This window comes from Melanotaenia boesemani, chromosome 10, assembly GCF_017639745.1.
Source record: "Melanotaenia boesemani isolate fMelBoe1 chromosome 10, fMelBoe1.pri, whole genome shotgun sequence".
Taxonomy (NCBI): domain Eukaryota; kingdom Metazoa; phylum Chordata; class Actinopteri; order Atheriniformes; family Melanotaeniidae; genus Melanotaenia; species Melanotaenia boesemani.
Window position 1 is genome coordinate 16,295,610 of NC_055691.1, and position 131,474 is coordinate 16,427,083.

A 131,474-nucleotide genomic window follows, 5' to 3' on the forward strand; every position below is an offset into this window, starting at 1 on the left:
GTGTCATCTGTCGACCTCAAAATATTCTGAGAGCTGTTTGAACTTTTCAAACTGTTAATTGCGACTTGTTCTGACACACTCAGGACTGATTTCTCGGGCAGGAAATCCATATTCATATTTCATAGAGAAGAAGGTCATAAAGCACAACACCAAGAGACCACTCGTGGATTCCTTTGAGCAGGACTTTTCTTTGCCTCTTCAATTTTTAATTGATTTATTCATCTATTCTCGAATTAGCTCAGCTTTTCTCCCAAGCACACATGAATAACTAAAGTACACACTGGACCCTGATGATTGCATTTCCTTGTTAAATCTGTTGTCAGTTGTCACTCGCCATCATGGCTGCTAATGGTTCTGGATCATTTGCAGATCAAATAATCTGTAAGTGATGTTTTAGCTTTAATAAAGGTGACTATATTAGAATTCAGTTGATAAAATACAGTAAATAAATTGACAGCTGCCTTATACTCCCGAAATAGGTCAAATACCCACAATAAATCTCACTACCTTTTGCAGACATGCATGATCATTGTGATGAGCAGCAGTGGCTGAATAATAGCCTACATTTTCTCTCTTTTTTTCAACAAAACCCATATAACTAAAATAAATGTTTAATGGAAAGGTTACCCTTGAAATACGTATAAAGACTCCTGATTTTCTCCAAAAACATGCTGCTAAGCACACTTTTATTGAAGATGCTTGACAGCCGTGTTTATGGTGAGGTTGTGTGTGTGTTACAGCCCTTCAGAACTTCAAATAAAAAATAAAAATATAGAAAACTCTGCATGCAAGTACGCTTTGACCTTTTCCAAACCCCATCTATCCAATCTCTTTCAAACTTGTCAGGTATATTTCACTCCTTAATCTGATATGGTGACTTTGTTTATACTTTTAGTTTTTATTTTTTCTCTTCCATGGCAACTAACACGCTGTGTGATTGTCACATTTTACTGTTAAGTTATCACAACTAACATCTGAGGCAGTTTAGAAACATAAAGGAAAATGTGGCCTTGTCACGCACCACAACAAGTATGCTCTGAACACCTGGGAAACAGTCCAGGGAAATTTGTACAGTATAAAAAGTAAACACTTCATTTTGTGTTTATTAACAGAAACAAAGATTAATGGTTCATCAGGGTTTTTTGTACAATGAGACTGTCTAGACCGAGCTCATCTACCAAGTATGAAAAATTATGAAAATAAACTAGATCATAGACTTTTTGTAATTATGCTGGAATCTGGTCTGGCAGCCCACTGTTGCTGGTTTAACTAGGATGGGTTAAAGTACAGAGAAGAAATTTCCCAGCTGGGATTAATAAGGTATAATAAAAATAAATATAATAGAAAAGGTCAAAGTAGTGGAGAAATTTGAGTATTGAGTCTGTTAGGATCTCTACCAACCAATTACATGCAGTTAATTTTAGCAACAAGACCAGCAAGACTGATGACCTGTTCATGGTGTGTCCTCCCTCTGACCTGGTAGCTACGAAGATAATTATTACAAAGTGGAATAATGTGAATTATGCTATTCTGATTGGATTATGGTGAATTGAATTGTAATTGGACTGCATCTTAAATGGTACCTTGAGGTTGCTTTGGTGGGAATTGGTGCTGTATGAACAACGCTGATTTGATTTAAATACTTAAAATCATCACAGCACTGCTGTAATATTTTTACTCACAATGTATATTAACTATGAGCATACCTACCAGACAGAAGAGGATTTCAGCACATTTTACAAGAGCATCAAAATCAACTAGCAATGACAAATATTAGCTTTAGATCAATAATCCATCCCAGTGAACATTTAATCAGCTTATTGTCATTGTTCCCATAGTACCGGTGAGGCAGACAACGCTTCATGTTGCTGCTTTCAGTTCCTCTTTGTTTTCTAATTCATCTTTGAGGATTCATTTCACAGCAAGTCTGGACTGTGTTGCTGCTGCTGACTTGGAACAAGTCAAGAGATGCACCCACAAATAAGAGGAAAAATAAATTTAAACCATTTAAATCTGCAGCACACAGGGTTGCAAAATGGTTTTTTAAAAAGGATGCAGTCATTTGCAAATCATTTAGACCTGTAATGTGTTGGAGCATGTTCCTCCAGCACTCGCATTATTTATTTGAATTGTGCCTACCAGATAGAAAAGGGATAACAACCTAACCATTGACCATGAAATTATGCCTGTTACGCCTTCTGACTGGTGCATGCATCTTCCCAAAGGCAACGTGATAATCTGATGTCTTGACTGGAATGAACAGAAAAATTCACTCATTTAACTTTGAATTTTCAATTAAAAAAAGGCCAGACGTTCCAGCCTTTCTCTTTAAATAAAATTATGCTGCATCTCGCTAAAATGCAGCTGCTCATGTAGGACACTGTGTTGATGTGCTGTGATTGATACAAGTTATGATCTGAATGATTTAGGATGTTTAGATCTGGAAAAAATGCTGCAGCAGATTTTCTGATATCCAGACATGTCAACACTGAGAGCACTCCACGCCTTCAGCAGGAGCACATCTATGATTGTTTTATTAATGTGTTTTTCATGCTGAAATAGAACAAATATCACGGAAGGAAATGACAGCATGCAGAATATATGTAATCTACATTTAAAGGGCTTGAAGGCAAATTATAATTGCAAACTGGCAACTTGACTAGTGGCCTTATTTCAGGGCAGATCCAGTTTGAACTGACTGTCAAAGGCTGCATCTGCTCAAATTTTACAATAATAATTCACAGTGGTGGCTGTTTATACACTTTAAAAATCCATCATTTGCAGTACAATGTTACATCTTCATATGCCAGACTTAAAATAAATGTCCTGAAATATCAATACAGTTTAAAAAGCAACAGTAAGGTTGAAAATATGATGGACAATGAATAATTTAGACTACGTTGATGGTAAATGCAGCCTGATAAATAAAACAGAACACAGATCATCACAAGACTGATTCCTAATTCTGGTTTTGAGGGCCTGGTGCATGTGTGTGCTGTTTGATACAGCTGACTGAACTGATTGATGGATTTTAAATCTATTTCATAATGGAAAGTGAGAGTGAACCCAAGTTTTTATCACAAGAACATGTTTCAATTCACCCTGCCCACTATCTCCTCACCAGATCCAAAGAAGCTAGCTTATACAAAATGTTGTCCAAAATAGCAGCTGGGTCCAAAACAAATCCCACTAGTTTTTAATTAAAAAAAAGAAATGATTCCACATGTTATAGAATAGCCTACAGACAGTGCAGTTAGCTTTGTGGGAGCTGATGTTACAGCTGCAGAGGTTTGATTGTTGTGGTGAGGTCACAGCCCACAGAGCATTTCTGTTAAAGTAACACTATATAACTTTTTCACCTTAAAACTTTGTGCTTTAGACCCATTTCAGTGGCACTGACATTCATTTTCTACATTCCTAAAGTCATTAGCTACATTTCCATGGGCAAATATTTAATCTATCAGACATTCCAGCTGACATGTTTACATGGATGCTAGATGAAGTGATCTGACCTGTTGTATTTACATGATGGACAGATTAAATATGATCGTAGCACTTGTGACATGCGCAGTGCCTACTAGTTAAGAAGAAGTGTTTTTATTATTATTTTGAACCTTTTGACTGTCAAAATGCTCAATAATCCTTAATTCTTTCAGTTTCTAACAAAATAGTTGCATCAGCCATATTCCTGTTTTGTTTTTCTGCAATCTTTCCAAAAAGTCATTACATCATGTAATCCACCCACAATGTTCTAGCATGCAGAGACAACATAGACCACAAAGTATTCAGAATGTGTATTATTTTTTTCCTGCTGATCCGATTGATAAAGGTTTAAACCACGCCTCTAGATTGGAATGAAAATTCTTTCCAATCAAGGTCGATCGGGTCTGACCGACAGTTTCGTCCGTCTCCTGCGACGGTTATGTGCATAAGAAGATGGAGTAATACCACCAGAAATCACAGGTCAGTGCTGAGCAGAGTAGCTGACATGCGACCAGGGAAATAGAAGAAATCATATCCAAATAGGAGAAGAAGTGGATCAGGAAAAGGGACAAAAGCAAAAGAAAAATGAAGACGAGCACAACTGTTGACATTTCTTTAGCTTTTAAAGAAAGACTATATGCAAATATTTAGGGCCTGTTGGGTGGTTGGAAAATCTTTATAGCGATGCATTATCACTGCCTAACAATGTCTGAAACTGATGTTAGCTCGCAGAACTCTGGACTTACCACTGCCCACTAGTGGAGGAATTGACTTAACAACCAAGGCATCGCAATTTGGCATAAATAAGGCACCGTCCTCATGGAAGTATGACGATGGTGATGTAAAACAACATTTGAAACGGTGGTCCCTATTTGCGCACGTAAGGGAGCTTAAATGGGCCTTAAAAGTGCTCGGTGTTAACTTAGCTGTTGTTGCCCTGCAGTATCTAGAAGCTAAAAGCGAAATTATACTCGCACGGCGTCTGTGTGCAGTCGGCTACGGCATAGCTGACTCTGGTGAGTTTGCTCTCGCACTCGAGCGTAGGGGGTATGCATCGTTTTAGCATCATGTTGCAATGTCTCCTCCTAATCTGAAGGTAACAGCAAGGGTGGTATCGGCCAGTAAACTCACCAGGTCAGAGTTCTTTTGATGGTTCATTTCAGTTCCGGTAGTTTTAAAACAACAATGGCGTCCAGTGTGGTTTAGTGTCTTTATTAGCTTGTGGAAGAAAACAAAGAAAAATTTGATCAGCCTCTCATCAACTTGACCCACTGGTTATTGTTTTTAAAAATGGTGCTTACCACACAAATTCAGCAAGAAGATCCAGATATTCAGCAGCACGTGATCCTTAACTGACCAATCACAAGGGAGTACTTCTGCGTAATTGTCTGCAAAGCAGGGGTACACGTCAGGTCTGGAAGAGGTGCGCGTCGAGCCTCTGCGGACCTACATGGCACCTACAGCAGTGACGCAGAAGCCGCGCAAGTATAAATCCTCCTTAAGAAACTACACTTCATATATTTTTTTCCATCCTGGGGCATAATGTTTTGCTTGATGGCACCATGTCAGAAACCAGCAACTGGACAGCAACACTCACTATTTTGACTGGACTGACTTTCACTGTTTGAAGAGAAAGATAACATGACACAAAACAGATGCTGAATTAACCATCGTCAGGAGATGCCACAGTGTGAAAATCTGACAAAGTTCAGTGATGATTTAATAAATCACTGGATCACACTTCAACATGCCCTGAGAGAGAGAACACTAAAATGATTGTAATGATTTTTCAAAAGGCTTTTTTTTTACCCTCCCATTGGGCACTTGATGCCCAATGTGCAGTGAGTCAGGACCCTGTACCTTTCATACCTTTTTAGGCTGCCTCGTTCAGAAATGCTTGTTATCCCTGCATCCTGTTTAGATTCCCTCCCGTATAATTTTCTCCCTGCCTAATTGTCTTCACCTGTGTCCTGTTGTCTTTCTTTCATCCCAGCTATTTCAGCTGTTTTCCTTCCATTCAGTGCCAGAATGTCTTCTCTGTTTATCAGTGTTCCAGTGGTTTTAGCTCCTCTATCCTGTTTTTTTGAAAAGCTGACACCAGAATTTTTTTATGAATAAAAACACAAGTTTTTTTTTATATTTGATTTGATTCAGGAGTTATTGATCAATTTGAGATGATATGACATGCTGATTTAGCAGCATCACTTCCATTCATATTAAAATCACTAAAAGCAACTAAAATATATCAAAATATAAATTTCTTCTTGAGGTCAATCTGACATTTAAATGAAAAGCAATCTGTTCTTTTTACAAAAATAAACTGCGCCACATTCTGTATATTGAGCTTAAAAGAGAACAGAAAGAATAATTTTGTATTTGAAGACATTAAAGCAGCATGTCGAGTCTGCTGTAGAGATCCATTGATTACAGATGGGTCCATGTATAAAAGAATCAATATGTTTGGCCTGTCACAGGCAGAAATTTAAAAGCTTTATTTTCCTTCCACTTGAAACGAGGAGAATATGAAAAATACACAATTTTGCATCCACTGGTATAACATGCTCACTTTGAAATTAATTTCAAGCCTCTTTCCAAAAAGTCTGGTGTATCTTAAATTCCCACATACAATGAAACAAAGTTCTCTTCTCTTAATACAAACCCCAGGAACGTCGGGATTAAAGCAGTGTAGTTTTACATGACTAACATAAGTTCTAAATAGCCATTTGTGCTGTAATAGTTTTAAATTCTGTGTTAATGGTTTGGGTTTAAGCTACAAGACAGTCTTGTTTTTGGAGGTCGTTTTTCCATGCAGTCAAATAAAAAATGGAGTTCCCTTTAAGCTGCCAGCAACACACCATAAAATTTTCTTTATTAAAAAGATGGTTCATTGTAATATTTTCAGTAGTGGATAGTCAAGGTTCTCATGTGGACTTCATTTGTGCATTTACAAAATTTCTTATTTGCAGATATTTGAAGAAAATGTTTTTTAAATTGTAAAATTATTTGTTCAAAAGACATCAATGTGACTTCACGGTACAAGTCTTTAATTTTACTTAACCCCTTGTTCCTTCAACCTTTAAATCCCATGTCAGCTTTTCCTGGTTTGAAATCACATTTCCCCCAAATGAGTGAAAAACATGATTACATGATTACATTTAAAAAGGAGTGGGCTTGGTTCCAAACAGATACAAAATTTTTAAGAAAGGGATTTAGATTTTTTTCAATAAGTATTTTGGTTTGTACCAAATAGAAATATACCTGTAGTGGTAATGATAAAAAGTAATTCTCTAAATTTACCCAGGATGGGACCTCTGAAGCATGGAAATACTGCATGGCTGCACTAAGTTATGCAGACCAATAGTAGAGTTTCATATTAGGCCATTTAAGCCCACCATGGTCATAAGGAAGGTATACCATTTATTACCATATGATATATTAAAAATATTATAATGCGGTTCTCTGGTTCTGGATATCTTTTAGGGAACAGAAGACAAGTATCAGATTATGTCATCAAAGGATACGGTAATCTAAAGCCAGAGATCACCAGCCTCTCTGTGGGGGGAGAAAAAAAAAACTTCAGCAGAAATAATGACAGATTCATGAGTCACTGTCAGGTGTTGTCTTTGATGCATATTTATGTTAATTTTGTCAGATGACTCATGAATGATAAAGTAGTCCTCTGTGCATAATCACATTGTGTTCACAACAGAACAGAAAGAGGAAAATATGCTTGTTTAACAAACTCATGAATTCAACTGCATCCAGTATATATATATATAAATAATCTCTTCCCATAAACAAACACATATTAGCATTTTCTAATCTGATACAAGATCCAATAATTGGTTTGAAGCCTCCCATAACTATTCTAAAAATAAGCTGTTCTCTAATTAGACATCTCGGTTCCTGTAGTTTTATTAGGGCACATATTGATTCTGCTAAAAAAAAATCCTTAGTTAAGGTTGGAAAACAATAACTTTATGGCTTCTTGTAAGAAATGAGAAGCAGCTAGGAGTCTCTACCTCCTACTTCACTTTTGATTAGACTAGGTGGAGTTCCATAAAAGGAAAAAATGAAGAAGTCTGAAAATTTAGTTTATGCTTTGCTTACCCACACATTTATCTAGCTAGTGTGGACATGCTGCGTGTGGATGGCAGTGATGCTGTGATATAATTTCCTCTTTAAGGCAGTCCAAAGACAGACAGCTACTGTAGAGAGTGATGGCGGGGGGAAGAGGGAGGAAGAGAAAGCCAATAGGAGAGAGCGGGTGCAGACACTCTGTTTGTGGCACCTTGTAGTGATGAGAGTGAGGAGGTGGGAGTAAGAGAGGGAGGCAGAAGAAGGGGAGGGGGCGCCAGTGGATGGGGTGGGGGGATGAAAGCAGAGGATGAGAAAGGAGGATGAGAGATAGGAGCACTGCAGCGAGAGCGAGCGTCTGCCTTTGCTACGACTGTTGACTCCACTTTTCCTGAGAGCTGGTTATCTCCCCTCCTGCGTGAGTCATGGAAGTGATTTAGCGGCGGTGAGCGGAGCAGCAGAAAGCCACAGTCCTGGTCTGTGCGTCTGCATCGTGGGCAGGTAAGCTCGCTCTACATTGTAATCCTTTTTACCTGCTTTCCATTTTTCCATCTCACATAAGGAAGTGCAAACAACTTCTGTAGAGTTTTGGTCTTCTTCACTTTGCCTCTCCTCCCCTTCTATTCTCCAGCTCACTTCTCTGATTTTTCTTAGTCACAGAATAGTTTGTGATGAGCCAGGCTGTGCTGTACAGTAGGACTGTGTGAACTGTGCTGTCGTAGCTCTCTGACAGTCTGTGCAACATTTATTGCCTCTGTATTGACAGACTGGGGTTGAGGGTTTGGAGAAAGATGAGAGGGAGATGAGTCAAATCTCAGCTTAAGGGACCCGGAGGGTAATAGCATCAGCAATAATGATGTAAAACTGTGCGAGAGCTAAAAAAAAAAAAAAAAAAAAAAAAAAAAAAGATAATCCAACACAAATGAGCTCAGGATGCTCAGCTTATTTCACTCAAGTATTTTCATCTCGATTCTGTTTCTAAGAAAAACCATAATGGCTTTAGAGGTGGATTTGTCTCAGGGTGCCCCTTCACGTGCACAGTGGCTGAGTTGGAAGGCAGGTGATCAGAGATTTGTGGCTCAGCCCTTCTGAGTGACAGCTGAGCTCTATCACAGCTGTCATCATGACTCAAGCTGGTAAACTGCAGCTCAGCATGTGACACAAATTCACCGTCCCCTTAGTGATGAGGGAGTAGCCTGCCTTCATCTCGCAGCTGGATTAGAGTGATTTACTGTTGCTCCTCATCAGCCCTTGGTGTGTTTGTGTGGGGTTTGACCTATAACGGCACCTAATGGCATCATATGTTATTTCCAAGAGGACTCTGTCAAATGGGACAGTGTTGCCAGCCACATCCAGCTGTAATATGGCAGCTGTTATTAATGTTAGCTCTCTGAATGACCCTCATCACAACTACTGATGGCAGAAGTGCTGGACAAGAATTAATGGAGCCCTTAAAATTAGAAATTGCATTTATTGTTGGCTGGATTTACCCTCAGCCAGGACTTCAATCACTCTCTCTGTCTGTAAAGGACAGCTCCTGGGGATATTTTTATCTTAGTTGGCTGGCCCAGTAAGTAGTCTTCAACACAGACCTTAATTGAATGTACAAAAATATTAGGGTCATCACCTTCACATTGATCTTCAGGCCTGTTCTCCATCCTTGCAGTCTAGCAGCTTAAAAATCCTTTTCATTGATTTGTCTCTTTCTGTGTACCTGCATCCCCCGTGTTGTGACTGGTATAGATTTAATCGGGAGAATCAATAAAGGGAAATGGCTTTAACCTGGGCTGACCTCATTTGTGCTCTTAGTTTAAAAAAAAAAGAGAAGCCTTTATTTGTATTCAATTTAGTTGTGTTTGCTGCTCGATGCCAGCTCCCTTAGACTTTTAAAAAACCTTAATCACCTTATTTCAAATTCAAGATGTTGCAGTGAAGTTTCCGTATCTCAGCTGGTATAACAACTCGTGCATGGAGATTAGTGAAAAGGCAAATAACAATGTCAGGGGGAAAATACAGCAAGTAAACAAAATTAACAAGATGTGCCAGGGTTAGTTGAAATTAAGCAGGTGCAAATCTGAAGGTTTTTGGTGACAGTTTCTTCAGAAAAAAGTCAGATGCACAGCATGAAGTCCTGATTTCATGTGTAGTATTTTAAAACCTGGTATAATCATTTCCTCCAGGGAGGATAAAGATTTGCGATTCCAAGCACAGGATATTGTATTTCAAGCTCAAATCCATTGGATGCAAAATCTGTAAAGTGAAATGAAAAATTGTTTTGCACTTCGGTATCTGTCTGGGTGCTTTGACAATGATGTAACCCTGACTGTAAGAAACGTTTAAAAATATAAACTTAAAGAGAAGCACCAACCCAGTTTACAGGATTCTGACTTTACTAATTATAAAACAAAGATTTAAATATCATTTCAGAAAACTTATTATACAGGAACGTGCTGAGTGAAAAATAATATTACATATTCATTGAATGGTGACACCGTATTTATATTTATATTTGTATTTAATATCTTTTATCTGTGAATAGTGGTTTCCAGTAAAGAATCCATAAAACAAGCCCTTTCATTTCCTTATCTTCCTTTAGTAACACGATCAAACACCAGAGCTTCTTATGAAGATGTTTTTCCTGTTGGCAGTATCTTGTTGACAGCAACCATGGCTCAGCTGGTAGAGTGGTTGTCTCACAACTGAAAGGTTGGCAGTTTGATCTTGGGTGCATCCATGTGTTATTGGATAAGGCAGTGAACCCCACATTACCCCTTAAATGCTTACTGGTGTGTGAACAAAGACTGGAAAAAAATAAATAAAACTTGCATACTGTATTTCTGAAACATTTTGTATGAGGAAAAAAGAAGAATCCAGCATTCCTACTGTAACCATACAATCAAATAGATTGTCTTTTGATAAATAATACCTCATGCATTTCTAATTAGGTAGTTATGATTGTGCATAATAAACTCGGAAAGATTATTACTCTTGGGGTATCTATTCTAGTTCCTAAGTGTTACTTTCCTTTTACTGTGTGAAAGTATCACATTTGTTTCACCTTTGATCACATTCAGCACCACTATCTCAGGTAAGAAGTGCTCTGTAATCACACCCAGTACATCCTGAGGAAAATCAGACAGCAGGTCCTGATAATGTTCAAAAAGAGAAAACTGGCTCTATTTATTTTTTAAGCATTTAAGGAAACAACAATATTCCCACAAGTCTTTTTTTGACCACTTAAAGCACTTAAAAACTGCATGCCACATTCATACAGCACTTCTTAGCTAACACTAAGTGCTTTTATCCACATATGCATTCATACCCCGATGGGCACATGAGAGGCAACGTGGGGTTCAGTGTCTGAGGAAGCCAGTAACCGATCCTCCCGCCCTCCAGTTGGTTTTCATCCTCCTGAGCTACAGCTGCCCAAAATGAATACTTTTTAAAATGACAAAATTTTCCAAAGAGCTGAGCAGAAAATCTAGGAAAGGTGATGAAAAGGTAAATCTGGGAGCAATTTTGTGTTCATCAGATCACAAAAAAAAGAAAGGGGCAAAGTGCAAGGTGTTGCATCAAGAGCTGCTCAAATATGATGAAGTCTTTATTTACAGAGCTTGGTGCTCAATAATTTTCCATCTCTCTCTCTCTCACACACACACACACACACACACACACACGAACACACACATACATATATATATATATTTCCCCTCTCTTCTAGCAGAGTTTGATCACTGCTGGGTAAAGCGACTGGAGCTAACCCTGAAGATAGCTGCAGCTTCACCCAGGAGTAATCACTTTGCATCTCAGGCTCCTGAACTCGGTTTGGAGGTGGAAGGAAGAAAGTTTAGCGGCTGTTTCTTTTGGTGTTTTTACCGATAGCGAAGGCAACACTAAGGTTACTAAACCCTCACAGAAATGTTGCTTTGAAGGAGCAAAAAGACCAGAGGAAAAGATGAGGAAAATAAAATAAAATAACTGGTTTTGTTGTTCCTCAACGTTCCTGTGGGTGTGGTGTTTAGCTCATCTGGCATAGCAGCTGCCCCATACACACAGCCAGACCAACTTCAATCCCAGCGTCTCCACGAACCACTCTCTCATCTGCCGTCTGTGCAATAAAGGACACTAGAGCCCACACATTGTTAAAAATATAACAAAGTAAAACACACTTGTGTATGGAACACACACATTATACAAAAAGTATCTCGCACATGTTTTACAATTTCCCTTTGGAAATAAAGTATTGTTTCATTTAATTATTTATAAATATATTTAAATAAATGGAACTGGTGGTAGAGTGGATTATCCAGTGATTGGATTCCCGCTCCTCCATTCGATCTGTCGTGTCCTTGGGAAAGACACTTCACCCCTCTTTGTCTCCAGTGTCGGCATCACTGGTGTATGAATGAGTATGAATGTGCGGTGATGGTCGGAGAGGCCGAAGGCACGGATTGGCTGCCACTTTTCCATCAGCCTGCATAGAGTAGCTGTGACTGCTCATGTAGCGTAACATCACCAGGCACAAATGAGGAGTGAATGAACAAAGGAAACAAAGTAAAGCGCTTTGGGTGCCTTGAAAGTAATCTAATCCATTATTATTATTATTATTATTATTAATAACAATAATAATAATAATAATAATAATAATAAAATAACAATAATAATAATAATAATAACTTCACGACTATTTGACTAATCAATTTTGAAAGGATTCAGTTTAAAAAACGATATGTACTCATAGAGAAAATTTTATAAATAAAAAAGTTAAATGAATAAAAATAAATCGCAATTTTGGAAGATGCTGGAAAAGTATTATTATTGTTTTTTATTATTGTAATTCATTCATTCTTTTTTCTTGCAGTTGTCAGTTTCCTTTTCAGCATCCTCTTCAATAAAATAGAAATAGAGTGAGAAAAATGTGGAAGGTGGGTGGACTGCCTACTTTTAGGCAAGCAAGGAAGGTCCACGTGGCCATCTGCTCGCAGCAGAATTTCCTTTTAATCAAGGCTGCCGTCTCTAAGGAACCCGACTTTACACTCCTGCAATTGAACAACTTGTATTATTAGGTGGGAACAGAACTCACAGCAGCATGTTAGTCACATTGAGTCCACGCTGAACTCAAGCATGACTTCTTGTCAGTGTCTTGACACACTCCAAGTGATTGTTCTTGCTTTTTATTTTTGTTGCATCTGAAGCACAATCCTATTGATGCTTTCTTCAAAATATCTAATTTTATCTAGATTAACTTAATTAAATCAAGATAGTCAGATTGTATCATTTAACAATTTGCATTATTTGAGCATTTGACAAATATAATTTGCCAAATGCTCAAAATATGATACACTCATGCTTGTATGTAGCCTAATAAAAGCAACCCAAACTTTAACATTTCACACAGCTGAGAGCGCAAATCCATTTATATGCATGTTTTAGTGGTAGAAAGTGGCCTAAATGTGGAATTAATGAGACTCTGTTGCAGCGATTGTTGATAATGAGCCCATTCTGCCTGAACACAGACGCACTGTTTGGAAAAGAGCATTTTTACTGGAGACCACTCAGTTGAAGTTAAAGACAGACTGAACATGCCGTCCTGTGTCTCTAACGGATAGACAGTTCATTAGAAGATGTGGGTGAAAATATGTCACTGTTTTTGAAAGATGAAACAAAGAGCGGCGCTTTATTGTTTTTCTATTCTAATTTTTTGTCCTTGTTTTTGTGATTGTTTTTTCTTCTTTAGACTGTCACATGCCAGCCCAGAGAGCGAACACAAGAAATCCTCCTACAAACAACACAAAACCCAACCGCATCTGCAGACAGGTAGGAGTTTTACATTGTTAAGGTTGTCTTTAAAAGTGCTTCTCACACTGATGTCATGTTTGCTGCAGGGTTAAATTTCTGCCAAAACTTTAGCTTCTGGTAGAACAAGAACACTTTTATCATGTTAGCTTATCCAAACATGACAATTCACATTCTGTGGATGCATAAATTCTTAAATAAATTCAATTTAAATAGAACAATAATAAAATAATAAATATCAGGGGAATCGAAGCTGCAGATTTTCATGGATTCTGCATAGACTTTGATCTGTAACACAAAATTGAATAGAAAAATATTTGTCTTTAGAAATTCTACTTGTAAATGGCAGCAGCTTTAACAATTGAGCCTTGATGAATGTTCTCACCCAAAGATTGCTTTTAACTCCTAATCCTAACAATTTGCAAGTGAGATCAAAGTAGAAAAGTGAAAGGACAGTTGAAGAAGTTGTGTGGGATGTGTGTCAAGCTCAGAATAGCTGAAGTATGCGAGTTGGTGGTCTGAAATTCCCAGTCACCGCCTCCTTCTTCAAATGTTTGTAGCCAAACCAACAGTGCTGAACTTCTATGTTGTAGCATATCATAAAGACCTAGAAGAAGGCTCTCTCTGTCACAACAATATTTATGTCTCAGGGCATTTCAGCGGTGACAGAGTCCAAAGTAAAAGGAAGAAGAAAACTGGATTTTCATTTAAAAGATGTGAATAAGGAGAGGCTAATGAGAAACCAGACATGGTAACCACCGATGATCTTTCTTTTATTTATGTCTTACGTCTCAAGTGTTGGACTGTGTGGATGATTTTTTTATTTTTACTTGTGCATCTTTACCTTTACTTGCAGATTTTTATTTGTGCTTTTGATTAATTTTGCCATCAATAAATCCTTTTATGTTGTCACTTTATCAAACATTGCTTTTCTGAGAGGGATATCATTCACTAATTAGGATCTGAGTGGAATTTAATCTTGAAGTAAAGAATAAGGGTAAAAGAAAAGTAAAACATCTTTAGTTATATGTCTGCAGTCTGGCAGATTAGCTTCTTCATTTCGTTTGTGTTTCAAAGGCGTTTGATCTGCCTCCCACTAACTTTTGACAAGTTAGAAGAGGGAAGCCTACAGCAGTCCCAGAAGGCTTAATTATCCTTCTGACTGATAACAACCTGGAAAGGGGGGAGGTCGGCCAGAATGGGAACAGGAATCAAGAGAAAGGGGGTGGTGGTAGGGATTAATGTAGATTGTCTGATATTACCTGGCCTCTGATCAAAAGACAGTGTTGGCAGGCGGAGCACATAATCCTATCAATTTCACTTGTTAGTGCCAAAAACTTCTGGAGCGAGACGTTTCTAACGTACTTCCAACCGATGCTCTCATGAAGCTGTAAACACACATCTGAAGGCATGAAGCACGCAGAAGGCTTCATTAAACTATACAAGTCATGACACTGAGATTGCAGCTCCAGAGCAGAGTGAGTTTGTTCTTCAGTGTGAGTTTTGCACAAATTTTCACAGCGCTTTTTGTTGGATTATAATAAGTCCTTTAACTCTTATTCTGAACCCAGTCTTAGTTTTGTAGGGACAGAAATTCTGAGAAAATGTCCTTTACTTATCATTTTTTTCTTTTTCATTGAATGTCCCTCATAACTATTATTAATATTTGTGCCAAGGACATTTCAGCTGTTCATTTTAAACTATTTTGATGGCATCTACAAGCATATTTAAAAAAAATCTCTTTATACACATTCACTTTTAAAACATTTATTTTGCTTTTTTTGTTGTTTTATTAATTAAATAAATGCAGTGATTTGTGGATCAGACATGTTTTCTCAGGTTATAAAACTAAAACGTTTCAAAGCTGGATGCTAAAATTTAAAATCATGCTGCTCCAGCATCTGATGATGAAGACAGCAGGGTGGGGCCAATCATGAGGCCTTCAAAACCCACAATGGTGGCCATTATCAACAACAGGAGGCTCGGTATGCAATCAGCTATGACTTAATTCCCTCTAAAGCACATTAACTTCACTTGAATTATCTGCTGATGGGACATACAACACATAGCCAAGAACAAAAAAACAAGAAAACAGACCAAAACAAAAAAGGGTGGTTTGTGTAAAGGTCTTTAATGGTATAAAATATAGTTGTATCTTTTTAGTATCGTGACATCAACAGTTCATTTAACTTAATCAGAATCTGACTTGAAAAGCAGAAAATGTATCCTCAGAGATGTCAAACAGCTAAACCCCTTAAAATTCAGAAAAAACAGCTTTATGTTCGTACATAGCAGCATTAATCCAGCCTCGAAAAGGAAATCTACCTTTAATTTTGTGATTTTTCATCAAACAATAAGCATATTCGATTATTCTATTATCATGCAGTGTTTGTCTCTGCCTGTCTGAAACCACATCATTAGAAGCGCTTCCTACAGTGTGCATCTGAGACTCAGGGAAGGTTAAATTTCAGGGACAATATCAAGTGATGATATATGATGATGTCAGATATGAGACGAGGTGAGCTGAGTCTGCATCTAATGATTCATATATCCACTTTAACCTCTGTGGTAAAAGTAATTATCACAGAATCACAAGAGGGTGAGTGAAAAAGTGCAACATCCACCACTTTGGTACAGACAATTTATATATATATATATATATATATATATATGTGTGTGTGTGTGTGTGTGTGTGTGTGTGTGTGTGCTATCATACATGCTATTTTTATTTTATTTAACCAGTTTTTAGTGATTAACTTTTTACCAAACAGATTGAGCCATCCAGCAGAAAGCTGCATGCCTGCATGAGTGAAAGTGTAAAGGATTATAACTCTGTTACGCTGTTAGACTGGATGCTGCATCAAAAGTGGCACAAGCCCAAAAATCTGCCATTACCAAAGAAACAAGAACAAATACACATCAACTGTAGGATTACATATACAACTAATGAGTCAAAACTACTACTACTTAAAAAAAAGAAAAATCATCAAGAATCAAGAGGCTCTCCCAGATTCTGATCAACCCTGCCGACCCTAAACAAACATCAACACAAAACCAACCCATCATCACACTAAGCACCATCATAAAAACTATTATCTGCTCCTCATTTAGGCTGTGGGTAAATCATGAAGTTGTCCCATAATTTATTCAATTAATATCTGGAGGTTGGAAAGGTTGGACACAAATGAAGACTAAGTTGACCGTCATCCTCAAGTAAATGTAAATTCATATTTTTGCATTAAGTCACAATTTGTTTATGCTTTTGCCACGTTTGGTTGGGGTTGGCTTTTATTAACAGGAAGATCAAGAAAAATATAGCTACTTGCTTTTAAACTGATATTGTAAAACGAAATCACATTAAAAATATAATTTCCTAAATTAGTAGGGGCCATAATGCCCTCTTGGATAGACACATAAACATGACTTACAACCAAACTACGCTATTGAAAACATATTTTGAAAGTAATGGTGGAATGAACGTAATAGAAAATCTTGTCTTCTTCAGCTCAGATACAGTTTTCTGTTAGCTGACTATTTCATGTTTTTCCATGAAACTGAGCTGTTCCTCTACACTGCTATGGATGATGCAACAGCAGCACAATAAAACTGTAGATTAATGAGATAATTAATGTTTGTTTGTTTTGCCCATTTTTATACATACATAGTGCTCAAAGTAGACTGGGCAAAACATTCAATACAAACATACTGCACACATTTAAAAGCCTTTTGTGTGTTTACACTAAACAATTCTTAGAGTTGACTTGTGTCCAAGCCTTAGGGGTATAACCCTCCTTTTTGACATCCAGATTTAGTTGCAAAGTCATGCTTAGTACTACTTTTCTTCAGTAGTTGTGTGGTCAAAAACAAGTCAATTAATTTATTATGATTTTCCTTTGACTTTTAGACGCCATTATATAAAGACAAACATGAAGTTTCTGTGTGAAACATGCACTTAAAATATAAAAGAATTTAATCCCTTTCATCTTTAGCCCTTTTTATGTCAAACACTTTCCAGGCACAACCTCCAGGTTTCAAGTATTCACATCACATCATCGCTAAGCTACAAACACAGCATCCTAATGCATTCATTGGGATCTCTGGAGACTTCAACAACATCTCCCTCTGACACATTACCAATATTCCAACAGTTTGTCAGCTGCTCCACCAGAGAAAATAAGATGTTGGACTTATTTTGTGCAAATGTTGTATACAGCTCCTCTGCCCTGCCTCCTTTAGGATCTAGTTCAATCTAGAGGATTGAATCTAGTTCTTCTCACTTCCACCTACAAGCGCAGCAGCAACCAGTCATAACACAGACTATTAAAACCTGGTCTAATGAAGATGAAGATGCTTTGAGAGGGTGCTTTGAGGCCACAGACTGGAATGTCCTCTGTGAACCACATGGAGATGATATCAATGCCATGAGTGTGTAAAAGCTTCTGCATTGACAGCATCATCCCAACAAGAACAATAAGATGCATCCCCGATAACAAGCCCTGGATCACCAATGACCTGAAAAAGCTGCTAAACATTAAAAAGGAAACCTTCTTACTGAGAGGGAGACGGGGAGTTATTGAAGAAAACACAAAAACAACTCAAAACAAAGATTAAGAAGTGCAAGGGAGGACTACAGGAAAAAAGTTAGAACGTCAGCTCCAGCAGAACAACGTGAGGGATGTATGGTCAGGAATGAAAGAGATCACCAGCTCCATCAGACTGATGGAGGTCTGGACAGAGCTAATGAGCTGAACAAGTTCTTCAATAGGTTCAATTCACCCCCTGCCTTCAGCCCAACAGACTACACTCCCTCTACAAGCCCGCAGCTTTCCCGTCACACCTCCACTCTCAACTAGCAGCTCAGTCAAGGACCTTAACACAGCCTCCACCCTCCACATCATAACATACTGAGACCTCTCTGCCTCCACCTCTAGTCTATCTGTCTCCTGCGGCCAGGTAAAGAAAAAACTGGCCTGAAACAAGGTTGCAGGTACAGATGGTGTCAGCCCCAAGGTTCTGAAAACCTCCTCAGAACAGCTATGTTGGATTTTTCAGCACATTTTCAACATCAGCCTGAGTCAGAAAAGAGTTCCTGTGCTGTGGGAAACATTCTGCCTTGCTCCAGTACCTCTAACCGTCTGAACAAAATGACTACAAACCAGAACATCGCACATCATATGAGTCTTTGAGGGGCTGTTCCTGGCTCACTTCAATAAGCAGGCACCTTTCAGGACACATTACAGTTTGCCTGTCATAATGGCCTTGGAGTCGAAGCATCTGCTTGCTTCAGGGAGCCAACTCTCATCTGGACCGATCAGACAGCACTTTGAGGATCATGTTCTTTGATTTCTCAAGTACTTTTAATACAATTCAGCTGCTCCATGAATTCCAGGTGAATGCCTCTACCACTAACTGGATTTATGGCTATGTAATAAACAGACCACAGTTTATGAGACTGTAAGGTTGTGTGTCTGAGATAGTGGTCAGCAACACTGGAGCACCACAAGGGACTGTACTCTTACCATTTCTCTTCACATTGTATACCACGGACTTCCAGTTACAACTCTGAGTTCAGCTAGACAACAGACCAGACAGGAAATTCAACACAGAAGCATCTACAAGAAAGGACAAACCAGACTCTACTTCTTAAGAAGAGATCAGTCAATGTCAGCACCAAAATGTTGCATATCTTCTAGAAGTCTGTTGTGGAAGGTGCAATCAGCTTTGCAGGCATCTGCTGGGGCAGCAGCATCAGAGGCAGAGACCTAAAGAGATCGAACTGATCCAGAAAGCTGGTTCTGTGCTGGGGATAACTCTGGAGCTGATGAAAATAGTGGAAGATTCTTTTACACCCTCTACTCAACACTGTAAAGAAACAACAAAGCGTGTTCAGTGAGAGACTTCTTCAACTCCAGTGCAAGACAGAAATGTACATTCATGAGATCTTTCATGCCAGCAACATCTCCCTCCAGAACAAGTTACTATCTCCTTTGTCTTCTAATAAATTATTATTGTTTTTTTTTTGTTGTTTTTTTTTTCTTTTAAAAGAAAGAAAAAAAATGACTAAATCGCTGAAATGTCCCGCTGGGATAAGTAAATATTTTTAATTTAATTTGATTAACATTTAATTTCACCTTCACCTTCATATTTGTTGCGAATTAGTCCAAACCTGGCTGCCTCCATGTCAGGTTTTGGGTGAGATTATAGCAACTGTCATGAAGATTCTTCATAAAAACATTGATGAGAAATAAATTCATAAAGCTCCAGTTGTCTTTTATGTCATTTATTATGCTGCCAGCAGGGAAACAAGTTCAACATAGTACAAGAGTCTGCAGTAACTGTTTACAATTTAATCTTTCTCCAAGAGCATTTTTACCCTACTCAAGGTCTCTGCCCCTCTAAGCTAGTCTCTGCTAATGCTGAGCACATGGACAGTGCATGCATAAAAATAGTTTAAAGTTGTCAAAACTAACTCTCACTTCAACAAGACTGCAGCTGGAATCAAAGTATAGCCTGAACTAACCTTCACCTGGAATCATAAACATACCAAGCTATCTGTCTCACTTGAAACTTGAGTGTGTATCATTGCATTAATATGAAGATAGACGTATAAAAAAATGATTTGAATATAAATTTCAATGACACATCTTTGAACAGCAGCTGTTGCTGCTTAGTGTGCAGTTGTGTTAAACTCTGCATTTATCGTTCTGCAGGGTGGAACATCCAAAACATGCTGACAAGCTGCATTGCACTGCTGCTAGTAATATTAAACTAACAAATTATTCTCTAATATTCTTCATTTTAAGAGGATAAACATGTGCATCTAAAAAAGGCATTGCCCCAAATCAGCCAGACTGTTTCAACAAATACAAAAATAAATGAAAAACATTGATAATGCTTTGTAAACTGAAGATTAATCGAACAAAATGGTTCAGTATTCACAGAACACGTCGGAGCCTGAAGAACAATCAGATGAGAGCTTATCAATCCTCCATTTTTCATTCATCTAAACTGGTGAACCGAGAAGAGCAAGAGTCAAATTTCCAAAACATGCTCTTTGCTGTGCTTGTGATGCCGACTCATATCAGAGATTATTTTGATCATTTGCAAGGATATGCTTTTCTTCTGCAAAATCAGTGATTGGATCAGATAAAGGCTTGACATTCACTAGATGCTCTCAACCTTCATTTTGCAAATCCAAAGATTTCATCGGAGGGTTGCCTTCCTGCAGCTGAGCTTTCAAATTATTTTTACTTCTTTTCTCATTAATATAGAGGAAAACATAGATTTTTTTTTTATTGAACACCATTAATAGCTTACTCAATTTAGTCTTCATCCATCTAAAAGTAAAAGGAAAGCTGACAATGACCTAAAGGTCCCATATTCTGGTCTTCCAGGTTTTCTGGCTTATCTGCTGTGTTATGATAATGCTTGATCAAATTTAATATCAGCAAAAACTCAAAAAAGGATGCATGAGTTGTTTATTTATTTATTTCTTTTTAAGACTTTAATTTATCCAATAGTCTCAATCTCTGGCTTGCAAGACACAACTTTATTTCTACCATATCATCATATTTTCCAGATTTCTTGGTGTGGCCAATTCCTTCAGTCTGTTTTCCCCAGCTAGAGTATGCATGTTACCCTCTACAGCCATTAAAAGTGAACATTTTTGCTCCGTAATGAAAGACTTTTGAATATTGCAGGGTGGGACTGAGGCTTTTTATTATGTATAGCTGGTGGATGGCAGCAGTCAGGGACTGCATCCCAATTCAAACAAGGTGCTAGCAGTTAGTCTCTAGGACTAGCTCATGCCATTTGAGGTGATACTAACACCCATCCACCTGCACAGGACTGAGCAAGCAAGCAGGTACCAGCAACCAGCAGGCTGACTTCCAGCCACGATGAGCAGCTCGCCTACTTCGCTCTGTCCAGGTAGACTGTGGACATTCCCCAGCCTTTTACTGATGCTAGCAGGCACCAACCACTAACCATAATTTATGTGGGCAGGACCAAGTAAGCAGGAAGTCAGCCTGAATGCCAAGTGAGTCATTAAGTTGTCCGGAAGTCAGCATTCAGGCTTCCAGAAAACCTCTTCCCCCAGCTTCTACTAGCCTCTCATTTCATGCTGAGTAGTGATTTGAACCGTATGAAGGCAGCTAATTGAGGTACAATGACTTTCTGTTAATACATTCTTCATTGGGAAACTGAAAGTATATCAGTTTCTTTCCCACTAGATCCACTCAGAAACACGGGGTTACTCTCACAATCAGCCATAGTTTGCATTTATCAACCCCCCAGGCAATTCACATGTAGTGTAAAACTACTTTGCAAAAGAGTCATTCAATGAATTAGCAGTTCATAACTTTCTGACTTTAAAACTCTGTTTTGTTTTCCTGCCACACTGACAATTTGGAGCTGCCATATCCCAGCAGTGTCTTCACAACCTTTCTTTTGTTTTCTTGTTCCCTAAAGCAGGGTTTGGATATCACAAGGGGCTTTTAGGGGAGCCTTATTTTCTAGCATGCACACAAATGTATTTTTGGAGCTGGTTTTTGGAGGCGATCCCTCATGAGAACATCTGTTGTCTCATCAAGAGCATGCCCAGATGTTGTAAGGAGTGCATTCAGGCTCGTGGAGGTCACACACTCTACTGAATCTCAATTTTAATTGTCTTGAGGAATTTCCACAGAACTCGAGTCAGTGATCTTTCCACTTTTATTCTGAGTATGATTCTGAATCCAGATCATCATACGTTAATGATTTTTCTCCAAGTTCAAAGAGTGACATACACAAATAAACCGTTTTTAAGGAAAGGTTGCTGTTAAATCCTTACTCATGTCATGATAGCACACAGTGTTCAGGCAACTGCTTCGGGCATCCTCCTGGTGATAAATTTGTAAATGTTTGATTTTACAAGTCTATGAGATGCACCTGAATGCACTGTTTATTTTATGGCCTGCTGAGACTCTTTCATCTGACTTTCAGATTTCGCTACAAACAAAGCTTTCATGGGCTGTGCTCTACTTTGTTGACACACACAGTGATACTAAACCGCAGTGTTAAAGGCAGGCAGATTTTTTCTTGCACAGAGATGTGGGAGGGAAAGGTTCAAAGGTAACGTTTTTTTCAAAGCTTTTGTATTTAGTGCTCCTTTTCCCCTCAGTGATTTGGAATATACTTCAAGTTTTCAATGACTAAAGCTGACACTGAAAATGATACGGACATATAGTTTTATGTGTGGAGCTGGAACAATGTGCATTAATCTAGCCACAGATCTTTGTTTTACACATGTCCTTCTCTGGTAGCAGCAGCTTCTTTGAGGCCAAATAAGCTGTATAAGACTTTCCAAGGACCCGGTGTCAAACTCATAAGGTAAAACTTTTTGATTATTGTGGATGGAAGGAACATTAAAGAAAAGGCATTTCAGTCATTTTCTGTCAAGTGTTTGCCTCACCTCTGTCTGAACAGCTTGAATGTGGAAGAAAAACCTTGACAAACTCTGAGGATATTACACTGTAGTCTGCCCAGTTGCTATAATACAATTTGCACAATTAGCTTTTTTCTATAGAGCAAATAAATGATGGAATAGTTTCCCTGATAGTTTAACTAAACATTATTTGCTGCATATATATATTTCTAAACTGATACCTACTGGGTTTTATACATGGTTCAGTATGAATTCATTCTCTCTCTCTCTCTCTCTCTCTCTCTCTCTCTCTCTATATATATATATATATATATATATGTGTGTGTGTGTGTGTGTGTGTGTGTTTTGGGCTGAAATTCATCAGATATTGTTCCTTCTGTGTTTAGAAAGACGCAGCTTCACAGCTTTAAATTCATCCTGTCGACTTTTTACCGTTTAGTTAGTAAATCCTGAACATTTAATCCTTCTTCTAAATATTTCATATTATATATCTATCTATATATATATATATATATATATATATATATATATAGAAATATTTGAACTGTTGCTGTTTAAAGAGAAAACTGCTGCTAAATCTGTTTATTTGTTTAGTGCAGGGCTCTGCAACCTTTCCAATCCAAAGAGCCATTTTCCCCTCAGCCAGCTAAATAAAACTACTTTAAAAAAAGACTTTTTTTTTTTTTTTTTAAAGACAATTAGAGTTTTTGATAAATATAATAATAATATAGGAAATTTGCTGACATTTATGAAGAACAACTTATATATTTCTATTTTTAGGTTTAAAAATAAAGAAAAACACAAAACCTTTGCAAAAAAAGGATAGACAGACTGTCTGAGCTCTGGTTAATGATTCTCTGATTTTTTTTTCACTGCAGGTTGCAAGAATGCAACAGTGCACCATCTTATCCAACTAACTGTGGTACTTTTTTAAAAATGATTCTCTGGGATTTAATTAAGTCACGCAGGGTATGAAGCTTAAAGCCAGGATTCAAGCCATGTCTGGCTGTGTTAAACAGAGGTAGTATCCTCTGAATCTGTAAGCACCTACTCTACCGTGTGGTGGGCAGATTGATCCAAATATCAATAACCTCAATACCAACGTTTTTATCAATCATCATTAATAAGAAAGATAATGTGGTTTCCAGTGGATTTGGTAAAATATTACATACCTTAGATCAGCTTTTTCCACTGAGATAATGCCAAATTAGGATTTTTAAGGTTTTAGTAATAACTTAGATTGCATGAAAATGTTAATTTTGACAGTCATACTAAAAAAGTATTGATATTAAATATACAATTATTATTACATTTATTATTTCTACACCACATTTTATACACAAGGTAACCCAATGTGGGGTACATGATCAGAAAGAAGACTATACATACAGCGACAGGAAATACATAATCGTCATTATCAGTGTATGTATTAAAGAAAATTTTTTACAATTCCCTAACTTAATTCAAAGCTATAGCAAATTAAAAAAAAGTTTTAAGAGCAGATTTAAAAGAACTAAGGTTTGAGAGCCAGGCTGATGTCTTCCATATTTTTGGTTTTTGTGAGGACCCGAGCAGCAGCATTATGGATCATTTGCAGTTGTCTTATTGATTTTTGAGACACATGTAAAAACGCCATTATAGTAGTCAAGCCTACTAAAAACAAATGCATAAATGGTTTTTCTTTTAAATATAAATTTACAGCTGAATTTAGTTAAAGTAACTACGCTCCTCTTTGGGGAAGGTTTGCATGTGAAAGGTGTCTGCTCCAATGCTACAAAGAAAGGGAGGGACACTTTAAGCAAACTATGCACATCGTGCATGATCTCAGCCAGAACAAACCCAAAGGTCCACTAAATAATGTAGCTGAATTGAATGAGGGATATGAGAGGAGTATTGACTTCAGGAACAAAATTAGAATTGATTGAGTAAGCGGAGCGAAGATGGTTTACACTTCCTGCAGTGAATTGTTATGCTGGTGGAAGTCAACCTGTGGCACAGCTTGCCCCTCATTATTTTTCCTGGCAGACATGCAGCCCTCGGATTGGAAATGAGAGTGACTTCCAGTGGTTCAAAATTATAATTGATGAAGCTCGGGGATGTGTGGTGGTCCTTTTCTGCCACAATCTTTTCTCATCAACAAATCCCTGTGAAGATAAACAATCGGAGAGTGAAGCTGCTGCAGTTCAAAGCCAAAAGAGAAATTCAGCAAAAAACAAAAAGGTTTCCCTTCAGCAAAATCCCCCTCTATGCAGGTTACTGCTGTGTTACTTCAGTCTTACATTTAATCACACTTTATAATAGTATGGGAACTGAGGAAACTGACAGTCATGATTTTACAGGAGGAATCTGTTTCTGTTCTTGCTGAATACAAGATCTCAGCTGTTCAGCAGTCTGCAGTTGTCTCATCCTCCTCATAATTTGTGATGCATTTTCAAACAGTCAGATCTGGAGTAGCAGGCTATTCAAACACACACACTGTGTGTATGAAGCCACATTGTTTAAGCTGTGCAGAATGAGGTCTGACATTGTCACTGAAATAACCACAGACTTTTAGGGGAAAGATGTTTCCTAGTGCCACATGTTTCTCAACAACGTATCCTGTTTGCAATAACACTGTTTCAGGTGAAATTTCTGGATGCAGCAGACTGTGTAGAGTATCAGTGGTTTTTTCCCATGAGGTTTTATTGATCACCATACCATGACATTTGTTATGCAGTGCCTCCTGAGAGTTTTGAAGGTCATGCTCATCCCATTCGACAGTGGTTCCTGGCACTGGCCTTTACGCACTGAAATTCCTCAAGACTCCCTGACTCTTTTCACAAAGTTATACCCCATAGTTACTGAAAAACAAAAAGATTTATAATTTCAAATTGACGATGACCTTCCTTTTATTATAATTATTATTCACTTATTTGTTTGTGAGTTGTTATTTAACTTCTTTTACATTATGGTCCTAAGTGGTAATCCATCCTTGCTTGGAAAAGCTAGACCTTTGGTGGATTCTGCTTTTATACCCAATCCTGACACCCTTGCCTGCCAATAATTAAGCTGCCGGCTTTAACATATTTCAGGGATGGTGTTTATTAATAAATTATTTTTACAGAAATTTTATTCACTAAGTAAAAAAAGTCAGTCAAAGCACTGAATATCACTAGATTCAAGTTTGCACAGAATTTAACAAAACCCTTCAATAATCTTTTCATCCATTCATTCATTCATAATTGATTGCTACTGATTCTAAATAAATTGACCCAGCAAACCGCTTTATTGTTTCTTCACAGTCAAAGACCAGTCATTGAGGATTCTGTGCCTCAAATGTAAACTTGAAAGTTAAGGTACAAATTTATAGAAAAGAGGTTATTAAAAAAATCTAAATCTAAATCTGCATCTAAATCCTCTAAACTATTTCCAAGTAAAACTTTTTCTGTTACATCATATTTCATGGAAAATAATCCATCACTGATTAAAGTGTAGCACCAAAGGAAACGCTGACAGTCTGAATGGTAACATGTTGTAAGGTAGAAATGCTGCCAATTTGGGTAACAGCGAGATGCTGAAAAATTGTAGCTTCAGTTATCAAATGATGAGTATTTACATCAAACTGGGTTATTAGAGAAAAACATGACTGTGGGTTGTACGCTAGAGGAATCACAGCTTACACACGACACTTTTTGAGGAAGTCAGTCTCTCACTCATCTGATTGATGAGCATTCTGGGAAACATCATTCTGAACTCCTGCTGCTCTCCAGAGGATTTATTAGCATTGCATTATGTTCATCTTATAGTATCAGCCCCCCTTGTACACTCCTGGCAGGCAGCTGAGTAATGACAGCATGCTGATGCTCTGCAACATTCCCTGTGTGGGTTTTTGGGCTTGGCTCCAAATTGTTGCTCCTGTCTGGTTTTCTTAATTCATTTTTTTTTTTTGTCGCTCATCATGTGTCTGCTTGGATGTAAGAAAGATGTGATACTAGTGTCAGGTGACAACATTATCAGGGAGTGTACAGAGTGTACAGAAAGCTTTCACACTTTCACGGCTGCCAAGTTTACATCCAAATTATGACTGCATGTCAAGTAACATAATCTTTCAGTGTTCTGTGTGTAATAAGTGCTTTGATGCATGCATATGTGAACTTATGCCTGCATGTTTTTACTTACTTTTTGTGAGGTTGTCTTGCTTTGTGGTTTGGTGGCTTTGTCTTAATGGTGTGTAAATTTTGATGATATTATAAACTGTGTTTGATTTACCATCTTCTGATTAGTTTTAGCATATTGACTAACATTTTTAGACTTTTTTTTATGCAGTTGTTTTCTATGTGATTTAGTGTCTTGTTTCTATGGTGTTTAGTTTCTAACACTGGTATTATCTCTGTTACTTTACTGAACTACTTTTAAATTATGAGGTCCTCTGGTAACTGCCTTTTAGTTGTTCCTAAAGTTAGGCCTAAAACCTACAGCCTCTTTCCACCACTACGGCTTGCCAGGGAACCTTATGGCTGCAGAGAGTGTTGATGTTTTTAAAAAAAGAGTCTCAAGTCCTACATTTTTAATCTGGCTTTTAATTTAGCTTTTAACTGAATTGTTATTTTACCTTGTTTAGGCTACTTTATTTTATTATTTGTCATTATTTCAATTTTACTTTATGTATTCATGTACTTATTTATTTAAAGGCTGCCTGTTTTTAATTTTCTCTATTCTGTATTTTATGACTTTGTTTTACTAAGGCACACATCAACTCCTTTAGTTACTAACTTGTCATTCTATTTGTCGTTCTTATTTGTTTTTATTGTTTATTTAATTTTCTACTTTTGACATTTTTAACTCCAGTGTATTCCTCATGGGGACCCTCCTCGCTGGGACCATTGCCTGCTTGGTCTGCAGCATTGTTGTCATGGCGATGGCTGTGGTCTGGGTGGCTAGGGCAGGTGTGAATCTTTAATTTCTGTTTTATATTCTTCTTATTTGCAAACAATGTTTTTGTGTGCATTTTGTTGTGTAAAGCACTTTGTGCAGCTTATGTATAAAAGTGCTTTATAAATAAAATTTGATTTGATTTGATACTGTCTTTTCTTTTTTTCACCTTTTAGATGAATAGATAATTATTTTTGTTTGTTTGTTTGTTTGTTTTCTTTCTGTTTTTCCTTATTTCAACAGATCAAAATGAGCCCTTTGGCTAACACTGGCATATTTAGAAGTGTTCTTTTGTTTTTTGTTTTTTTAATATGCTCTGTCCCTGTCAAATAAAATTTTAAATAAAAAAAAAAAAATAAATCACAGTTTATCAGAAAACAGGTTTGTAGAACTAGCTTCAAAGTAAATGAACAATATAAAAAAATTCCTTGCATAAAGAAAATTATGTTTGCCGTACTAGAAAAAACAGATCTGTTGAAATAAAATAAGAGATGTCAAATGGAAGTTTAATACAAAGCATTTATGAAACACCTGCATGTTTACCATTATAATTTATTTGCCAGCTGCTATATTAATAGCTGCTGTAGATTTATTTACAGCCTTTCACAGTGTTTATGATAATTGTGAGAGAATTTGCATCCATCACATGCAAACTAACAGTTAATGCATTTAGTTAACAAATACTAGCAAATAACTGTAATTAATTAGCATAAAACTGCTTTTTCAGACAAACAGATCCCACCCACTATCACTCAATGACACCATCTCAGACAGCAAACAATGGCTGGAAAGTTTAAGTGCTTCCAGAAGCTTCATATGACCATTATTACAGTCTGTATTTCTCCAGGGTTTAAAATGCTTTAGAAAGCAGCCTGCTGACTAAAAGACAATTTAAACGATTTGGTAATATTTGGCCAGAGTTTTAGATGTGGAAATTTCAATTTGATTTTGGCACAAATGCTGCCAAACACCAGCAATCTTATAAAGCATTTGGGTTGCCGTTATATTCAAACGCACAAGGAGTTTGTTCCTTTACAGGAAAAACACAATGAACCACAACAAACAACAAAAACTGGCAAATGTTCTAAAAAATGAGAGAAATTCACAAAAGAAAGCCAGAAAGCCACCGCAATAACAGACAACGTTTTAGAATTTATTGTCCTGAATGAACAGCCCCTGTCCGTTGTGGAAAATGTTCTCTTTATGTCCAATTTCAAGATTTTTTTAAATAGAAATTCTTTGATTTAAGTTCATCAACTAAATAATTGAAAACGTTCTGTGGCAATCATGGTTTTCATGTGTTAATTTATGTTTACAAGTTTAACTTATGTTGGGCCTGATGAATATTTTACATCAGAGTCTATAACGGATATAATTTATTGAAATAGTCAATTTAATAGACCTCTTAATGAAATAACACAGGTATTGAATCAGTACTAGTTATCAGCAGGTATCAACACAAAAGGCTGATTCTGAACATTTCTAATGGTAATGATGATGCTGCTTTGGAAATGTATTAATTACTGTTCAACATAGTAGTGTTAAGGTGACCCGTTTAAATGGGATATTAACAACATTATTGGCAACAATAATTATATAGGCTCTGGTGTTTAAACAATGCTCAGTTAATAGAAGGAGGCCTGAAGTGTGCCAAAAAATATGTTCCTGTTGATACGGGGCAGGCTTGATTTATGCTTTCATGTTGTCTGCGCCAAATCCTGAACCTCCCATCTGAATGTTGCAGCTAAAATGGAGACTCATCGGACCTGGTAACATTTTTCCATCCTATATTGTCCAGTTTTGGTGAACCTGTGTGAACTTTAGCCTCAGTTTCCTGTTCCTGTCTGAAAGAAGTGACACTCGGTGTGGTCTTCTGCTGCAGAAACCCATCTGCTTCAAGGTTGGAAATGTGTGTTCAAAGATGGTATTCTGCATACCTTGGCTGGAACCAGCGATTATTAGTTGTTCTATCCTCAATAGTCTCAGATTCTGCTCTGACCTCTGAAATCAACAAGTAAAGCAGATAAGTTGAATTTCTGTAACTGTAAATTCACATAAAAACAATTTACTTCCTGTATGAATCCTTTTAGCACCATCACTTTGGCATCACTTCTCAGTACTACTGTTTAGGATGCATTGAGGCCATCATGTCTTGACACACGGTATAAAAAAGGTGTTGCATTAATGTCACAGCTCTCTCTGGTGCTGACCAATGTGGTCGGCATCATTTACAGCCTAAAGTCACAAATCCAGCCTTTAACTCCAAAATCTGCTGTGTGTGTGTGTGTGATCAGCTGACTTATCCAGGTATGCTGCTTGTTTTGTACTGAAATGAATGACAGCTTTGGATAGCGTCAGACAGACGGTCCAATCCAATCTCATGATAAAATACAACAGACACATAAAATAAGCTATTCTATAAATGGAAATAAAATTGATGTTTTTTTATTATTATTTTTTGGCATTTAGCTTCACCGCTTAAAAAATTAGGTTGTGAACATGCAGCAAACCTTAAGAGGTTGTCTTTCTTAAGTTGTTAAGTTTTCTTTGTTGACTGTTAAAAGTGTCTCTGCAGGGACAGTGACCGAGGTAGGACAGCGTCCTTGCTGGGACAGTTTCACTGACTGTTGTCTGAATGTGTTGGACTGAACTGCAAAACTGAACAAAGAACTTTCTATACTGAAGAACCTTTAGACACTGAACTGTTCACTAACCATTCCTTTCAATAAATGACATTTAAATTGCGAAGTGGAAAACAAAGCTTACTGTAACAAGAATATAATCTTTTTTTCTTTTTTTTTTTAATGAACCATTTTTCTTCCTCTGCTGTTTGGTGATAATCCTCCATTCACTCATCTTTACATTCAGGAACAGGTTGCATGTTGTCAACCTGATTCTCTTTGCCATCATGCTGTTCACACACTGTTTTCCAATCATCACTTTTTTTTTTTTTTTTTTTAATTAACACTCCTAATAATATTCTGACACTAAATCTGAATTGGGACAGCGTCTGATATAGCATGAATTAGGCTTAGAGTTTTGGTGATCATCACATCTCTGAATCATTGACTCTTTAGAAAATAACTGGGAATATTTTAGCCTTGACGCGTCTGCCTCCTCTTTCACTGTAGAGGTGTGGGATTTTGCAACCAGCATCATTTCAGAGTCACAAAGATTCAGGGTGTCTCAGTGCCACTATACTACTGAGCTTGCACTGATGTTTCTATTACACTCGTTGCCATGGAGACCAACATCTTATCCCCATATTCCTTTGCATCTCTAAGTCTCTCTGTTTCTGATGTATGTACCTTCAAAACTAGTAGGAATGAGGCTGCGCCCTTTATTCTGCCGTCTGCTTAGCACAGATTTCCCCTGTTTCTGCAGAGCTGAGAGGAGGTGATGGGCTTTGAGAATACTTAATGACTTCATATTACCCTCTCAGGCAGTTTAATTTCAGATGTGAAATCTCAGTAACCCCTGCAGGAGGATGGTGCATATTTTTGCACAGTGATGCAACGCATATTGTCATGCATCCAGAGTGACAAATGACATGCTTCCCACCTTGGGGCATTGTTGACTTCTCACAAGAGGGCTGTTTGTCATTAAAAAATGTGGTTCAGACTAGCTTGACACTTTCCAGTCCCCGCTGGTGTTTCTTTGCTGATAGAAATTTATTATTGGCAAGTCCTGGGTGATATCTTATCCTTTCACCCTATTGCCCCACAGCAAGTGAAACTCAATAACAGGGGAATTGATTATATGAGGACCACAGAGCAGCATTCAGAAAATGTGTTTACTGTAGTCTCCTTCCCATCTAAATGCCAAGAATCAGCTCTCAGCAGACTCTCCTCTATACCGATGAATGATTAATGAGTCAGAGTGCCTCCATAACTGACCACACAAACAAATTTCCACTCTGGTAGGTCAGCAGCTTGTCAGAGTTGTATCTGACTGCTCCTGGCTTAAATCTTTGGTAGGAAATTGCGAGTGCTTCTTTAGGAAATCTGTTTTTTTTTTTTTTTTTTTTGTCGTTTTTTTCCTGTTTACCAGCTGTGAAGACTTCTGAGTCATAATTTTCTAGATGATCCTGAGATAAACACTGATGGTGAACAAGCTAAAGGTGTGAAGAAGAGTGATTTATATGATTATTCTCCAGCATGTCAGCACTCTTAAAGATATGGATATGGTGGCTGTAGCTCAGTAGGTAGACGAGAGTCCTTAACTACTTTCATTTTCAGTAGCTGTTTTGTTGCTTTTATCCATTAAAACGTACACTCACCAGTTTATTAGGTACAACTGCACATTGCTTATTACACAAATAGCTAATCAGCCAATCACATGGCAGCAAATCAATGCATTTAGTCATGTAGACATGATCAAAATGACTTTGTGAAGTTCCAACTGAGCATCTGAATGAGGAAGAAAGGGATTTAAGTGACTTTGAATGTAGCAGCATGATTGTTGGTACCAGATGGGCTGATCTAAGTACTTCAGAAACTGCTGATCAACTGGGATTGTCACACACAACCATCTCTAGGGTTTATAAAGAATGGTCTGATAAAGAGAAAATATGCAGTGAGCAGCAGTTGTCTGGACTAAAATGCCTTGTTGATGTCAGAGGTTGGAGGAGAAGGGTCAGACTGGTTAGAGATGACAGAAAGGCAACAGGAAGTCAAATAAACACTGCTTCCAAACAAGGAATGTAGAATACCATCTCCAAACACACAACACGTCCAAACTTGAAGCGGATGGACTACAGCAGCAGAAAACCACACCGAGTGCCACTCCTGTCAGACAGGAGCAGGAAACTGAGACTACAATTTACACAGACTCACCAAAACTGGAAAATAGCAGATGGAAAAATGTTGCCTGGTCTGATGAGTCTCCATTTCAGCTGCTACATTCAGATGGCAGGCTCAATATTAGGTGCAGACAACATGAAAGCATGGATCCATCCTACTATGTAGTAATAGTTCAGGCTGCGGGTGGTGTAATGGTTTGGAAGCTTTTTTTTTTTTTGGTACACTTTGGTACACTTTGCAGTGGTACTCTTTACCACTTTTGTTATGCTCTAGAGCCGCTACTCTTCGACATCTGGTTAGGATTTCTCCTTGACATCTCCCTGGTGAGGTGTTCCAGGTATGTCCCTCTGGGAGGAGACCCCAGGGAAGACCCAAGACACACTGGAGGGACTACATCTCTTGGCTGGCCTGGAAACACTTGGAAAATGTGGTAAGGGAGGGGGAAGCATGGGTTTCCCTGCTTAAAGCTCATTTATGTTACCTATAGGGACGTCTGTTTCAAACATTATACGTCACCATCCATGGATGGATGGATGGATGGATGAAGGGATGGGTGGATGAATGGATGGGTGGATAGATGGAGGGATGGATGGATGGATGGAGGGATGGATGGATGGATGGATGGAATTTGAGCTCCAAACTATTAGGTATGGTTTAAACACCACAGCCTACTTGCGTGTTGTTGCTGATTATGTCTATCCCTTTATGACCACAGTGTACCATCTTCTGAATATTTTAGTGGATAACAAGTTAGCCAATATGAAATCCTGCCACATTATAATTTTTTTTCTATTTGATTGGTTTTAGGACTCAGCGACCAATATCAGATTATATCACATGTTGATATAACACATGGAATTTCAGTCTCATCAAATCAGAAAAAGTAACGAAAATATCAAAATCTAATTTTCTTCCTGAGCCCAATCAAAATGAAAAACAATCTGTTCTTTAAAAAAAAAATAGACTGTGAAATATTACTATGTTGATTTAGCTTTAAAATGTTCACATTATTAGAAAAGAAGCTTAAAGCAGGATACAGTGTAAATCTATTAAGTTATTAAGCACTTTAAATAGAATAAAATATAGCACAAAGGGCTTTAAAGATTTTGAAAAGCTCCCAACATGCACCTGCCACCCCATCTCCAACACCACATCTTAATCACCACACCTACATATACACACATATACTCAGATTAATATGTGGCTGAGCACATAGGAGCCAGGTAAGGAAATACTATGACAGGAGCCATCTGTACAAGGAGTCACCCAGACCACTCACTCTGGTGGAGTGAGGTCCTAATCCTGATGGAGCTGTACCTTTTGCCTGAGGGGATGGACTGAAAAAGTCTGGGTCCAGGATGAGAGGGATCAGCTGCAAGACGATGCCACGCTGCAGCTTGGCCTTGTCTCTGGCCGTGGCTATAGCAAACCAGACTGTATTTAAGGATGAGAGGATGGATACAATGATGGCCATGTAGAAGCTCACCTTCACTGGGAGGCTTCCTCTGTTGAGTCAGAGGGAGCAGGAGTTATGCATCCATTTGAGCTCCTGTGTGATGGTGGTGTCCAGGAAGCAGAAGGACCTAACAGAGGTCACCGGAGTGTTGCAGATGATGACTGGGGAGACCAGGCTAAATCTCCACAACTGCTCCTGATGTTGGGCTGCTCAGTTATGGAAAAATTCATAATCAGAATTATGTTTGGTCAGTATTGAAATTGTTAGTTTAGATTTAAAGCTCAGAAAGATGGTTATCCAGATAAGACTAAGGTCATTTTTACTTACTGTCAGTGTGAAGTAAGTTACAGACAGTACGTTCAGTGTCAAATACCACATGCTGCATCACACAGCTGATTCAGACAGCCTTCCTCTAAAGATGCTGGGTAGTTTCCAAAAATGATGTTCGGATCATTTTTACAAGCAATAACCTTTCAACAGCTGATCTGGATAAATTAAAGAAGCTGGAAATGGTGCTAAAGCACCACAGGCACTAACTCCTATTTATCGTCGGTTTGTTTCTAGATGAAGATGAGGATGTCAGAAATGGTATGAAAGAGCGAATGTGTGTGTGCATATGAACCTCTCCTGCTCTTTAGCTGTGATGGACTCTGGCAAGAGGAAAGGTGTTGTGCTAAGACAAGCTCCCATGCCATAACTGTCACTACACTACCGTCCTCCTGTGAGTGCTTTGGGACGGGGGAGTGGCCTAAAGCAGCACTGCTGCCCCTTGAAAAGAATAAGACCGATACATGTTTTCACATCAGTCTCCATAAATCTCCAATAACACCAGAACAAGTCACTAGTTTGTTGCTAGTTGTTTTTTTGAAAAAGTCACTAGAGGAGTCTGAAAAGTGTTAAATATAGCGACGGAGTCTCTAAGTTGGCAAAAGTGAGTAGCATTTGCAATACTGTAAGTAATTTGGAACATGTGACAAAATAGTAAAGAGTAATGTGGTAAAATTATTTAAATATTCATTGTTTTTTGTTGATATTGCGGTTCTTTTAATCATTTGGAACCAATATGAAAATCAAAAATTGACTTTGATATTGACGTATCAATGTGATGTATCAGTGTGTGTGTGTGATAGAAAATGTGTGTGTGATAGAAAAAGCATTATGTACAGTGTGAAGATGCCTTATGAGTCCTGAAAAAGACTATGAAAATGCTATAGCAAAGCAATTTATTTAAATGTTGTTATTCTATCACTTATGTGTCATATTCTTCTACTTTTTTTTTCTTTTTTAAACAAGTTAGTTCTTTTGTAAGCTTTGAAATTTTTTGATCTACATTTAAGTACAGCACTTAGGCTGTCACGCTTTTTAGCTTCCATATGTATGAAGCTGGTAGTTGTCATCAAAGTCATCATAAGCAATGAACGTTTCCAAGGCAACCATGGTTCTCAAAATTACCCCCTCACCGACACAATACCACCCACCTTGTGTCCACTGCTTCCCACTGGGATCAGTCATTTTTTTTATGATATTCAGTCCAGCACTGACGTCATGAACATACAAAAACAACAAAAAACAGAGAGAGTAATTATGCCCCACTAGTGATTCTGAATGCTTCTCCCCAGTCAGTCAAGTGGTTTCAGTCCTGCCTTGTCTAGAGAGGTGGTCTTGCACTGAAGCACTTTCATCCTCATTTATTAAAGGTTAACACTTAAATTATAGAGAAATAGTAATAATTTTAAGACACCTTTTTTACAGTAAACAACATATTTCGGCTATAGCATTTAAGGTTTCCTTTCCATTCCCTGCTGAAAGCATTGATTACATCACCTACAGTCCACATACTGCCAGCAGCTTAAAGAATACATATAAGAATATGAAAACTTTATTAGTCTCTCAGTGGGGAAATTGCTTTAAGCTTTAAGCATGTTGAAATGTTAGTGAAATATACAGCAATATTGCAATCAGGTTATATTAGCAGGGGAATACTATTTGTCTCTGTCTTGCCATCGTTTGTCAGTATTTTTTCTTCACAAAATCAAATGCAAAACATTATGTGCGTTTCCGGACTGTAAGGAATAACCAATACAAGTCAAGATTGTAAAGATTTCTTTGAAAAAAATGTATAGCCATGTAAAAACTGTGTGTGATACATAATGTAGTCCTTGACTATGCAAAGAAATATTGGCAACTTTTTCTGTCCCTTTCCTATTACTGGTGTAAATACATATAGGTAAACTATGAATATTTTGTTTTTATGGTTACAGCAAGGTGCAATGTCACATATACTGACAGGGAGCTGAATGAAATCTCCAACCAAGCTACTGCTGATGGAGTCCTTGTGGATCATATGCTTTACTTCTAAAAGCATTTTACACTGTGTAATAACTGGGATGTCCCACATGACTGTTGACAGATGTGAGAGAAATGTGGACAGTAGCAGTAAAAAACAGCATGTCTATATATTACAGTGAGACAAGTCCGCTTATAATGACATTTAGAGCTCTGGAGACAAATGAAAGAGCTCTGAAAACTGTCTCTGCTTATATCTTATTTATCCATTTATTTTCTTTAAAATACAGTGCTGCCATACATGATGCTGGGACATCTTCTCTTTGCAATTTACTCCACTTCCTTGTGTCTAGTCATCCACTCACATGATACACAGATAATTCTCAATCGTACTGATAGCTTACCAGATGAATTAACTGTTTTCAGCACAGATTTCCCCTTGTTGCTGACATTTCTTGACATGTCAAGAGTGTATACCGATATCAGAGGTCGTGCAGACTGAGAGGAAACTGCTGCACCAAAATGCCTCCTTACACAACAGAACTAACTTTATCATGGATCAGATCTATGTCCTGCTAGACCTCCACCTCTGCACCACCTATTTTAAATACAATGATTGTTGCTACAGACAGAAGCATGGCTGTGTGATGCAATCCCCCGTGTCCCTCATTCTGGCCAAAATCTACATGGAGGAAGTGGAAAGAAGAGCACTGAACTCATACAAGGGGGCACCAAGCCACTGGTTCAGGTGTAGCTGACGCCTGGGTCAAAATTAATATTCAAGAATAAAAGCATTCACAAAAGACAAAGTCAGTGGACAGTCAAATCAGTTTCACTAGCGAGGATGCCATGCTGTGCACACTGAGGAAGTAAACACTGAGGTTTACCAGAAACACACACAAAGTTTTTTTGAAAGAGTTTTAGATGTGCATAATTCATGATAAATTCACAAAAACAAACTAGCAAACAAACAAAAACAGCCACTGTAGTTCTTGTGGAGAACTTTAGTTTTTGGAAGAGCATTAACAGTGTTGATTTTACCCCCTCCCTTCCCTGTGAAACTATCTTTGTGTGCTGTCAGCCACACATGTATCATGGTGCAGGAATACTTGCTGCAGGTCTTGCAGCTGCACATGTTCCCATGCATTTTTAATTATGTCTGCTCTTCCTGTCCAATCGCAGGAAGAGGTTAACTCCTGGAGTCTGAAAAACTCACTACCTCCTCAAACCCCACCCCACCCCACCCTACATTGATGAATAAGTAAACACATTGAACCAGGCAGAGATGTAGTCGGTTAAATTCCCAGCTGGAGGCAAGAAGATTTGCTTTCTTCTGGAAGAAATGCTGTTTACTCGCTGATGATTTCACAGCTCGCTTTCTGTGAACTCTATTAACATTTTCCTTTGAGTCTGGATTCATGCGTCAACTTTAATTCTGGTCAGGAGATTGCATTTCAGTGCCTCAATCACACTTGTAGCAACTCGCATTACAGTATAAGTAAAACATCTTATCTTGGCTGTGACACAGGGCTGTTATGTGTAGTGGTTTGAAGGCCGTTTTCTTCGATTACCCTGAATAATTTTTGTTTTTAAAGCTGGAGACTTGTAATGTTCTCAAAAAGCTCATCTGGCTGTCTGCTAAAGACAGAGGAGACGTGTTTCTTTTGTCTGAGAGATTTCTGTATCTTGGTTGAGGTAGACGAGGCTGTTTTGGTGAAAGATGGAATATGTTCACACAATTTCATACACTGAAAAAATTTGAATCAGATTACTGGTGTAGCTGTGTTGCTTTTGTTGCCATGGAAATGGGTGTGAGAATAACCTAGTGGGAAGTTTCTTGTAGATTTATAAAGGTATTTTCTTATAATGCTAAACATGTCTCAAAATAAATGATTGTGTTACTAACTGTTGGGTGTGTATATGAGTCTGTAATGTGCAACATGATACTTTGTGCTTACTATACAGCTTATTGTCCTGCAGTGTGCTGTAATTATGATTTAAATGATTGACTTTTAAACTATGAAAACAACTTTAGTATTGTGCAATAATACATATCTTACGCCCTTTACCATGTATGTGATATCACTCCTCTCTGTCTTTGTTGGCTGTGTTTATTGTAATTACTTTATACCTTTAAACTGACCATCTTATGGTTGCTCTAAACATTTCATTGTACTTGTACAGTTATCACAAAGGCAACCATGTATTTTAACAATATTAAATAAAATTTTTGTTTCCTTTAACTTAAACCAAATCCTACGTGCATTATTCTTTTTCCAGTTGAGAATTTAGCCACCAACAGCACAGCTCTTTCAATGGTTAAAAGACATAATTTACACCCATAGCTCTAAATTAGTGATTGTGAGTCCTGACTGAATCGTCAAAAACTTGAGAATCATGATTCCTTATTAACTGACTCGTCCCTGCTTTAGCTAGCTAAATGTCAGAAAGAGACCAGACAACATGTTGTTATTATACGACTGTTAAGTCTAACTGAATTTGTATAAATGAATCAATTTAATCTATATTAAATCTCATTTGCTGAAGATGGATATGGAGGCTTCTGTCCATCTCCTGTGTACTTCACATGGGTAATTTGGTCTGTTTCCTTGGTTCCTTGGTTCTTGCGGATGCATCCTCTGATGCAGCAAATGGAGCAGAACCAGCAGAAACCGCTGGGGCAGTGTTGAGCAGTACAGCTGACATGTGACAAGTAAAAGAAACAAAGAAAACGACAAAGTCATGAAGCATTTACTGGTCGCATAGATCAAATTATTTGTTGTGCTACCTCTTTTTATGTCTCTTTCTAAAAATGTACATTATCATGATCTCCTCCATTGTCACCATGTTTGCTGTTTTCTCTCTGCTCTGCCTTCTGCTGGACTCACTGAATAACAACCATACCAACATAACAGATGAACGATGTTTGTCTTGTTTGTAACAGCGGTACCTTTTTTTTCTTAACAAGTACATATAGCACCAATTATTTAAAGGGCCTCTCTTATTCTCATTTCAAGCTAATTTATTTTAATATGTGAGTCCACAAGAGCAGGAATCAATCCAGCATTGTTACAGATACCCCATTTTTTATTTTTATCGATCCTCTCCGTAGGTCCTCAGATCAGCCTCTGAAAAAAAGCAAATTGAGACTCTTCCGCTCTGTTGATTTTGTCAGTAATGAATAAAAGATAACTAAATTAAAAATAATTAAAAAAATATATATATACTAGAACTGTTTTGATCAGCTTATTGTTAACCTTATTATTTTGTTCAATTATTTATTAAAGGGGCTCTATTATGCTCACTTCAGGTTAATTTATTTTAATATGTGCGTCTACAAGGGCATGAATCAGTCAAGCATATTTCAAAACCCCCTTTATTTATTTATATTGATCCTCTCCGTAGGGCCTCAGATCAGCCTCTGCCAGAAACAAGCAGCCCTGAGCTCCACCTCCCCCTGCAGCCTGCCTCTGATTGGTCAACTGCTGGGATTAGTTGTTGGGAGCATGCACTGTTTTTGTCATAGAAACACCGGCAGAACTCATAAACAAACCAAAGTACTATAACTACTCGGTAAACAACGTCAACACAAAACATACAGCCATCTTTGAGCCTGAATCAGACCCTGAAAACAAGAGTGGGCACCTCAGCAACCTGCAGCAAAGAATGCAGCAGGACGTATCTGTTTGGTAAATACTCTGCTTACCAACTATAGTCCGATATAATGTCGTTTGCCGTCCTTAAGTCACCTTTTATATTTGAGGTACAACGCTATGCAGGCTTATTTGTACAGCACATTTCATGCACAAGACAATTAAAACTGCTTTATATAAAACATCAAAAGCATTACAGCATGATGCAAAATATACACTAAAACAAACAAGAACAAATTAAAAATATACAATAGAAACAGAACAAGCTAAAACAGAGAGAAACAGACAACAGAATACATACTTTGAGGTACATATGATATCAACAGATGTCAACACAGTAGCAGCAATAACTTTAAATTTGTATTTTCTTTCACAATGTGTCTTCTTTACAATGTTGAATCAGTTCATTGAGGTTCATGGACATTTGTTTATGCACAACTTCCTTAAGGTCCCACCACTATTTCAGTTTAGTTCAAGTCTATGGTTTGTCTAGGGAGCTTAATAACTACAGGGTGTCCATGTCCTGTGGCTGTAAAACAAAACTAATCATCAACCCTTCCGCACTGTTACTGACTATTGGTATGTTTGGGCCAATATGCTATATTGTTTATTGGTGAGGACAAACATTTCCATTTCTATCTCCCCTGTTTAAGAGGCATTCTTCAAGAAGTCTAGTAGTTTTTTCAGATGCAACTTTGCAAGCCTAAGCTGTGCTGCCATGTTCTTTTTACGAAAAAAGCTTCCACCTCGCTACTCTTACAAACAGCCCATTATCATCCAATCCTCATGTAATTGCACTGTCATGAACTTTTAACATGCCAGCTGATGCCTGTACTCTTGGGTTTCTTACAGTTTCTGTAAGCATTGCACAATCTAACCTTAGGGTGAACTTTCTGGGACATCCAATGCAGAGAAGAACTTTTTGTAAGTTTTTTTTAGTTGTGAATAATCTTCCTCTTCTGGACTTCTTGGCATTGTGTCAACACACGCCTGGATGCTTTAGACAACCAAACTCCCAAAATGTCCGCTTTTATAGAGGTTCTACTGTGTGGTGATCATCAAATCAGCACCTGTCTGACTTTAATTCCTATAAAAGCAGTAAAAATGCACTTAGCTTTTAACAGACTGTGTCAACATTTTGGCTTATCTTCTGTGAAATAAAACATGATGCAGCTAATATATGTGTTTACTGCATTTTAAGACCTGGTATGGGCCAGAAGATATTCTATTATCATCCACAACAAAAACATACTTGCAAGAGTTTGGAAAACAACATAATTTGTTGACCCTACACATTCAAAAAGTTACGCTTTAGAGGCACCAACAATGAGATGCTGTGGAACTTAAACAACTGGACTCCTGCAACATAAATATTCTCCTCTGAAAGAGACAAAGCTAGCGATGCATCACTCGTTGCTATGAATATTCATCACCTTCTTGCCAGCAAAGTTCAATAAATGATAAAACCTCATTCCAGTAGAACTGCTGAAAATGTTTTGATTGCAAAGCAGCAACATATTCTCCACTGTAACATTTCATCAAAAGCTGTCCTGCTGTTTGCATGCCTTCCAGCCGCACCCACACACTCTAACACACATACACACACACACACGCACACACACACAGCAGCTCAGCAGTGTCCATGTAGGTTCATGTGCTGCCTGGATGTCAACAGGCAAATGAACAACGATGTTTACCAAATGGCTTTGTTGTTCAGCACACAAGCTTATTAAAATGGCATCTCATTACAGGCGCTGAGGAACCATTTTATTGGAGATTAATTGCATTTTTTGAAAGCTTTTTCTCTTCATTATCATTCTGCGTTGCATATGGATTAGCTGTGACCCGAACGGCTCCACATATTCATATTAGAGAAAGCTTAGAAAGGGCTAGGAAGTGAGCCAAAGGGGGCGGCTGTGTTGGTGTGCACAAGGATGTTGAATTTCAAACAGAAGCTTTTCAAACAGAAATTGATAAAATAATAATATTAATAATAATAATAAAAAAAACTAAGTCCAGCTGTTTCCTGCTGAATTAATAAAATGTCCAGTAGTTTTCTTCTGCCATGCATTTGTAGTGTTGAGCCTCTCATGACCGTCTGTTTCTAAAGTTGTCATTACCGTGTCATTACCGTGTGTACAGATCGAAGTCAATGCTTTGAAATTAGATATAAATAATAATACAATATAATGTAATTATATACATTTTATTATTAAAAGTACTTGCTCACCTGCCTTTACTTTGATATGAACTTAATAGACATTCCATTCTAAGTCAAATGAGTTCAAGTAGAGTCAGACATGTACCGTTCTCCTGGCAACCACCATACCCAGACTCTTCCATCAGAGAACGCGTCTCCACTGATCCAGAGTCCAGTGGTTGAGTTCTCTACACCAGTGGTTCCCAACCTATTTTCCTTGGGGACTCCCTTCATACAAATACTAAAAAGCCATGGACCCCTGCTCCAACCCATGCAGAAATCATGTTTGGTTTTATGCTTTCAAAAGTGAGAGTTTTACTATAAATAATTTATTCTGGCTGTGTCTGTCCTTCCATAAAGCCCAAGTTAAAATAACATAGAACCTTACTTTTTTTCGTAAAATAGGGACAATGTGTGGACATTAATCCCAATGGCTCCTAATGTTCAAAGCTTCTGGGACTCCCTGTGCCCATTTGAGGACCCCAGGTTGGGAACCACTTCTCTACACCAATGCATCTGAAGCTTTGCATTGCTTTTGGTGATGTATGGCTTGGATGCAGCTGCTTGTGGAAACCCAATCCATGAAGGTTTCTTTGCGCTGTTCTTGAGCTGAACTGGGGTCATATGAAATCTGTAGCAATCGACTCTGCAGAAAGTTGCCAACCTTTGCGCACTATGCCCTCAGCATCCGGCGACCCCGCTCAGTCATTTTACGAGGCCCACCACTTTGTGGCTGAGTTGTTGTCATTCCCAACTGCTTCCACTTTGTTATGATACCACCGACAGTTGACTGTCAAGTATTTAGGAGAGGAAATTTCACAACTGGACTTGTTGCACAGGTGGCATCCAATCACAGTACCATGCTGGAAATCACTGAGCTCCTGAGAGTGACCCAATCCCTAACAAATGTTTGTAGAAACAATCTGCATGCCTTGGTGCTTGATTCTTAGACACCTGTGGCCATGGGAATTATTGAAACACCTGATTTCAATTATTTGGATGGTAAGTGAATATATGGGTATATAGTGTATAATTAAATATGAAAAATAATAACATAAATACAGTTTAAAGATTTGCTTGATATTTTATCAGTACTGACATTTTTCATTTGTCCCTTGGAGCTATAATTAGTGAAGGACATGATGGATGCATAAGTAATGAAAATAAAGATTTGTTACTTGGTTTAGTTTTATTGGTGAAGCTTGCTGTGAAATGGAAAACTGTCACGGTTTCTGGGTTTTGGTGGGTGTTTTGATTATGATTTTGGTTTTTGTCATGTTTAGTTTGGTGTTCTTGGATTATAGTTATGTTCATGCTTTCAGTTTTGTCATGTTTGGTTTTTTCCCTCTTGTTTTCCTGTAATTTCTGTTCTGCCTCATTAGATCACCTAGCCTGATTAGTCATCCACTTCACCTGTGTCTTGTTACTCCCTCTGTCTATAAGTACTCCCGGTTTTCAGTCATTCATTGTCAGATCCTTACATGTGGTTCATTCCCCTGTCGTGTGTGGTTCCCTGTCCTGTGTTCTCTGACATAAACCTTGTCACCAGCACAGTTCTGCCTCCTGCCTTGACTGCCTGCATTTGGGTCCTCACCTCCTCCGCCGCCCGCCACTCATGACCAGTGTTGGGACTAACGCGTTATTTAGTAACGCGTTACAGTAACTACGTTAATTTTACAGTAACTTGCGCTGTAACTAATTAGTTTGTAAAAAGCAGGAACGCGTTACTCGTTATTGTGATTTAAAAAGACTCGTTATTCGCTACTTAAGGATGAGAGAGAGAGAGAGAGAGAGAGAGAGAGAGAGAGAGAGAGAGAGAGAGAGAGAGAGAAAGAGAGAGAGAGAGAGAGAGAGAGAGAGAAAGAGAGCATGTGACCGCCAGTCGACATCCAGGTGAATGAAAACAAGAAAACAACCATGGCAGCAGGTGAACACAGCCCAGGCGTGGGCTTTCTATCATGGAAATATGCGCATTATTTTTCTTTTGTGTCAGCAAAAGACAACATGAATATTATGGTGACCTGTAATCTTTGTGGAGGTTCAAAAACTCTATCCACGTCGAAGACTAGCAATTCCAACCTTCAGAAACATCTTCAGAAACAGCATTCATCTACTAAGCTAATTGAAAAACACCCTGGTGATGCTGCTGTTGGCGTTAGCTCCACTGACGCTGAAGGACGGTCGACTCCAGCTAAACAACGAAAGCTCGACAATTTCACAAAGCCTGTTTCACAGTCCATCACCCAGACACAACTAAACAGATTGTATGTATGTATGTATGTATGACTTAAGTTAGTAAACCACTTTATCCACTGTTATTAATTTCATCCGTTGTTTTATTTCTCATCCTCAGACTGGAGGAAATATATATATTTTTTAACATTAACTGTTTGTTAGGCAGATTTTTTTTAATTATTGATTTTGTTTCTATTTGGTGGAGTCAAGTTTTTGAGCTTTTTTGAGTCAAGTCACTGTGTTAATGCTGAAAAATCGACGGAATCAGTTTTGTATTATTATTGATTCTTACATTTGCTAAATGGTGTCAGGTGCAGTTTAATGCTAGCACTGCTTTAAGTTTGTTTTATACTTGTCTGAATGGCTAAAATAAATATATCAATCAAATGTTTCAACATACTGTATATTGTGTTGTGTTGATCCACTGCTTCATTGTAATACTATTGGGTACAATCAAGTTTTTTTTAAATCAAGCAATGTGCCACATCAACTCCAAAATAATGTGTGTGCATTTGTACAAGGTGGGGAACAATAGAAAAGTATCAAAATAGAAGGATAAAATAAATGAGAGGAAAAGAGACATTATCATGTTTGATTTATTATTACACTGCTCTACTGCAGTTGTACATGTATATCACTAGATGGCGCACTGCACTTGTAGTAGGATGGAAAAAAGTTACTTTCTCTAGTAACTAGTTACTTTGAAAGTAATGAGTAACCAAAGTAACTAAGTTACTGTTGGAAGGAGTAACTAGTAACTGTAACTAAGTTACTAATTTAAAGTAACTTGCCCAACACTGCTCATGACAGAAAACATTTTCCAGTGGCAGAACTTGTAAGAGTGACATAAGGCATGTAATATCTAAATGCATCAAATGACTATTTGTTCACTTCTAGGACCAGAAATTTAAGGTTCATTCTTGCTTTTATTTTATTATTATTATTTTTATTTTTTTTTTTAAGAAACAGTCGAAAAAAATCAGAGAATCAGTCAGTTCAAATTCTGGTTACATTTATTTGTATTGAAGGTGCTGGCAAGAAAGGCGCCTGGTGAGATGTAATTAACAAAGAGACACATATAACTTACTTCTGCCATTTTTTGCTGAAGAAAATTAACTTAATAAATTTAAAGGAGTTTATATTACATCCATATATTCCAAACTTTTGGTTGTTGATTTTGTCATTAATAAATAAAAGACAATTAAATTAATTTTAAAAAGTACAAACAAACAAAAAAACCTTTATACTAGAACTTTTTTGGTCACCTTGTTATTGTTAACCTTCTTAGTTTGTTTAAGGATGTATTAAAGTGGCTCTATTATGCTCATTTCGTGCTAATTTATTTTAATATGCATGTCTACAAGGGCATAAATCAAGCATTTTTTAAAAACCCCTTTTTTTATTTATATCCTCTCCGTAGGGCCTCAGATCAGCCTCTGCCAGAAACAAGCAGAATGAGCCCTGAGCCCCTCCTCCCCCTGATACAGCCTGCATCTGGTCAACTGCTGGGAGTGATTGTTAGGAAGGCGTACTGTTTTTGTCATAGAAACATTGGCAGAACAGTAATAATGCTATTTGCTAACACTTCCATACATTGTTACACTATTGTTAGCTGTATTTCTAGCCACTCCATATACATTTATTGTTTTACGTGGTTAATCAGCTGGGTGTTTTTACCCTGGTTATTACGTTTGCAGCATTTCCGTCTACGGTGTTGATTGCTAACTTTCTGGTCCTCATGGCATGTTACTTGCTGATAGCAATTAGGAAAAAGTAAGTGTAGGTTAATTACTTCAGTTTGATCATTGCTCATACCCTAACTATCAAAACAAAACAGACAACTTAAGCTGGATTTATACTCGCGCGGCATCTGCATAAGGTTACGCCATCACCGCCGTAAGCACCGCGTAGGTCCGCGGAGGCTCAACGCACACCTCTTTTAGATCTGACATGCACCTCTGCTGTGCAGATGCGGATTTACTCCCTTGTGATTGGTCAGTTTGGGATTAGGTGTTTCTGGATTTTTGGATCGGTGTGTTGAAGTTGTGTGGCAACAGCCTTTAAAATATATATATATATATATATATATATATATATACTGTCACAAGGACATGGGCGTGAGGACCCAAAAGCAGGCAGATGAGGTGGGAGGCTGACAGGTTCAAGTAAAAGTTTTAATAACCAAAACTAAACTCACAAAAACAAAAAGACTCTGGTGGGAAAACTCTGCCATGAAACTGACATGGCAAACGGAAAGCAATGAACTGGCAAGAAGGAACTGCAGTCAAATACACGGAAGGACAAACTAGACACAGGTGAAGTGAATGAGATAATCAGACCAGGTGCACTAATGAGCGGAAACCAAAAAACACAGAACATGACACTAAACATCAAAAACGTAAACCAAAAACACAACAAAATCCCACAACGCGACATAACATAAAAGTAAATCAAGGAAGAAAGCGATGAACCATTTCAAAAATCCTAAGGATCAAGTTGATGAGAGGCTGATCAAATTATTTCTGCGCCTCCATAAGTTCATGAAGACACTGCATCATGTTGGACGCTTTTGTTGTTTTAAAACACGAAAAAAACCTACCAGAACTGAAGTGAACCATCAAAAGAACCCCATCCTGTTTAGTTTACCTGCCGATACCACCTCTACTGCCACCTTAACATCAGGAAGAGACACTGCAACATGACACCAAAACAATGCATACTCCTATGCTCAAGTGCGAGAGCACACTCACACAGTTACGCACTTCCGCAGACGCTGTGCGAGTATAAATCCAGCTTTATTCGTTTTTACTTACAGGTTGTGGCTCAGGATTGGATCCTTGATTGTAGGAACAGACCCTGCTTTTAGCTTACGCCTAGTCGCAAATCCCTCGTTGTACCGGCCTTTATTCATCCAGCAGTCTTCGGTGAAGTGCCACTCATAAATACAAATATTGGTGCAACTCTGTGGCTTGCTCCCAAATACAAACTCAATCTATTGCTGTCTAATCACTGTTTCCTTTGGTAATTTGAACAAATTTTGCTTTCCCTCACAGCCAAAGAAGCATTTCTTGTGTGACATGTTTACACTGAAAATGTTGCGGTGTCCACCACAGTGTCTTCCTGCATTACACTGAGCAGAGAAGGTGGGCTTTCCTATCTTCTTGTGGAGAAGATGACCAATAACTGAGTCAACCCCTCCCCTAGTTTCATTGCTCTGTAAGTGAGATGACCCAATACTAACAAGTGTACAAAGCACCCAGTGAGTGTATTTTGCAGCTGATTTTTGGTGGAAAAATATAAATTGACTTTATTTACACATCAGAGATTGGTTACAGGTCTCACACAGAAGGAGAAAGTGAAAAAAACATTGTGCTGACTGTTGAATAGTTAGAGAGGAGTGAGCTTAGGCTGCAGCTAATCTCTGCCTCAGGCTACGAGGAAGCACAACACGTGAAACAGAAAAAAAAACATCTCTTTTTCTGCTTTATTGATTATTATAATTTTCTATAGAGTGTTTTCTGCAAGTTTGACAGGAGAGTAATACATAATCAGTGCAAAATGCTTCTGCATCTCCAACATTGATTTGGCTTATCTGTGCTGGCTTTTTTTCTAACCAGCTCTTTACTCAAAGTCTTAACCAAGCTCAAACGCTACAGCCTCTTGGAGCCATTTTTGCTTCAATCCAAATCAGCTGTAAGATATATTACATTAGTCCCAGAAAGCTATTCAGATGGCCATTGATCAAAATAATCAGATCTCTGTAATCGGTTATCACAGTTCCTGCAACGAACTGCACAGTATTGGAGATTAAAGCAGGGCTTTAATCCCCAAGCAGATATAATTCTCCACTTCTGAAGCTTGGCACTTGTGCGCAACGGGACTGCTGTACATGTAAATTGCATCTGGAGTGTGTTTACCTTTCAGGTCAAAGACGAACATGAAAGGCTTCTGTGGTCCCACTAGTGGTGACTGTAATGAGGAAGGGCTCTCCTCAGCAGTCAGTGCTTTGACCCACATTAGCTCTCTGCTCGAGGCCCATCAATGCAGTGCATAGAGAATAATAGCTGGATATAGCGTATGAGACACACATTGTGCGATGGATTATAGTCAGAGTTTCACAAGAATGCGTAGAGTTCATAAACTAGAGGGGATTCTTTTTAAAGCCATTAGCAGCCGTTGGCACAGATTCCCGAGTGCATCTCAGTGCTGTGATGATGTGCTCTGAAACAGAGGTAGAATAATTGAACTGCAGAGGCAGCGCCATCGTTATTGTTCAGGCTGCAGTGGACTTTGAACTGTGAGGAAATTTGACGGAACATCACTAAGCCAGTCTGCTTCATTTTATTCAAGGCGACATGTAAAGATCTATTTTAGGCTGTATGCATAGGATTAAAAGATGAAACGGCAGCTACATGGATAAAGTGGGACTCACATAAAATTGTAAAAGAGAAGCTGGTAGGCTCTTCAGTGTGCCGTAAAGTTTAATCTATTTTCAAAGGAAAATATCAGAGTGCTGCACTGGACCTTGAGTTGTTGTTTACTTTAGTCAAAATTATTGGATTTTATGTTAAAGAGACCAACAGCTATATCATTGTTAACATCTGGACTAGGCTTTAAATGAACAAAACAACAACTAATTTCACAAACATAATGAGACAAACTAATGTGTCAATAAAAAGGCTGTTTTATTGACATGTTATCATCACTTCATTATAACTTTGTAAATATTTAGCAAATGCACGCTAACTGCTAACTGGTTCATATGGATCAGACTTACTGGGTTTAATGGGTCTCTTTACTCAGAAATTAACCTCAGTGTTGTTAAAGCAGTGCAACTTCCCACAGTTTCTACCATCATCATCATTATCGCTACAGCAGCTGATGAAGGTCTTGCTACAGTTGAATTGTCAGTTATTAGTAGAAATTTGACAGCGTTGGTTTTTCCATCTTCTGTTGTCCAGTTTTGGTGACTCGTTGTGCATTGTGTCCTCATTTTCCTGTCCTTAGAGGACAGATGTGACAAATGGAGTGGTGTTCTGCTAAGCTAGCCCACCTGCTTCAAGGTTGGACGTGTTGAGTGTTTAGAGGTGGTATTCTGTATACCTTGGTTAGAACCAGTGATTATTTGTATTCCCATTGCTTTCTATCATGTCCAACCAGCCTGTCAATTCTGACCTGACCTCTGACAGCAGCAGGGCATTTAGGTCCAACTGCTGCTCATTGGATATTTTTTCTTTTTCAGACCATTCTCTGTAAAACCTAGAGAGGGTTGTGTGTGGAAATCACAGTAGATCAGTAGTTTCAAAGCCACTTCAGTCTTTGAACATAGCATAGTTGGTTACTCCGCAGCCCACAGATGATGAGTGTGACCGACTGCTGACGAGCACAGCCGACTGCTGACAGCAGAGCCTGCTGATTGCTAACGGCCGATTCACATGTGTGCCATCTACCCCAAGGTTCCTTGCATCTGTATTCTTGTGATTTTTCTCCATTATGTTGCATTTTCCATTTCTTGACTACATATTAATTTAATATACTTAAAATAATGGGATTATTATTATATTTGTTTGTTTGTTTTCCTCTTGAATGCCTACTCGTTTAGTTTATGTAACCAATTAATGTGTGGTCCATACTTTCTTATCACCTTTTTATTTGTAGAAACTGGACCCTCTATTATAAGTAGCTTCCTTGGGTGATCCATTCACACTCATACCACTGTAAAAATACATTCTCTAATTGTTGTATTTCTGTGTGTGTGTCTATACATATATATATGTATATATATATATATATATATATATATATATATATATATATATATATATATTTATGACTACCAGTAGTATAAATTTGTCCTCTGTGGAGGACATTTGTAAACCTGAATATCTCCATCCCCCTGCAAGCTATTAAACCCACTCATTTTGTTCTCTAAAAAGGACATCCAGGGCTTTTGAATGGTACCACATTTATAGGGGTGGGGCTTTGGGAACATCCTGTTTTTCTTCAAGGAAAATGGCGTTCATTACCACGATCACATTTCATAAGAAGAGGAAAAGTAAGTGCATAACTTCTTTTTGTGCAAATGTAGTCCTGAAGTATTATTGTAATATTTCTTTATGATATCTCTTGAGAACACATTAAACCATTTTCTAAATGAATGTAACAACATTTTACCACAACATTTAAGAGTTTGAGAATTGTCTTCTGTAGTGGACATTTGTAGCTATTTCCTGAATTTTGTTCTGTATTTTTCAATTAAGAAGAACAAGTTTCATTGTCAGAGTTTTCTCATTACCCTTCAAACAGTCGGGGGAATAAAAAAAAAATATTGATTAAACAATTTTTTTTTCTGGTAGTCAGGAAGATATATATATATATATATATATATATATATATATATATATACATATATATATATATGGATGTGTTGCTGCTTCCAAGGTAATGACACGGCTTATTTTACTGTATAAAATATTTGGTGCGTCCTGCTGGACCAAACCTCCACAGGTAGGTTGCAGTATGATAAAGTCTGGGAACCCCTCCTCAAGTTGGAAATCACAATCAGTCCTAAATCGCATCAGGTGAAGTTGCTGTTTACCACTTATTCTTTTAACTTTAGTAGTATATTGGTCTTGGTGTATTATAAGTACTACAATGAACTGCCATCTAAATTGCTGACAAATTAATTATTTATCTCAAGATAATACCATAATTAATTAAAGGAGTCCTGTTTTGACTGTTGTATTGAACCATTTGATGAGAGTAGAGAAGAGAAAAAGACTGGACTAGTGGTGTGTAGTTTTATGTGAATGTTGGTCTAGAACAGGGCTACTCAATTGGGTCCTACGAGGGCCGCAATCCAGCAGGTTTTCCATGTATCCCTGCACCAACACACCTGAGTCAAATTAGGTGGCTCTAACAGCCAATCAGGTTCTACACAATGACTCATTAATTTGACTCAGGTGTGTTGGTGCAGGGATGCATGGAAAACCTGCTGGATTGCGGCCCTCGTAGGACCCAATTGAGTAGCCCTGGTCTAGAATAATGAGCTCTGGCGATGACTAAGTCTATATGTGTGTGTACATACACTTGCACTAGTGTGAGCATATGCATGCAGTATATGAGTTGGGGTAACCTGAGTGAGTTTATGACTCCCAACCTCACTTTGTGTACCAGTGCAGTGTACACTGCAGTGTGCAGTATCTCTCTACTTTCTACATTACAGTTCAAATGAGACCTTTTTTTTAAGCTGTCAGTCTTCACTTTAGGGTGGATTGCTAAAATGTCCACAGTACACCCCTTTACAGTCACGTTACCTCGATGCCTACGTTTCTTTGCAGAGGCGTACATTAAGTTTTAGTTGCACTTCATAAAAGACAGCATGAACCAAAAGTGGGAAAGAAGCTATGGAAGTGCATTTGTATCTGCTCATGAAACTGCAGTAATTATAGAGAAGTGGGTTTATAACCGCTTCCCAGAGATGTGCATCCTGAATTTAAGGGTAGTATTCAAAGCTGCCTTAAAAAAAACATTTCTTGCAGAGCCTTTACATGTCATTACCTACTTCAAATCATCTGTATTCGCTGATTCATTAATATAAGTCAGCTGTCATATAAACAGTATAAATCCCTGTGGAGTCATTCAGAACTCTGTCTCTGCTACAACAAGCATCCCATCCATCATTTCTTTCTAAATTTATTCAGGGAAGGGTTCTGCTGAGCAGGAAGGTTGTGTTTCAGTGCATCATACAGTTACTTGCATTCCCACACGGGTGCCTCCTACTACAATCAGTCTCCTGCTGGTGGAGACATTGCTGATACTAATGCAAATGGGGATTAAGTGTCTTGCTAAGGGGACACCTTGATGGACACTGTTGAATTTCAAGTATTATTCATTCATTTTTTACAAACACACTTTCATCACATTCCAGTTATTAAATCTTCATCCCTCCACCCAAAAGCTTGTCCCCTCTAAGTGTCCAATGCAGTGTACTGTATCTCTCTACTTTCCAAATTACAGCTGTCGGTCTTCTCTGTGGAACAGGTTACTAATATAAAGTGACAGGGAGCTAGAAAAGCTTATAAATGAGTCACAAGTCCTTGAAAAGTTGTTCAACTTCTACAGAAAAGCGATATAAGGGAAACTGGGATGCACCACCCTATCTGCCAGGTGATTAACGCTTTCCATCAGAAATATGAATTAAATGTGTCTTCTAAGCCCAAAATTATACTTACCACAACCACAGCTTGTCATAAAAACTTATTATTTATGAAACTGGATCCCATGTGCAATCAGAGCAAAGATTCAGGCAGGTATAGTGTACATGCATGAAATAACAACAGGCTGTCAAAGTGTCCTTGAACAACTGTGTTGAGGGGTTAGATGTCACAAAGTCAGAATAAATGATTCATCGAAAGGTGGTGGAGAATGACAAAGCTAAGATATAAGAGATTTTCAGATACAGAGTGATGAACTGGAGATAGCGAAACATCAACAACTTTTAGAGGGAAGCTGTTTGGAAGCATGAAGGAACTGGGACCCCAGTTTTACAAACAACATGGCTTCAATGATCCACGCAGTGCACTCTGGGTACTGTCATTTTTCCTTTAGTCCTACTGCTAAACTAACGTGATAAATCAACATACGAAATCTCCAAAACAAAAAACTGAGAGTGGCAGACAGAAACAGCCTAAATAGTCTTGCCAAAGTAGCTAGTATGACATCTGGAAGGATTCAAAAGCATAATCTGACCTATACAGCAGACAGGTACTCAGCAAAGCTTCTGCCATCTTGGAGGGTCACAACAATGCCCTCCAGTCAGAATTTGTATTGCTACCTTCTGGTGGTTGGATGAAGATGCCTGTTATCAGGACAAATACATTTTAGTTTTCTTTCCTTCCCTCCATTAAAATGTTGAATGGCAAGTAGTTTATTAAATTTGTCATTGTAGTTTTAATTTGATTGCTATCATGAGCTGTTAGCCCATTGATTAGCCCATAAATTATTTGGCATATTGGTGTTACACACCACTTTTAGTGGTTTTACACTAAAAGTGGAGCACAAGACTTTAAAAACCTCCTCTGTTCCAACAGCGTGGACTCACAAAAGAGGGTACAACCACAAACAGTTAAAGATGAACAAGTCCTTCTGTTTGCTAAGTAAATAGCATTTTACTATGTGATGTGATGTAAATTTCAAAGCAAAGCAAAGCAAAAGTTTTTCAGTCTAGACCTGCTAATCCCCCTACTTCACTTTAATCACTGAAGAAAAATTTACATTACTGATATGAGTATTTGTGCACATATTATATTATCTATCTAAGTCGTTTTAAAAAAAAAAATTTCATTTACTTTTTCAACTCGTTGGGAACAAACACTAAATTATAAATGATTTTTATAAATATTGATGAGAACTATAAGAAAATCTACATAGAGTGTGAGTTAATATGCAGCTGGGGCAGTAATATCTTCTAAGCACATAAATGCACTACAGTTACTCAGAAATGTGGCACACTGCCACCAAAATATGATAGTATAGAGGTATGTTCTCATGGTATGTTATTAGAAGCCACTTTTAGAACCACTTTTAAAAGGTAAGAAAATCTTGTGTTTTCAGATTGTATTCTATCTCGCCTAGTCATATTTTACTGTTATTTTATGTCTTGTTTTCTTATGTGTTGTGTTTGTATAATACTAGTCAACAGGCAGTGTATATATTCCTGTGGGGATCCAACTTTTTTGCTCTATAATTGCTCTAACCTTTGTTGTAGGGTTTAAAGTAACCACATAAGGCTAACAACTGCTAGCTTACTAGCTTCACAAAAACTGATTTTTTACCTTTTGAACACATTTTCTTGTTAACTTTATTTGGCACTGAAATGATGGGAAGTTGTAAAAAGCAAAGTGGTTTAGATACATTTTAAAATCTTTCAGGATAGGGTTGCAGTCAACGCAAACAAATATTGAATAACACTTCCTGGATTGGGTTTATGTAATAATATTACTTGATTAGAGTTAGAAATCAAAATTAATGGATAGGGTTTGAAAGGAATCAAAGGTAGGGCTAAAATACATTATTTTACATTATTTCCCACTTGGTTACATGTAAACATGTTATAATGTTTATGTTTAGGCAATGACATCACTTAACTGCTTGGTTAGGATTAGGGCCCATATGTCTGTGTCAAACGTTGTCAAACATCACTGCATTGCATCCACTAGAGGGCAGTTCAGAGTTCATGAGAACATGCACCAATGTCATCAACACACAGAATTGTGGGAGTAATAGCCATTTTGGTGTACCCACGGTCAGTTTACATCAATTCGGCAGTAGCCCTCGTCTTATTAATCTACATCTTATTCAGAATTTCTTACAAGTATTTCGTTTTATCATTTTTTTCCTTGTTGTGTAGTCTGCCGCAGCGCACAAAAATTTAATTAACCAGACGATTTTCAGCCTCCATGTCTGTCTTGGTGTAGTACAGTAAATATGTTGAAACACATCCCAGAGAACACTGGACTTCTCCAAAAACTTTTCTAGGTGATGTAGTTTTGACTGACTGGATATAAGGGACTGTTTGGCTTTTATGTGACCAGAGTTAAAGATGGCTGCATTTACAATGTGTCAGCTAGGAAAAGGATGAAGAAAGAGCAAGTGAGGTGGTCGCCTACACCTGAGAATTCATGTAGAAAGGGTTAGTGGCTACAATAAGAACATGATTTTAAGGGCAGCAGTACCAATCTGGATGACACTCCCAACTGCCGATGAGAACGTTACTGTCCTTCACTAGAGGACATTTAGGACTATTTACTGTTTTCAGATGTTTCAGAGTAGATCTGACATCAGATCCAGTTAAGTTGTTTGTACATTTTATTGTATATGTAATAAATAAATGTACTTCCTCATATTTCTGACTGCTTTAATATTTTTACTGCTTCTTTTGCTTAACCAAGATGTATTAGATTAATTAATCCTTTATATTTATACATAAGTCTTTATCATTTATAATGTCCCAGGATATATTTATTCATCAGAGATGAATCCACACAGATGAACAGATAATTTGATTTCAAATTCAAAATATCAGAATAATAAATGTTTAATCAGCATATAAATGATCAGTATGATGGTGTGGTTGCAGCTGACAGTTTGTAGACTCACAGGTTGTAATCCATCCATCTGGCTCCATGTGCATTTAATGATTGGTAGTTTTTAGATTTATGACAGCTGCAACCCAAATGGCAAGCAGTGGACCTCAGTTTGGGGCACCCAAAACTGATTTAGGCTTTTCTTAACCTTTTAAAACCTAATCAAATTTATTTGATACATGTAGACTGTATACGTATATATATATATAAATATATATATATATATATATATATATATATATATATATATATATATATATGTACAGTATGAAATATAGAATTTTAAAGCACATCAATTCATTCGTTCGTTCATTTATTTATTCATTCGGGTTGCATTGAAGCTGTAGCCTATCACAGCAATTAGCAGGTGAGAAGCAGGTGAAAAGCAGGTACTCGCTGTACAGGTTGCCACTCCATCTCAGGGCCAACACAGAGACAAACAATCAAGTTATTACTTAAGCCATGTTAAAAATTCCAATTTGGAAAAGCTGATTTTGAGAATGTAAGGGCTTTGCCACAGTTGTGAACATAATCCACCAAAGCCACTTTATCCTCCTTCTTTACGAAGATTCTGACAGATTTCCAACCTTACATTTAGAGGATGGCCACAGGTTTTCCCATTTGATATATCACATAATTAATCACTCCATTGTCGGGGGGTTGTGAATTTTAACGTATATTATGTTGGGGATTGTGACTCAAAAAGTTGGAGAACCACTGATTTAATGGATGTTTAGAGCTACAGCTTTGTCATTCCAAAGGGATATTTACATTGATCCTAAAAGTGCCATCCATCCATTTTCTACACTGCTTAGTCCACTTCAGGGTTGCAGGGTTCCAGGGAAGCTGGGGTCTATTCCAGCAATTACCAAGTGAGAGGCAGGGTAAACCCTGGACAGGTCCACCCTGAAAGTGTTTGCTTTTATTTTTAAGGGAGGGTCCTTAAGCATTTTTCATTTGTCTTCATCATTCATCTTCATTTATTCTTCACCAGTATTACATATACTGATATTCATACATCTTTACAAATCTTGCAAGTGTTCCCTTTACTAGAACTCCAAATGTAGTTGATTAGACTTTGCTGTTGCAGAAATGTACTCATTTTAATATGGGTATGCAATTTTCTAGCAGAGACCTAAACAAACTCACAGGAGTCAAAGGGTTTACAACATTTACGCCATGTCACTTATCTAACTTTGCAACTTACCTGGTGAGGATCCCAGTCTGCACAAAATGGACAAAATTCATGCAGGTATGAAAGAAACTTCCAGCTGAAATACCTTTTTTTTTTTTCTTTTTTTTTCCATTTCTGAATTTACAACCGAAACATTGACCTGTAAATCCAAACAGCCAGGCTTTTATAAATGCTAAGTACTGCTGCAATTTGCTGTTTTCAGTTAAGTTTATAAAATTAAACACAAGTAGGCAGGGAAACTCAGTTCCCCTGCCCCCCTGTCTCTCTCAGAGAGACTCTTGCTAATGTGCAGTACTGAAGAGAAGCCCTCCTAGGACATATTACAATTTTAAATTGGTATTCCCCTCTACCCCTTGTTATTTTAGCACCTCTAATCTAAAATGACTTGAGCTGTAGAAATAAGCTAGCAGGTCATACAGGCTGATATTTTGCTGACAGAAACGAAATAAATAATCAAAGAAATGTTGCAGCAGAGAAGCATTTTAAACTAAAGTAAACAAACCCAAAAAGTGTTGCTTATTTATTCACAAATGTACCTTCATTTCCATATAAATGTGTGTGACCTATAGGAGGTTTGATGTTGTTCAGATTCACTGAGAGAAAAGGAACAGAAATCTCATTTCTTAGCACATTTTTATTTTCTCATGGAAGGCCTGCAGCCATTCTCACACCTTGTTAGGTATCCCTTGCGTCTTACAATATCTGATTACGCAGGCTGCTACCTCAAATAATGGTGTGTGATGTGTGTGTGGGTGGGTGGTTTTTGCATAGACTTTCATAATATTGACTTATGACAGCTGTCATTGTGTTTCCACTTACTCTTGCTGCTGCATCTCTCAGGTGCCGCTGTGGTGCCTTTTCATGACAGAAACTCAAACTGGTTTACTGTTCTAGCAGATGGCAGATGGTTTTCTGTCTAAAATGGAACCCAAATGATGAGCAACACAATGAATAATAAGTTGTTTATTTAGTCAGTGGGCTCAGCAGCAGGTCTTTGCAGAAATTGTCCCCGTCACCAGGGAGCTTCCCACATCGAATGATGCGTTTTTGTGTTTCAAAAAAATTTGAATTAGGGAGGGTGTCATGGGATCAGTGTTTCTTTTTGGATGAGATGCCAAACAAGACAGATTGTAGGCAAGTTTTGTTGTGGTTTTATAAAATGTATTTACAATATGAGCAAATATCACACTGGACAATGCTAACAGCAACTGTTTTCTATATGTCAGTGGTCACTGGTGGTAATGACTTCTGAAGCATCATGTGTGACTGTTGCACACAAACAGGATAGATGACTGAAGGATAGAATAACAGCCAAAAATCATCCATCACCTGGAGAAATTTTGATTAATCCAATTATGTGTCAGTCTCTGTACTGTTGGCCACATCTGTTCTGTTGAGTCATTCATCAGAACCTAATTAAAGATTAAGATGTGTCCAGTATTGTGATTGAAATTTGAGGGTTGCCACTGATTTTTGTTTTGATTGAAGCTGCACTATTTTTGAATAACAGTCGCTCAAATCCAAATGCAATCTAAGGGGATTCCTAGAAGAATAACAATGGGTGAATTATCCTGTGATTGTAGAGTTTCCTCAATTCTTGTGTGCCTATCAAGAGCTGGTTTTCCATTGTTGTTTTTGTTTTTTATTTGGAGGATGTTAATAAGAAAAAGGTGAATGGAAGCAGAAGATTATGTACATGCTTCTTGACTTGTTTCTTGACTGTTTCAAAGAAGACTTGATGCACTATAAGGGAGGAGGGAAATTACACTGCAAATTGCATCTGAGCTGGCAAAGTTCAAATAGCTGGCAAACAATATGCTCAGTTTTCCCAGAAATAAATATTATCCCAGAAAGAGAATAAGCGAAATTCCTATAGAACAGCCTTTTTTCTAATTCTTCTGGATAGCCAGTGCTATGGGGCCAGATTCATATGTCTGAATTTCAGATGTCAATAGACCAATGGCCTCCAGCTCTGGTCCTTTAGGGCCACTGTCCTGCAGATTTTAGATGTTTCCCTGTTTCAATATACTTGGATAAAATGAATTGGTCATTGTGCAAAACTTGACAGCTAGCAGTTGGACCCATTTTATTTTAATTAGGCGTGTTGCAGCAGGGAAACAACTAAAACTCGTGAGATAGTGGCCCTCAAGGACTGAAGTTTGAGATCCCTGCAACAGACCCTTTTCCACCACAGGAAATTCTTTCAATTTCTTGAGATTTAAAAAAAAAAACTTTGAGCATTTCCATCATAAGAGAAGGACCTAAAGACTTTAAAGATTCTCAAGAATTCTTGAGTATCAGTACTTGCAGTATTACGCACGTCTGTTCACCAAATGCTTAAGCCAGTATGTTAGTAGTGTGCAATACTACAAGATTGGGTAATGACCTGATACTACGAAAATAAGGGGCCAGTATTGTTGATACTGATACTTTTTAATAGGGCTATCAAAATTAATACATTAATGCAAAACAGATTAATCTGTGAAATTAATGCACTGATTTTTATTTTATTTATGTCTTTTTTATGCATTATTGCATAAATAACAAAGGTATTGCTCATGCCATATTAAAAATTCGAACTTAGCATCATCTCGGCAAGAGAGAATTTTAGATCTGTAGGTGCCGTGTCACAGCAGTGAACCAAATCCACCACTTTATCCTCACTATTTATGAAGATTCTCAGTTTTCAAGCTTTACATTTAGTAGATGACCACAAGTGACCCATTATGTGTATAAATATATATATATACATATATATATATATATATATATTCTTACCAGTTGGTGATGTGTGTGCTGCTCGCTCATAGAGGAGGGAGGAGGAGCAAAGTGGGATTTTCCGCACTGTGACGGAGAGGCGCTTCAGAAGAAGACAGCCCAGTCAATTCTTTGATGAGAGGTGGAGGCATATACTGTATAGAGGAGAGGAACTGAAACTAAAATATTGATGTTATTATACTTGTATCGATGGATATTATCGACATTTGTATCAATCTGCCCGCCACTACAGTATGTGGCTGCATGTTTATTTTACTGCTACAAACTTAACTCTGTGGTAAGAACCTTTGAAAAATAGAGCTATGAGAAGTGGATAGATGACGAGGTCCAGGCTCTTTAAGCAAACTTGTTGAGGAAGACATTCAGTGTGTGACTTTGAGTCGGCAGGGTCTGAAAGAATTGCCCATAAGCTGGCAGAGCTGAATGTAGGACACACACAGAAACAAATGTTTCTGTTTAAAACAGAACAAATAGTTCCAATGTCCAAAATCTGTGCTTTGGCCTTGGAAAAGGTTGTTTTTGTTTTATTATTTTGCAAGAGTAAAGGAATATTAGAAATACTTAAAAAGTGATCACATCCTTTTACAAAAAAGTGGTTTAAGCCTCTCAGTTGGGTGGAGGGGAATGACCTTAATCTCTTTAAATGCTTTCAGCATTCACCAAGAAGCAAAATGTCTGTTATTTTTATATTTCAACAAGATCTAATGACAGATTATGAAATGCTTTTGTGGGTCCATGAGATAAAACAGCCATTCCACAGTAAAAATGAAAAATTTGTGCAATTTTTCTCAGTTCTCTACTGTAATACTGCTCCCATCATGTTGCTAATGATGTTTCTACTCCTGCTGCAGCACAGTTATGTCATTACTTGTCATTCTTATCTAGAACAAAATGTCCATAATAGGGGGAAGAAGGGAAGGAGAACCTTAGAGTGAGAGATTGCTGGTTTAAATCCAGTCCAACTGAATATTACATTGAATCCATTGTATGGTATCAGTTCAGTATAAGTTCCTCTACAAAGTTTGACAGTCCTTTCAAAGCACAAATTTAATTTTCATTCTACAGCAGATGATGCATCTATTAACCCAAGCCTGCGTCTTTATTTTCATAAAAAAAAAATCATAACCCCAGGTTTCAAAATGTTGAGATAAAAACACTAAGTCATGTGTGCAAGTTTATAATCTGGCTTTGCTTTGATGACCAAATTTCTGCTCTTCCGTGATTTCCAGCAGTGAGAGTCGAGATCATGAGGTTGTGGAAGTCTGTGGACAAGATGAGGTGCTTCAGAAAACGATCCATGCTCCCAGTCCTTGCCTTCCTGGTTACCTCGCTGCTCTTTTTCAACCTGTACATGGATGATGGATATGTGCTTGTAAGTTTCTTCACACCAAAACAATTGAATAGTTTTTGGCTTTTTTAATTCTGCCTCAGTTAAGTGCTGTTATGCTGAAAACGTTTTCTTTATTTTAGGAGGCTGAAAAACGACAGCTGGGAGAATCGCTGATACATCCTCCAAACTCTGAGAGATATGTTCACACATTTAGAGACCTGTTCAATTTCTCTGGAAGCATCAATGTGACATATCGCTACCTTGCTGGAATTCCTTTGCCACGCAAAAGTAGGTATTTCCTACTAAAAACTTAACATACAACAGGATTATTTCTAGAAGTAATCGAAGTGACTTCTCTTCACAGAGTATCTCACCATTGGCTTGGCATCTGTCAAAAGGAAAAGAGGGAATTACCTCCTGGAGACGATCAAATCCATCTTCGATCAGTCCAGTTATGATGAACTAAAGGAGATTGTGGTGGTGGTCCATCTGGCAGACTTTGATCTGGTCTGGTGTGAGAACCTGGTCCAGGAAATTACCCGGAAGTTCGCTCACCACATCATAGCTGGAAGACTCCTGGTCATCCAGGCTCCAGAGGAGTACTATCCATCTCTGGACGGGCTGAAAAGGAACTACAATGACCCGGAGGATCGGGTCCGATTCCGCTCCAAGCAGAACGTGGACTACGCATTTCTCCTTAACTTCTGTACGAACCTCTCACACTTCTACGTGATGTTGGAAGATGATGTGCGCTGCTCCAGGAACTTCCTGACAGCACTGAAGAAAGTAATCACCTCTAGAGAAGGTTCCTACTGGGTGACTCTGGAGTTCTCTAAACTGGGCTACATCGGGAAGCTGTACCACTCCAGAGACCTGCCACGTCTGGCTCACTTCCTTCTCATGTTCTACCAGGAAATGCCCTGCGACTGGCTCCTCATCCACTTCAGGGGTCTGCTGGCCCAGAAGGACGTGATCCGCTTCAAACCCTCACTGTTCCAACACATGGGCTACTACTCCTCTTATAAAGGAGCAGAGAACAAGCTCAAGGATGATGATTTTGAGGAAGACTCCATAGACATTCCTGACAACCCTCCTGCCAGTCTTTACACAAACATCAACGTCTTTGAAAACTATGATGCCACCAAAGCTTATAGCAGCATAGTTGATGAGTATTTCTGGGGGAAACCTCCGTGTACTGGAGACTTCTTTATCATAATCTTTAACAGGTCAACAAAAATAAGCAGAATCAAAATTGTGACAGGTACAGAGGACCGACAAAATGACATTCTTCACCATGGAGCTCTGGAAGTGGGTCAGAAGTCCGTGGAAACCAAACAGGGACGTCAGTGTTCATCCTACATCACATTAGGGGAGTTTAAAGTTGGGAACATTGAGGTTAACAACGTGGACCACAAGATCGGCTTTGACATAGAGTGTGTAAGGATCGTTGTTACTGCTAATCAAAAAGAATGGCTCATCATAAGAACTATTAGTCTATGGACCACACAGCCTGTTATTCAATTAAACAAGTAAGACACCAAGTTTTTGACATCTTGAGTTCATGAAATGAGTCCATCTTGGACTTTTGCTGTTTTGTGATTTCAAATCAATCCATATTTTCTTGGGTTGTTAAGAGATCTGCTGTAAGTTTTCATTGTGATTTATTAAAATAACTGACGTGTACAAGGAGCCTTTTTACGTATGTTCATTTTCTGAAAGTCAATTTATAAAAATATATGTATGCTGGGCTGGTGTCTTCTTTCTTATCTCATATAATCTAACAGGGTGTTTTGCAAAACCCCTACTTCAAAACATCCATCTTCAATGGAATAAATGGGCTGCTTTTTGAGCTCAGATGCTTCTGTCCTGGTTTCAGAAGTTCTGAATCAGTGCCAATTACTGAAAAAGAGCATTTTTTTAAAGATCATTTTAGGAAATAATAAACCTATAATGAATTACTGCTACCGTCTGTGCAGGGTTTTAAATTTTTTAAACTATTTTGGGATCACCCCAGTGCTGTAAGTAGCTGTTTCTTACATCTATCCTCAATGAAATATAAAAGGTTAAATTCTAATGGCTCTGGGGGCTGTCTGAGTGATGCAGGTATTTGCACTGCTGGTGAGGGCAGGCGATGAGTGAGCCTGAAAAGCAGCCGATGATATAAAAACTATAGTCAGATCTTTGTTCCAGTCAAGTTCTTCACCGCTTTTGATAACAATAAGACATAGTCAACATTTCTTGATGAAAGTTAGATAAATCTGGGAACTGTTAAAGGCGATTTTGACCCACACAAAAAGAGAAATAGCAATAATTAGACCTGCTTCTAAAAGAGCAGTCATTAGGACACATCAGCTGTATTTACAAAGTTGCATTCTGTGGACTTCAATTGGACGTGAAGTTTAAGTTGTTTGGTGTTCTTTGCTGCCATCTGCTGGTAATTTTACAAATTGCACAGTTTATTATCAATCATCCATCGTCTTCACTCGCTTATTTCAAGGATGCTGGAGGCTGTAGCCTATCCCAGCGGTGACTTGGCATGGACAGAGGACCCTCATAGGGCCAACATAACAAACAACCACTCAAGAGTATTTACAAAAACAAGAATGTGAATGTAAGTGTGAGAGGAGTACCTGAGAGAAGCCACGCATCCATGGACAGAAAATTACCCCAGCCAAGGTTTGACCTAGAAACCTTCTTGCTGTGACTGTAACCACCCCACCACCGTGCAATTCTCCACTTCACCATAGGGTTTGTAATACGCATATTACAATTACTAAAAGTGGAAAAAAACATAACCCTTTCTAATTATTGTTTACTGAAAAAATAAACTCTCTTTAAATAATGCATATCCTTAATTGAAGTACTTGTTCTGTAAATGATGACTTTAAGATGTGAAACCAGCCTATTATGTATCCCTAATGTCTTTGAAATCAACATCATACAACGTTGAAATATCAATTTCTTTAATGTTTATATTATTATATTAATGAACTAATATTAATAGCAATATGACAAATAAATAAATAAGAAAACGATTAGATTTTCAAAAATGATTTAAAAAACAAGTGTTGGAGAAACAGACTAATGGTATAAGTAGTGCAGCTAGTGAGAACATGAACAACAACTGACCATTAAAGGGAATATTATTGATGATCTCATTGTTTACGGTTGTTTTTGGAGGGAGGGCTGCATGTGCGATGGTGGGACTGTTGCCCTACAGCAGGAAAGCTGCTGGTTTGAATCTTGGCTGAGGCCTTTTTGTGTAGAGCTTGCTTGCTCTTCTTACATGTGAGGGTTCTCTGCATGTATTCTGGTCCCTGCTAAAGTCCAAAAGCATTTATGTTGGTTCTGTAATGGTAGTGACTGTGCACATGCATGGCTGTTTCTCTTGTGGTGACCTGACAACTCCTAGCATGAATATAATGAATATAATAAAGAAAATGAATGAATAATTCTTAGTTCCTGTTACTACCTAAGCCTCACAGCAGCATTCGAATCCATCTCTCACAGTATACCAACCTCCCTTACCACCTGTCTACAAGAAATTCATTCTTGGTTTTTATCCAACTTCCTCAAACTCAACAGTTCTAAAACAGAAGTCCTCCTGGTAGGCACGCCCCACACTCTCTCCAAATCTAACAGTTTTCCCATCTCCATAAACAACTCAACTGTCCTTCTCTCCCCTCACGTAAAGAGTCTGGGTGTCGTCCTCGACAGCACACTTTCTTTACACTCCCACATTAACAGTATCACCCGGTCTGCATATTTTCACTTGAGAAACATTTCTCGTCTCCGGCCCTCTCTCACCCCCCACACCACTGCCATCCTCGTTCACAGCCTTGTTACCTCCCGGATTGACTACTGCAACTCACTTCTCTTTGGTCTCCCCAATAAATCCCTCCAGAAACTGCAGCTCCTCCAAAACTCTGCGGCATGCATCATTACACAGACCCCTACTACTCACCACATCACCCCATCTTACAACAACGTCACTGGCTCCCCATAAAACAAAGAATTAGCTTCAAAATTCTCCTCATTACATTCAAAGCATTCCACATATCTGGCCCCACCATATATATCTGATCTCCTGCACATTGCCACTCCAGTCCGTTCACTTCGCTCCTTCTCCTCTCTCCAGCTTCTTGTCCCCCGTCTGCCTCATCACTATGGGGAGCCGAGCATTCAGCCGCTCTTCTCCCCACCTCTGGAACTCTCTTCCCCCTGACATCCGTACCATAGACTCTCCTCCTCTCTTCAAATCACAACTCAAAACACATTTGTTCAGACAGTCCTATGCCATCTAGTCACTCACCATCTTTATGTTGTCCTCCATTCCGTTTTGTTTTGTTTTGTACTTCTTATTTTTTAACTATTTTAATGTTCTTTTGTACAGTGTCCTTGGGTGTTTTGAAAGGTGCTTTTAAATAAAATGTATTATTATTATTTTTTATTATTATTATTATTATTATTAATAATAATAAACATTTTTGTAGTTCAACAACCTTCATATTTCTTATCCTATGATCCTAATCAAGAGTGAATCAGTGTAGGGGAGAAATGATATCTGTGAAGACCAAGTCCCTTCTCGGCTGAGGTCAGACAGAGTTACAGGTGTCATCTGTGACACACTTTTCTGTATGAGTCTCCTTCAGGTGCCAGTAAATAACAGATGGCGGGACCACTGAGAGAGTCAAGGCCAAAATGAATTTTTCAGGTGAAAAACAAGATCCTCATCACAGACCCATGTTCGTCCCACTTCTATGCTACGCTGGATGAGAAGGCTTTTACTTGCAGTCGGTCAAAAAAGTATTTAGTCAGCCAACAAAAGTTCTCCCACTTAAAAAGATGAGAGAGGCCTGTAATTTTCATTATATGTATACCTCAATGAGAGACAAAATGAGAGAAAAAAATAAATCCAGAAAATCATATTGTCTGATTTCTAATGAATTAATTGGTAAATTCCTTGGTAAAATAAATATTTGTTCAATAACAAAAGTTCATCTCAGTACTTTGTTATATACCTTTTGTTGGCAATGACAGAGGTCAAACGTTTTCTGTAAGTCTTCACAAGGTTTTCATACACTGTTGCTGGTATTTTGGCCCATTCCTCCATGCAGGTCTCCTCTAGAGCAGTCATGTTTTGGGGCTGTTGCTGGGCAACACAGACTTTCAACTCCCTCCAAAGATTTTCTATGGGGTTGAGATCTGGAGACTGGCTAGGCCACTCCAGGACCTTGAAATGCTTCTTACAAAGCCACTCCTTCGCTGCGTGTGTTTGGGATCATTGTCATGCTGAAAGACCCAGCCACGTTTCGTCTTAAATGCCCTTGCTGATGGAAGGAGGTTTTCACTGAAAATTTCACGATACATGGCCCCATTCATTCTTTCCTTTACACGGATCAGTCGTCCCGGCCCCTTTGCAGAAAAACAGCCCGAAAGCATGATGCTTCCACCCCCATGCTTCACAGTAGGTAGGTGTGGGGTTCTTTAGATGCAACTCAGTATTCTTTCTCCTCCAAAGACAACAGGTTGAGTTTTTACCGAAAAGTTATATCTTGGTTTCATCTGACCATATGACATTCTCCCAATCCTCTTCTGGATCATCCAAATGCTCACTAGCAAACTTTAGACGGTCCTGGACATGTACTGGCATAAGCACGGGGACACGTCTGGCACTGCAGGATTTGAGTCCCTAGCAGCTAAGTGTGTTATTGATGGTAGCCTTTGTTACTTTGGTCCCACCTCTCTTCAGGTCATTCACTAGGTCCCCCCGTGTGGTTCTGGGATTTTGGCTTACCGTTCCCATGATCATTTTGACCCCACGGGGTGAGATCTTGCATGGAACCCCAGATTGAGGGAGATTATCAGTGGTGTTGTATGTCTTCCATTTTCTAATAATTGCTCCAACAGTTGATTCACAAAGCTGCTTATCTATTGCAGATTCAGTCTTCCCAGCCTGGTGCAGGTCTCCGATTTTGTTTCTGGCATCTTTTGACAGTTCTTTGGTCTTGGTCATAGTGGAGTTTGGAGTCTGACAGTTTGAGGTTGTGGACAGGTGTCTTTTATACTGATAACGAGTTCAAACAGGTGCCATTAATGTAATGAGTGGGGGACAGAGAAGCCTCTTAAAGAAGAAGTTACAGGTCTGTGAGATTTGGATTTTTTTTTTCTCATTTTGTCTCTCATAGTTGAGGTATACCTACGATGACAAGTACAGGCCTCTCTCATCTTTTCTCATCTCATCTAATTAGAAGAAGAAGAATGGGGATGGGGGGGGGGGGGGGGGGGGGGGGGGGTGGGCACATTACATATGTATGCACATTATACACATACTTAATCAAGGGTCAGATATTCACATTCAGTTTGTCTAAAACAGGTTTGTATTTGTTTTTTTATTTTTGTTTTTTTAATAACATTTTCATTTTTAAGTGTTTTTATCGTGGTGCTGTACTGTACAAGTTCTTTTGTGTAGAAGCAGTTCATGTTTGGTTTGGAGTCTGTCCATTAAGTTTTATGAATATTAAAATATCCCAGAAGGAGTAGAAGCTGGATGAAGTAAAAGGAAACTTTGTCCATATCTTTATTGTCAAAACGAAGTAAATAAACTTTATCTTTCTCTGGAAATCAAACTTGTCCAGTTTTCTGTCTAATGAAATGTTTTACATTCACCCAACTAACTTAGTATACCTGCACTGATAAAAATAAATGAGAATATGTTTCACTATGTTAATCACAACATAAGTCATTTATATCAAGGTTAAATCTCTTTTTAATACATTATGTAGAATTTTAAAAGCAACTTCTTTAACTTTGTTCATTAAGCAGAATTTCTGCTAAATCTGGTTCCAGTTGAAATTCCCATACAAAGTAGACCAAAGGAATCTCCCAGAAGGCAGTTCAGGGTTTCCCACACATAGACCAATATGTGGGAAAGAATCAACTCCAAGCACCACAGATTGTTCTAAAAAAATCGTTCCATTTTATTATTATTTCATTGACTCTAAATGTTTGCTGCTTTAATCCAGATGAGTATTAAAAAGTTTTTCTGTACCAAAAAAGGCCTCGTCCTGAAGAGATGGAGCAGCTTGAGGAGGTTTTACTCTGAAATAAAGCTGAACAGTCAAATGGCTGTAGTTAGTAAATGTTATTAATTAGTATATCATTTCAAAATGTTCCTAAGCATCAAACAGTGCCGAACAACTCAGTGCTGTTCAGGGTTGTTAATGAGAGACAGGCCAGGAGGACAGCAGTCAAAATTCTGCTGTAAGACAGCAGATGAGGTGGAAACAGAATAGTTCTCTTAGTTCTTCTCTCCTCTCCTTAAGAACTAACTTTGAAGAATTAATATTGAGCTAAATAATTTCAAATTCTTTTGTAGCTTTAAAATAGTCTCAGCGGCTGACTGAAGAACCATGGATAAGATGTATATTTAATATGGCAGCTCAGAAAGTGTGTGAATGCCGCCAGCTGCACACACTTTGCATACACCCCGATGACTGACTGTACTGACCACCACGATACAGCGACACACGATTCCCTCACCGGTGCCAGGTGAGCACCACAAATTGCTACCTGGTCTGTGGGAAACACTGCTGTTACCTTCAGCAGAAATGTTCTAATCAATTTATTGGAAGTTTTTTTTTTTTTTTTAAACACCGCTGCATATTCCATGGGATTTACAAAAAGGTTAAACTTGGATAGAAATTTACTTTATGTCAGAAGATTTTCATTACCATTTAAGAGCTATTTCACAAGTACAATATTATTTTCAACCCAATTCTTAAAGTAAAATTATTTATTCTTATAAAGAATATTCCCATTCCCATATGTAATACAAAGTTGGAGAGAAGTTGTGTTTATATGCAAGTCTTCATGCTAAGGCAGCTTGTTGATGAAAACCAGACAGTTAACTTTTCAGTTTTGTGATTACATTTTAATAACAATTTACATCCACCCATTAAAAATGTTTGGGAAAAGAGTTCCTTTTTTTTAATTAATAAGTTGGTTAATAATCTCACTTTAAAGGAATTATTCAACATTTATTAAAAAAAATAATAATTCAAATTTAAATAAACAAAATTCAGCTCTCCCTAACCCAAACCTTTAATAACGCTGTCAACTGAAAACTACCTGACGCAAAATAACGTACTACAGTGCAGTGACATCATTAGACTGCGCCGATGGATGCTGCGTAAACAGCAACGGAAGCTAACAGCGAAGCTGCTTTTGAAGTTTGGATGCCAACTTCGACTTTCGGTATGAAAAGTGTGGTAAGCATTTCTTTGTCCCAGTCTGACTACACTATTATGCATTTGTTTTTGTTTTTTTTTTCATTATGAGTTTGTTTGTTTTGTTTTGTTTTTCTCACTGTTGGCTGTTTGGCCGTTTGGTTAGGTCTCGGGCAAAACTGCACTGCTTCTTGTTAGCTAAACGCTGCTCAGCAGCATTTTGGAATATTACTTTCAGTTTATTGATGGATTATGTTTGAAATCACGTTGTTATGAACGAGTAACTGTAGTGATGTTAATCCAGAACAACCTCAGTCATTTACTGCTTACATTGTCATAGTAAATATTTTACACCCGCACATTTCGCTCTGGAAGACCCCCTTACATAATGCTAATTTAGCTATGAGTAATGAGCCGTAGTTTCTGTTTAATACAGAAAATGTTTAATTATCTTTTCCACTCATTCTAAATAATGAACACGTTTTTAATGAAAATTGATGTTGCGTCTGTTGTGCTGTCATCCTGTGAAATTAGCCGTACATGCGAGTACTTTCGTCAAAATCTTCGCGTGGGACATGCCCAACGGATCGTTTCACACATATCTATCATTGTCTCAACATCAGTGAGGCCCAAAGACCTAAAATCTATTAATCCATCTGACATATGCATACAGTGTTAGCTTTTAAGCTTGAGAGGTCCTTTATGAACAGTGAGTATATAAGCTTTTACTTAAAATAAATTATTTACGCATATTTCACAGTGGACAGGCTCAGGATTCAAACCGTTTTATGAGCCTAAGTAAGAGGCTGGCCCACCCTGGATCCGGTTTGTGATTGCATTCTGTCAGTTGCAACAGAAATCAACATGTTCTGCAGCCACACAAACATGCTACAATCTAGCAGCTGGTTATTGTCCTGAATAACTTATAACAACAGACTGTTTCCCACCAGGCTCTGCAGAATTGAATGAGGTGCTGCCTTCAGCTTCTGCTGTTTTGTAAGCACTGCTGCCACCAGGATGGGCCAGCAGATCTCAGGTCAGGCGGTGATGAACCATCTGCCTGAGAAGCTGGTGAAACATGCTGGGCTGGTACGTGAAAGTGGCTACCTAACCTATGAGGAGTTTCTGGCGAGGGTGGCTGAACTGAATGACGTGTAAGTCACAGTCTGTTACGATGCATAGCTGTTTATAACACCAATAATGTTGTGGTGACATAACTCTGGGTTGTGCAAATGTCTGTGAGGAATATAAATTTAATTTAATTTTAGCTTTATGACACTAGAGATAACAGGAACGCGAGATAATGTGGAGGACATGTGGTAGTGTTGCTCTGACATGAAATTACACAATATTAGTGTAGTAGTTTGGTTATCTTATGACATTCTAATAATCAAACGGATAACGTTAGCAAAGAACAGCGTAGGTGATGACAGACCAGTAGAATAAGAATAGTTAATTATTTTAAAACTATGTTTGTATATAAATATTTGTATAACATAAAGCTTGTGAAGAAATATTTTGGATAAAAATAAAAAGGACAGACATAACATAAAATTTTATTTATTTTATTTAACATTTATTAAACCAGGAATGTAGTGATGGTTTAATGAAGCCCCGTGAATGTGTTGATTCTTTCTGGCCAATTGCATTGTCAAAAGTGTCATTACTTGAGGCCCCATTTAAAAATGGGGCCTCATTTGTCTTTGGTCACGTGATGTTCAGGAAAATAATACGGACTTTGCATCAGGCTTCATTTGGTTATGCCCCCTTTACTCGATGCAGGCTTTGGGGCTTTTGTGTCAGACGTAACATCACTACAGGAAAGTCCAATTGAGATTAATAATCTCTTTTGCAAGGGTGTCCTGGCCAAGAGGCAACAAAAAGTATCAAATACAACCAAAGTATCACTTACATCAATTAACAATTAAAATTACTTAAAAGTGATAAAAACAGTTACAAGTTAAAGAGGCTGTCTCAAGTGCTCTCAATCTGGATTTAAAGTCATTCAATGAAATAAGTTCTGTTAAGAAGATACTTATACATGTGAACTACCTCAATTTCATTTCCTTCAAGTGGACACTCTGGGGATAATTTGAGGAACCTTCTTAGAATTTGAGAACAGCATTAATTTAGTTTGTCAGCATTAAGAATTAGTTTTAGCTGCAAAAGACCACATCGTGCTTGACCACATCGAAAGCTTTCTGCAGAGATTCAACAGCTTTAGCAGGATTTGAGCCAAAATGATAAATAATTGTGTCGTCAGCATAAAAATGCATATTAGCATCAGACACATTTTGTCCCAAATCATTAATGTACATAATGAACAATAGAGGTCCTAATATCGAACCCCGTGGCACCCCCTTGTGAACACTCAAATATTCAGAACACAGGCCATCATATTTAATACACTGTGTCTTGTCACGCAAATAATGTGTGAGCCATGTCCTAAATGATTTAACCTTATTTTAAGTTTACACTGGACTCTGTGTTCACACACGGCTGTAAACTGCTGCAGAACACTGCATTCAAAACTGGAGCGTAATAAAAGCTGAACACACCTTCTCTCCTCTCAGAACTGCCAAGCTAGCTGCTGGACAGCAGAAACACCTGCTGTTTGAAGTGCAGCCAGGATCTGATGCCTCTGCCCTGTGGAAGGTGGCTGTGAGGATCGTCTGCACCAAAGTAAGACCAACTAAACCTTTCATTTGGTCAGAAAGGGGCAGGTTTGAGTGAAACTGCCCTCTATTTCTGCAGATTTCGCATTTCACGGTGAGCTGAAGACAAAATATTGTCTGTATTGCCTTACTTAGTCATTTCTACTCTATGATTTATGTGACTTAAATTGATATTTTTATTAAATGTGTTTTTTTTATTAAGAAAAAAAAACATTTAAGGTTCTTGCTGCTCACATGACAAGGCTGTAAAAAAAATTTACAGCAAAATCTTGCATTTTAGTTGAGTAACTCAATGTTCAGAAACATACACAAGCTCATAGAACTTTCAGGTTTTCTGGGTAAGATCAACCAGGTTTATTTATGAACGCAGCAAATCCTCAAAGCACTTTAAAGAGAAGGTAAGAAAAAAATCTTAATTAAGGACCCTCAGCAACACCAGATTCAGGAATGGTGGGCATCTGTCTTGATTGGGACTAGGCCAGGGTTATAAACTAGTAACAAAAAGATAATGAAAACAGTAATGACTCTGTCTGCTGCCATATTTGTCTGGTTAGTCTTTGTTTTGTCCAGCTTAAAATGAACAAATCCATTGGAGAAGGAAAGGTGGGAGAGAAAAAAAAAACTTTATGAGGGTCCAAGCCAAGATTTCCTAATTAACCCGTCATTGCCTGACCCAAGAAATAATGGACAAAATCTTCTAATTGTGTTTTAACCAAAGCTTTCTAAGAAATGTAAAAAAATTATAAATAAAAAAATTTATATGTGAGGTTCATTACTGTGTTATATGTCAGAATTGTTATAGTGTAAAAGGGCTCCACCAGGTTGCAAAAGACAAGTATCAGATTGTATACAAGGTTTTTACTAAAGTTTTTACTTTAAAGTGATTCAATAGATCTCAGAAGCCGCATGTATCAGATATCATGCATTCAGTGTTAACAGGGTTAACCAGAAGGTGAACTGAAATCTGATCCTTTGCAAAATCTGACACATTTTTTGGACAAATTTATTGAAGTTAAAAAATTATAGTTCCTTCAAATATATTCAGCACTGTTTCTTTTATCGAACCATGAGCAGTAGGTTTTTTAATTTACTGTGTTTTGAATTAAGAAGTTTTTATTTTGAAGCTCATTAGAAACATGCTTATTTTAACCAGCAGTAGATCGATATGGTTAACATTTGTTTTTGGGGGATTCAAAATGGACTGAGAGGATTTTCAGAGGCCGGTGCTATGGTTTGAGAGTAGAAACACTATCTTGACGTTAGAATTCAGGCCCCAGGCAGATAGAGGTCAGCTTCAGAGTGAGAGAATACAATAAATAATGAAAAAAATAAGTTGTTTTTATCGTTTGGTGCCATTTTGCCCAGCTGTGTGGTTCAAAAAGTCACTTGTGTACATGTAAGAGTGGATTATAATCACTGACTGAACAAGGCCACTTAAATGTAATAAATAGCTGATAGCAGCTATAAGCCACCAGTTTAAATTAATTAAACTCCTCACATGGTCACAGCCTACCATCTGTTTGAGTGCAGTGGAGGATTGAGGCAGCATGTGACCATACACACCATGTGTTGACCCTGCATGCCTCGTGTTGTGATACAATTTGTCTCACCTTAGATCAACAAGGAGAATGGTATGGTGGAAGCATCAAGGATCATGAACTTGTACCAGTTTATCCAGCTGTACCGTGACATCACCAGCCAGGCTGCCGAGGTGCTGTCTGCAGAGGGAGCCACCGAGGGCCCATCTGCCCTGCTCCCCTCCACGGACTCCTGCCAGGCCAGCATGTGGATGGGGAGGTGAGTGCACAAGAAATGTGGATCAATTTAAATTTTCTTTTTTTACATATTTAGATACATTTTCTTCAGTCAGAGCCCCCTAAAAGTTGTAATCTACAAAAAGTAGTACTTTCCTCAACAATAATTAGAGGCCAAACCTTTCTCTGGGTGTGTTTCCACTCAGAGTGAAGCAGCTGACAGATGAAGAAGAGTGCTGCATCTGCATGGATGGGAAAGCTGACCTCATCCTGCCCTGTGCACACAGCTTCTGTCAAAAATGCATTGATAAATGGTGAGGCGTCAAACTTTATTCACATGGAATCATAGATTTTAGCCACCAGAAAGTGTTTAAATAAACACTGACTCTTAATTTTTCTGTTTGCAGGAGCGGGCAGAGCCAAAACTGTCCAATGTGTCGTCTGCAAGTAACCGCTGCCAATGAATCGTGGGTAATGTCTGATTTCCCTACAGAGCACGACATAGCCGGCTACATCCTCAACTTGGCTGATGAGGCGGGCCACCCACACAGGCCTTAACATGCTGAACACTGAGCCAAGCAGATAGCAAAGAAAATCAACCCACATAAGCAGACTGTAAACGCTAAAAAACCAAGTATCACTTTTACAAAAAAATTCTCTTAATTTTTTGTGTTCATAAAAGCAAAATGCAGAAGAAAGCAGCAGGTTTCTATTTATCTTCTCACTGAAGATAAATCCCTGCTTTTTTTTTTTTCTTTTTAAGTCCTAAAGATGCCAGGAGACTCATTGGAATTAAAGTATTGTAGAAGTGGTGTTTTTTTTTTTTTTTTTTTTTTTTTTTTTTTTACTTAGTTTTTTTTTTTTTTGTTTTTGTTATTTTTGTATTATTATTATAATTATAATTTGTTTTAACACACAAAACAACAGGCAGCACTGCTCCTAGAGAAGAAGCCCTGGACTGGGACTAATTTAGCACTTTATGAAACAAATCCTGATATTAATGACATCATATAAGTGACATAATATGTCACCTATATGACATGTTTTTGTCTCATTCGTAATAATTACATATTATGTAATTATTACAAGTGAGACAAAAACAGAGAAAAAAGAGGTAAACTAAAGTAGCTTCTAGTTATGTTCTTTAAATTTAAATGAGTACTTTGACATTTGGGGAAATATTCTTGTTCTCTTTCTGGGCAGAATTTAGCAACATTTGTCATAACACAAATTTAATGTCTAAGTTAGCACGCCACAAAAACTGGGATGTGGTAGAAGGGTTTTGCCACATCTTTTCAGGTGTTAATACATTGTCCTACCAGCAATGATAATGTTCAGTCATTAACATGTTTTATCTCATGTGTTGAATGAAATTTGTCCGTCTTTCTGGGACGAGATGCCAAACAATGTGATGACTCTGCACAATCGCTTGAGTCTTTGTTGAATTACTTACAAGAGCTTCGAGGCATGAAATCACCAGCCACAAAACACTTAACAGCCCGAAACGAGTCAGTCTTGTTTAAATCTGAGAAAGCAAATAAGCACATTTCCCCAAGTAATTAGCTAACTTTAGCCAAAAGTGCAAATGCAAAGCACCCAACGTCCCATTTTTTCTGCCCAAGTTTCTGGAGAAGCTTTTAAGCCAAATTTGTTTTCCACTTATGAAGCTGTTCTGTGGTCTTGTGCTCTGTAACGTTGCATGATTACAGCCCACATGACGTGCCATGTGAGCGCTGTTATGTGAAGCTGACATAAACTGATGTTTTTGATGCAGATTACAACCTGACTGTGACCTATTTTCTTTAGAGTGTACAGGACAAACTAGTTTTCCATTAATTTAATGACTTGGCTTGCTGTGATGTCTCTTCACTGTAACAATTGTTTTTCTTTTAAGGTATTGTCTTTTTACGTGAACTTTTTTTTTTTTAAATTCACATTATTCTGTCAGACAAAATAGTCTGATGTTGTACGTTGCACTAGTAAAACAATTCTTTTTTCATGCCTGTATCTGAAAATAATATTTATAATGTGTAATAAAAGAGGCAGTTTTCCTTTAAACCTGATATTTCTTTGATTATAAGCTCTGCATTCTTGTTTCATTGGTTGATGTAATTTATAAATTTAACCAAATATTTCACTAAATGTGAACCTTCATCTTCATTAGTGATATATTTCTATTTCTGGAATATGAAGCTGTTATTAGAGTTGAATTAATACCTTGCTAATTTAGCTTTTTTCTTGTGACAATGAGTCTATAGTTTTTCATAATTATAGTTTCTTAAACCAGTTTTTTCAAGTATAAGAAAAGGCACATTAAGTACAGTATACTGTAACTTATTACCTTTTCAGTTTTACACTTTTACTATATTCCTGCTTTACCCAGCTAAGTCTCATAATGGATGGACCCGTACTGTAATGCAATCTAAAGTAAGTTTTGGATGTTAGTCTTAAATGATGCACTTGACTTTCTGGGTGGAATATCTGACACTTTGTGCACAGCAGTTTACAGCATGCACACAGAGAGAGAGGACAGCAGTAAGATCATGAAACTCAGTCTTGGTCTTGTTGCATGCCTGTATGGTCTATTTTACAATTATTTATTTAAAAAAAAAATTGTAAAATCAGTTGAGAACAGAAGAGCATCTGACCCCACATGCACTATATTCTCTTGTACATGAACTTGTAATTGCTGTGTAATGTGTTGTTGCAGCCTTAAGGTGGTAGCATTAACTTGTATTTCTGCTGTCAACTTATCTTTACTGGAGGCATTTTATCAGTGATGCTGAATAGAAAAAAGTGTAATGAAATAAAAGCCTTCGTACTGTATTATCCTTAATAAAGATACTCAATTTTTGCACTTTATGACTTTATGTTCTGATGGGGTGAAAGGTTTATACAAACCTGCTTCCTTACTGCTACTGTTTTTTTTTTTTTTTTTACCTACTATAATTATAAAGTCTTTATATTACACACCGTATACAGGTCATGTTTCTGTCTTGTCACCAGAAAATCTTATGCAATAAAACCGTAAATACTGTTGCATGTCAATGATTTTATGGTGATTATATACTGTTTTTTAATTATAACTTTATGTAATTGCATATCTAAGCACATCAATGATGTGAGGTATCTGTTATAGTTGTTTTGTTGAATGAATTGATCCAAACAAATCTGGTTATGTGATTAGGATTTGGATTTATTTGGTCCAACTAATTGCAGTAAGCAGAGAATTTAGTTCTCTAGTGAAAAGTAAACCTTGGTGCTAGTTTGGTAACTTGTAGGTTCTTGAGACTGACCTTTTTTATAGCGGGCATTTTAACTGTTAAAGCATGGAAATCAGAGGTTAAATTGTTTTTAGTTCACATGTAAAGCCTTGATGATGAAGCAGGATGCATGTAGCAGGACCATCCTCCCACTCTGAATCATTGAGACATTTCTGTTCTAACAGGCCAAAATGCCAAGAGGTTACTGAAAACATCTGTGAAAACAGATAATTAGCTCTGCACTGAAGCTCATAACTTCATAATAGTCTTATCTTGAAGCAAGGACATGTTTTTTAGGGTTATTTTTCCCACAGGACTGGATTTGGGTAAGTCTAATGTAGTGGTTAAGTTGTTAAATAGGGTAAGATAAGTTTTGTTCAAGGGGGTAACAAAGGGGTGTTTTGAACAGTCTTAGTTTAGTTTCCAAATGAGGTCTGTTGTGCATGTTTATTTTATTTCATTTATTTAGTTTGTTTTATTTGTTTTTTTTTTTTGTTTTTTTTAAATATCTGACTAATTGCACTTAAAATTTCTCTTTTAGCTTAAGTTGTGTTGAAGTTAATCTTTAGTTCACTTTTTAGGAGATAAACTAAAGATTTGTTTCACAGGTGAAACTGATGAGTTCTCTGTTAGGAAAAATTAATAGGTGTGTCCCAATTCAGAGTCTGCACACTTCGGAGCTGTTCTATTTAAACGTGTCTACGCCTGTTAGTAGGAGCAGTGATCAATCACGCACGGGCCATAGATGTGACTGCCTCCTCGGTACTAGACTGAGGGAAAACGAGCTGCGCATATGAGACCCCTCAAGCTCCGCCCAGCCTTTAGTTCAGCATGCTAGTTTGAAGAAAAAAATAACAGAAAGTTTCACTCTACATTCCCGCTGCTTTCAGCAGTTCAGCTCAGAGCTTCATGTATGCCTTGTTGGTTCTTAAAATTTTGATGAAGGATCATTTAGTTTTTACTCATTTTCATTTATTATTATCATTATTTCCCCCTGAAGGTTCACTGCCTTATTTTGGTAGGGGGTTTAATTTTTTGCTCTGTTATTGTTGTGCTTGATAGTTATGATTCTTTAATCATTATGGTCTATATACAGACAGAAACAAACACACAGATAGTTGAGTTTATTGTTATTAGTTTCAAATTTATTCAAAATGCTTAGACATCTAATGGCTGTCCGGTGCAGACTCTGAATTGGGACACACCTATTTCTTACAATACATGCTAAGCTAGCAGCAGCTGAGCTTGGCATAGCTTTGACACGATGCACGTTGTAGTTGGTAGCTGCCCAGGGTTTGAGCTAAATAAGTTAGTTTCTATTTTAAGTTTTTTAATTATTTATTTATTTCTTGGCTGTGTGTCCTTTCACCAAGTTGGCTAACTATAATAAAAAAATTTAAACGTGAACGTTAGCTAAAACAAATTAGGACTCATAAAGTCATCTTTCTGACTGTCTTTTAAGGAAATGATCATTTTTAAATGTTATCATTATGTTATTATTTCTTCTTCTTCCTATTATTATTAGTTGTAGTAGTAGTAGTAGTAGCAGTAGTAGTTATAGAATATTCTTAACATTAGCTATTCAGCTAACCTTACTATCGGAAAATTTTGAGTGGTAGTTGTTGGTTTAAAACAACTGAAATAAAGTCTAGTATATATCTGTTTTTATCTGAAATTCTGAATTATTTCTAAAATGATGTCTTTTTTTTTGTCATACTTGTTTCAGAAAAACCATGGCAACCTTTTTTTTTTTTTTTTTCTCTTTTTTTAAAAAACCATGGCAACCTTTTTTTTTTTTTCTCTCTCTTTTTTTAAAAAACCATGGCAACCTTAATGATGTTGCCCACAGCTGATGGTTATTAACAGCCTCTCTGGTCTCTGAGTTGGGTTAAAAAATTAATAAATAAAATAAATGAACCCTCCCTTGTCTTCCCATTAAAGCTATTATACGACACAGGACAGCCAATGTACACATTTCAGCTGTTTGGAAAATATTGATTTTGCATATAGGTGAGTAAAGCACTTCATTATTCACCTTATTTCATAGTGTGCCTGTTCCCCTTGATGTCCAGTTGTATATTTTGTGCTTCACAGATTAAAAACTGATTTAAATACATTTCACTTATTTTCTTAACACTTCTGCATGCATGCACATGTATGCACACGGATTTTTGCAGACTGATTTGATGCCTCTTTTTTGCTCAGTCATAATAACACAGGAAATCTGATGGAAAGACAATCTTTTACACAATACACAACAATTACACAGATACGTTCCCAACTGAAGTCTTTATTTTAGGTCTGAAAAACTATAGGAAATTACATAAAAAACATAATCTAATCACTTCGTAGTTTCCCAGTTTATTAAAACAATATAAGAGTTTTGATACTTTTGACACCACAAAGTTCTCACAATGGCTACTATCAAACTTGCATGTCTGTAAATAGTTTGCTGACATTATATTCAGTTTTGTCAAAATCAGTATCAATCATTAACAAAAGGCTAATCTGACCACAGAGTTGCACGATATATTTTTCTACACCCCATTTTCAGGCTTTTAACACAAATAAAGTACTGTCCTTTGTGACAGTGAGAGCACAGAACACCCAGCAATTCTTTATCTTTTTTTTTTATACAGCGAACAATAATCTCATATTTTGCCTGTAAATGTATAAATTCTATATAAGATCGTGTGGCAGAAGCCTACTGATAAACCCAATTCCCCCAGCACCTTACAGAAGAAAGTAAACCTCTACTCTAATTTAAAAATGTGGAAGCACTGGTCTAAAAATCAAGTCTGTGTTATCACCTATAAACATAACACATGCACCTCAAGTTTTCAGGTCTGAACATTTAGTAGGGTATGTCTTAGAAAAAGGGGGGAAAGTATGTCCTTTAAAGTGTGTGTGTCCTCCCCCATCATCTCTGAGGACACATCCCAGTCTAGCTTGTGCTGGTGAGGTCTGTCACTCCGCTGGATTCAGACCAACCTCCGTCTTCACCGCATCCACCAGAAAGCTGAGTTCATTGCACAGAGTCTCGTATCGGTACGCCATGCGGATTTGTGCTACGTTTGTCCGCCGAATGTCGTTGCCCTCTGGTCCATCTTGTAGGTAGTTGGAACCAAGGAAATGCTTCTTCTCCTGTGGATATTGTAACCCAGACAAGGCACATGCTGAGTTTTTTTTTTTCTCATTAAACAGGATGGAGCAGAGTACAGAAACAAAATGAAGGCATTATATTACAAAATATTCAGATTTATTAGTTTGTAACCATCTTAGAGATTGTACCCCAAGACACAAATTTCATTTGACACAAATGTGAATATTTTAGTCATAAAAAGAGCTTGCTCTGAATGATGCTGACCAAATGCTTTACTCCTAAAGTTATTAGAAGTCTAAATAAGTTATAAAGACTGTGAAAGTCTATAAATCATCAGGCAGGAATGCTTTATGGAAACATTTTATGTAAGATTTTGTATCTCAGTATGTTGACAATAATGTGCTGCTTTTTCCTTTTAAAATCTGACAACAGAATGACTTACCTGATGTGAGAGCCCGCTCTGCAGAACGCTGTTCCTGGCAATCTCACACAAATCACAGGTGCTCAGTTTCCACAGCTGTGCTGCTATGGCATACTCTTCCATCAAGGCTTCCTGAATAATAATAATAATAAAAAAAGCATATATACTTTAACACTATGTAATAATCATTATGATTACCACTAACTGATCTGATCGTTTTTCTTCCTGCACTTCTAACCTTTGTGTAGTGGAACTGCATGGGGTCATCGGTGGACAGCGACACACACAGGCCCTTGTGCAGAAACTCTCGCAGTGGGTTCTTTGAGTACTGCAAGAACAGGCTGTTGTTGCTCAGTGGGGACATGGCAATCGGGACCTGGGCCAGGTAGTACAGGTACTGCAACACTGGACTCTGTGGATGGGGAAGAAAACGTGTGATTGCAGTCAACGGCAGTAAATAGAAGAGGTAATAGAAGTTATATTTTGCTCTCTTATCTAAGCTTTGCTGTATGAAATCAAGGCAACACCTTCTTGAGGTTGAGTCCGTGGGAGATATTGTCAGCTGTCAGGAAGGCAGAGACCAGGTGGGTGATGGAGCCCGCCTCGCCACAGTGGGGACGAAACAGGAAGGTGTTTAGTCCTCGTTCCCTGGAGACAAAGCCCAAAGAGTCAGATATCGTTTCCATTGTTTAGAGTACAACCAGACCTACCTTATAGAGGAATCATGAAGTCACTGTTGCTTCATACTTTTTCTCTATTAATTCATTTCCTCTAAACTATATTACCATGTTTGTCAAGCAATGCTTTGCAGTTTAACTGGTGTTGGAATTTTTTTTTTAACTCTGCTCAATGCAGAAACCTGCAGGACTTACTTGCGCAGATTGTTGAGCACCATGATGTTGGCGTACATGTAGAATAGGTAATACGTGTAAGGAGGGTTTTCATCAGTGGTCCATGCCTCAGGCTTGGGGCTCTTGTAAGAGAACATGTGGTCACTGTGTTTGGATTCGTCATCCACGCTGTCAAATCCTGTCACCTAAAGGGCAACAAAATGAACAACACACAAAATGTTAATCGGTTCAACAAGATGTGGTGACGTCATCTCTGCCACTAATCTTTTCTGTCTGAAACTGAAGCATATGCGGTTGCAGATCATTTATTACACACTTACATATTTTAGGAACACGTGGATTGTTTTGTGCTTTTGAGGGTTGACTGTGGCCTCAAAGAGGGGGAGGAAAATGTTCTCCAGCATCTTGGCAAAGTTTGGTACTAATTTCTTTGACCTGAAGATGTCACTGTAAAACAAAAGTAATGAAATCAACCCTTCCTCACTCACAAGTAACACAAACAATTTGCCATTTGTTTACAGCACTATGAGAAATGCAATGCTTCCAAACCTAACTATATATATTTATAATTATTAGAAATAGTCATTTCTTTTGCATGACACACTTAATGAACTCATAATTTCATAAATTGGCATTAAAGGCAGCAAAAATGCACCAACATGATTGGTTTGAATTAAAATATGGCCCAATCAGCCCATAAAATTGGCATTGTCGTCTTTTCACTAAATGCTCACTAGATCCGAGGAACTTGGATCATCCATCTCATGTTGGATGAGTGGACTTTTTGCTGGATGAACCATGATGCAAGACTCTCCCACTCCCCTGTAGAACGGCCATAAATTGACAGACGGGGCTCAGCGTGCTGATACCGGCTCTCCTCCAGCTCTTTAGCAACTTCCTGAAACACGAAACAAACAGGAAGTTAGTGATGCTTCTTGATAAGCAGAAGTGAGCACAAGTAATTATTCAGAGAGTTTATAGATTACATGAAATGCATGTTGTTTTTAGATACCATCAAAGTGTGCATGAGGAAATACTTGAACAACCTTTTCATGTTCTACTAACATTTTGGAGAACTGTTTGTTGCAACATGAATCAAACCAGTTATGAGAGGACATTCTGAAAGTCTGTTATTTCTCAAGTTGATATAAACACTCATACACAAAGTTACCTCTGTAACTATGTGATGTTTTTTTGGAACAAGCAGTAACTAGAGTGGAGCTGGATAATACCCAAAACCATATATTGTCTTTAATACCTAACATGAGTTTCATTACCACATTACTCCACACATGTATCAAGTGGTGTTGGTTTGTCTGCTTGTCTGTTAGCAAGAAAAGTTAAACAGTTATGGATGGATTTTAATTAAATTTTCAGAAAACCTCAGAAATGGAATAATGAACAAGTAATTAGATTTTGGGGGTGATCCGGATCACCTCCTGGATCCAGGAATTTTTTAAAGGATTATTTACTAGAGGGAGATAAGGATAATTTAGCCATTAGTACTTCTAATTCAAAAACACAATCGTTGGCTTGGGGTCTGCACTCTATGAGTGCTTATAGTTATGGGATCATTTAAGAAGGATGGGAAAAAGCATGCCAATCAGAAGGAGTGAATTTAACTTCTGTAATGAATTATAAACATTGGTTTTAAACACTTTTGCATTTTAAGGCAATGACTGCACTTTGTGCCTTGTGTTTCTGGTGGTCAACCATTGCTGATTTATTTTTATTCTTTTAAAAAAAATTATATATATATATATACTTTAGCTCATACTACACCTTGATGAGACGTGCAAAGTACTCTCCTTTGATGTAGTTGTCTGTTTTCAAGTAAATCTCTCGCAGTTCGCTGGCTCCCACTGGGTTATACTTGGAGTTGAACTTGTCAAACCGATGAAACGTTTGTCTTCCCTGTGAGAAAAAAAAAAATGTGTAAGAGTGTAAAATTTAAATACCAATTATCACAATAATCCCCACTTTATAGAAGTGACTGTAAGCATTTACACATTACAAATAATTAGCACCTAGCATGCAACATTGAATTTGCTCTTACAGCGTGCACGTCCAGTGAATCTACAGTGAGGTCGTAAGGGTCCATGTTGAGGTTTTTGAAGACTTGCTCGAGTGTGATCTTCTGGTTGCCTTTCTCCAAGACCACACGGTCTGCCTCCGTATGGTATGTGGTTTGTATGAATTTTAGCAGATGCTTCTGGTTCATGCAAGCAGCAGCGTGTATGTGCGTGTCAACCTGAGTTTAGCATAAAGAAAACAGTGAAATGCACCTTTAAAATTGGTAATAATTAGGGAAATGTCTTTAAAAAGTTTATTTTTTATGTATTTATTTATTCATTTATTTATTTATTTAACCTTTATTTACTATTAACAACAAATTCTTATTTACAATGTTGGCCTGGCAAGAGCCAGAAAGCACCTCTAGGACAGAACAAAAAAACCTATAATGCACATAAATTTAAAAAAATCATTTAAAATTTTTAAAAGTAGTATTAGGTTTTAGCAAAACATTTAGAGGTGTCAACAACTGTCTGCACCCAACATTAAATGGAAAAAAATGCCAACCAACCTTTCTAACGTTGTAGAAGTCTCTGTGTGGGACGCTTTTCAGCTCTTTCATCTCTGCCATCTCATTCAGCATTTCATGAAGGTGAAATTTGGAGGCCAGGAAGTTCAATCGTCTGTGACAATAGGTTTTCCTACAATGATGCCACACAATAAGATTGCAGCTCCACTCTGTTGAAAAATCTTTCACTATAGTCAAAGATTAGAACATAGCAGCACTATTTGGTGGCTATTAGTCCAATTAATATGTCACTTTTCATACAGAATATTAAAACAACTTGTGTACTCACGTTGGACCATCAGCTATCATTGCTAGCACATGGCTCAGGTCTATAGCAAAGGTTTCCAGGTCAGGGTAAGGCAGGCTGAGTGGCTGCTGTTGTTTCAGGGCTTCTGCATTTTCATAAACATTAACTATGCCATCTTTCATCTGCAGCTCATAGTTTAGGTTCTCAGGAATACCCTCCATAGAATACAAGTCCTCTTCTTCATGAGGGAAGGGCCAGATGTCTACAGATCATTGGAGCAGATAAACAAAACCCCAAAACTAAGTTTCACAGATTAACAGTTGCATACTAGTAATCTGCAAGAATTACACCCAGATTATGATGATGAGCCCATAATCTCCAAGAAATTTACATTATTTTATTCTAATTTTTGCCTTTGAGGTAAGATCTCTGAGCTAATTCAGCTGCACCATGTTGCCCTTAGTTGTTAAATGTGTTGTTTATCTGGTTGTGGAAGCTTTGACCTTGTTGCATGAGTAACTATTCAGCCATGTCTGAGTTGACAGTAATACTTTGTCACACTACAACTGCATCAAGCTCATAATTACCAGACTAACTTCTAAAATTTGGTTTTCTGTATGGACTTTCAAAGACCAGACAGTAGGATTTGCAACTACTAACAACTTCAGTAAATATATTGGTAAATTTAGCCTCACATGTTACACTTACACACTAAGATTTGCTTTCAGCGAGTTGTACTCAGCAGAAACTTCTGAATGTGTGTCCTTTAATCTGTAGTCAGGAATAGTCTGACCGTGGCCCCACACACTTTTGCACTAACACTGACTCACAAAATCAGTTCAAAATAGCTGCCAAAAGCTGATACAGTGATTCATGCTTACCAAAGATTACAACATGCAACATGTTTTAAAAAATTGCATCAACCATTACAATATGAGCTGTAAAGTTATCTAATAGCTGAAAGTTTTTGTTTCTTTTAAAATGAAAGTTATAAACTCATCAAGTTATGCCTGTAATTGTATTTGAGGAACTTGCTTTCAGTGGTTTGCATGTCCTGCATTGATAGATTTCAGCTTATCATGTAAAGCTTTCTGTCCGCAGCCACTGGTCTAGGCTGTTAACTTTATATGCTAAAGTGGTGCTGCTTATCCCAGTTACTACTAATAGATGGTTAATCGTTCTTTTATCAGAGAGTACAACCTTAGCTGTATGTGAGGTAGAATTGCTTGAGTTTTTTAAGTTTAGCATAACACCAAATAACCTCCACCTTGATAAACTTACTATAACTCTAAAAAATGTATACCGTGTAGGAGAATTGTCCTTTTTAACAGGTTTTTATTTAAATTGCACCTACCTGGTAAGACCTCATGCTCCTCCTGCCACTTCTCATTTTCAGCGTTGCGGAGAAAGCGTGCAGTAGTTCTGGGGAAGCGATGGTAGGCCAGCTTGGAGTACTTCTCTCGGATGATCAATGCCTTAAGGAGACTCTTGGATGCTAGTTCATAATCCTCAACTGTGACCTGAACATCAACATGGTAAAAACAAAGTCATGGCAGCAATTAATTGAAACTATTAAACCTGGTAAAATGCATCTCTATCTGCTGTTACCTTACATTTAAGTCTTTATGCATCTAGTCTTTTTTTATACCAGTGCTGACTACAACAAATAAACTGGAACAGTTGTTCATAATTTTTGTAGTTATAAACACTTTGTACCCCTGCACAGTAATCCCCACTGATTGTAACTCTCTGGAAGTCTGGGGAGTCTTCTGGGAGCACAGAATCATACACTATTGTGCTCTGCCTTGGAGATGCCCCAGGGGCCCAGTCAACACTTTCAGGTGAAGATAGTGACTGTGAACGCTTCAACAAGAAATGCTTCTTCCTGATAATGAACAGAAATGACACATAAGAATCTCCTGTCAATCTCCTGTCAAGTTTTTTTTTTTTTTTTTTGTGAATAAATAGAGATTTATTACCTTTGAACTGACTCCTGAGACTGTTGCTCAGCCAGCTCCTTTTGCAGAGCCCTCTCCCTGTCCTCGTGCAGGCCAATGGGACAATCTTCCGGCACAGTGAACAGTGCTATAGCATCCTTGGTGTTTTCCTCCTTCAGGGCGGAGGCATACACCTTCTCTGCAATCAGGCGTACCCTCTCATCTGCCTCGCTCATTGACATTCTGGGGAAAAGCCGTGGCATATCTGGGAAAGTTGTGAAAAATATGATTTTTTTTTTTATTCTTGCCCAATAAGGTCATGATTAAAAATGTTGATCAGGAATTGAAGTAGACTGTTATATTAGTTGTTTATTAGGTTTTAGCTTTAGCAAGTGGCTGACATGTAATATTTCATCTCTTAAATGTGATGAAATGTGGCATCACTTAAAGCTGAAACAACATTATCTCAGCGACGGCAGTAAACACAAATGCCAAGAAAATACTTGAGACGTTTTGATTATGAGTTTGAAGTAGGGGGAGGGGGTGTTTTGCAGAATCTCATTTTACCACAAAAATGTAAACATGTGCAGAGTGGCTGACTCATGTTTCGGTGCTTTCTAAAGACTCAGCCAATGTGTCCGGCCAGTTACAGAAAACTTAATCCCTGTCCTGTGTTTCAATGTGACAGTGTGAACCATTACCTAATTTGAAGGGGGGTAAGGTTTCACAAGACCACACTGCATGTTTCCACTAATTATTTCTCATCTATCGATGTACGGTTGTTTGATGTGAAATGAGTAACATCGGTCCAGCAAAATATTAAAATGCAGTGTTGAGTTACGAGTGTTATTACATGTTAGTTTGTCATTTATTTCCACCAAAGACTCATTTTAAGGAGTTTGACCACCAATGTTTATACAGAGTTTTTTTGTTGTTGTTTTCACGCTTTAGTGCTTGTGCTGTATTTTTGCATTTAGCCAAAGAAATCTTTAGTTCAAGTCATTTCTGCCCCAACCATTATCCCAGAAACTACATCAGATCAACTTGTGTGCAGCACAATAAAAAATCAGCTTTTACTGTAAATGGAAAGCACATGATCTGCAGTGTTAGCATACCATCATCTTTGGTTCCCAAGGCCTTTCGGTGGGAAAACACTCATGCTTGTTTGGACTGACCTGATTCTCCTACACCCCCATGGCATGAGCCCCAGAGTTATTTTTAACTCAAGACTCTGTGAATTTGTATTTTGATCACAGCAAATGAATGACAGTGAAGTTGTTTTTAAATAGCTTGGCCTGCATGTTGTGAAAGCCAGTGTTGGCTATTCTGATCACCATGTTATCACTGTCACTAACCATATTAATGCTGCACGCAGTGTGTATGTATGTACCGTATCAAATGGCTAATTCTTTATCTGCAGGCTGCATCCTCAGTGCAACTCTATCTGACTGAAAACCTTAAGTTGTCTTGGCACCTGCAGAGATGACACCAGTACTATTTACCTTCACACTGGCACATTTTTCCACCTGTGTTTGCCAAGCACATTTTGGAAGATGTCATTAGGGCTTAGCCTCCCGACACATGTACATTCTCTCCGTGCTGGAACAGCTAAGCAGCCTCTTGGATGACCTCAACCTTTGCTCTCACAACTATAGAAACCTGACATGCAGAAAACAGTCTGGGTATGTTGACAGGTCCATTAATATGCTTTATTTTGCAACATGCAACAGAAAAAAAGATAAAAGGCCTCAAAATGTTGCAATACTCGCTTAAATATTCTTCTGCTCATAGTGCTGTTTTAAAAGCTGCTATTCTCAGAAATCATTATGGCTCAGGTAGTAAACTGTCCATCAAAGCTCACTTCTCTTGGGTCTCAGGCAGCAGCCAGTAAATGAACCTTTACATAACTGTCATCACATCACAGCTCAGCATCACTACACAGTTTTACAATCAACAGGTTCAGCACTGTCTGTCTCTTACCTTCTGTTGTGATTTGGGCCATGTTTGTGTCTCTCAGTCTCTGTTGGGTCAAGTGTTTCAGCTTTCATATGTCTGAATCTCTCTTTTTCACATTTCAGGAACTCAATACGTCAAAGTTACTGAAGATTCCTGACATTACGTTTGTCTTCAAGTATGCTGTCCGTATCTTTCTTGTGTCTATGATGCTTCACCTCTGGGTTCTCACTGCAACTACCTTGCTCTGCTCTGTTGTGTTGTTTATGTGGTCCAGTGAGTATCTATAATGCAGCTGCCAGTTGCTGCTGTCTTGAGTATCCCTTTCTAACTCTATTTTGGGATGTTGAGACAGTCATGGGAACAGTAGCTTCTAAACCGAGCTGGTATGTCACAACTGGCTGGTAACATGTGAGGGGCTATCTGTGATCTAGGGCACAGTGGAGGGGATGAAATGATGTGCTTTTTTAGGTTTGATAAAAAACCTGGGTGGTTTCCTCTTAAATATGTAAGCAGGTGCTTCTAAAGTGTTAGGACAGTTCCATAGTTTTCGTCATTTTTTCATATTTTTGGCTTAGATAATTTAGAAATTTGAGTCACTCCTGAAATCAGCCTTTTAATTTGCACAAATTTTAAATGGACAAAGTAACAAATAAATTTTTATCTTCAAAATTAGTAGCTGCAAAAACACTTGCTCTGATGATCTTTGCTCTTTGATGACCTGATCTACAGCAAGTGGGTATAAATGGCTCATTCAAAGAGAATAAAAACATAAAAGTTACTTTAGTTCAGTGATTAGATACCAATAGAAACATAGTCTTTTAATGGTATATTACATTTTTCTGTCATTGACATTTGATCTTGTTACATGCTGCACCTTTAAAGTCATGGTCACACAAGTCTGGATCAACACCTCCATAAATCACCTTACCTGTCTTACTGGTTTTCTTCAAATAATAACGCAACAGAGTAGCTGCTTTGGAATATGTCTGTCACAGTGGCAATGTGGACAAAGGACTCACATGCAGAATGGGGCCAGAGGCAGGTGTATGTAAGAAGAGATGATTTATTGAAAGCACTGCACAGGTAGGAAAACTAAACAGGTAACAAAAGAAACAGGAAATCGAAACAGAGTGATTACAGCTGGAAACGCAAGGGAAAACCAGGAAAGGGATGACTAATAGGTAACAGCATGGATCTGGCAATGAGCAAAACAAACCAGGTGTTTCTGACTGAGCAATCACCACACAAGGAGCAGTCAGCAAAACAAAGAGCAGGTGTGCGTGAATAGGAAGTAAAGTGAACTGAATGCAAGGGGATAAAACTCTACAAACTAAAACACCAGATAGCACAGAGGACTCAATATGAACCAAAGAACACATGAAACATGAACCAGCATCTAACACAAAACCTGTAGACCACGACAACTTCATAGGGTTCATCTAAGCCAAAATTTGTTTGCAGAAAAAGCAGTTGTGTAGTTATTAAGTTTAATTAGACCAAAGAATAAGGATTCAGATTTTATGATTATGTAGGTGTCTCAGGGTTTAGTCTTGAGATAGTGATGATTGTGAAATCTGCACCTCATGTCATGATAATCCCTGAAAGATGCTTAGTGCTTACAACAGTTGACAACTGTCCCATTTGATCTTTAAAGAAGTAATAATCGTGACTCCTCATCTTCTGAACTGAGTTCCATTAACACCAGTATGCCCAAGATTATAAAAAAGAGCTTCCCTTTGCCATAAAACTGTATTTCATGGATGACTCATTCATGTTTTCAAGCTGCTGTTTGAACTACATTAAACATAACATAACATAACATAACAGCGTCTGTTCAGTCAACAAATTTTCCAACATTGTTTTCATTTCTAAGACAAAACCCACCACAGCTTCACCTGGCAGCACACTGGATAACATCTGAACTGCAGACTCACCCTTCCCAAAGCATGGCGTAGACTGCTGCTTGCAGAGGGGTGTGTCCCTTCTCTTCATGTTGATTCACCTGGGAGAGACAAAGCTCTGGTAAATAATGGATAAGTGTTACAGAACTATTATTATTCTCAGTAAAATGTGGGTTTCTCTGAAAGAGCACAATAACAAACAGGTTGCAGGAATCCAGGCTGAGGAAAAAGATGAAAGCATAAGAGAGGAGGAGACTTCAGCTAGGTGTCCTAAAATAACAGCTCAGCGCAGTGCAGGTGGATAATGTTGATTAGGAAAATTTCATGTAGCAGCAGTAAGATGTTTAAAAATAAAGAGTCATGGTTTTAATGCAGCACTCAGCCAAACAAAATGTGGTTATAATGATGATTCTGGAGGACGGTCATCCAGCTGGGGGCCAGAGGAGTTACAGCGATGTCTCAGATTTAATGCCATTAGCTTTAAAATTTCACTAAGGAGATTTCCAACTGAAATAAATCTCAGCATTGATTAAATCATTTTAATGTTAAAAAGAATTATTTAGGATTTTTTTATTTATTCATATATATATATATATATATATATATATATATATATATATATATATATATATATTTGAAGGAATTGTGCAAAACCACTAGGATGAGTCATAATGACTGTAAATTACTTCTAAAAATGTAAATTGAAAACTGAATATTCTGAAATGTTCCCTCTGCTCTTCATTCAGAGCTTTTACTCTTTAAACTTTTCTACAACTAAATTTAATATTGAAATTTCCTCCTGATGTAAATACATGTAATGATGTTACACTAAAAAACAATAATCCACACATAACAAGTTTACAGGCATAGAGCAGGAAGTAACTTTCTCTTCATTTCAAATTCCTTCTTGGTTTGAAATAAATCTTCACAAAATCTTTAAACATGAACACAGATGTTCAATCACGGCTGGTTAAAACTTCATTTTTTTAATAAGGTAATGACAGAAATCATTGTTTTTGAGTCAAAATGACTGTAAATTATTTTTGAAATGAAAATGCTGGTTTCCCCCTGCTCTTTTTTCAGCGCTTATTAGACAGGCATGTCCATGTAGTTGGTCCATTATCGCAGTATTGTAAGCACTTTGTAAGAAACCTTGGCGTGATTTTTGATTCTGGTTTTAAATTAGTTAAATTAGCTCTGTTGTTAAATGTAGTTACTTTCATTTACAGCTTTTAAGGTAAAATCATATCTCCCTTTCAAAGCTCTAGAGAGAGTTAGTCATGTTTTTCTGGACTCTGTTTTGGGACTGATTAGTCACTGCTCTGCTGTTTACAAACTATATAAAACTCAGCAGCTCGACTTCTGACAGGGAGGAAACGATGTGAGTACATCACTCGGACGCTGGCTTTATTTCACTGGCTTTCTGTACAGTTTAGGGTCCCGTTTAAGATTTTATTACTTGTTTTTAAAAGTTATAATACCACAGCACCACCTTACCTATCAGAGCTTTTAAAATTTCACAGTCCTCTCAGAGCCCTGACATCAACAAACCAGCTGCTCTTGATAGTTTCCAGAACCGGATTAAAAGGCAGAGGTGACGGAGCTTTTTCTGTTGCTGCCAAACTGAGGAACAGTTTGTCTTTTAATATCACATCAGCTCATTTTACATCATTGTTACAAACATACCTTTTATCACTGGCTTTATCTCTAACTTGAGCATTTTCATTTTTTTAACGTGTCTTTATGTATTACATTATTTTAATGTATTGTATCGATTTGTTTGGTTTATTTTAGTATTTTGTTGATAGGGATTGTATTTGTTTTGTCTTGTACAGCACTTTGGTCAACTGAGGCTGTTATTTAAATGTGATTTAAAATAAACTTGACATGACATAAAGCATTTAAATCTTAGTCCACATAAGTTGTTCTGTAGCAAAACCAGGTTTAGTTTTTGCAGGCTTAGGCTCAACATCAACACTGTGGGTTTTTTCTTTGTTTAAATGGAAGTAGCTGCAGTTGTGGTTAAATGGTGACTGTTGTCTGACGATGCAGAGTGACTGATGCAAAATAGGCGAAACACAAACCCAGGCTGGCAACTTTTTTTTTTTTTTTCTAACAAGTCTAGAGTACAAATGACACCAAAATGCAACATTCGGTCACATTTGCATGTCTCAGAGCTCTGGGCCGGCAGTCAATAAGCACTTCAAACTGTAACCCAGTTTGTGTGCAGCACATTTAACACAACAATGCCAGCTAACAGAAGGAGTTTGGTGTCATTTTCTGCATATTTATAACGTCAGACTACAGAACGGCACAGACACCGAACATAAACTTGATCCCATTTACCAAAACATCACAAGGCTTAGATTTGTGCTCATGATGGGACTGGCATGCACCCTGATCAGCTGATTATGTTCAAAGGGGTTGGAGTTATTACACAATGAGCTGAACAGGATCATTTTGTGGGGAAAATTTTTGTGCCTAAAGTGCTAAAACTAAGACTGGATGTTTGTAATTAAGTGCTGTATATCAATCTTAACTTGAACTATTCAGTTCCAACTTATTTTCTGCGATATGTAAATGGCAAGCCAACTCTACTTGTTTTTCTTCTTCTCTTTTTTCTGTTTTTGTCGCATACAAGTTTGGGAAACAAAGAAATATTACACACATTTTAAAGGAAGTAAAGGAAGTGTGAAATTGTGGCGTGGTCACAGAGATAATGGATATAAAAAGAAGTGTTATTTCTCTGCTGGTGCTGCCTTGATGGAGGTAGTTTTGAATTTTAGTGAAGTGTGTTATCGTAATCTTAATTTGTACATACATAAAAACCACAGGAGAATTTCAGTATCTGCAGGGCATACAGGAAATTTATATTATAACAGACACGTCTGCAGATGATTAATTTTTCTGTGGAGGATTGTTTCCTGACAGGAGAGAGTGTTATAAAGTTTATTGCATTCATTTTTGTTCTGCTGAGGACTTCATGACGTCTCCATTTTCATTTAGCTTTATTATAACATCAAAGATTCTTAGCGTTGGCTGAGAGAACATTGTGTTTTCTAAATTAGTTGATTCTATTACAGTTTAATAACCCCACTCATCACAGAATTATAAGTGACATTTTCCCACGGTGGCAGTTATCCGTACTTAAAGTTTCTTAGAAATGGGTTCGTTAGCTGTGCTTGAAATGTACAAACTGTTCAGGTATGCAGGGTGTGTTGATACTTGTCAGTTTTATTTATATGGACCTGCATCACCTGCAAAATCTCAGAACTTCTCAGAGTTAAACATACCTGTTTTACATTATAACATCTGTCATACTGCAACTGTTTGTGTGTTACTTTTCAGTTTAATGTAATAAACAAGTAAAAAAAAACTTTATTGTCATACAGTTACAGAGCACAGTCCTACCTATGGAAAGCAATACCGGGTGTGCATGACCAGGCTTGTTTTTGGAGTGTGTGTGTAAAGTTGAACAGCAACACACCCACATTTACAGACTCTGTTAACCACAGGACAAGTTTAACTCTTCATATTCTAGTTTGAGAACACACTTACTTTAAAGCTATCACTTAAAATGTTTTAATCTTTCCACTCTTGTACCTGTTAAATGTCTTCACATTTGGGAAACAAACAGGAGTGAAAACAGAGTAAAGCATCTTCAATTTACAGATACCACCATGTAAAGGCAGACAAGTGCTAGAAAGAATGCAGGAGTGATGAGGAAGATATCAAGTGATTATAAACTGGGAAGCTTAAAAAGAATCATGGTGGCAGCAGTGTACTTACTGTTGTGTGGACTTGCTGTAGGGTTGTGTCCGATGTTAAAACCTCTTGGGACTGTGGAGACCCTTATTAGGTGTAGACTTGTCAGTGCAGCCTCTTGCAGACCCTGCTGGTTTACCCTTTAACTGCTGGTCTGAAGTGGAAGCTGTGCACTATTTAGATGCAAGCGGTTTCAACACTCAGTAAGTTTCAGGAAGTGACTTGCATTTATTCCGCTCAGTGCAGTAGAGGAAGTGCTGGAGGATGCTTGTTTTCAAACCAGTACTGCTTTGTTTCTCTTTTAAGAGCATGAAAGCTGTTCATAGGCCACACCCCTCTTTGCTTATCCAACATGGATGCTGTGGTTCATTTTTCACTGAGCTGGCAGCACTGCACTTTTATCTCCTTTTAGGGGGATTTTAAAGAAACAAAGAATTGTCACATCAGCTGTGTCAGAGTTTACAGCTAAAACAGTTTTTTTGTTTTTTTTTTTTTTTGTTTTTTTTTGTTGTTTTTTTTTTGTGACATCTGTTTCAGTCCTCATGGGTGTCGCCTTGACATTTATATTTGCTGACAAAAGGGCCAAAATGACCGGTAATTACTTCCTTCCTTACTGGCCCATTTCTGTGCACCATCAGTGAAAAGGCTGTCGCTCTACAATGAACAACCTAAGTACAGTAGTGCTTTAAAAGTTTGTGAATTATCATTTTTAATTTTCTATCAACTCCTGAAGAAAAAACCTAAGTAAACAAATGACCGTAAAACATGTTTCTTTCTATTTAGAGAAATTATCCAATATCCACTGAATGTGAACCTATAGGACCAGAGGTAAATTTGAAAGAGAAGTGATCAGATTTTAATAAATTGGATAGCAGATATGATTGAGCATCTTGTTTTATTTAAAACATCATCAAAGCACCAAAGCCTGAGTTTTAAGGTACATGTTTGTGGAAGTGTATTACAATAAAAAAATAAAGATCTGAGGACCAAATAGATGCCAAATGATCATCTGGCTTAAAGATTTTCATAGTGAGGCGTGGTTAGGGCCCTTGGCCTGTCAGCCTGGTGCTGGTATTGGAATCAGCTGTATCTTGTTGCGGCCTGACGACGGCTATCAGGAGCCGCTTGTCTTCTCCACTCGTCTCCGCCAGGATTGGTCGCCTGCGGTGCTGAAACTTTCTGAAGGGGCGGAGCCTCGTGGACTCCTCTCCCATAAAAGCCCAGCTTCACCATTATTCAGGGCAACTGTGTACCTTGGGCACACAGTTCGCCGGCTTTGGGATAATACTCCTTTGTGTTGTTTCCCTGTGTGGGTTTAGTAGTGGCTATAAAAACTGTAAGAGCTTTTGGTTTGGCAGAAGTTGTGGTTTAGAGAAAAGACTCTCTGTTTCAGTTTATGTTTGGTACTTGTATGCGGACGTTTGGTTTATAGGAAGTTTTGTGTTTATTTTCCATTGCAAGAGTTATTCATACCCTCAATAGGAGGTTTTGTTTAGTAATTTTCAGTCATTTGTGTTCATTGTATAGTCAACCTGAAAAAGGACACTTTTTGTTATTTGTAGCCAGACATTGTATATTTTTGTTTATAGGAATCATTTCTTTGTTTAGTGAACCTGGTTTTGTATTTTTGTTTATAGGAAATTGTATTTATTTTATTGTTCTGATAAATACCTTTTATTTATACCATTTTGACTGAGTCAGGTCCGGTTTGTTATTGACCCTTTTTCCCCTGGACAAAAGGTGGTCATAACAGGCGTCCCCTAATAAACAATAATTCAGCATCCATCTTGCATCCTGTCTCTTCTCTGAGCCCTCTCCAGTCAGTAAAAGTCAGTTTGATCTTAACTCGTCTTAATTCTAACTCTGTCAGTTTCACTCTCTTTTACTCTCTTCCTCCAATAATGTCCTCTAGGGTTTCTTTGCTGAATCAGCCATTGTGCAAATTCAAAACGGCCAGTGTGTTGATGTCCAGTTGCTGGCATATCACATAGTGCCAAAAAAAAAAAAAACATAATTGCCACAGATGGCCAAGGCTAGAAAAGTAAGTTGTGAGGTGGTCTGTAAACCTTGGGACACTGCAGGAAAATGAAGGCTCCAGGAATGTACATATTAGCCACGTTGACATGGGAATTTTAATTCCAATTTAATTCAGAATAAAAGTACAATCCTCTTTAAAATGATCTTGTGAACACTTAATTCTGAATGAAAATGGTCAAACTTAAATTTAACTTAAATCTGAAGTAAGTGTCTGGTTTATTCTGATTTTAAATCCGAATTGAAAAACTCTTTGATGAAGTTCATTCAGCTTTAAATTATTTCCGGTCATTCTGCACATGCTCGTTTCCTTGTCCTGCCGCGATCACGGTACAGTACTCTATCTCTCTTATCCTCCTAAACTGATGAAAGTGAAGTAGTATGCTGGTGTCAAGCTGCCAAAAACTCTTCAAAACTATAACTATAATGAAAGCGAAAATGGTTCTTATTATGAGGTCTTCCATGTTGTAGACAAAAAGAAAAGAAGCAGGAACTAGAGTTTGTTTTCTTCCAGAAGGCATAAATACGTCATGTCTGCCCCCAGTCCAATCCAAACTCCTTCCAACCCCCAGATCTTAAGCAGAATTTAATAAAGACGATTAAATGAGTTTTCCATGTAAACCTCAATTTGGAATTATTATTTCCATGTAAATGGAAAGGAAAACACTTTCATTCTGAAGGATTTATTCATTCATTCATTCATTTCTGGGTTAGATAAAGTCTTATTATCATACTCACTTTGCCAGTGAGAGAGAAAAACAAACTTCTAGACTAACTTTGATCCATATATAATTTGTTTTAAGTTGTTTTTAAAACACAGTTTGGGGAAAAACAAAATCCCCCTCAAATGTAGCTTCAACTGGAGGCATTGCTAGATATAGAACTCTACTGGGACACAGCCAAATGACTTCGCTCATCTTTATTTTCATTTTCAGAAAAAGATTATTATTAGCTGGAAATATGTCAAAAAATGGGTTATGTAAAAAAATGGTGCTGAAAATTTTATCCAGTAAATAACTTGTATTTAACATCCTGTTTGACTGTGATTTCTGTTGCCAGCTTAACGACTTTGTCGCTATATTTAGCAACTTTTCAGACCTCCCAAGCGACTTTTTTTTTTTTTTTCAAAAAAGCGACTAGCGACAAATCTAGCTACTTTTTCTGGTGTTATTGGAGACTTTTGGAGACTGATGTAAATGAATATAGTTTACTCTTTTAATGAGTGGGTACAGACCCCTCCCCTGTCCAAAAGCACTCAGAAGAGGCTTGGTCCTCACACAGTGACACCAGCAGCTTCCAGCTGCATTCAGAGCAGATGATCACCTCTTCTCTATCACCAGGCTGAAAATTAATTGTGCAAAGCTGCTGCTGGCTGATCCCATGCTGGCTTACCATCAGATATTAATGTCTCATAATGAAGAGTGTGGACGAAAACATTTAACCATTTAAAAGTGTTGTGGCATGTTGCAGATTCTTAATTAGAAAACAAACACACTTAATAAAAAAAAACTAAAAAACTAAAAAAACAAAGAAATTATTGACATTTTTAGGTTGTCTTTCTGACTATTTTTTCCTTTCCCACTACAATTCCCTCATGGCAGCCTCCATTACAACTATATGTACCAGGCTGATTATGCAAATTAGACAATGATGTCATTTAGCGACTTCTAGCGACTTTTAGGACAGCCAATAGCTACTTTTCTGTCTGGATCTAACATGAAGGCTGAGGAACTTACGGATGAATGGTATACTGCAGTGAATTAGGCAATTTAGTAATAATTATGAGACAGCTCTTTTTCAAGATCATAATGTTTTTATAAGTCATTAAATCTGTCTCAAATGCACCAACAGGTCAGATAATAATCAGACTTTCTTATTCATCATTCATTTTGGTGTTAATGTTGGAATATTCTCTTCCTCTGTTTCATTTGACCAATTGAAACTGAAATAACTTAGATCAAGGACATATGCTTCTTTTCAGGTATTTCTTCTAAGATATTTTTATGTTAGACTATTTCACTTCTAAGTATCTTGGTCCTTAATTATTTAAATATGACATTAAGGCTCATTAGTGAATTTTTTTTACCTGTTAAGAGTAAGTATGCTTGAAACTAGAATACCGATATTTACAAACCAACACTACAAGTGAAAAATTACTTTTCTACACTGTAACTACACTGTGATTTCAAGCAAGACAAGACAAGACAAGTTTTTCTTGTTTTGCGGGGGTGTGGTAGTTACCACTGCAGCCTCACAGCAAGAAGGTTGCTGGTTTGAGCCTCGGCTGGGGGAGGTTCGAACAGCGGTGGAGTATGCCTGTGTGGAGTTTGGATGTTCTCCCCATGTATGCATGGGTTCTGTCTGGGTACTCCGCCTTCCTCCCACTGTCCAAAGACATGCATGTTAGGTTAATAGGTCATTAAATTTTCCCTAGGATTAAGTGTGAGTGGTTGTTAGTCTCTCTTTGTTGGCCCTGTGATGGACTGGCAACCTTACAGGGTGTACCCTTCCTAACTCCTGCTCATTGCTGCGATAGGCTCCACCTTCCCCATAACCCAAATTGCACTAAGCAGTATGGACGGGTGGACTCATTTTAAGGTATTTGTAGGTTCCACAAGGTTAGATATATTCACATTTTGCAAAGCTTGAATTTTCATTAAACTGCTTTGTTTTACTTTACAGATCAGTCTTTGATTATTATCTTCTGTCCTTTTACTATCAGTAATGTGCCCCAGTACGACAACACCTATGCGTCAACCCTGTCACACACATTAAAGTTATTCTTTTAACTACCATCACATTTCCTCACCTTTTCTGTCTGATTAACAAGCCAGGATTCATCTGAATTTGTATTAAACTAAAACAAATACTTCAAAATCCATTTGATGCTTAATTTTATGGAGGTATGAGTTACTTGATCAGTTTTGGAAATGTTTAAAATATTGAAACTCGTTAAGATGCTTTTCTTTTAACATGCAGAGGACTGATATGTTTAACATTTGGTAGAGGGTTTGAAGTGGGTTTGAGTTGTGACAGCTTGTTGCTCTGAACAGAAACTGCAGGATGCTCATTAACTGATTTTTAGATTTTTTCACATTATAAACTGGAGTAATCATGAGGTAACAGGTAACATTGAACCATTTTATCTAAATGCAATTCTATTTTTACACAGGATTTTTTTCTGCATGTGCGCGGAGTTGTCTCGTACGGCTTGAGAGAGAGCTGAATTCAGTGTTGTCAAATAATGAATCAAGAAATTGGAATTAACTATATAAATTCACATGATAAAAATAAAATAATGAGGATTTAAATGAGATAATCTATTTTTCTTTCAGCTTTTAACTTTTTTATCTTTCTACTTATAGAATGTTGACATTTTAATTAAATTTTCCAGATTCATGATGGCTTTCATTTATTTGATCATTTCCGAACAGTGTGACCACTCTGGTCCTCAGACAGGCGAACATGGCTCCTTCCTCTCCATTAATGCAAAGTGGGGACTGACTTTGCCAAAAACATTATTAATTTAGATTAAAGCAAGAATTACAAAAGACTAGAATCATGCCTCCCTGAGACAAATCTAATTGTAGTAGATGTGTTTCTCTGAGACAAGCGGCTGATAAAACCGTGTTATTTTCAGAATGGAATGCGGCCCACTAGTTCGCATGTTTGAGACGGGACGTAGTTTCATCATGTTGAGACATATATCAAACAGTGACGAGGCACAAACGCTGAGGAGCCAGATGAGTGACTGTAAACTAAAGTTTTTTTCAATTTTAATTTAATTTGCCTCATTAGTTTATTTAAACAAGCCAGCTGTAAGTGATTACAATCGTTGGAATTTACCACAAGCCACAAATCATTTAAAGTAACATTTAAAGGAATTTCAGCTGAATTGTGATTAAAGCAGAATGGTTCACATTCAGAAAAACACAGATAAATATCAGAATTAAGACTTTTTATTATAAGATGAGACATTTGTATGTTTCCTACAGTAAAGCTAGATGGCAGCAACACACTGTATTTAGCTCTTCACTTCTTTTCTGACTCTTAAACCATCCAAATACAACTGCCACATAGCTCTATTTATTATCAAGTTTTTACAATTACCACAACAATGTTAGAGCAGTTGGTGTACCTCAAGGACAAGAAGAGTACAAGGCAATTATTATTTACAAAGTACAGATACATCAAATACTTCACTGAAGTTCAAATAAAATACGTTTTGTCTTTATCTTGTATAAAATTACAGCATTCTTATATATTTGTATATACAGGTTAACAATGGTTTTTTAACTGAAGGTTTAGTACATGTGGGGATTATGCACCACAAGCGATTAAACACATTCACTTAACTTGTGTAATTGGCAGTTTGGGGCCCATGAATGTCAGTTTGGTGAGGAAAAGTGACCCCCCTGTTGCAGAATAGGTTCCTCCTCAGTTTATGGCTATTACAAATCCCCAGGAACTGTGTTTTGTCTCAGCTGCCAAGCTCACTTTGGATGCTGAAGAAGAGACAGACATTCTTCTGAAGTCCCACATGGTCTCACTTCAATTCATCAATAAATCACACTCATGTATAGACACTCCGAAACCAACACCTAAGCCTGTGTATACAATCTATTGAGTATGTGTTATCTGAATCCTGAATCATCCAGAGCAACCTAACCTCCCTTTGATGGGATGCACAGATGCTCTTTTATTTGATTTAGTAGTAAATCTCTGGAATAAAAACTTCTGAGGGGACTTATAATCTGCTTTGAGCAAATAAGCCCAACATCGACTCTTATTTTTTAACCCTTCCATGCCTGTCTTAGCCCATTACGTGTGTGTTTTGTGTCTGTTGACTTGCTGACCAGCTTCACTGCAGTTTCCTTGCCTCCCAGTCTGAACGGGAAGCTGAATGTTGTCTGCCAGTGATCGACGGCGGCGGCGTCCATAGCCGTTCTTGCCCATCTTTTCCTCTGGGGCAGTGCAGTCTTTTACCTTTTGGCTTTCATGTATTCTGTGGACCATTTCGTGGTATACACATGTGGCTAAAAAGCAGCCAGTTTGCTTTGATGAGGATCTTTTGAGTCTTACATTAAGCCCAAAGCTGAAAGGAAAAAACAGAAAAGAAAAAACATAGATTTAATTTGTTTTCCAGGGTTGTCCCCTTTGACATAAGATAATATGATTTAAGTCAAAATAGTGGTATTTGCAAATAAATAAATAAATAAATAAATAAAAGAAAAAAAAGAAAGAAAGAAAGGACAGCTAACACAGGTTTTGTTCTTATTTTTTGTCACGAGTCTCTTGTCCTTCTCTGTTGGTAATCAGATTATGGGGTGACAATACATCTTTTCTTGTTACCTTGGTGGTGATGGGAGGGCTTTTGCACCCTGCAAAGATCCATCTAGGATATCAGAGGTCTGCACATTAGTGGCCACTGAGCCATTGGGCAGGTCTCTCTTCACATGGCTCTGCAGCCATACTCTATACCTGCAAAAAAAAGTAAATAACAGGTTATGCTAACAGAACTTCCCTGCATCAGTCACATTAGCTCATATATTTACTAATGCAGAAGCATTATCCTGCAGAATACTGTAGAAAATTCTATTTAATTATTTACAGGTACCGGCTTTGCTTGCATCAAGTCTTTAATCATTTCTGGAGCATCATTTATATCTAATTAGTGACAAGTAATTACAGTAAGGAATGTGTTTGCTATATTTTAGGGACTGATCATTTTCCTGCATGAGTTCTTCACCAGGAGACGTGGGAAAATTTGTAATTTACAAATATTTTGATCACAACTAATTTAGTGATCCTAATCAGGATTTCTATATATCTGGACACCAAGACCGTCCAGTATAAGTATTGGCATCAATAATCTACCATCTGCTGAGCAAAATGAAGTTTACTGACTTTAATATTTTCTTCAACTTTACCCATTTACTAGTAGATTTATGTTTCATGAACCTGTCTTGGTTATCAATAAGCAAATAGTCTGAGTGTTAATAAAGACAACAAGGAGCATTTTTACTGAGGACTGAACAAACTAAAAATATTGGTTTTTAAGTCAGATTACCTTTTTCTTAGGGTGGCATTAGGCTCTGCTGTGGCTCCTGTTACTGGTGGCAGGACTGTGGTAAAAACACAGCAGCAGATGACAGTGTGCAGGCACAACCTCATTTTGGCTTGGAGCTGTAAATGATAGATTTGAAAAAAGTGTTATTACAACATTTACTGTTTGGTTAGTTTAAAACAACATTAAACCATCCAGTGGTCAGGTCATTTTTGTGGCTTCACAGATGTCACAAAACAGTATAAATCAGTATTGGTAGCATTGGATGGAGGTTGTTGAGGAAACATTAATGAACTGGTACATACAGCATCAACAACTACATATTTTTATTCAGTTCTTCACTCTGTTTCCCCAGTTGACAAATTGTGAATTTGCATTTTAATACAAGAAGAAATCTTAAAGGAAATAAAAAGAAAATCCCTTACCTCAGCCACTGATGTGATCCACAGTTGATAAGGTGCACAAGTTTGGTGTGTTTCTTGAGGACCACTAAAGTTTTTCTTCTTTTTTGTTCCCAATGCTATAAAAACTTTGCCATGAGTTGAAGTCTGGAGATTACACTGCAAACATGAGTCTTTATAGAGAGAGGGAGGGAGGGAGCTATACCTGAATGCCAGACCCAGTGGGAGGGACTGTGGGACAGTTCATGTCAATCTCATCCACCCCTCATGAAGAAAGCCAAACCAAAAACATGTAATTTATAAATGGCACAGGTTGTACTTAATTTGTTTCATTTATAATTTGATTATTCAAATTCATACCCCTATCTTCGCTTCATTTGAATAAGCTCTGAAATAAGTTTTTTCTTCTTTCCTTTTTCAAATCTGAAAGCTTAGCTTTTGCTTGTAAAAATAAAAAAAAGGAATAAAGAAAAGGAAAGCACATGTTCACTCACTTTTCCTTTAGCTTTGACTTTTCTTTCAGTGATTGTGTAGAAATGGCAGCCATGCATTCTTAAAGGTGAGTAAAAGGGTAAATGTTAAATCTAAAAACATGTTTTGGATAGCTCTGTTTTGGTGTGAGTCAACCATCGGGGGTTTTAAATGGCTCTAAGAAGTCAACTTTGTGTAAATCAGCACTGTGTTGTTATGGCAACTACACGCACTGCAAAAATTTAAGAAGGAAGCATGCTTTATACTGAACTGGTGCACGACCAGGTGAACCATTTAATCTTTCCATGTGCAGATTTCACTCACAGGTAATCACCTATTAGAAAGTTAAATAAGGACACAAAGATTAACCATGCATTTAAACCCTCTTTGGATGGATGGATGGAAATATAGTAAAGAAAACTAACTTGATTTAAATGCATATTGCACCAACATCAATGCATCTTCCATCTGCTGCATGTTGGATTTGCGCAATTGATTTGTGGGTGTTTTTAAAATGTCACCGATACACAGAAGCATCCTTTAAATTTCATGGAACAAACACTCTTGACACTAAAATATTGTCTCTGCAAGTTTAGAAGACATTGCATTCCACAACTGCACATGTTAGGGATCCTTTTGTTGACTGAGAAACACATTCAGAAAATTTACTGCAAATCACCAAATTATTATATACAAAACTGTATATATGCAATTATTTATTTTTTGTTATTCTTGATAGTCGGAGTAAAGTAACATAGTGAGAAAGTGACAATTGCTTGTATAAATCAACCTCATTACTTATGTATAGCATGAAGTGGTGGTCAGTCTCAAACATTGGCATCTGTGTGGCAAACGTGTTCTCGGTCATTGCAAAATGTGATCTGACTTAGACGCCTTGTTTTTTTTTAGCCAGTTGTTCAAATTGTGTAGAAACTCGTCTAAAGCACCATAGGAATTGAATTAAAGGTCTTCAAAGCTTCAGTCTTTCTTTGATGTTATAGAATGATCTGTGCCATCTTGTAGTTCAAATTTTTGACAGTACTGCAGAACATTAGCTAGTTTGATTTGACCGACTACCACTTCGTTAGACAGAAATAAGTGAGCCTGCCAAACTCCTGCGATTGAGTACAAGCAATTAGATCTAAAGATATATATAAGGTGTGTCCTAATTCAGGGTCTGCACACTGAAATTACTCCCAGGACACTTCAGTGAATGTTAACACCAACTGGTAACACCAACAGTAAAATAGAATACGGTCTGAGCCTCTGTTGTTTTCCAGCTGGTACAAACTTCACTAAACCCTCAAAAATCCATAAATATCAAATATTACAGAATTTTAATGTCACCACTTTAAAAAAGTACTCTTTTTTAATTTTTAAATTGTTTTTTATTGAAACCTAAAACGTACTTTTCTGAGCTCGGTTGCTCACTCACCACCGTCTTGTGTCCAATGCATTCTGGGAGAAAAGAGGCTGGGAAGGATGCATTACCAGTAGCTTTTGTTTGAGGCCAAACGAAGTGCTGATATGACAGGTGGATTCAGAGGCTCCTTCTAATTCTCTGAAATGGGACAGTGCTTTGCGCACCACAATGATGTATGTAGCCAACAAATCCGCACTTCGAAGTGTGCAGGCCCTGAATTGGGACACATCTACAGTTTATAGTGACACAAAACAGATGCATTTACAAATTTTGTTAGAAATTTGTAAATTCATAAGTAATTCTGTCATAATCTATATTAGAGCAGCACAAAAGATAAAGAGGTATGCCCAACATAGAACCTAAACTTATACAGTGAGTTTGTTTGTTTTTTGTTTTTTTTGGTTTTTTTTTTTGGAACAGAACTGGGGCTGTAACGTTTTAGACAACCACATACATGTGAAACATATTGTGGACCTTAATGATCAAACACAAAGAGGTTTCTGAGTGGTTTCAACACATGTACATGCTAAGTGGCAACCTCCAGAGATAAAATGTAAAGCCTATGCGGAAGTGCAAAAAATTGCAGTTCACCCCTCATCCTCTAGGGACTGGCTCCAAAGCAGAGCAAATCCCCATAGACTCACATGTTAAAAAGACCAACTTCACAGCAGAAATAAACATGTTTAAAGCCTGGTACAAAAAACATTTTAGGATTAATAGGTCAAGTTTACCTTCATGACAACTGTGAGGGGAGTGAATTTTTTTCTAACTTGTCCGTTTGGATGTTATTTAATGTTGAAATTCAGCACAATTAAGGGGATGTCCTTTTGATCGACAGGTATCCAATATCCGCAGCAAGAAGGGAGCGTACAGCACAGCCGTGGTTTTTAGCCAGCTAACAGCACACCTTAGCTTTAGCCACATACCTTTGTTAGCTGTTAGATCACATTAGATCCAATTTGGCTCAGTTATCTCTTAGTTACAGTCAGCTCGGAGTTTGATGTGTGTCAATCATCCACCCCCATCTTCACAGTCCCCCTCTCAGCTCCACCTCTTTGCCCATGTTTGGATTTTCTGGGAACACCATGACACTGTCAAGATGGCGACGGTGGGAAACGCCCAATGAGATTAAATTCAGCTCTACAGAAACCTACGGGTGATGTCACGGAGGCTCCATCCAACTTTTATATACAGTCTATGGCACATGCCCACAGATGACATCAAAATATTGGCCAACCATTAAATAACTATAAGGTGACTGTTGGAGAGCAACAATCAGAAGGTGGCTCAAACCCACCCTACACTTCTCGCCTTAAAGTAATACTATACATAAGTCTCTGGCCTTAAAACTCTATTCTGACTTCTCTTGATGTCACACTGACATCTATTATGAACACTGCTGAGAAATCCCATTTCACAACTTTGTGTTCCAGCCCAGAGCATCACATGACAGCTACGTTTCACTTTATGGCACCATGTCAAAATGGGCCTGCGCATAGTGGCTGATTCAGCAAAGAAATGCAAGAGAAGGATATCAAAGCAAGCGAGAAAATAAAAGCGTGACAGAGCAAGAGATAAGACAAGAGTCAACATCAGATTGACTTTTACTGGCTGGAGAGAGCTCAGAAAAGACAGGATGCAAGACAGATGCAGAATTGGCAGTCATTAGGGGTGCCAAGTCTGAAAATCTGCCAAAGAAGAACAGTTTCAGATTTTCAACAGTTATTTAAGAACAACCTATTAGAAAAAAACATTGGGCCTCATTCACCAATATCTTCTTATGAGTTTTCTTAAATTTGTTCTTAAGTTGTACATGAGAAGTTTATGAAAACCACCGTCAGATTCATGAACATATTCGTAAACTGCAGACTTGTTCGTATCTTTCCTATCACGTGAATACCAATCTCTCGTAAGTTGAGAGGACAGACCAGCCGGCCCTACTTTGCATAGGTAAACACCCATATAATGTCCATAAAAGTTCATGACTTACAGGCCATTTGCAAACAGACACAGAGGAGAACAGATGAGGAAAATAATAAAGAGAATGACAAAATGATCAATAAATACAAAAATAATAATAATAAAGATGTTCAATGAAGCCTGGTTTCCTATTTTGAAAGTGTTTAATTGATCATAAATATTCACATGGTGAGCTTTAAATAATATAAAAACAGCTTTTTATACAAAAGGATCATTAATTACTCTTGAATTTGGACAGTAGCTTCCAGTCTGAGCACATCAAGATGCACATCCTCACAGTGCTGTGGTTAGAGGGGCAAGTGGTACACTATAGAATAAAATTTTATTACAGAGCCTACTTTACCTTCTACAGTTTGTAGAGCAAATTTTCACCTGGTGTGGCATCATTTTAAGGTTCACCTTTAAGTGGGCGGTGCATCTGATTAATCCTTCAGGGGAGTCTGATAGGTGTTATTAACTAGCAAATAAACTTGATTTCTTAATAAAAAGTTTGAGGTGACTTGGACATTTATGGAGTGATATTCTTGTGGTTGAGGCAACAGATCTGGCTTGTGTGCAGTTGTTTACATTGATGGTGTTAGGAAGACCAGCAATAGAATTAGATCCATTTTGACTGCAACTTGTTCTTGATTTAATGAAATGGATGAAAAAGTGGAATTTTCCCTTGAGGGAAATTATGTTTGGCTCTAAAATATTACTATTTATCTTAAATAACAAAATGCTTTGTAATTCACCAGAAATTTAAGTGATGGGTAAACTTAACAACTTGATGCAAATTGGCAGATTATTCCTATTTTGCTAATATTATTTTGTTTCTGACTTGTACCTACCTGCATGCAGCTGTTGTAATCCCAGCCCACATTACAGTTGCAACCAACGCTGTGGTCATCATCTTCTTTATGTCCATGGGCTGTGAGCATGCTGTGCCAATTGTCAGGTTTGTTTTGATATTACTAAGTCAAAATGTCATTCTAGAAGTCTACAGCACTGTCTGATTTGTGGATTTAAATACCTACACAGCAATGTCCCAGCAACACTTTCCGTATATCTGAAGGGCCAAGAGAGGATTCACTGATCTGTTTTTCCCCCTTTTTTACTTTTTTACATGATCTTTTCCAGATATGAAAAAAAAGTTGCCCTTTAACTGTTTTGCCCACTGATGACGCTATGCTTAAGCTCATTTTTCCAAAACAAAAAGTTAGATCAAAACAAATTCATCAAATAGCTTTCATGTGCAAATTAGTCTGTCATTTTGAATTAGTGCAGCATGAAAAGCATTACTTTAAATTCACAAGAAATCAAGACAACATTGTGTTTGATTTGGGGAGGGATAAAATTGTAATTAATTTCTACACTAACAGGTCACTAGAACACAATGTACACTCAAAACTCAGACATCCAACATGGGTTATTATTAGTTACTCAGTGTCTATTTATAGACCCACATGCAACTCAGTGTTTGTCTTACTACTAAGAAAGATGGGGAGGAAGTGTTGGGATTTCATGAGCTCAGCTGCTTTGGCATGTGATAGCATAGTGCTTTCTTCACAGCTCTGAAAGCGAATACTCCCTGGAAATGCATTTTTCTAAATGGGAGGCCCAAACATTCCTCATAGTTTGTTTCCAAACAACGGAAAATCACAGTATGGGTTTTTTTTTTTTTTTTTTTTTTTTTTTTTTTTTGGGTGGAAAAAGTACAAGATCAGATGTTTAAAGGTAGAAAATATAAATTTGCTAGAGAGAAAAAAAAATTGTTCATATATTCCTAACTGATATGACAAAACAGAAACGATCTGAACTGTGGCTTTTTACAAAGCTCAGGCAGTTTTTTCTGCACTTGTGTGGACATAGGCCACTAAATATTCCATTTAGTTTCATTATAAAAGCCACACTGGAATAAAAATACCTCATGTATGGACTTCAATCAGTTCCGGATCACTTCCTCTGATGCTACATTTTACATGTCTAAAAGCAAGTATTTGAAAAATTTTCAACTGGTTTTGATCACCAAATATCTTAGTCAGTCTTTTGTATAGCCATCCTGGTTTTTGGAGGATGATGGGTAAATCCACAGCATTCTCTTTAGTTCTAGTGAAGGGTGAATCATCGATTCTCAGAATAAGATTGCAGCAGAAGAACAGCAGGAAGTCACACATTTCCTTTTTTTTCTTTTACAAGCGCTTTGAAAAAAATCTTTTCCTTCCCATTGCTTTTACACTTTAGCCAAAACACCAGATAGAAGCACATTTTACAAGTTATGTTCTGATTAAAACTTGCATTTAGCATCAAGTCCTTAAACAGTTAAGTAGGAATCTTTTATTAGGATCATTTTAATACAAGATATTTGTCTTTGCAACCACAACATCAATCAACAGTAAATAAGCAGCATTATGATGATGTATCAGGGTTTATTCATAATCAGATCCAGTATTTGTTCTTCTGAATTGATGTTTGTCTAAGCACTAATTACATTTAAAAAAGATAAAGGCTCTAATAAAGACATTTTGGGCCAGTTTCAGAAACAGGACTTTCAGACTAAAATGCTTGTTGGAGCGAACTTAATTGATAGTCACTTGCAAAGACTTGGCTTAAATAACAAAGCCTATTTTGGATTACACTAAACTAGCTGCAAGTGGGATGATTAGAGCTAATCTAAAACTAATCCCTCAAAGAGGAAGGTCTAACTTCTGCTTAGAAGTGTTTTCTGGGGGCTATGTGCTAGCTTAATTAATTAAATGCAGACTAAAATATACTTTGAAGGCCTGTCAGAAGACTGTTTGCAGACAAGAGGAATCCACTGACTTATTCTGATTAAAAAACTTTTTGAGACGATTTTCGTTAAGTACAAAGTAAAAGCTTTAGAACTAATCTCTCTCCTTGTGCAATGACCAGTAAGGAACTAATCTCAGAGATGTTTTACACTGCAGTATTTCAGTTAGACGTGGGCATAGAATTGGGTAGGGACACTAGGGAAATGTCCCTACCAATATCCAGCAACTCCTTGGTTGTACATCCGCGTAACCATCTGCATAGCAGGGGTGCATGTCAGGTCTGGAAGAGGTGTGTGTCAGGCCTCTGCGGAGCTACAGAGAACCTACGGCAGTTACGTAGATGCCACATGAGTATAAAGGTGGATTTATGCTCGCGCAGCATCTTGTGTGAGGTAGGTGATTTTTTCAGGAATCCCATGGGTCACGGGATTCCCGCAGGATTCCCACGAGATGGGGGTCAATTTTACTCTTAATCACGGGATTGGGACAGTACAGGATAAAATGTTATCGGGAGCAGACGGGAGCGGGAACCAAAAAAAAAGACAGGCAATAAACCTACACTACACTGTAACCAAGTATAAAAAAGAACTACACTACCCAGAAGCCAACACTGCTTTCCAGCCACTGATTCCCCACCGGAATTGGAATAAGAAAAGGAATGGAGTTAGCAAACACTGGCGGAGAAACAGATATGGCAAAAAATGATTTACAACGCAAAGTTAGAAGTAATGACGTGTCTAGTAGGTTTGCAGAACTGGTTAAGTGCGACGGTGTCAACACAATGTATGCTGCTTGTAAAACATATTTAGGTAATGACATGTAGAAATGAGTGAAATACAACTTTATGTGTTCTGTTTGGGTTTATTCAACTTTGGTAGACATGGTGTGAACCATGTACTGTTTTATTGTTCCCTTTTTTTTATTGTAACTGACCTCTAAAAAAAGTTAGAAACACTTAGCAGCTGGTCTAAAAAGAAGGATGAGAACATTTAATCAAATTCAATGTATAGCCTAAACCAGGGCTACTCAATTCGGTCCTACGAGGGCCGCAATCCAGCAGGTTTTCCATGTATCCCTGCACCAACACACCTGAGTCAAATTAATGAGTCATTGTGTAGAACCTGATTGGCTGTTAGAGCCACCTAATTTGACTCAGGTGTGTTGGTGCAGGGATACATGGAAAACCTGCTGGATTGCGGCCCTCGTAGGACCAAATTGAGTAGCCCTGGCCTAAACAGTAAATAAATTTTAAAAAATGGGAGCAGGATGGGATAGGGAGTAATTTTATCATAATTGGGACTGACAGGATTTTTTCTTTTGCTTTGGCCCAGGATTGAGACAGGACAAGATTTTTTTTCTGTGGGAGTGGGATGGGACAGGAGTGAAAATGTACTCTCATGTCACCCTCTAGTGTGCGGTCGGCTACAGCGTAGCGGATGCTGGTGCGTTTGCTATCGCACTCGAGCGTAGGGGGTGAGTAGGGGGTGCACGTCACTTTGGATCTCTGGTTTGGTTTCTCTTCCTAACCTGAAGGTGGCAGCAGGGGTGGTATTGATCAGTAAACTCACCACGTCGGAGTTCTTTTGATGGTTCACTTCAGTTTGGTACGTATTTTCTGTTTTAAAACAGTGGTGTCCAGTATAGTTCAGTGTCCTTATTAGCTTGTGGAAGAAAACAAATAATTCAATCAGTCTCTCATCAACTTGATCCACTGGTTATTGTTTTCAAAAAAGATGTTAAACGATGACCATAAATCTGCCTTAAATCCTCTTACTGCGCAGACTTGGACTGGATCTCTGGCAAACGTGTAGACTTAGACCGGATCTCTGGCAGATGTGCAGATTTGGACCGAATCTCTGGCGGATGGCCAGAGTGCTGCACGAACTGAAGCTGGATCTCTTGGAGGAACGCAGACGAAAGAGGGATTTCTGGGAGATGTGCAGACTGGAGCTGGATCTCAGGGATGTGCGCTGATGGGAGCACTGACTGGAGCTCTGAAAGACACACAGGCATTAATATGTTGTCTGGCGGGCGACCAGGCGGTCGCTTTAATAGGCACAAAGTCTCTGGAAGGTGCGCTGCATGGAGCAGCGGGACCTCTGGGAGGTGTGCTGACTGGGTCTCTGGAAGACAACCAGACGTTAATATGATATCTAGAGGGCGACCGGAAGGTCACACAGACAGGAGCTGAGTCTCTGGCAGGCTAACAGGAGGTTGCACAGACAGGAGCTTAGTCTCTGATCGACGACAGGGAGGATGCACAGACAGGAGCTGAGTCACTAGGGGGTTCTCTCATCATAGCGAGCTTGAGTGTCAGATGCAGAAGAGGAGTGATCTCAGCGGCGTCGACCACAGGAGGGAGAGGAGCAGCAATCTCCTCGGCACGGTGGACCACAGGCAACAGAAGAAGATCGTCTCCAGCAGAGACCCCCTCAGGGCCAAAAACCAGAAGCTGGTGAGGAGAGTCTCAGAGACCCCCTTGGAGACAGAAACCGACGGATAGGGAGGAGCCAGAGGCTAGAGAGGATCGTCTTGACCATGGACCTCCTCGAAGACAGGAACCAACGGACAGGGAGGAACCAGAGGCTAGAGAGGAGCATCTCGCTCGGAGACCCTCTCAGGAACAGGATTCACCAGAGGCTGCGTGGACCTGGGAGCTGGCATCGGATGTTGAAGCGTTGGGCAGGACCAGGGCATAGGCGTGGAAGGCTGTGAAGCCAGGCAAGACCGTGGCGCTGGCATCACATGCTGAAGAACAGGGCAGGACCGGCATGCAGGCGTGGGAGTCTGCGGAGCAGGAGCAAACTGGGGAGCAGGAGTTGGACGCTGAAGAACCAGGAGGTACAGGCGTGCAGGCTAGGGAGGCTGCGGAGCTGGAGCAGACCGTGGCATCGGTGTCGGACGCAGCAGAGCTGGAGCAGACCGTGGCATCGGCATCGGATGCAGCAGAGCCGGAGCACACCATGGCACTGGCGTCAGAGGCTGGAGCACTGGAACAGACCTGGAAGCTGGCATGGGGCGCCAAAGCAATGGAGCAGACCTGGGAGCGGGAGGCAACACCAGGGACGTGAGCCTGGGAGCCGGAGGCAACTTTGCGAGGCAAGACCGTCTGGAACGCCGCCTTCTTCCTGATTCTGCCGCCGGTTGTGCCAACCCACAACATGTGGTCTTGGCTGGGGGTCTAGATTGCCAACCTGGACCCCTGGAATGGTGACCAGTCGGGGGAATTCTCTATAGATCTGCCAATTCAGCCAGTTCATCATCTCTGTCTCATCAGAGAAAGACATGCCCATATCTGGGAGTCCATTTCCCCATACACCATTCCTCCTTAGCCGATTCATATTGTTCCAGGTCGGACCTTCTGTTACGCATGGACCTCAAGGAGACAGGAGATAAGTTCAACCGACTTTATTTGAAACCAGAGATATGAAGAATGATCTTACGGTGGCACTGACGGATGAGCAGGAAAGCATGGAGCCAGGCTGGGGAGGAAGATTAGTCCATGTAGGTGTGTAGATGAAGGTCCAACAGGGAGTGAACGTGGAGCTGGTGAATATAAAGCCGGGGCAAGTGATTGAACACAGGTGTGAATGATGTGGAGATTGGAGATGGATTAGCGGTAGCAGGTGTGACTGATGAGGACTCCAGAGTGTGGTGGCTTGGCCGGCCAGGTGAGGGCGTGATAGTCATCATCAGGTAGACCACCAGGAGGTTGCTGATTACTATTCCAGACAAAAACCAGTCTGTTCATTAGTCTTGTTTTAAGGTGGTGTTTCACCACCAGTATTAGACCTCTTTTTTACTGATTTCTATGAAGAAAGTCTATAAAAGCAGGTATAATTTATTGGAAATGATGTCATAAAAATGAGAAGTGTGGAACAGATATTAGTGACTTACCTGAGGTTGCTGTGGTTACATCTTTGTTTGTGTTTAAGGCCTAGTGCTGGTTTACTCTAAGCCCTATATCAAAAACCAGCTCTTAAACTTTGAGTGTGACAGGAGGAATTTACAAATTTGTGAATTTGTGTTGAGATGAAGGGTTTCCCTTCCCATCACAATGGCCATGTTTACGTGAGAGTTTTAATCCCCTCTTTATTAAGAATAAAAATTAAATCCTCTTTCTAATTCCTACAAATGCATGGCGACATTTTTCTTAATCATACTTTTTTTGTTTACTGCTTTAATATGACTGTTAAGATTGAGCTCAAAGTAAAAAAAAAATTTTTAAAAAAGTAACAAAAATAAAAATTACACCAAGATTTCTGGATTGATCCATTGCTTTAAACATTGTTGACTGAAGCTGGGTGCTAATCTTTGGGCATTCATCTTTGTTTCACAACAATTTTGGATTTATCTTAATTTAACTGAAGAAAATTCTGGGACATATTAATTTGACTGAGGCACACTCTTTAGCCTTATATGGGATCAGAGTTCCTTGGTGAGAAAGTCTTAGCATAATTACATTGGTTGATATTAGTTCGTTTCCATGATCTAAGCTAGCAGGAGCACGTTGATGCTAAACAATAAGGGGGGCCAAAACTGAGCCTTGGGGAACTCTGCATGTCCTTTTTGTTTGAGTAGATCCATAGTTACCAGTTGATACAAGGGAGTTCCTTTCTTTCAAGTAGGAATTAAACCGATTCAGAACTGGAATGGAGACTCATGACTAAATTTCAAGTCAGTCTAAAAGGATGTTATCTTTGCCAATGAGTTGATTCTTTGTAGTAAATAACTGGGTAGTGAAGAATGGGTCTCTTATAAGGGAGCCGAACCAAAAGAGAAAGATCTTTGAAAAGAGCTGATCTGTCCAACACTGGTGTGTCAAAAGCAGCAACTATTTCTCCCAGAACCAAAACTGAACTTCTGCAGCTATCTGTGTTTAGTTAGATGCCATTCAAGACTTTGAGGAGCCAGTTTCAGTGCTGTGGTGTGGTTGAAATCTTGACTGAAACAAAACAGTTATTAAATGTTAAGAATTTTTTAAAATGTTGATAAACAGCTTTTGTCAGTTATTGTACTTTAAAATAGGAAGTTTGACATGTCCCAGTAATAGTTTATTATTGAGGTGTCTAAATTGTTCCTTTTTTATAGAAAAAAAATGCACTAGGTTGGTGCATCATAAAATTAAAAAACCCAGTAACGAAGGCCCAGAACTGTTAAGTAGCTACAATCGTGCAAGAGTGGGACAACATTTATCTCCTAACACTCCAGAAACTGGTCTCCTCACTTCCCAGATGTTTACGGACAGCTGTTAGAAGAGACAGCCTAGTACTAACTTTTTGAAATGTGCTGCTGCCATCAAATTTAAAATTAGCTTACATTTTCTTAGAAATGGTAAAATATCTGTTTCACATCTGATATGTTCATGCTATATTGGTTATAAAATGATGTTGATTTAAATTTGCAAACAATTGCATTTTGTTTTGTATGTTTTACAAAGCATCCCACCTTTTTTGGAATTAAGGTTGTAAAACATTTCTAATTTTATCCACCTTGGAAGGTTGGAGGCTCTCCAGTTATAACTAACTACCGAAGATATTTTATTAGTGAATAAACTGCCATGTGTCCATGAAAATGCCAGCTTGTTGAGTCTAAAAAAAATCCTCCCATTGAATCCAGATGACACCGAAAAAATTCAATAATCCAGCAACAGCTGCCACGGCTCCAGCTTAAAGCCGGTGAGGAAGTGTTTGGCAATGATATGTCAATGATGACTGCTATGTACTCACACCAAAAACATCCCAGTCTGCAATTTCCTCTAATTGTGAATCCATGAACTTCTTGGGAAAAACTAAGTCAGCACTAAGTTTTTTGTGGTCTCAGTCACTCAATTCTTTTATTCAGCATCTGACTTTCAAGTATCCATTTATAGGTTTTGAGGTTCCAAGGACAGGAGGAAATGATTTTATGGGATTTTAGGGAAAGGGGCAATCAAAGGCCAGCATCACACCTCATTATGTCCAATTCTACATCTACAGACTAACCACAACATTAAAACCTATGACAGATGATAAGAAATCACTGATCTTACTGAAATTCTTTAGTCCTGGAATTTAGCCCCAGCTGTTTACCCAGCCTCCAAAATCTCTGGATACAAACCCAGTCCACCAACAATAGAGGCAACAGAACCAAACTGCTCCAAAGAAACTAAAAAGGCCCTCTGCCAAAGATCCAGTTTCTGAAAAGTCAGACAGTCAAACATCAAGTAACAAGTCGGATTTGTTTTTGTGGAAAAATGAGGACTTCCGCAGACAGATGCCTTTAATGGGTGGATGAGTGTATATTTGCACAGCAGCATTTGTGCCAGAGTTTGATGGTGCATCAACTAAGATATATGTCTTTATTGTCATATTTACCTCATTAATGATTCTTTTGTTTTTTGTTTTTAAATACATCTGCATAAATTAGTACAAAAAAGATGCTACAAAGGCCAGTAAATCTTTGAATACCAATTAGTATCTTTTATTATTATTATTAATATTTTTTTTTATTATTATTATTATTTTTCCAAATCCACATTGTTGTAAATATTCACAACTATTAAAAATATCATTTTTACCCACCCAAAGCTTATTTATTGACACCTAGCCTGTGCAAATACCCTAAGGCCTGGTACACACATAACGATTTTTTTAATCTTATGAGATTTTTTATCTGGTCGGGACCTCACACGTGAAGATAAAAAAATCCGTTTTGATCGTATTGTGTGTGGTGTGCTCCGAAAATGTAATCACAGAACAACACATACGACGATGCTGTCCAGCAACACAATCTAGTCCTCCGAGCCGGACAAACGTCGAAATGTAGAAGAAGAACCAATACAACAACCGGCAAAAAACGAAGAAGAAGAAACATAGCAACAACTGGAAAACACAACACACAGCATGGAAGGGAATATATAAGACGGGGGAATGATGGTGGTCTTGGGAGTATTGTTAACAGACAAATACAGAAATGAAAAAAATAGCAGACTGGAGACGGTGTGAACACAGACTTAATTTACTTCCTTGTTCCCCAGCCAGCTCGCTCTCTGATTGGCTACATTCCGTACCACGTCACTAGTGTGCCTCTAGAGAGAGAGTGGCGCCACCGGAAGCTCAAAACGCTTGCCGATCACGTGGTCCATGTAGCCTCCAAAAGTTCCAGGAAGTGCTTGGCGGCCAATACAAAATAATAAGAAAACTACGATAATCGGTAAATAATGATCAATGAAGGCTTTGCTTTGCAATATTTTTATAGTTGTGTTCATTGATATGAATCATGTTAAGTTTACTAAACCTGTATGACATCAACAGCAATGTAAATCGTAATATTTTCTGTTTTTTTAACTTTATCTTTCAGACTTGACTGAGGCATACCAACAGGTGACGACAATGATTTACCAAGTGACTACACAATAAATCTAGGCTCACAGCATAATGATAACGGTTCTTACAGGAAATCTATATCCAATAAATAAAATTTAGATCCCAATTCATTTCAAATAAATGGGTTATCTATTCTTACTTATTAGTATCTACTTGTGTGAATTGCTTTTAAGTCTTAAAACTTATTTTGACTGAGGCAGACTGATAACTAAGTCTGGACTCACAATATAATGTGTTCTTACAGAAAATCCATGGCAAATAAATAAAATTTTGAATTCAATTCATGGAAAATACATGGCTTTCTATCACTATTTGTTAACTATCCCAAGACTTACTCCCTATACATAATAAATCAGACAAACACCCTTTGTTTTCCAAATGCATTTAATACCTAAAAGAATTCCTTTACAATAGCATAAAACTCGACTAGATCAGCATGTCTAGCCATTTCTTTTCTCTGCTACCCTTGAATACAGTCTTCACCATGGTATGCTGTGCTGCATGGGGATGCTCCAATCGCTCAGAGAAAGGCGTGCGTATGTATGGCTTCCCCAAAGACAGGGACAGAATGAAAATATGGATGGCCAAAGTCAGCAGGATACATTTGACCACCATCAGGGATTGTAAAAACAAAAAAATATGTGAGGTAATCATATTAAAACAATGCATTTACACATTTTCAAAGACCATATCATTGGGAAGTTTAATATTTTTAAATTAAACACCGAGAACACATCACAGAGAGATTTATATGGTTGAGGTTGCAGAATGTAGAAAAAAAAGACAGGAAACAACACTTAAAAGTGGCCAAACCAGGAAGGTTTAGAAGAACAGTATCCCAGTTAACGTCAGGCAACCCCAGAACAGCTGAAAGTTCTTCAGGACAATGCTGCACGAGGGAAGAGTGATATACTTCCCTTAAGCATCTCTCTGCTTCTCTGCTCTCATCCTGCACACTGAGTGCTGAGTGCTGTCTAGTGCAGCAAATGCATTCAAGTACAATCAGCCACTTATTTTGTATTTGTATATTTTGTTAAGTTCTTAAGGTTAACATGTTTGTTACATTTAACAGGTTAAGTTTTATAGTTGCAAAGATTGTAAACATATATACTAAGAGTATTGTGCTATCTAATACTGTGTATTCATTTTCATATCTTTGTCCATTATTCCACAGCCTTATAAATACATTAAAATTAAATAAAAATGTAACTACAATCGCTCTCCCTACACATTAACCTCGCTATCAACGGCGTTGGATCAATTTATATTGACGAACAGAATTTACATTCATCAGCCTGTGGCATCTGTTGCTATCAGTGTGCTAGCATAAACTTTTATCGGTTTATAATCTCTAAATATATTAATCTAGACGGTGACAATCCGTCAACATATTTATTTACTCCTGTCAAGTTGATTTCGATGCACAACTGATATGGAAATATGACTATTAAAACATCTTACCTTGAAGAAGTGTAGCTCCGACAATCTGCTCCATTGAAATACATTGACCGTTGCTTAGCTTTTGCTAACTTCCGGGAACTTTTGAGGGGCTCCATACGCCGCCATTGCTGTGAAAAAACTGAACCATTGCAGTGAACGGAGATGGCGCCACTCTCTCTCTAGAGGCACACTACACGTCACCATCCACACAGTCACAATTCACGAGTCATCGGAGTTCCTCAGAAATCGGCTCTGAAGTGTTGAACATGCTCAATATTCCCAGTTGTCGGCTACAACCCATTTCGGAGCGGATTATCGGGACAAATCAGCTCGTAACACACCACAGACCACATGACAATTGGACAGGTAAATGTCACGATGATCGGCGTTTGCCGTTTAGTATATGCCTGAAGCATCAGAGGACTCCAAGAGTGACGCCTGTCTTGCTCTTGCAGCACCTTTCCTCCTCTTCTTCTCATCATCATTTAATTATATACTGTGTTATGATTGACTCTCAGATGTTTAAGGAGGCGTTGCTACAACACCTGTTTTCCCACGCATATCACCCAGTGTGCTGTTGCTGTTCAGCTCCACATGTGACTGCTATGGACTGAGTTAGGAATGGGCGTAACAAGATTAATGCCAGTCTAAACATTGGATTTGATATCAGGATACCACTCTGCTGATACAAAACATGACATTTGTTTTCATTTTTGAGTTTGATTATGGTAGACTATCAGATGTCTTGATGTCATGATGATGCTGCTGCTACTATTAGTGACCATGAGGTCTTGTTTTGATATTTAACTCAGGTTATTGTGCATTATGTTTGATTATATTTGTCATATTATTCTTACATATTATACTATTTAACACATGTGAATAATCTTTTATTAATCTGTAGTTTAATTATTTTATCATTTAAAAAATTATTTTTATATTTTACTTACTAGTATAATTATTATCATTCCAAAAGCATTTCTTTCAAGTATTGATGTTCTTAAGTTTTATTTTATATTTCATACTAACCTTGCAAGAAAAATATTTATGCACACTATACAATCGTGATTTTTCTTTAAGGAGCAAAAATTATCTATCGATATTGGATTCTGTATCAGTGAAAAACTACCATAAACTAATGGGATTGTATCAACAGAGTGACTGGCACACTGCTGTGCCACTACACTGTGCCTAATTTCACATACAACTATGGTAGATGGGAGAAAAAAACTGTTCCTATCTATAATTTAGACAAGATCCTTATATTACAGTTACTTTTCACTGTATTCCAGTTTGTGATAAACAACATATTTACCCCAAATTTCCCAAACATTAATATCAACATCAATAACTTAATTCAAACTGGTGTCGTGCCAAAACAGATCACATGACGTCAAAACTCATTTTAAGTTTCATTCTGAAATAATATAAGGGTGGTGCCAGACAAACAAAGCTGTTAAAATACAGCTGAGCCATTTCCATACATTGCATTCAGCGATATGCATGGAATGGTCTCTTGTGCACAAAGGAAATTCCATGCGAACCAGATAGTGTCTCGTGCACATAAGAAACTGTTGATTTTTTTTTCCTTCAGTGTCTCCTTATGAGCTCTGTGCCTTTGCAAACATGCAGATTGCTTTTGTCTTACTTATTTTGTTATTCTTCTGCTTGTCACTTTTGTTTTTGTAGCAATGTAGCAGCATTATTTGAATGCACTTATTTTATATATGAAGCGTATGTAAGGGTACAATTAAATCATACATTTTTATATTTGTTTGTCCCAGATTGTCCCAAATTGTATTAATGTTTGTTTGTTTGTTTGTTTTTTCCATATTTCAGCAGTCACCTGCAGCCTTCTTAAAAAACGTCTGCTGACGTCATCAACATGTCAACATCCTACTATTATTGTTTGAATAGAAAAAAAACCTTTTAACCTGAACCTGAAAATTCCTTAACAAAACCTAACAACACAAAAACATAAAATTTAAATATTGCAACATGCAACTTTATAGGCACTGAAGAACAAACAAGTCTTGATTGCATTTTATTTGATTGACCATTTGATGTCCTAGGTGCAGTCCGCATGCAGTGTGAAAGCAAACAGACTATCCAGTGAACCAGAGAAGTGATGTAGAGTGCACTGTAGAACATGTGGGCTGCTTCTCCTGCTGCTCATACTGGACAGATTCTTGTGAAACCCGTGTTAGGGTTGAGCCCAAAAGTAAAAATAGAAACCTCAAGACTGCATAAACTCAGTATTGCATTGTTTACTAGAGGTGAACATCCTGGCCAATTGATGAGCTGGATATTTCCTTCCTTCTGTCTTTTAATGCCTGGAGACAGTTCAGAGTTCAGGTAGGATGCAAAATTGATGCTGAATTAGCTGTTGATAGTCACTGAGAAAATCTTTAAAGGAGCCATGCCATTCTTATAACACAGTGCTGTAAACTTTAGTATCATGTCTCTGCATAGTGAAACATAATTCTCCTTCCCCAAACAAAAGGCAGTCAACTCTTAAAAATAGTTTTCAGGTCTTCCAAGTAACCAACTAATCAATTAGTTGTGCACATCCCTGCCACATACCACTTGCTGAAAATAAAATTCTGACTGGCTAAAGGCCAGCAGACATTACAGGATGTGACGATAAATGCCAGATTGCACAAAATGGTTATTTTTGGCCACTTTCTTTTCATAAGAACACAAAAAAGGAAAAGGACTATGGAAAGTGTTGCTGCAAACTACCAGTGATGGGAACAACAGCGTTACAAATAACAGCATTTCTAATGGTGTTCCTTTTCTTAGTAACGAGTAATCTAATTGATCACTTTTCCCATCATTATAACGCTGTTACTGTCAAAAATGTGGCGGTACTAAGCTATTTTTCATCAGACCATCTCTAGCCAAGAGGGCATGTTTTTAGTTTGTTTTTACTTCCTCTTCTGTCAGTCAGCTTGTGTCTTGATTGGCTTTTGTTTTGATACACTTGACATTATAAACTGCGTGCACTTTTTGGAGCAACCCCCACGCTACAGGATTTCTAGTCGCAAATATTAAACATGTTCATTATTAATGATCTCTCCTTCCGAGGCCGTAAAAAATAATTCTTAACACACCTAACACCATGGGAAAATCAGTCGGGATGTCATTTGCAAACATCTGATATTCAGGTCATTGCTGGCTTTAATCGTAAGGGGTAAACAGGACAAAAACTGACCCGATTATCCTGTAGTGTGTACCCGCCTTTACTCAGGTCGATCAGTAAGTTGTATTTCCTGTTGGCCTCTCTTTCCTGTCTGGACGAGGAAGATGGCCAGCCTGGTATTTTGATACATGTAACAAATCATTTAGGCTTAAAGTATCTTTTGTAAAACTGCAGTTTTATTGCGATAGACTGCTTTTCACCTACGACACACATTTATGTCCAACGAGACACTTCAGCACGTAGTCCGGGGAAGCATGGAATCGACTTTCCGGTTGGTAGATGACTCCTCTTCCTGAGCTACATACAGCCACCTACACATTCATGCTCAGGGTCATGAATTCCTTCTTAAATTTTACAAGCTGAACTCAGATCAGTGGTCAAATGAGCCAGATTCTCCATAACAAACCAGTACTGATAAGAAACAGAAGTTAGCTTTCAAAGATAGCAAGATGAGTTACTTCTCTCAAAAAGACAAACTGACCCATTTTTGTGAGAAAAATAATTAGTTTAGCTGTTCTTTGCTTTTAATTTACCTCAGACATTAAATATTTCTTCCAAAATTAAAATTCACTGTTTAATTTATTCAAATATAGAAAAATAGCAAGTTGTGTGTATGTAAGAGATACATAATCACAGAGGTTAGAGGATGGAGAAAGACTATTTGCTACATCCCTAAAAATCAGAAATACCATAAAACGATTTTAATATAGGTGATTTAGCTCTTTTCTTTTGGTTTATTACCCATCTCTTCGTGCTTCGCGGCATCCAGATTTTAATGATTGCAAACATACCGTAAATCGTACCGCCACTCAAGTAAAGCTTGTGCTCAAGATCACCACTGAAAGCACAGGTCGGAGGTCGTAAAGATGAATTTCTCTTTGGAGAACCATCATTGTAACATGGGCTCCTGATTAACAGCAGCACCAGTCCTAGGGTCCTGTGACTGCTGAGTTTTAAGTGTCTAAAGGTTTTGCTAAATGATGTATTCCTAAATTGTCCCTGAATATGGCTGCGGCAGCTCCATGCCGCATTAAGTGCAGCTGACACATATTGGGTTTTACAGCTTATGTGTCTGCTGATATTGGTTTCTGGCTCATCTTTATTGCTGTGTTGAAAGTGCAAATACGTCAGGGATCAATTTGGAGAGTCTTCAGATTCCATCGGGTGGGGTGAAGGACGGAAAGTAGATTTCGAAAGCCAGAAATTTCAGCACCTGTTAGAGTAGTCTCTGATATTGATCAAAAACACTGTCAGCCATCCATAGATATATAGTCCTTTTTTCTTCTTTTTTTTTATTGTTAGCCAATAAATGTCTCACTTGTTAGTCTTTTTAATATTTATAGAAATCTCCAACTGGAGTATGTTCTTTGTATGGGTGTAATGCTTTGACTGGGTTTCAAAACATTGTTGTAACAGTCACGCTTGCAAACTATGACATGTAAAGCATGCCTGCAGAGCAAACTGGCTTTACTGGTCATATGTAAAAAATTATTAAAGAAAAGTCTACTGTAATGTGTTTCTGTTACTGTTATTCAATTTTAGCCATTTACATAGATCATATTTATGTGACTGTTGTAAATATTTGGCCCACCTTGTGAGTTCTGACCCACTAAAACCGTGATTCTACTCCTCCACACAGCCCTTCTGTGGCATCAGGCACCAGCTGTTAATCTTAACCTGCACAGATTAGATGTGCCCCCCCACAACACCATGTCTTTAGTTTGTTCTTTCAAATGCTCAGTTTGGGCCTTTTTGAAAATCTGTCATGTTTTTCCACCTGCCAATTTTTCCCAGATCCATCACACCAACTGCTCTAACAAAACAATCCCAGGCCATGATATGCACAGTCGTTATGATATAATCAGTGCTATTCACTTCATCAGTTTTTGCACATCTGTGTATACTGGTCACTGCAGTTGTTTATCCTTATTATTTTTGCACTAAGGCAACAAGCGAAGCAAATGTAGAGCACATTTCCAAGACGCTTCATACCACATTGTCTCTTCTAATTCCAAGAGATGGATGTCCCTCAAGTGGCCCATAAATGTGTTTCGAAAATAGTATGTTTACTATTGTTAGGCCTCTGAAGTTAATAGTGTAATTACAAGTTATGTTTCCTGCTCCACCACATTCTGCTATCATGAGTCATCTGCTGTCACGGCAGCATTGCATGATGAAGTGCTCCAATCTTCACCCAGCACTGCGTTCATATTAGATCAGAACAATAAATCTGGCTCGTATCACTGGCTATCACTCACCCTGGATTCCCCACTGAGTGATCCAGACCCTCTGAAATGTGACCCTGGCCCTCCAGTGAGCTAAATGATTGTATAACACTTCATTAGAAGTGGGGAGATTATCTCCATAAGATCACTTTCACATTGTCCTCATTAGATTTTATGGTTTAAGCAATGTTTCATCACTTTCAAGTTAACAGAGACTGGTTGTGTAACTTGTGGATTTCATTTAACTTTTCTGAAGAATGTGCTTTCTAATAGTGCTTTGAATACTTTTTTTAAGAGGTTCTGGTGGGGGTTTAATTTTTTTTATTACTATTTATGTTTGGGGTTTTTTGTTTTGTTTTGTTTTGTTTTGTTTTGTTTTGTTTTGTTTTGTTTTGTTTTGTTTTGTTTTGTTTTGTTTTGTTTTTTGGAAAGGAATCCATAGTGTTGCTAATTCTATCCTTAATAAAGTGTTGGATGAAAAATATATATTACATATTTATTGCTACTGTGGTACTTTAACCATAAAAGTCTTGATGCCTGTGCCACAGTCATTGCACTCCTGCCTCCATAAATACCACAGCACAATTTGACAGAAATCATAATTTGACATTAGACTGAGATTCTGTTGTCCATCATTAATTATAAATTCCTTCACTGCATGAAAGTCACAAAACATTCAATTTGATTTAATTTTAATTATGTTTTCTTATAGGCTGAATTAAATAAAATAGCCTCAAGACAGCTTTATATTTTAAAATACATGTGATACATGGTGTTCAACCCAGTTTATTTTCTCCCAAAATGATAAATACATTAAACAATGTAATAAAATGCTTTTTTAAAAAAAGAAAGAAATGCATTGATATACAACAGATAAAAGTGTTAATATACTTAATAAGACAAAAGTCCAGCAACACTGACAACATGAAGTTCTCACAGGTTATTTGAAGTAACCTCTGTGCAGGTCTGGATTTTGGGACCACTGCAACAGCTTTTTTTTCTGCTGTTCTGTTGTAGATTTGCTGCTGTTGAGATCATTGTCCTGTTGTATTAAGCCTTTAACACCTAATGTATCATACATGATACTGTTTCAGAGACCTATTGCATCACTCAATGGTAAAAAGCCCAAAACCTTGTTGGATACAATCTTCGACATGTCTTCTTCCCCCTGATCAATACATTTTAAACTACATTAATTCTGACATATCACATGGCAATAAACTGTATATTAATGCAAATTATTATTTTTTATTTTTATTTTTACATTTAGTTTTTTGGCCTTAAAGACTTGAGAGTAATTTGATATCAGAGGAATTTGTGGGCTACTCAGTGACAGCACTTCAACCTCTGGGCACACTGGGAATAAAACTGAGTCATCATCCAAGTAGAAGACAACCCCTCAACCATCTGAACCAAATCTACCTCAAACTGAGGTCTGTAGAGTGTGAGAAGTACCACAGAGATTTTTTTGTTGTCGCTTGTTTTGTTTTTTTTTTTTTTAACTTTCCCTGAACATTGCACGGTCTGACCATGGGGTGAACGTAATGGAACATCTACTCCTAGAAAGATTTGCAACTTTTCAGAATATTTCATAGTTGTGAATATTTTTTCTTACTGTAGAATGATGGACATTAAATAGTTTGGAAATTACCATAAAACTCTTTTCCGATTGACTGGTAGCAGCAGTTGCTTCTTTAAGTTAGTACTATGTAATTTTCTGACCTTTAAAACATACATTTCTGGCTCGTTTTGATGGCACAATGATATTTATTTAGTATAATCCTGGAGTCATTGTTACCCTGCATTGTCCCGAAGCTAAGAAACCACACTTTTATTTACTGGACGCTGCGTCACTTTACAGCTGCTTCACTTTACTCGCACTAGCAACTGGATATCAACACGTGGTTTTCTCAAATGCGTACAGTGGCTGACTCATCAAAGAAATGCAAGAGGACACTACTGAAGGAAGAGAAGAAAAGAAAGATAGACAGGGACAGAGCAAGAAATAAGGCAAAAGTCAACACTGGACTGACTTACTGACAAGCTCAGAGAAGAGGTAGGATGCAAGATGGTTGCCAAATTGGCCGTCATTAGGGGCCTTTATGAGGCCTTACTTGCCTTCCTTACTGAGAAAATCTGCAAAAGGTCAGTCATGCTTTTTTTTAAGGTCATTGCTGATGTCTTTCCTCTTTGGCATTGTGTTAACATTCACCTGAATGCTGCACCAACAAACTGTCAAATCCTCTCCTTTTATATAGGCTAACAGCTGTTGATTAAGAGAATCAGCTTGTTATTTATCCTCCTATTCTTATTGAAGCAATAAATAATACAATTTGAGCTTAGTTTTAAGTAAAAGTAATAGAATGTGATCTTTTTTTTAATATTCTGGAGGATGAGGGTAGAAATCTCAAGGTCACTGGCTTTCTTCCATGAGGACTGCAACTTTTTTTTTTTTCTTCATTCGATGACATGAATCCTGGAAGAGAAGAAAAGGTGTGTCCTTAGGAGAAGGGATGGTGTGTGCAGGTAACCGTACCCCATGCCTCATTTAATCAAGTACTTGCTTTTCACCCAGTAAAAGAGGAGCTTTGCTGACTTATTTGATTTAAACCTCCTGCGCTTGGTTATTTTTAGCGTGATTGCATGTACTCATGTGCAATTAAGTAGGATGCTGGTAAACAATGCTCTGGTAGAAAGCCAATACCAAACTTGGCTGGAAAATGGTAAGTCAGATGGTTCAGCTGAAGAAGGAATAACTTCATGCGCTGGCAGGAGTGCAGCAGTCCATGGGGGTTGCAGGGCGTTTTTTTTTTTTTTTTTTTTTTCCTTTTCTTCTTCTTCACAGAAACACTTGTGTTTTATATTTACGCCTTACCACACATTCTTTTGTGTTCATGGGGGAGGAAGAAGATGAGACGCTGATCTTTTTTTAAGTCTTTCTGTCTTGTCACGTAAAGCATTTCTCACAGATAAAGTAGGACTTCATAGATGATTAGTAAGCTGTGAATGTTGCCCAACTCAGTAATTTAGATTTAAATCATCTATGTTAAAATCTTCTTCTCTTTGTGTGTGTCAGTAGCTTAATTCAGGTATTTTGGTGCATTAGTGTGAGCCTGCAGCATTCATACATGTAAATGTAGGCATTTATATGTGAATGCACGTGTGGTTTTAGATGCGTTTCCACATGTGGCCACTGTGCATGCATATTGGTGTATGCATTCAAGTGTGCATGCATTTGCATGTAATTTATAGTAAGTAAGTCTGTGTATCCATGTTTTATTGGATTTTATTTCCTGCATGTTTCCATTATAACCTCTGATCTTTGAGGGTAGACATAGGAACTGGAAGTTAGAGTGGCACATTGCTCACCTTTAGCTTGGCTCTCACATTGTCAGAAGATATTTATATCTGGGCCAAACAATTGAGAAAGATGGGTTTGATTTCCCCCCTCTGGCCTCGGGCTTGGCCTTCCTGTGGGTGCCGAGTCAACCTGACACTGATTGCACTGATTGGAGCCAGATCCTTTGTCCTGAATTCCGTCTACTTGCACCCTTCAACCTCACGAAATCTCTAAACTAAAACCTTCGGTCATTGGTGCAAGTCCCACATCTACACAAATCTAACTTTAGTATGATGTTTTGAAACACTGGGAAGGAGGGACGTAGCAGAGAGACATGTGCTGGTGGTCAGGAAAGACGACATGCAGGGAAAATGATGTTGAAAGTGACATTCCAGCAGAGAGACAAAGGAGGCTTTACAGTAATGGTCATTACAGTTCTTGCGAAGTGGAGCATTGTCTTTAATTCCTCACTGTCTGGTCTCACTGTCAGTGTTTTTCATTTTTATGAGGTAGAGGACATCTGTTTGTATCATTGACCCCTACGGAAACTCTCCAGGGACTTTTTAATCTTCCATAGAGATCTATAATGCGAAGATGCTATTTTTGTCCACTCTCTTCCCACATGCTTTTTTGACCTCCTAATACTCTCGTATCACACCCCTGGGGTCCATGAATTGTCATATGTGATGCTGTGAAGGAAGGTAAATGTTCTGCAGGTGTTTTATTTTACTGCTCCAAAAGTACCCCTTTGCTCCTTCAACCTCTACAGGGGGTCGTAAGAAGTCCATTCACTGTAAATAGCTAGAATTCCTAAAGCTGTTGAAACTTATATATTTTGAATTCCTCAGATGTCTTCAAACACTTAGTATCTCATATGCTAATACTCAAGGGAGCAGTGAGACCTCCTTACGACGACTTAACCTACCCCAAACTGCCACACACACACCCACACACACACACACACATGCACACACACACATACACCCCCTGCGATGGATTCCAGATCTGGAATTTAATGCATTTCTGTTTCGCATCATCTCCCAGGAATGCGGCACGCGTGCCACAAGCCTCATAACCTCGGCCCGATGATTGTGAGGATGTATAAAAAGAGAGCGATGATGGGATACAGACACTGCTGGGGGTTATGGGGAGAGCTGAGAGGGATGGGAGGTGGAGGGGTAAACAGAGCGCATCCGGCGCTCTACTTGACATTAATGACAGGCCAACTTGCTGTATAAAGCAGTGTTAGTGCAGCTGTGGTATGTGAACAGCGCATCTGGACCGCAGATTTTTGGGAATGCATTTTGTGTGTGTTTGTTTGGTCTGTCCCTTCTCACTCAAATTAACAACTGTTGCACGATACAGTGAGGGGATGGAGTGAATTAGTTTAGTTGGGGATCTGACAAGGGGGAGCTGAGCTAAATGTGGAGATTTTACAAGTTGGTATCATCTGCTGAATGTTGGAATACTGATTCTCTGTTGTAGGAGAAGATTGACGGTCATCGAGCAGATGAAATTTTAGGATTAGATATTCATTGTTAGGCTGCAGGAGAGGAAATGTTCCCAACCGACAGGCTGCATGGTGAGCCTGTTTTACAACACAGACATGGTACCCAAGCAGTCTCAAGCAAACCTGAAATCTTTTACATGGCACTTTAGACCAAACACACGTTTTTTAAGTCTTATCTTAATCATTTTTACGGATTTTCCAGTGTCATAAACCAGTAAATGTGCCCCTTACGGTTTCTCAAGGGCCAGAGTGACATCTCTATATAAGTGATTTGTTATGGCTTCTCTAGCGTGAAACCTAACTTTGCAAGTAAATTAAGAAGTCACGTTTCTGTTGCAGAGGCAGATATCAGATACAGTTGTACCCTGTGAATCTCCTCGACACATTTTCCGCAACAAACTTTTAAACTTTCATGAAGTAAAATACTTCTGAGTGTAAGAAGTAGATGGTGTGATCTGTGTTTTCACATCTACATCATGTATTCATTTTCAGAATTAAATATACACTTGCTGTTACGTAGCCAAAAAACGACTGGACGTAGCTTTCTAACATTACTGCATCTACCAGGTTTAGATTTAAGATTACAACAAAGCTGTTAAAGAAAAATGTAAAAGTCTGAAATAGATGTTTAGAAATGTTAACTCAGTTTCAAGGTTTACATCTGCAAATTACTACAATCTTTATTGGCCTGTTGAGTACGACTGTAAAAGGCTGCAAATAAATTCTTGTGTCTCATTGGTCTCTTATCTCGCACTTTATCAGCCTTTTGTTCCTCTACAGGAACATCTCAATAAATACCTTTAGAAAATTAATCTTGAATACAAATCAGTTGAAGATGTCCAGTTCACAGCATTCAGATTCTCTAAATGCTGAGATATTAAAATAGACAAAATGTAAAATGAATTACTGACTTCTGTCTCTATTCAGTTCAGGCTCTTTCGCTGCTGCCATGTTGGTCATTTTGGTTGGTAATATTTCAGCTTCCACTGGATTAAAACAGAAACTGCTCTTTATTTATTGCCTTATTTTGCAATTAATGCCTAAACTCAGATATAGTTTCAACACCAGTATAATAAAACCCCTTCGAACATATGTGTATAGGTCATAATACATTTACAGTTGATGTTAGAGTTATTGCTGACATTTAGTAAAGTAAAAATAAATAAATAATAATGACTTAGGATTCCACCATAGATATTACAAAACAAAGGTTAGAATGTAATTACACATTAATACTGTTACACACTTGTTTAACATTATGATAGTGATAGTCATGGAAAACAAAAGGTTTAGACACTGAGATCATGGAAATAAAGTTATTTAAAGCTGTTTTATCAGATTATCTACAGTTAACACACAACTGCAGTTTGAAAGCAAGTGAATCGGTTTGTTGTGTGAGTTTCTGTCTGTATTGGTGAGGTTTGTTGAGCTGTTGTGCCCTCTAGTGAACACTAATTGTTATGACATTTGTTTGCTGTTGTTTGTCAGAGCACAAAAGGAAAAGAAGGAAAATAATTAGATCTTATTTGTCTTGAGTGGCCAAGGGAATCAAAGAATTGAGCCAACATGTGGAAAGTGGCATAGTGCAAAACAAAAAAAAAGGACAAACTTGATTTCTTGTTTTTGTTTTTTTATTTTTTATTTTAAACTTGTCTTGTCCAGCATTGTGACAGCAAAATGATGATCGAGCTGCCGTATTGTAAACAGTACTATTGAATCAGATTTAATACCTGACAAGGGCTGTCTTATAATAATTACTGAATTACTTTATTTAGTGCATTACTAGAAAAGAGGTGAGACTTGAATCAAAGCCGTCTAACCAGCCTGATTGTTATAAAACACAAAGTAGAAGTTTACAGTCTGACAGGAAATACAGTAGAAAACATGACTTGTGTGTTTGTTGGTGTAATTTAGTAAATGGTTGATTGCATGGCAAACATATGGAACCTCTCAATACCACTGAAACATTGCAATTACATGGTCGTCAGTCTCAGACACAGCAGCAGTTTCTAAAGCAGTTTATTATTTTTGCCTTAAACTATTGGAAACATATGCGCGAGAACTATTGATCAAGTCCACATAGGGATCCACTAAGATGGTTTGTACATAGGGCCCAGAATTTCATGCTTTGCCCCTGAGTGCAGCTTCTGAAAAACATTAAAAATTTTACCATAATTATGCCAATGACATACAAATCTACATAACCATCTCACCAGGAGAATATAGTCCAATCCAAACTCTGATCAGCTGCATCAATCCAATTAACTGCCATAACTTCCTTCAGTTAAATGAAAACAAAACTGAAAAAAAAAATGAGCCAAGGAAGAAAGACGAAGAATCAGCACAAAGTTAAAAAAAAAAAAAAAAAACCAAGCCAGAAATCTGGGAGTAGTCCTGGACTCAGACCTGAATTTTAGCAGTAAAATTAAAACAGTTGTGAAATCGTCCTTTTATCACTTAAAGAACATATCAAGGGTTAAAGGACAAATGTCTCAGCAGGATTTACAAAAACTTGTCAATGCGTTTATCTTTAGTAGAGAGACTATTGTAATGCTCTTCTTACAGGTCTCCCCAAAAAGTCCATCAGTTAGTCCAGAACGCTGCTGCTCCAGCCCTCACTAAAACCAAGAAAGTGGATCATATAGAGCTTGGGAATGTGACATCCCACACAAAGCATCATAAAAATTTGCACACCGGCAAATGAAGCATAGCAAATGTTTTCCAGTAATTCCAGTAGTGTGATCTGTGTCGTCTTTAGATGTTTGTGTATTACATGTTATATACGTATTATTTAAATTACTGTGGGTGTTGGAAGACTGAAGGTCAAAGCATCTGCTTTCACTAGAGGACACTGTCAGCTTGATGAGGAGCTTGAGGAGACGAGACAGCCCAGCACAATTTAGGTTGAGAGGGTGGTTGGAGATGTACGCACCAGTTACACTATTTTAAGCAGCACAGTACCACTAGGCATCTGAAGGAGAGAAAACTGTTACTTAATAAAATGGTTTGTGTATGGTGTGCACTGACCAGTATGTGTTCCAGTGAATGTGTATAAATATACAGCCTACAGGTAGTACAGAATTAAGCCTTAGTGACTGCAGGTGCCTTACTGAGCTGCACACATCCTAGATTTTTGGGAGCTTTCTCCATGCTCGTATGGGCCAATTTCAACTAATGTCTAGATAAAATTCACTTGTCTGATTGTTAAATTTTTCTCCAAGAAAGCAGTTGAGATTATTTGAGTTGTGTGGCATGATGCATTATTTTGCTTAATTCTTTTTAAATCATGATCAATTGGTACTATGGGGACCCAATGCGTGCCAGAAAATATCCCCCTCCCCATTACACCACTGGCTGTCTGAGCCATTGATTCAAGGCAGAATGGATCCATGCTTTTATGCTGTTTCCACTCAATTATGACCCTACCATCTGAATGTTGCAGCTGAAATCAAGAGTCATCAGAATGTTTGTCCATCTTCTATTGCCAAGTTTTGGTGAGTTTGTGTGAATTGTAGCCTGAGTTTCTTGTTCTTAGATGACAAAAGTGGCACCCGGTGTGGTCTTCCACAGCTATAGCCCATTTTCCTTCAAGAGTGGATGTGCTGTGTGTTCGATTGGTTGGAATCAGTTATATGACTTGCTGTTGCCTTTACATCATCTCCAACCAGCAAGCACATTTTCCTATGATTACTGACATCAACAAGGCATTTTTGGTCCAGGCAACTGCTGCTCACTGGATTTTATTTATTTATTTGACCTTTTATTTATCATATTTGACCACCCCAGAG

The 131,474-nt window shown here is 38.0% G+C and overlaps 4 protein-coding genes across 6 annotated transcripts; 2 read left to right on the top strand and 2 right to left on the bottom strand.

The window, feature by feature from the left end:
• Positions 1-32,895: 32,895 nt before the first annotated feature.
• Positions 32,896-62,978, top strand: LOC121646901 (alpha-1,3-mannosyl-glycoprotein 4-beta-N-acetylglucosaminyltransferase C-like). The gene is made up of 4 exons (XM_041995998.1): positions 32,896-32,923; positions 60,673-60,815; positions 60,914-61,061; positions 61,138-62,978. The coding sequence occupies exons 2-4, from the start codon at positions 60,690-60,692 to the stop codon at positions 62,304-62,306; spliced, it is 1,443 nt and encodes a 480-aa protein (XP_041851932.1). The 5' UTR covers positions 32,896-32,923; positions 60,673-60,689; the 3' UTR covers positions 62,307-62,978.
• Positions 62,979-68,950: 5,972 nt separating this feature from the next.
• rnf141 (ring finger protein 141) lies at positions 68,951-74,270 on the top strand. 2 transcript variants are annotated; one of them, XM_041995944.1, is made up of 6 exons: positions 68,951-69,043; positions 69,952-70,155; positions 71,575-71,683; positions 73,292-73,473; positions 73,637-73,744; positions 73,838-74,270. In XM_041995944.1, exons 2-6 carry the CDS (start codon positions 70,019-70,021, stop codon positions 73,986-73,988), a joined length of 687 nt encoding a protein of 228 aa, XP_041851878.1. In that variant the 5' UTR covers positions 68,951-69,043; positions 69,952-70,018; the 3' UTR covers positions 73,989-74,270. The 2 variants fall into 2 exon arrangements, with proteins under 2 accessions (XP_041851878.1, XP_041851879.1); XM_041995945.1 differs by having other exon boundaries at positions 68,951-69,029.
• A 4,693-nt stretch (positions 74,271-78,963) lies between these two features.
• Positions 78,964-93,734, bottom strand: ampd3b (adenosine monophosphate deaminase 3b). Of its 2 annotated transcripts, XM_041997690.1 has the most exons (16): positions 93,480-93,734; positions 89,724-89,791; positions 85,876-86,098; positions 85,613-85,781; positions 85,251-85,416; positions 83,939-84,158; positions 83,653-83,782; positions 83,125-83,319; positions 82,851-82,982; positions 81,803-81,966; positions 81,389-81,515; positions 81,090-81,253; positions 80,745-80,865; positions 80,456-80,629; positions 80,239-80,349; positions 78,964-79,837 (listed from the first exon to the last, which is right to left on the bottom strand). In XM_041997690.1, exons 2-16 carry the CDS (start codon positions 89,779-89,781, stop codon positions 79,661-79,663), a joined length of 2,331 nt encoding a protein of 776 aa, XP_041853624.1. In that variant the 5' UTR covers positions 89,782-89,791; positions 93,480-93,734; the 3' UTR covers positions 78,964-79,660. The 2 variants fall into 2 exon arrangements, with proteins under 2 accessions (XP_041853624.1, XP_041853625.1); XM_041997691.1 differs by lacking the exons at positions 89,724-89,791; positions 93,480-93,734 and adding an exon at positions 87,814-88,068.
• A 5,569-nt stretch (positions 93,735-99,303) lies between these two features.
• On the bottom strand, positions 99,304-102,196 carry admb (adrenomedullin b). Its single transcript, XM_041997525.1, has 4 exons — positions 101,982-102,196; positions 101,560-101,675; positions 100,842-100,970; positions 99,304-100,584 (listed from the first exon to the last, which is right to left on the bottom strand). The coding sequence occupies exons 2-4, from the start codon at positions 101,661-101,663 to the stop codon at positions 100,311-100,313; spliced, it is 507 nt and encodes a 168-aa protein (XP_041853459.1). The 5' UTR covers positions 101,664-101,675; positions 101,982-102,196; the 3' UTR covers positions 99,304-100,310.
• Positions 102,197-131,474: the final 29,278 nt, after the last annotated feature.

Coding starts and splice junctions, on each gene's coding strand:
- ampd3b (XM_041997690.1), bottom strand. CDS start 89,781: ATGAAGAGAAGGGACACACCCCTCTGCAAGCAGCAGTCTACGCCATGC. Junction 85,417..85,612: donor GTGGGGATTACTGTGCAGGG/GTACAAAGTGTT, acceptor GTTGATGTTCAG/GTCACAGTTGAGGATTATGA. Junction 84,159..85,250: donor GGAGCATGAGGTCTTACCAG/GTAGGTGCAATT, acceptor AATGATCTGTAG/ACATCTGGCCCTTCCCTCAT.
- rnf141 (XM_041995944.1), top strand. CDS start 70,019: ATGGGCCAGCAGATCTCAGGTCAGGCGGTGATGAACCATCTGCCTGAG. Junction 73,474..73,636: donor GCCAGCATGTGGATGGGGAG/GTGAGTGCACAA, acceptor GTTTCCACTCAG/AGTGAAGCAGCTGACAGATG. Junction 73,745..73,837: donor CAAAAATGCATTGATAAATG/GTGAGGCGTCAA, acceptor TTCTGTTTGCAG/GAGCGGGCAGAGCCAAAACT.
- LOC121646901 (XM_041995998.1), top strand. CDS start 60,690: ATGAGGTTGTGGAAGTCTGTGGACAAGATGAGGTGCTTCAGAAAACGA. Junction 60,816..60,913: donor TGGATGATGGATATGTGCTT/GTAAGTTTCTTC, acceptor TCTTTATTTTAG/GAGGCTGAAAAACGACAGCT. Junction 61,062..61,137: donor AATTCCTTTGCCACGCAAAA/GTAGGTATTTCC, acceptor TTCTCTTCACAG/AGTATCTCACCATTGGCTTG.
- admb (XM_041997525.1), bottom strand. CDS start 101,663: ATGAGGTTGTGCCTGCACACTGTCATCTGCTGCTGTGTTTTTACCACA. Junction 100,971..101,559: donor AATGCCACCCTAAGAAAAAG/GTAATCTGACTT, acceptor TTTTTTTTGCAG/GTATAGAGTATGGCTGCAGA. Junction 100,585..100,841: donor GCCCTCCCATCACCACCAAG/GTAACAAGAAAA, acceptor TTTTCCTTTCAG/CTTTGGGCTTAATGTAAGAC.